Source organism: Pleurodeles waltl, chromosome 1_2, assembly GCF_031143425.1.
Source record: "Pleurodeles waltl isolate 20211129_DDA chromosome 1_2, aPleWal1.hap1.20221129, whole genome shotgun sequence".
Lineage (NCBI taxonomy): Eukaryota > Metazoa > Chordata > Amphibia > Caudata > Salamandridae > Pleurodeles > Pleurodeles waltl.
In genome coordinates this window covers 442,877,149-443,021,327 of record NC_090437.1, presented here as the reverse complement: position 1 = coordinate 443,021,327, position 144,179 = coordinate 442,877,149, and positions in this window count along the sequence as shown.

Genomic DNA, 144,179 nt, shown 5'->3' with positions numbered 1-144,179 from the left:
TCCGATCCACTGGGGAGATTCGTGACGGTGTCCGGGTCACTTCACGGATCACCGTGTAACTTTGTTTGCGCATATACGCCCCGGCTGGATTTGACAGGTTCCTGCTGGAGCTCCGCAGGGCTCTGGCGGACCTCCCCCAGGGTGCCACCCTGGTGGGTGGAGACTTTAACTCAGTCCTAAACCCCTTATTAGATGTCTCAGGGAAAGTCTCGTCCTTCCGAACCGCGAGGGCAGCCAGCCTGCCTGGCTGGGCAGATAACCTCAGTATGTGCAATGTGTGGAGAACTTGGCACCCTAGAACGAAGCAATATACACACACCCCTGTGGCCCACCAATCACAGGCTAGAATAGACCTTGTATTTATGCTGGCCCAAGATGTACTTAGCATTACAGGCACAGAGATTCTGCCCGAGGGGTTTCCGACCACTCACCTGTCCGAGTCATACTGGGAGGTTTAGACCCGACCTGACACCCGATCTGAACGTACAACATTGACCGGGACCTCCCAGCCAGCATATCCGAGGAGGGCTCCAAGGTTGTCAGATCAAGATCCAGGTTTACCCCAGTCGAAGGATTTTCACCTTGAAAAAACAACTAAGTCTGAAGGTAAAAATCTCCACCGAGGTTCCAGGAGGTCAGATTGGACTGGCAGGTTCGTCCCGCTGAAGAAAATCTTCAGCAAAACATCTAAGTGCGAAGGTAAAATTTTGACCGAGGCCTCCCGCGGCCTGTAGGCGGGCCGGGCTCCATCGCGGTCGGCCTTAAACTTTGACTTTGTCCCGGTCGAAGTGCAACCAGATGACCCGATTGGCGCTGTTTGTTTCTAGGCGGTAAAAAAACAATAATTCTTTAACAATTCATATCTCTGGTTCCCCTTATCCATTTTATTTGTTTTTGTGTCATTTTAAAGATAACAATATAATCTATGTTTATAAATTGGATTTGGATTTTTAAACTGTTTCCTGTGTTTTATTTAATTACTGTTTTGTGATATTGGAATGCTTTACACTCTGTCTCCTAAGTTAAGCCTTGTCGCTCGTTGCCAAGCTACCAAGGGTTGAGCTGGGTTTAATTTACTGAGACCTAACTGGACCTAAGTGGAGGTTAGTGGCCTATTGCTGAGTGTGGGTATTTACCTGCCCTTACCAATAACCCATTTTCCAACAACCAGTCATTCCTAATTTCATAGTGGCACCTTAGTGTTCAACTTGTAATGAACCAAATTTCCTCCACCTTCAAAGTTACTGGTCCACCCAGTTTCATTAACTCCAGGGGTGTTAAAATATCTGCCAACTTCCCTAGCGAGTCATACCCAGGACAAAGTGTAGATGTGCAAATTATTTTGGAATGTAGGATTAACGACAATATTATGACTATGTTTAAGTTCACTACATTTCCAACACCCACCTCATGTTTTCCATTTCTTACCCTCAATTTGCAATGGCAGAAAATGTACCTTATCTGTTAACTTTTCAGTCATAAGATCTATCTGAGGGTTAAATGTGTAAGCAGATCCTGATTTTTAGAACCAGGATCTGACAGTTTAACATAAGGTGATGGAGAGAATGTTTCAACTAACCTTAGCCACTGGTAATTGCTGGACCTGCACTCCAATCCATTGGTTTTGTCCGCGATGCTTATGATGGATTGGGATGCCGTTTGAGGGATTGCCAGTGTCTTAGATCCATTCAAGCATTCCATCCCTCACTTTGTTTTTGATGCCCTAAGTGTGAAGTTTATGCTCAGATGTTTATCCTGTGCCCAATATGTCACTGGAACTAAGCTATACCTGGCTGATGAGCCCAATTAAGAATGAAACTGGTCTTTGGTTGCGTGTGTTCTAGTTCAAGGAGGACCTGGCCTGGCAGTTTAGGCTGGACTGATCCCATTAGAACAGGGTCAAGACTGAGTTGCATATGGCTGAGTTCAAACTGAGATTGCATGGTGGATGAAATAATTTAGCAGGGATGCAGCCCCAAGTGATTGCCAGTACATGAGATAATTCAAGCACTCCATCCATCACTTTGTTTTTGATGCCCTAAATGTGATAGGTATGCCCAGACATAGGTCTCTTGCTCACTGGGCCACTGGAACCAAGCTATACCTGGCTAATCAGCCCCAATAAGGTGGAACTGGTCCTGGGTTGGTTGTGTTCTGGATCAAGTGGTTATCGGGTTTGGCAGTTCATGTTGGAGTGTTCCCACTGGAGCAGGATCAAGACTGATTTGTATAAGGTTGGATCCATCCTGCTATGGCATGGTGGGCAAAAAACGATGGATTGGATGCAACCTGAGAGATTACCATTGGCTGAGATGATTTCAAGCATTCCATAGACCACTTTGTTTTTGATGCCCTAAATACCCACATTTTTTAGTACTGATGATAGAATTACTCAAGTGCAACACAGTGCGTAACAGACAAAAATGAATGAGTTGAAAAAAAAATACATTGACTTTAACATAAACATAAATGTTATTTTTAAAAAGAGATAAAATGTGTTGCATTATTTTCTTTGCTCCAAAATTTTTTGTGTAGTTTAAAAAAATAGAAGGAATGTGAAAAATATACTCTGTATTTGTATAATACAATATAAATGTAAATTACATGTTTATTTAAAAAAAAATCAAAAAAATGTGAAACTTCGTAACATGCAGGGCAAAAAATGCATTTACCTGAATTCACAAAATGTGTATTAGATGTTTAATGTTTGCATGTTTTAATGTAAAATTTAAATAATGAAAAAGAGTAACATATGTTGCTATTTTTACTCATTTTCTTATTACATTTTATTTTGGAAAACATTTTTTATGACTGAACACATTTAGCAAATGTGTAATAAATTGCTACAAAAAAGTATTGCTCTATCTGTGTTAAATATTAATTGTGTTTCTAATGTAAAATCATTAAATGTGAACATTTTTAGCAAAATGTATTGCTGTTTGAGTAATAGGAAATTGTAAACTTCTTTATCTTGAAAAGGTATATGCATTAGTACAGCAGTGTAGGTTACTATAGTGTAGATTTGACTAGTAATTTATGAAGGAAAGTCTTAATTTTATTAAAGACACGGAGGTGAGTATTATGCTTTAGTCTTTTCTTTATTTCTAATAGTAGCTGCAGTCAAGAATAAAAACTACCGATCCCAAAAGGCGAACAAAAGTAGCCAATGGGGATCGAACAGTAGTTCAAAGTAATGCACCAGTCACTAACAATCCGCTCTAATAATACCTATCTTGACTGAGAACAGCCCTCTTTTCTTGTGCGAGGTTAATAAGTAACAAATAACAGAATAATAGAACAACAAATACAAATAGCCAAGCAAAGCGATAAAATTTAATGTAGAATGAACAAAAGTCTCTGAACAAAATCCGGAAGCGTGCGCTGATCCAACCTCTGAATGTTCCTGAAGGCAGGTGGAGTAGAAGACGTTGTAGACGACGAAACGGAGGAAGGATCTCTAAGAAGAGGTCTGTTGCGTCGATGTAGATGCTGGAAGGGAGGGTAAGAAAACAAGAGCGTTAGCATTTGTAGCAGAGGGATAGTACTCGCCTCCGTGTCTTTAATAAAATTAAGACTTTCCTTCATAAATTACTAGGAAAATCTACATTTTATGGCAAGTCCGGAGGCTCCTATTATGCTATTTTAAAGCGTATCGATCACATTTAGAGAGGCATGTTGCATTGGTTTACAATAGAAAACTGTAAAAACATTGTCATTAGACCAGTCAGCCGATCTGAGAATGTCCTCCAGGCGAGAACCGGCCCAAAAGGCTTTGGACGCCATGGCTCCTCTAGCCGAATGGGCACCAAAGGAGGAGGTATCAATGCCAGCAAGGGACATAATCCAACGAACGCAGCGAGAAAGGGTAGGAGAGGACACAGGATTGAAAGGCTTTCTGAAAGAAATAAGGAGTTGGGTAGAGGAGGAATTTCTCAAACCGGCTGTCTGTTGTTCATAAACTTTCAAGCATTGGCCTACACATAGCTTAGGATGATCAGGAAAAAAGGGATAAAAAAACTGAAGAAAGATTAGTCTTAGTACGCCTAAACACATTAAACATAACACCAGAGGGTGTAAAATGACGACCTGTAACATCTAGAGCTCTAACACCAGATAAACATTTGAAAGACACGAAGCATAAAAGTATGGTGAGCTTAGCAGAAAGCTGTTTTAACAATAACAATGAATTGTCTAGCCAGGAAACAAACAACTTCAACACAGCATTAACATCCCATAACAAACTGGATTTAGGTTTCGGAGGGTTGGAAAATGTTACTCCCTTTAGAAATCGGCAGACCAAAGGATGCTCTCCAACCGGTTACCCTGGATGTAAGAGTGTGAAGAAGAGATTGCGGATCTATACAGGTTGATAGTGCGAAAGGACTTACTTTTTCTGGCTTCCGCCGCCAGTAAGTTGATAATCATAATTACATCCATTGTAAAGGGATCAACGTGTTTTCCCACACACCAGCTATGCCAGAGAGACCAAGCTGATCTATATGCTTTCTTTGTTCCTGGAGCTCTTGCCAAGTCAATGAAGTTTGAAGCTTCTGCCGAAATAGGTACTCCAGGTTGGGATTCCCTGATATTTTCCAAGCCAAAAGGGTAAGGAAATTCTGGAGTATTAGACTGTGGTGGAGGCCGTGGGGGTTGGTCAAGAGATCTGGAAATGAGGGGATTAGGAACGGAGGTTCGATTGACAGTTCCAGGAAAGTAGGAAACCACACCTGGGAGTGCCAGAAGGGTACTATGAGCACTGGAGAGGCTTGTTGACGTCTGACCTGCGCCAGCACTCTGGAAATCAAAATGAAGGGAGGAAAAGCGTAATTGAGGGAAGATGACCAATCCTGAGAAAATGCATTGAAGGCAAGGGCTAGTGGATCCGGGTGCCAGCTGAAGAATTGTGGGAGCTGTGCATTGAGACGGGATGCAAAAAGATCTATGTAGAAGGGACCCCATTTGCAGAGAATGTTGTTGAAAACCTGCGCATTGAGCATCCAGTCTCTTGAGTCCCGGAAGTGGCAAGAATACCAATCCTCTACAAAATTGTGGTTGCCAGGTAGATACTCTGCTTGGACCGAGATTCTGTTTTGAAGACAGAACTCCCAAAACACTTTTGCCAATTCCGCTAAAGGTTTGGATTTTGTGCCTCCTAAGCGGTGATGTAACGAACCGCAGAAATATTGTAAATTCTGAGAAGAACCGAACAGGAAACTCGGTCTCTTGCGAGTCTCCTGATTGCAAAGGAGCTGGCAAGAATCTCTAAACAGTTTATGTGCAGTTTTGACTCCTCTAGAGACCATGAGCCTCCAGTCGAGATTGGACCACACCGGGCTCCCCAACCCAACAGACTTGCATCTGATTCTAATACAAGATCTGGGGCTGATGCGAAGATAGTCCTGCCGTTCCAGGCGTCTAATTGCCTATCCACCATTGAAGTTCTGAGTGAGAATCTTGGTCTAGAACTATGGAATCTGTATAAGCTAGACCTTTTTGAAGGTGACAAATTTTTAGTCTCTGCAATGCGTGGTAGTGTAGCGGACCTGGAAAGATAGCATGGATTGAAGAAGAGAGGAGGCCTACGACCCTTGCCAGGGATCTGAGGGATAGCCGAGAACTGTGTAAAATCAGTAGAATTTCTGACTTTATGGACTTGATCTTTGATGATGGAAGAAGAAGAGTAGCCGAAACTGAGTCTACCAGGAAACCTAGGAACTTGATCTTTTGGATCGGATCCAAGGAAGATTTTTAGTAATTTATAACAAAAGCCTAGGTCTGAAAGAAGAGTGCAAGCAAAGTAAACCTGGGACAGAAGGGAAGTGCGATTTTGATTCATGATCAGAATATCGTCCAAGTAGATAATTAATCTGTGCCCCGAGCTCTGAGAAAGGCAGCTACTGGTTTCATTAGTTTTGTGAAGCACCATGGAGTGGAAGACAGGCCAAAAGGAAGGGAAGTAATTTGGAAAGTCTGACCGGCCCATTGGAATTGAAGACATTTCTGGGAGTCCGGGTGTATGGGGACTGCAAGATATACGTCTTGTAAGTCTAGCCTTACCATCCAATCTCCCTTGAGCAAAGTATCTCTGAGATGTACAATAGTTTCCATTTTGAAGTGACGATATAGTACAAATTGATTGAATTGTTTTAGATTGATAACCGGGCACATCTTTTTGTTCTTTTTCAGGACTAGAAATACTGAGCTGAGAAAACCTGAAGTATCTAGTGAACAAGGAGCTATTGCCTGTTTTTGTACAAGAGATTGAATTTCTAAAGAAATTAATTCTCTCATTTGAAGAGAAAACTGAGGGGGGGACGAAAACTTGCCTGAAAAGGCTCTGAAAAGAGCTCTATAACATAACCCTGAACTGTATTTAGAACCCAGGGATCTACTGTGAGTTTCCCTCCATTTTGACAGGTATAGAGAAATACAGTTGGAGAACGGAAATGTTGACTTACCGGACTGAGCAGAGAATCTGGAGTTACGGTTTCCCTTGTTTCTGAAGCCCCTGTTTCTTTGGGGGTAGAATTGCGGTCTGTAGTCCTGGGTTGTGTTATTATTGTAGAAACCGCGGGAACCTTGGTTGGCATAGGAACGGCTGGCAAAGCGGTTCCTGGCTCTGCCGGCCCTGGCAAAAACCCATGCTGAAAACATCTTTTTTAGGGATTGTTGTGCTTTGTCGAGGGAGGAGAATGTTGCAACATACTTTCTCAACTCTTTAATAAAGGAATCTCTGAATAGCAGAGCTTCTGCCTTTACACCGGGATCTGATCCGGCTAGGTTGACCAATTTGGGATCAAGTTTCAGCAGGAGACCCTTCCTGCGTTCGTGTGTGATGGAAGAATTTGCATTCCCAAGTAAAGAAACAGCACGTTGGGCCCACAAGGATAGTTCAACTGGATCAGTGGAAGCATGTTCTAGCCGGGCTGTTTCGGCCAAATCCAAAATGCGGGTTAGAGGTCCCACAATATCTAAAAGTTTATCTTGGCAGGAACACCAAGCTTTGTCGACTCCTTTACGTGGGTCTTTCCAGTATTTAGTGAAGAAGGTGATTAGAGATGAGTCGATTTGTAGGGGTTGCCGTGATTTTGGAAGAAAGGGCAGGGCGGGGGCATTCAGATTTGAGTTTCGCCCAAACCTGTTTGTCCAAGGGGGTGCGTAATCTGGCTGTTACATATTCTGTCACATGATCAGAGGGAAACCACTCTGTAGAATTTGGATGTTGGATGTTGCTCGGATCAAACATTGGCACCCCTTGTGCATCTAGTATTGTGCAAGACCCTGAAAAATCTTGGGACCCAGATTTGGGTTTTTTGTGAGGAGGAGGGGAGAGAATATCTCTAAAGACCTTGTCGGAATTTTCCGAATCTGTGTTAGGGTCATGCATCTCATCGTCTGTGTCTAATATTTTAGATATGGAGATAGGTGAAGAGATATGTTTCGATTTAACCATGCATTTCTTTGAAGATTTAGATATTAACCCCTCCTTGAAAGGAGGCCTTTGAGGAGCCATGTCCTCTGCCGTATGTGAAACATTGTCACTAACCAATAGCGTTGTTTTAGTATTTTTTGATGGTATAGGACGCTTTCTGCTTTCCCCTGCAGATTGGGCCAGCATGGTTTTAGACACCAAATTGACAACTGAATTTTCTCAATTTTTTGACAATTTTTGCCATGAAGCTCAAATAGCTTGCTCACAGACAACTGAATAAAGCCATTTAAATTTTCTTTAAGGACGTCTTCTTCCTTCTCCTGAGTTAAATGTGAAACAGAAGAGCTGTCCATGGTTGCAGGAAAAGGTTGGAAAAAGTAAATAAATGAGAGTGAAGAAAGGGTTAAATTTCTCACAGAAGTGAGAAGAACAGGCAGGCTCCGCCTATGGGCGGGACAAAATATGTGTGGAAATGAAAGCAGGGAGTCCAAACAGAAACGAGGAGTCTGGCGCTGTGGAAAGCTAGCCACCAGAAGCGTCAGCTGAAGAAAACAGTGAGCGTCTTGCCAAGCATGTTTTTCTCTCTCAGCGAACAGTAGAATATGGCTACCGCTGGCTGAGGGGAGAAATGGCTTCAAGCAGCAGTTAGAAACGCATGTGCGACGCGAGGCACAAAAGCAGAATGCGGCTACAAGCCGACTACGCAAAACGAGGAGTAGATAGAGGCATAGCAATGATGGCCTACCAATATCAAAACAATGCAAACACCAAACACAATAAACGGCCAGTAATATAAAGTGAATATGAAAAGGGAAATAATACTTATCTTGACTGCGAGCAGCAAGAAAAGAGGGCTGTTTTCAGTCAAGATAGGTATTATTAGAGCGTTTGTTAGTGATTGGTGCATTACTTTGAACTGCCTTTCGATCCCCATTGGCTACTTTTGTTCGCCTTATGGGATCGGTAGTTTTTATTCTTGACTGCAGCTGCTATTAGAAATAAAGAAAAGACTAACGCATAATAGAGGCCTCAGGTCTTGCCATAAAAGTAACTTAAAACCAAAGTAAAAAAAATGTAACTTTGAAAATTGTATTAAAAAAGATATAATTTCATAACTTAAAATTAAACCCAAACATTTACATACAAATCAGAAGCAAAAAGGTACATTCAAAATGTACTCCAAATTAACTAACAATGGAGAAAAATATTAGCCCAAGGATTCTAATTTACTATTCTACTGTCCACTAACACTGGTAAAAGTGCATAACGTGGGAGAAGGGTGATCTTATATATGAACTCAAGCTGAACAAACATTAAGGAAAGTTCATTCATTATTGGGGGTTTGATTTACTGTTGTGTCTCCAATCCCACACACATTGGGGAAAGTGCATACATTTTTGGCAGAAGGCGGGAACATGTCTACTATTTTAATTGCAGTCCCACAAACATTGGGGAATGTGCTTAGTTGCAGGTAAATTGTTTTACTGTTCTAACTCCTGTCCCACAATCATGGGGGGGAATAGCATGCATGTTTGGGGTTCTTGGGTTGGTAGTTGTTAGAAATGGGGTCTCTAGTTGGCAGAGGTATACACGTTTGTCCAAATAAGAACCACAATCCTAGACAGGGTAAATCACACACAATCCAAATTATCCTATGCCCACTCTCTGATAGCTTGGCACTGAGCATGCAGGCTTAACTTAAAAGGCAATGTGTAAAGTATTTGTGCTATAAATCATGCAATAACACAGTGAAAACTCCACAAAAATACAGCACACATTTTTAGACAAATATATGATATTTATCTAGTTAAAATAAGGTCAAAATGATAAAGGTTCAATAAGAACAAGTTGGGATATCACTTCTGCAAGATTAAAAATTCTTAGATCTTAAAAATCAGCAGTTGTCTCTTGCTTGCCCAAAGTACCTGGTTTGTGTCAAAATTATCACGCACGAGACCGCAGAGGAGGAGATGCATGGAAAAATAAGATGTGCGTTGGATTTTTTGACGTGGCACAGGCGATGCGATGTTTCCTACCACGTTGCAAGGGGCTCTGCATCGATTTCCAGCACGCAGTCTTGGTTCCTCACAGCAATGTGGGGATCTTTTTGATGCCCAGGGACGATGAAGGGAAAATCCTGGGTGTGCAGGAAGAAGTCACAGGCGTTACGTCACTCCGTTAGGCGATGCGTCACATTTTCTGTTAGACTGCAGGCGCTGCGTCGATTCTTCACTCAGGAAGTCGGGCTGAGTCATTCCAGCTCAGCTGTGTGTTGATCCGGTATGGCTGTGTGTCAAATTTCTGGTCGCAATGCAGGTGCTGCATAGAATCTTCACTCGGGAAGTCGGGCTGCATCCCGGTTCGGCTGTGCGATGATTTTCTCATCTCAAGGCAAGATGTGTGTTGTTTCCAGCAGGCTGTGCATCAGTTTTCAGCGCTCAGTGAGCTTGTTCAAGAGATTAAGGGGGTTATTCTAACTTTGGAGGAGGTATTAATCCGTCCCAAAAGTGACGGAAAAGTGACGGATTTACCACCAGCCGTATTACGAGTCCATTATATCCTATGGAACTCGTAATACGGCTGGTGGTATATCCGTCACTTTACCGTCACTTTTGGGACGGATTAACACTCCTCCAAAGTTAGAATAACCCCCTAAGTCTTTTTGGCCCTCAGACTTCAGACTTCAATCCAAGCCCTTGGAGAGCACTTCTCAGCAAAGTCAGAGGCCAGCAATGCAGCAGGGCAACAGCAAGGCAGTAGTCTTTCACAGCAAAGCAGTCCAGGTGAGTCCCTTTGGGCAGCCAGCCAGTTCTTCTTGACAGGTTGCAGGTTCAGGTCCAGAAGTGTCTGATTTGGTGGGGTCAGGGACCCAGTTTATATACCCAAAATGCCTTTGAAGTGGGGGAGACTTCAAAGAGTGGTTTCAAAGTGAACAAGGTCCCCTTTCCGAACAGCTCTGTCTGCCAGGGTCCCAGTAGGGGGTTTGGGAGTCTATTGTGTGAGGGAAGGCCACTAGCCTTTGAAATGTAAGTGTCAGGCCCTCCACCCTTCAAGCCCAGGAGGACCCATTCAGTATGCAGATAAATGTAGATGTGTCTGAGTGTCCTGTGTTTCTGGTTGTCTGGGGTGGAATGCATAAGGGAGCTGTCAACCAGCTCAGCCCAGACGTGGATTGGAGACACGCTGTAAGGCACTGATGGACTGTAAGTGCAGAGAAATGCTCACTTTCTAAGAGTGGCATTTATAAAATAGCAATATAAAATCCAACCTCACCAATAAGTAGGATTTTCTATTACCATTCTGGCCATGCTAAACATGACCTGTTTACCCCCTTCCGATCAGATTCTACCACTCAAACAGTGGTAGATTCTGCTAGCCTATGAAAGGAGCAGGCCTTACAGTAGTGGAAAATTAATTTAGGAGTTTTCCACTACCAGGACATATAAAACACACCTGTATATGTCCTGCCTTTTACCTACATAGCACCCTGCCCTATGGGTTACATAAGGCCTACCTTAGGGGTGACTTATATGTAGAAACAAGGGGAGTTTTAAGGCTTGGCAAGTACTTTTACTGCCAAGTCAAAGTTGCAGTGAAACTGCACACACAGGCCTTGCAATGGCAGGCCTGGGACATGGTTATGTGGTTACTTATGTGAGTGGTACAATCAGTGCTGCAGGCCCACTAGTAGTATTTCATTTATGGGCCCTGGGCACATGTAGTGCACTTTGCTAGGGACTTACAGTATATTAAATATGCCAATTGGGTATGAGCCAATGTTACCATGTTTAAGGGAGAGAGCACATGCACTTTAGCACTGTTTAGCAGTGGTAAAGTGTGCAGAGTCCTAAAACCAGCAAACACAGTGTCAGAAAAGTGGAGAGAGGTAGGCAAAAAGTTGGCCACCCTAAGGCTGTCAGGTCTAACAGTAGTTTACTATTCTAACTCTAATCCCACAAACATTGGGGAAAGAACATAAATTAATGGGTGTTTATTTACTATTTTAACTCCAGTTCCAGAAGCACTGGAGAACGTACATACATTTCACTTCCATCAACACTGATGAGAGTGCATAAATACAGGGGGTCACATTACTATTATGGACACAAGCTCATAAACATTGAGGAAAGTACATACATTTTTGGAGAAGTAATTTACATTATGACTCCCGTACTTTGGACATTGAGGAATGTACATACATTCTGGGGCCATGTTTACTTTTCTAAATCCTGCCCCATAAAAAATGGACATTTAAATAAATCATGCATACCTTCAATTTGAAAAGAAAAAACAATTGACAAGCTGCACATTTCTAAATTGTTAAATGCTACCCATCAAAACCCCCAATATAAAACAGAAACTGTGAAAAGGAATAACAATGTAAAAATATTTTTTTAAAAGGATTCCTGTGAAAATATATACCCAAAACATTTACAACGCAAATGTGCTACCAATGGAATGAAAGTCTGATATTACAATGAACAAACAAATAAAAAAGACCCCTAAGAAATTAGACCACAAACAATTGGAAATGTTGTCTAAATACAATAATAACCACTGAAACCCCCCCAATATAATTCACAACCTATGAAAACATAATTTTAGATTATTAATGTGGTAGCTGAAGACCCCAAAGTTTGACATCCCAAATATCTATCTCAAAAGAATGCCTACAAATCGATGAGTCGCACAAGTGTTAAAACTCAATTTCATGGGGCAATGTATTCCGGGGATAATGCACCTCCAGACACATCAAAATATCAGTAAAGAGTCACTTTAGTAAAAGAGCCCACTCAACAGTTGAGTTCTAGATCAGCAGAATACATGTAAGTTTTTTTTTTACAAAATTCAAAAGATATGTGATGCAAAGTCAATATCATGAAGGATCTTTGGTAAATAGAGCATTACAGAGAAGTGCAAAACTAGAAAATATTCTATGTCCCAAGTGGGCAGCAAAATCAAAAGAGAAATAGGCAGCATCCCTAGCAGCCTCTAAGTCTTCCGGAATGTCTTGTGGCTCACCGTCGAAATCAAGGGTTTTATACATTATTTTTACATATGAAATCAGTAAAACTTCCGATTATTGAGGTATGATCAAATGTGTACAGATCAAATGCAAGGTTCTATTATGCATCATATTGCCTTAGCACCTAAGATTGATCCCACTGCATAAATATTGAATCTGCCCACTTTATGCTAATACCGATTGGAGACAGTGGAACAAACTAGATACATGAACAGTGACTGTGCTGGGAATGATTAATTGAGAACAGCATTAACAATGGCAGTGGAAATAAACAAACATGATTCTGCTTGATTGTGTGCTGCAGGAATAAAAAACAGTGAAATGTGCAAGGGGAAATACAGGGAAGATATCCATTTTGTAAAACATGGTCGCTAGGCCCAAACTTGTACCTAGTGAACATGGGTCAGGAAAACACACTTCTACACATTATAGGAAATTTGTTTTAAAGATAATAGTACTAAATCTATGTGTACATATGTAATCAGGTGTGAAACCACATTTGGCATGTTGTTAATAATGCACAAAAACATAAAAGCACAAAAATCCTCAGCAATGTCCCAGCTCTGACTATTTTATAATTACTAAAAACCTTCAATCAACATATTTAGGCAGCAATAATAATACATTCTGCATAACTTTCTTCTTCTTTCATATTGATTCTTCCATCAATTACGGTTGATTGTAAACACAGTCTATGGTATTTTCCATTTCAAATTGTTCCTTTTTACTTTTCAACGATTTTCTTTTCTCCTTACACTCACATTTTAGAAACAAATACTCAGAGAGAAACAAAACAAAGCATAAATCATTACAATTATTACAGGGGGTTAGAAACAACCCCTGTAACAATTGTACCATTTACTAACTCTGCTAAATCCTTTTTCTATCTCACTAACCCAGGAACCTACTGTTTCCCACAAGCCACGCTCTTCTAAAGCTTGAGCGTTGTTGGACTTTTTTCCTTATGCACGGCCATCCCCAATCTTTTTGCCTCATGCCTCATATTTTTTCTGACCGGTTTTTGTTGGCTTTAGAACTCTGGTTACTTTACCACTGCTATCCAGTGCTAACGTGCATATGCTCTCTGTTTAAATTGTATTGTTGATTGGATTTCCATGATTGGCATATTTGATTTACTGGTAAGTCCCTAGTACAGTGAACTAACGGTGCCCAGGGCCTGTAGATCAAATACTACTGGTGGGCCTGCCACACTGGTTGTGCCACCCACATTAGTAATCCTGTAAACATGGCTCAGACCTGCCACTGCAGTGTCTGTGTGTGCAGTTTTAAACTGCCAATTCGACTTGACAAGTGTACCCACTTGCCAGGCCTAAACCTTCCCTTTTCTTGCATGTAAGATACCCCTAAGGCAGGCCCTAGGGAGCCCCATGGGCAGGGTGCAGTGTATGGTTAAGGGAGGAAATAAACTAATGTGTTTTATATGCCCTGAGAGTGAAATACTGCCAAATTCGTTTTTCACTGTTGCAAGGACTATCTCTCTCATAGGTTAACATGGGGGCTGCCTTTAAATATGATTAAAGCATATATTCCCTTTGGGAGCAGATAGACATGTGGAGTTTGCGGTCTATGAGCTCACAATTTAAAAAATACATCTTTTAGTAAAGTTGGTTTTGAGATTGTGTGTTTGAAAATGTCACTTTTAGAAAGTGGGCATTTTCTTTCTTAAACCATTCTGTGACTCTGCCTGTTTGCGGATTCCCTGTCTGGGTCAGTTTAACAGTTGGGCTGTTTGCACCTCTCTCTAGACAATGACACAAAGGGAGCTGAGGTGTAGCCTGGATATCCTGATGAGCCATCTGTGCTAGGAGGGAGGGGAGGAGTGGTCACTTACACCTGAAAGGGCTGGCCTGCCCTCACACAATGCAGTCTCCAACCCCCTGGTGTGTGTCTGGGGCCGATCACTTCTGGACATCAAGAGGAACCTCTGCATGGAGAAGAGCTGAAGAGCTGAGGAGAAGTGCTGCCCTGCCTGTGACGGTGCTTTGGGGAGCTATCCTGCAGTTGCTGCTTCTGCCTGGTGAAAGGGAACAGACTGGACTTTGTGGTGCATTCCTACATGTGAAGAAATCTCCAAGGGCTTGTCCTGAGCTTGCCTCCTGTTGTTGAAGTCTCAGGGCCATCAAAGACTTCCCCCACCAGCACCTGGACTCCCTGCTGAGACTCCTGCCCTGCCAAGTGGTGCCCTATCCAGTTCCTGGTGCCTTGTCAGTTGAAGCTGGCAGACCAAGATTGAAAATCCACGCACAGACCTCCGTGCAGGGAAATTTCCGACACAACCTCCGAGACGCGGCTGAAAAAAAGACGCGCCGCCAGCTTCGTGGCTGAAATCGACGCTCCGCCTACAGCACAGCTGGAATATCGATGCACGTGGCTGGAGAAACAACGTGCAACACCGCCAACGGGAGGCTGGTAACATCGCAACCCACACAGCGCGTTTTTGCTGATACCCTGCAGCAGGATTTTCGACGCAAACCTTTCTGGAAGCGGAAAAAAGATGCAACGCCTGCCCAGACCCGAGTGCTTGCATGGATCGACGCATCACTGTCCTGCAGAGAGGGAAAACGATGCACGCCAAACTGACCGGAGGAGGAGAATAATGCACTGTCTCGATTGCAGGTGAGAAATCGATGCATTGCTAGCCTTTTCCGACGTACACTCACCCGTACATGTTATTTTGACGCTACCCAGGTACTTTTCCACGCTAACAGTGTTTTTTCTGTTTTCTCAAGGATTTAAGATTCTTTTGCTTTTAACATTAATAACTTGACTTGTGTATGTTGGATTTTTGTCATTTTGGTCTTGTTTTGATTAGATAAATATTTCCTATTTTTCTAAACCTGTGTTGTGTCATTTTGTAGTGTTTTCATTGCGTTACTGTGTGTGTTGGTACAAATACTTTACACCTAGACTCTGAAGTTAAGTCTGCCTGCTCGTGCCAAGCTACCAAGGGGGTGAGCAGAGGTTAGCTGAGGGTGATTCTCCTTTACCCTGACTAGAGTGAGGGTTCTTGGTTTTGACAGCAGGTAACCTGACTACCAACCAAAGACCCAATTTTTAAGAAGCGTCATAAGACATATTAGTTATATTTTGAACGTATACATTAATACCCATACTGTTATTGAGTATGAGGTTGCAGCACTCTCTAAATCTCGGCAAACACCATTTTCCTTAAAAAGAAGGATATCTAGAGCTAAGATGCTTCACATAATCATGGTCTTCACTGAGATTATTTATGAATTAATTTGTGCTATGGGCTCCTCTTTACCTGAACTGCACACATACTCCTGTTATGTTTTGTTATTACTATGGGTAACGTGTGCAGTTGTATTCAGTTTGCCATATTTCAACCAATCATTAGCATCTTTGGAGGCAGGAAGATCTTCCAACAAAACATTGAAATCTGACAGATAAGGCAATAGAAACTAATGTTTGTTAAATATGCTACCAAACTCATTACAAAGTAACCATAAGACATCCAAACTTGTAAGTAGGTTGCTCTTTCACCTGCAAGCCAGAAGGGAGAAAAGTAGATATAAAACAATGCTTTGCCCCCATAATGTTCACGAACATCCCTAACATATTATTACTGTATATATGTGTGTGTATATATATATATATATATATATATATATATATATATATATATATATATATATGTAGATACAAGCTCCTGACGCTGATCCTGCAAAGCCCATTGAGGCCCATTGTAAACAATGGTGTACCTCCTTTTAATGCCTGCTCTGAACAGGCATTAAAAGTGGTGAAAAAATGACACAAAGAAATCTCTTAGATTTCTTTGCGCCATTTTTTCAACCCCCCAATGAGGGAATGCCCCCTTTGCATACATTATGCCTGGCGCAGGCATAATGTAGCGCAAAGGGTCACAAAGTGGTGAAATGCATGCATTGCGTCACTTTGTAAATTTGGGGTAGTGGTTTTGACCTCATTGGGCTACATTAACGTAAAAAAGTACGTTAATGTGGTGCAAGGAGGAGCTAGGGGCTCTTAAATCTGCTCCTATGTGTCCTATATTATTATCAACACCATTGTGTATTGCAGTCATTTATATACCATATACTATAATCTGTGAACACCTTGAGCACTACCCCATGGCGTTCTTTCTCAACCATGCTATCCAATTTAAGGTGACCTGTGCCACGGAAGTTGTACCATATCAATAGCCCCCACACACACTGGAGCAAGATCCCACTCTTAACTGTAGCACATTTCGTTCCCCATTTCGGTGCATCTATTCATCATTTTCACTAGCATAATCAAAGATACAAGCATGTCACTCCATGGTAATGTGCAATCGTCAGTACGATATACCAATGTTCTCATCACAAACATAATCACATTATTTCCATTTCTATTTCATAAGTCATAATCCTTCAGTAGTTTGGGCACCACCACACAATATCCATTTCATATCATGCTGTTAAATGTAAAGTGCTGTGCTGTGCAAATGTTGCCACATAAATTGCCCCCACACAATAAGGTGGGGAACTACTTTGATTTCCAGCATATTTCATTCTTCATTCGGACACATTACTCATCATTTCCAGTGATGTCAACTGGGATAAACAAGTGTCTAATGTATAAATTTAAACATTAAAAAATAAAATATACTGTAAAGTGCTTATTGTGCTTGACCTGATAAAAGGATTAAAGTGGCCTACACTAAACGTTCCCTATGTGTCAAAGTATTAGATCCAACACCATTATGTCCTGTCATTATTTCAAACTCTGTGGAAATACCCTACTGGAGAAAGGAGACACCACAGTAAACCAGTAAACAGTAAACCAACTAAAGCTATTAGTATCATTATTAAGGAGATTTAGGCTGCGTATTTGCAGCATTTCCATATGCCATTTTCTATTAAGATTAAAAAAAACACAAAAAGATGCAACATGCTTCTTTCAAAACAATAATAGAACTTTTCGTCTTCTGTTTTCTTAAGTAATATTCAAAAAACTAAATCAAAATAGACTTCAATAGCTTTTATCAGCTATTTTGGTTCAGTTCTTGCAGTTCATATTGTCAAATTATTTTGTTCATCTGGATTATTTTGCAAAGTTCAAACTAATTTCACCACTGGCAATACTTTCAGAATTTAAGGCATCTCTACCTCTAGTAGTTCATTTTCTAAGAATGAATTGGCAACAGTTTATTGGATTGTAGATTTCTGCATCTGACATATCTTCTTCTTCAGGCACAGATGCTAGATATGTCAAGTTAGAAGAAGTATACTTTCTGTTTGGAATCCTCTTTCTTGCTGATCTTTTAGCAACTGGTGACTCACTTTCCCTGTTCTTTGACTAACTTTAGTTTTTTATTCCTTCAGGGCTTTCTTTTACAGGTTCTCTTTACTGTTTTTGTTGTCTCAACTCTCGCATCTTCACTTCTGACTACTGTTAACTCTTTTCCACTCACTCATGGACTTTTGGTTTGATCGGCAACCCAACTCACTGTGACCACTTTCTCCCTTTTGGACTTCTCAAGACTCACATGTTCAATTGGAGCCTTTCACTGGTATGCTCAAAGGCTATTTCTTCTTCTTCATCTGGCCAGTTCTAGCTAGTGAATACACACACTGTGACCAGTTTGTTTTTGATGGTCCCATTCTTCCCCTACACAATGCCAGATGATTGAGACTGATAACTACAATACAACCTTTGATCAATCTGGGTAGCTGTACAAATTAATTCCAATTTTTTTGTCTTGAAGTGAGAGCTACAACCCATCTCAATAGAAGTCAGTGGGCCGAAATGTGGGACTAACTCCCTCAAAAAAGCCTTGCAATTGTTATGCTGTCTGATTTACAAATGAGGTAGGTCTCTAATGATTTAGAGAATAAGTAGACAATCATGAAAATGTACTTCAGGCTATTGAAAACTTGCACTGTAATGGAATCTGCTTGAAGTTTCATAAATGGGCCCTCTGAAATGTCTCATAGGAACTGTGGAATGTTTCCCTGATTACTTCTCTGGCAAATTAGACACCTCTGACATTAATCCTCTGCAACACTTCTGAATTTGGATTTTGACCAATACATATTGAAAGTTTGGATCTTGGCGTCCCTCCCTGTATGTGACTGATTATGTAAATAACTAGCTATGCAATTTATAAATGAATCAGGTAATATTTTTTTGCTCAGGAGTAATCCAAACATCTTGATAATTTTTTTTGTAACCAAACATTTTCCACCTTCTCTTATCTTCTGGGGCTTCCTGTTGGACTCTCAATTCACCCAAGGATGCCTGCACTGCATTCAACTCAAAACAATTTACATCATTTTCAGCAAAGCTCTTGCTCGATTCCTTTATTCTGCCTCCTGAATCAAAATGTGTTCATTAGATCTCATTGCTTCATGCTCAAGAGCACAGCATCTTGCTATATGGTCTGCATATTTATTTCCAGAAGTGACCATATCTTTTCCAGCATTATGAGTAGTAAACTTGGTCACTGCAACTTCTTTTGGCTGCTGTTCTGCTTCCAACAAATCAGGTATGTAGGAACTGTTACTGATGGGAATTCAAGAGAATGTCATAAAACCCTCTGGGTGCATATTTATGAGTGGGATTTCATCCCTCTTATACCATGCAATATGGTACATGTGTGATGCAAGCCCGAAATATGATTTATCAAGTCACACAAGGCCACCTTGTGTGGCCCTGAGTGGCTTTATAAATCCAGAGTAATGCAATGCAGTGCAAATTGTTGCGCTGTGTTACTCTGCCCCCGGGAGGTGCTCCGTTGGGTTGGGTGGGTGCTCCTACGCTACACCTGTGGATTTTGACATATTCCCAGATGCACCAAAAGTGATAGACCCCTTGTTAATGCACACATTTTGCAGCACACCTAGAAACAGGAAAATAACCAAGGGGATTCTTGTTGTGCATGAAGGTGCCCCTCATGCACAAAAACAATCCTCCTTACAATGCAGACACCCTTGCAACAGGGTGCCTGTATTGGAGCTAGGCAGCCAAAGCGGAGCCAGCACAGGGACATGGGCGGGAACACGCTGTATTCATTTAAATACAACACATTCCTGCCCTTTCCCTGTTGCGCAGTGTAGCGCAGCAAGGTGACTTGCTGTCCTGCGCTGCATGACTTTATCATAAATACGGCCCTTTGGGACCACAACTATCCAAAGTTATGGACTACTTCAAGACCATATTTGTTGTCTGCATAGATTAGTACATTCAACATTCAAGTCTCCTGCAAGGCAATAAGCTCTTGTCAGTGCAATCTGCTGTGCCACTCGTGCTGACGGTACAATGCTTCAAGAGTTTCAGAAATAGAACATACTGCATAGGCAGATTTCAGTGCTTCACAATGTCCTCTCAAACAAGAACCACCCACAAACAGAATACAATCAGCCATTTCAAGGAGAATTTCCTTATTACTAGGTCTTGTCTTGGTACATAACTCTATGTCATTAATACAGTCATGTCCTGGTTCATCATTCTCATCATCATCATCACTCCTATCTTTCTCTTCATTACTGTCAAGAACAGTAGTTGTGGGATTTAGGAAATAACACTTATGATATTCTCAGCTGCTGGTACGTCTTGTTCATATCTGGTCAGACAATGGTTCGTCATGTGTTGAATCAGAGTACAGGTCAGCAGAATCGGAACAGATTGTGGATCAAACACAATTAATGTAAATTTCAACACATTTAGCTCAACTGCAATGTAAACACTTGCAACCACGTTCAGACAAGCAGGGAGAACTACAGCTACTGGATCTAACAAAGTTGACAGGTAGGCTACTGGCCTCATGACGCCACCATGTTTGATAACTGCATACCATTCTGCATCTGTTGAGATCAGTTGAAATCTGGAACAAAATTACTGCAGGGCTGGGAACCACTGGACTACATGGAATCATTATTTTATTTATTTTTCTAAAGTCCTTCACAATTCTCCACTTACTGCTGTTTTTTAATAGATATCACAGAAGATTTACAAGGACTACCAAGCACTTCCCACAGTATTCCTTCTTCAATCATTTTCATGAAAGGCTTCATTCCTTCTTCTGGCTCTTTTAAAAGTTTGTATTATCCAATTGTAAGGAAAACTGCATTTGGTTTTACGTTTACCTTGACAGGTGTTGCACTTTTCATCAATCCTATCTCTTTTCCAGTCAAATCACATGCCTCTTCTTTGACAGTATGTCTTAAATCCAGAGGGAAATCATCTTTAGTAAGCACTGGGAACAACTGAAGTTGACTTGTGAATCATGTGATTTAATTTTAAACAGTCTTTGTCAACATCAGGGCAGTGCGCGCTCTACGGGCGACTAGAATGCAAAAACCCAACAATTTCAAGCTAACATAATTTATGCATTGTGCTGATATGATGTTGTTTAACCTTTTGCATTGCAGAGTTTAATCCTGAAGACTTATGTTCAGCGTGCATATAAATACTGTTCATATGGAATGTACTGCTGCAGGCTTTCAGACTGTGTCTGGGTGTGGTCCCTTTCCAGGGCCTTCTAGAAGCTTTTCCTGCAGCATGCCTGGGTGTGGTTTGTGGGCTGGGCTAAGACTCTATTAAAGGGAGTCAGCCCAGCTCCACGTGCTCACTATTCAGAGGTCCTGGTGCAGAGCAGCAGCAACTTCCTGAGCTCCTGTTCCAGTGGCCTGCTTTGATCCTCCAGGCCTTGCCCTTTTCATTTTAATTGGTGATCCTAGATCAGGGCGGTAAGACGGAGGTCGGGCTGGGCCCCCGACCCCGTTATCGAAGACTCTCGAGTTCTTGGGCCTAATCTTTGCATGATAAACAATTTATTCTTGTGCGTGTGAATGTGCGCTTGGTCGTTTCGTGGCATTTGCATGCTGATACTCGAATCGTCAAGACGCACAATTCTTTGCTTGTGTGTTAACTCTTGATATTCATTGTGCGCTACCATTTTATGGCATTTACAAGGTAGCATCCGAATCTGCAAGGCGCGCGATTCTTTTCTCGTGCTTAATTCATGTTATTCATTGTGCGCTACCATTCCTTGGCAGTTACATGGCGGCATTCGAATTGGCAAGACGCGCAATTCGTTTTCTTGTGCTTTATCCCTTGATATTCATTGTGCGCTACCATTCCTTGGCAGTTACATGGTGGCATTCGAATCAGCAAGACCCGCGATTCGTTTACTTGAACTTAATTCATGTTATTTATTGTGCGCTACCATTCCTTGGCAGTTACATGGTGGCTTTTGAATCGGCAAGACGTGCGATTCGTTTTCTTGTGCTTTAACCCCTTGATATTCATTGTGCACTAACATTCCTTGGCAGTTACATGGTGGTACTCGAATCGGCAAGACGCGCGATTCATTTCCTGTGTGTAATTCATGTTACTCATTGTACGCTACCATTTCCTGACATTTATTTGGTGACATTCTAATCGGCAAGCTGCGCAATTCCTTTTCTGTGTTTTAAATCACGGTGTTCATTATGCGCTACCATTTTAAGGCATTTACTTGGTGGCTTTCGAGCTGGCAAGTCGCGTGATTTGAAAATTGCATTTAACCTTTCTTGATTCCCTCACAGGTATCCAGTCATCTTGAAGCCTAGTCATTTTAAGTCTATCCTTAGGTTGTCCATGTTGTCAGAATGACAATGCTTAGAGCCATAGCCTAGTATTGATTCATATGATGTGATCTTGATATTGTGTGTTTTAACCTTTTTGCTTCCTACAGGTCTCCTTCCCAGCTGTTCCCTTCCTAATCCCCTTTTCCCCACTTGGACTCTCTTAGACTCTGTGACAATTCAAATCAGAGTATTGGAGCTGTCTTGTGGTGGAAGTGTTGGGAACGTGCACAGACCCCGAGGATCTGGTGACTCTGACAGTCTTCATCTAGGGTTTCAATTGTGACACCATCCCGTGTACAATAAATCACACAGTTCATCTTGCAAAGCAAGTCTTTGCCCAGCAGATTGGCAGGACTTAAATCACAAAATAAGAACTGATGATTATTCTCCCTTGATCCTATTTTAACAGGGACATCTGCTGTAACCTGGTTAACAATATGTTTTTTGCTAAAGCCTACAACTTGGACTTCTCCTAGGTTTGGAACTTCCACAAAACAAACTGATTGTAGAACTGGTAGATCCCATGTCTATCAAGAAAGGGACGGGTGGCCATTCACTTCACTATCTACATAAGGGCCACCTTTGGCCACTTCCAGGACTGCTCCAAGTAAGCAATTCCCCTCCCCTCTCAGTGCTGCCAGACACTGTCATTGGTAATTAGTCTCTGAGGAAACTGAGGGAAATCAGTATTCCAAATAAATTGATTCTACTGGTACCCTGCATTGTAAAGCATTTTGATTGTCATATTTTTGCTGCAACACTGAAAATGTGGCCATACTGTGTCTGCACCTGAATTATATTCTGCTGCATCTAGGATTTATTTTTTCTGGATTCTGTCTACATTCTCACTTCCAGTGGCCAATTCTACCACAGAAGTTACAAGAAGTGCTTCTCTTTAGCAAATCAATATTTGCATTCACTCCAAAAGTGTTCACAACTCCTCTTCCACAACCTTGTATCTACACCAACTCATTTCCCATTCTCATACCTTGCATCAAATGCATCCCATTCATTCCAGAATTGCCAGACCACACAAAACCTAAATCAGAACCCATCACATGGTTCTTGCCATTAATATGAAACCTCTTTGTCTGTGCAACCATCCGCTCCTCCTCAAACTTTATCTGCTTCACATAAAACCAATCACCACTACTTGGCAAATATCAGGATCTCATCAGTGCCTTTAGTCTGCCAGCAAATCACACTCTTTTGAAAATGAGAACTAAGCTGAGGATGCACACCCATATCAAAAGTAGGTATAAAACCGCTAGAATCATCTTTCTTTGGATCTTCAACTCTGCTGTGCTTCTTAAAAATCTGCATGCGCCCCTCATAAAAGACACGTACCAGCTATTTTGGCTTTTGTGTTGATCTCAACATCTTTGCCAAGATAATTTTCTTCTCCGGTACCTTGTTTTTTAAATGCTCTATCACTGCTCTGTACTTGTCAAGCAACCGCCTCAGATGGAGCATTATTAGGCACAACTCTAGCTGGTACCTCAATCAGATAAACAAACCTACACTTAGAGCATAAATCACTGGGAACAGCATCCTCAAATACAGCATTCATATCAGTCCAAAGCATTTTCAAAATCATTGTCAATCTCTGAACCTCCTTATACCATTTCTCAGGTTCCTCTTGCAATTTTGGAAAATATGTCTGAAAAACATAAAGATCCACTCTTGTCCAAGGCACATGTACATAATTCACTCCATGTACTGCTCTTAGGAGTAATTCGGAAACTACATCTGCCTCAGAAGCATTAACAGATCCCTTCATTATCTATCCTGCTCTGGAACATTTTGTTTTTAGCATTGACCATCTTCTTCCACCTTCTCTGTACGTCCTCAGATTCTTCCAGTCCTAATTCCTAAATCCTTTATGTGAGCTGCTAAAGTCACTAACCCCATTGTTTTATTTTGTCACTGGTTAACTCCATTTTGAAATTTCTCTGTACATTTCTTATTCTACTGATATCAACCTCACACTAATCAGCCAATTCCTCAAGCATATCATATGCTTCACTCGCAGATCTTGCATCTTCTCTGATAAAGTACATAATTTCCTCCACATTGTGTGACATGAATCTGTTTGTATATTGTATCCCCTATAAAATGTCTCCAACTGTAATCTTTAAAAACCCAATGTTAATATCTCTTTCTTTGGGAATTCCAGCAGGAACAGTAACAACAGGCATGTCTCCTGAAACTACAAAGACAACAGAAGTATCTCTACCACTACTCAGCAAAACTGCCAATGCTTTCTTAGTAAGGCCCTTGCTGAATTGCACAACCTTTCTCAATGAAGACACTTAAAATAAATCACACAAAATCTTGTCTGTTCAACCTAAATGGGAGGAAATCAACAAGTTAGAATGAAACATATATCAGATGAATTGAAAAAGATATTAAACCTCACTTTCTTGAGGCAATTTGTCTCCCGGATAAGGCATCTCCCAACACATCAAAATATCGGAAAACAGTCAATTAAGTAAAATGGCCCACTCAGTAACTCAAAAGATATATATGAATGAAATGTCAATGAAATTAAGGCTGTTTAGCAAATAGAGCATTACGGAGAAATGCAAAATTAAAAATTATTTTAAGTCCCAGTGGGCAGCAGAATCAAGAGAAACAGACTGCACCCCTAGCAGCATTTAAGTCTTCATCTGAGTCTTCTGGTTCACGCCCATAGTCATATTATTTTTTTAAATGATTCATTTCATTGATTTGACAAACAAAACAAAGCAGGTTTCATGGTAACCAATTATCACCTGTGGTATAGTGTAATGAATAAACAAATGTTAAACAGTTGGCATACATCATCAACATTAGGCAGTGTATAATGACATAGGGGGTCATTCCGACCCTGGCGGTCCATGACCGCCAGGACCGGGGACCACGGAAGCACCGCCAATAGGCTGGCGGTGCTTCCAGGGCCATTCTGACCGCGGCGGTAAAGCCGCGGTCAGAAAAGGGGAACCGGCGGTTTCCCGCCGGTTTTCCCCTGGCCCAGGGAATCCTCCATGGCAGCGCTGCTTGCAGCGCCGCCATGGGGATTCTGACCCCCTTCCCGCCACCCTGTTTCTAACAGGGCCCCATCAAGATTTTCACTGTCTGCTTTGCAGACAGTGAAAATCGAGACGGGTGCCACTGCATCCGTCGCACCCATGCAACTCCGCCGGCTCAATTTCGGAGCCGGCTTCCTTGTTGCAGGGTCTTTCCCGCTGGGCCGGCGGGCGCCCTTTTGGCGGTCGCCCGCCGGCCCAGCGGGAAAGTCGGAATGACCCTTGCGGTCTTTTGACCGCGGAGTGGTCTTCCGACGGGGTTACTTTGGCGGGCGGCCTCCGCCGCCCGCCAAAGTCGGAATGACCCCCATAATGTACATATTTAAAGCCCAGGAAGGAACAATTGTAGTAACACTTGTTATTTATAGGCAATAGTGCAATTAACGGCATGGGGACCCATTATATTTGTGGTTAGGGCGCGAGAACTGAGTGCGGAAGGGGAAAATAACAATGTGAATCGTGTTGATGGAAAGGTACAGACCATGAGGGTGAGCCACTTCAAACATACCCAGTGGCAGCTTGCTATCTCTGAGCACTGAGAAGACACATCGAGGAGTGCAAAGGTAATATTCGTTTTCGGGGAAGGTCATCCTTGATCTATGGTGGTCAGACTTGGCTTCCACTTTCTCCAGATATAAATGCCAATCTGGAGGTGTTTCTGACATCTTTCTGCCGAGTATGCCTATGTTCTGTGCATGTTGCTCTGCTAGAATAGCCGTGCACAAGTCAGAAAACCATAAACGAATGGGGGGGTGGCATAGAGGACTTCCAGCACATGGCTAGTCTTCTTTTTGCCAATATGCAAGCCAGGTCAATAAATTTGTTAATGGGTTTTGCACACAGTTGTGCATGAGGTAATGCCCATCAGGCAATGGCAACCTGTTCTACCCAAAGGGACACCCATAACATCTGAGATCCGCACCACAACTTCGTCCCATTAGGGGATACGCTAGGGGCATTGCAACACCACATGTATAAAATCTGCTGGGGTCGTGTGACAGCAGGGGCAGGCAGCAGAGGCTCCAGGGTTAATACTTGATAGTCGTTCTGGCATGAGATATGTGTGGTGCAATTAATTGATTGAACTATGTGTACTTCAGCCTGCCATTGGTGGAGATCAATTTTGGGGCCTCAAGGCATTGAGCCCGTTGTTTATCCGTTAGCATGGCATTGAGAGCGGTGTCCCAATACATCCAAAGAGCCAAAAAATGAGCCTCATTAGACATACACAGAGAGTTATGGAGGTGAGTAACAACTTTGCGGGCAACACCATGTGTCCATAGTGTTTGCAGGAGAAGGGATGTTTTGAGTTCCGCATGTGTTTTCCGCCATGTCACATACAGGTATTTTGTGAGGGTGGCATAAATAAGAAATGAACTGTGTGGGATACCATAATCATCTCTCAGGGAGTCAAGTGTATTAAACATCTTGTCTGTAAATAAGTTCCCCCACTCCTACAGGCCATTTGCCAGCCAGGCTACCACGTCAGGCGCATTTGTAACAAATGGCATGCTGGTAGTGCCCACAGGGAGAGTTCATGTGCATTTGGTATAGAAGTATTTTTTGTTACATATGTGGCCCAACACATCCTGTCTATGCGCATAAGAGCATTGTTCTCCCTGCCTAGCACCGCAACATCTAGTTTGAGTAGCTAACGTAAGATTGAGAGCTGAAGTGCACCCTTGAGCCTCTGTCCAAGTTCCAAATTATGCATGGCGGCAAGCCAACACATTTGTAAATGGTATGCCGCTTAATAATATTCGTAATTTGGGGCATTCAGTCTGCCCTGATGTAGGAGAGCATATAATTGAGTAAGCGCTACTCGATGCCTGCCCTTGCCCCAAATTAGTGCTGATAAGTGTGATTACATGTCGGCAATAGCAGTGGAAAGGCAGAAATAGAAATACAACAATCTAGGATGGATTAACACTTTAGAGATGGCCACCCTGCCTGCTGGCAAGAGTGGTAGCAACAGCCAAAATGGCAGAGAGGACCTTGCACCTGTAAGAGCCCTGCAATATTGCCCTCTATTAGGTCGTTGTCTGAGTGATATTTCTGGACTCCTACATATTTAATAGAGTCAAATGACAAGGGGAACGGGGTGCTCGGAAGTTAATTTAGTTGGGGTGTCGTCAGGGCCATCAGTGGAAATAACTGCGATTTGTCCCAATTCACCTTCGGGCTTCAGGCCAAGCTGAACTGTTTCAATAGGGTCATAAGGCAAGGGAATATTTTGGCATTGTTATGTAAGTAAATTAAGACATCATTCTGCGTACAATGAGATAATGTGCCAATATCCCCAGTTCGAATCCCCCATTCAGAGGCACGTGCTCAGAGTGAGCAGACAAGGGGTTCCATTGCTAGTGCAAATATTATTGGGGATAAAGGGCAACACTGTCGGGTGCCACAACCTATGGTGAATGGCTCAGAAATAATATGCCCCTTCTTTACCCATGCCAAGGGCTTATTATAAAGCAGGTCCATCCATTTAAGGAACCAGGATCCCATGCCTAATCTTTGCAGTAACACCCTTAAATAATCCCAACCCATGGTGTCAAACGCCTTCTCTATGTCCAGCGTTGCCACCAAAGGGTTAACGTCTGTTGACCACGCCCATTCCATTAACATGAATAAGTGACACAAGTTTAGGAATGTATTTCTACCTGGTATAAACCTGTTCTGATACGGGTGTACAATGGACTGGGCTATAGGGCCCAACGGTTAGCTAATATCTTTCCTAAATTTTATAGTCAGTATTCAAGACGGAGAAGGGGCGGTAGGACCCCATTAGCAAGGCATCTCTGTCAGGCTTTGGCAATTTTATCAACACTGACTCCTGAAGGAAGGGTGGGAGTACACCTGTATTTAAGGCATCCTCATAAACCTTTAGTAGGCGTGGGGCTAGTTTTGGCTGGAAAGCTGCATAAAACTCTACTGGCCAACAGTCTGCTCCTTGAGTTTTACCACATGCCACTTGCTGGATGGCTTATGTAATCTCACCTATATTCAAGGGGGCCTCAAGAGCCTCCTGTTGTGATGCTTGAGGGTGTGGTAGAATTAATGTGTCCAGAAATGTGGAGGTCTGAGATTCATCAATAGGAGGTGGCGCTGCATATAATTTAGCATAATATGGCCCAAATATAAGAAAAGTTAGCGCTGCCGGTGCGCCATTTTTTTTATGCAAAAGTGGTGCTAACCCAGCACCATATTTGAATAGTGCCGCTAGAGCAAATTTCCTGACTTTGCGTCATTTTTAGGAGCGCCTCCTCACCTTCAGTCATTTAATGACAATGATATGCAAAGAAGGCGTTCCCTCCTAAGAAATGACGCTAGCCCGCTAGCACCATATCCACAAGTCAGTGGAAAAAAACAACACACGGCTAGGACCAGGCCCAAAAACTGACGCTAATTCCGCTTAGCCTAAAAAATGTAATGCCTGGTCAGACCAGGCATTAAAAAGAGGCCCACCCACAACTACATAAGGAAAACACACAGAAGGAAGCCTGGCAAGCAACTGGACATCATAGACCTGTTACTCATACAGCTTGGCGTAGAAAGGTACCATCTTTCTTGCCAGGTTACCCCCCAATTTCTGCCTGTTTGTCAGTATGTTTTGCATGTATCACTGGGATCCTGCTAGCCAGGACCCCAATGCTCATAGTTTGTGGCCTACGTGTGTGTTGTCAGTATGCTTAACTTTGTCACTGAAGTTCTGCTAAGCAGAACTCCAGTGCTTATGCTCTCTTTACTTACCAAATCTGTCACTATAGTTTAGGGACTCCATATTCCAATTCCAATTGGCACACTGTACCTCCCCTTCTGAGTCCCTATTATATGGTACCTACATACCCAGGGCATTGGGGTTCCAGGAGATCCTTATGGGCTGCAGCATTTCTTTTGCCACCCTTAAGGAACTCAGACAAACCTTTCTCCAGGACTGCCACTGCAGCCTGAGTGAAATAGAGCCCACACTATTTCACAGCCATTTTCACTGCACTTAAGTAACGTATAAGTCACCTATATGTCTAGCCTTCATTTACTGAAGGCTAGGCGCAAAGTTACTATGTGTGAGGGCACCCTTGTACTAGCAATGGTGCCCACACATTGCCCAGGGCCAATTCCCCAGACTTTGTGAGTGCAGGGATAGCATTGCACACGTGCACTACACATAGGTCAATACATATATGTAGCTTCACAATGGTAAACTCCGAATATGGCCATGTGAGGTGTCTAAGATCATGGAATTGTCCCCCCATTCCAAATCTGGTATTAGGGGGCCACTCCCATAGCACCCTGGGTACTCCACCATGGACCCCAGTACTGCCAAACCAGCTCTCTGAGGTTTCCACTGCAGCCCCATCTGCTGCCACCTCACAGACAGGTTTCTGCCCTCCTGGGGACAGAGCAGCTCAATCCCAGGAAGACAGAACAATGCATTTCCTTTGGGCGGAGGGTGTTACACCCTCTCCCTTTGGAAATAGATGTTACAGGCTTGGGAGGGGTAGCCTCCCAGAGCCTCTAGAAATGCTTTGAAGGGCACAGATGGTGTCCTCCTTGCATAAGCCAGTTTACACCGATTCAGGGACCCCCAGTCTCTGCTCTTGTGCGGAACTGGACAAAGGAAAGGGTAGTGACCACTCCCCTGTCCATCACCACCCCAGGTGTGGTGTCCAGAGTGCCTCCAGTGTGTCTCTAGTGTTAGCCATCTTGGATTCCAAGGTGTGGGGACACTCTGTAGACCTCTGAGTGGCTAGTGCCAGCAGGTGATGTCAGAGACCCCTCCTGATAGGTGCACACCTGGGTAGGTAGCCAATCCCCCTCTCAGGGCTATTTAGGGTCTCTCCTCTGGGTGTTTTCTCAGATTCAGCTTCCAAGACTCCTCCAGGAAATCCTCTGCATCCGACTGCTCCAGGAACCGCTGTAACTGCAGTAAAGTATCCAGGATGACTCCTGTGACCTGCAATTTCAGCTCCAGCCAGCATTTGCAACAGTGTCCAAGGTGTGCACACTCTGAAGACTGCCTGTCTTCATCCTGCACCAGAAGAACCGAAGGAATCTCCCATGGAGTGACAGAGTCACTTCCCTGCTTCTGCAGGCAACCGTCTGCAACAACGACCAGTACTCTGGGACTCCTCTCCTGAAGACGAGCATGCTCCCTGGAACACAGATTGTAGATCAACGTGAACTAGACTGTCCTAAGGTCCAGCTGTCCAAATTTGGTGGAAGTAAGAGCTTGCCTCCCCGTGCTGTGACAGTACCCCTGTGCACTGCATCTTCTCCAGCTCTTTTGGCTTCTGTGCGCTTTGTCCAAGAATCCTTTGTGCACAGTATAGCCTACGTCCCAAGCACTCCATCCTGCGATGCACAACTCGCTGAGTTGTTCTCTGGCGGCATGGGGCCTTCCTTTGTAGTGCTGTGATGACCGCACTTTGCATCTTCTTTGTCCCTGTGTCATGGGACTCCTGTGTGTGCTGCCTGGTCTTCCATGGGCTCTCTGAAGTGCTGAGGACCTCCTCTGTCTCCTCAGTCGGAGTTGAGACCCCCAGGTCACTTCTGTGTCCAGACAGCTCCATTTTGATGCAAACCGCATACTTGCATGAACCAATGCTTGTTGGCGGAATCCAGCCACGCAAACAGCCTGCATCCAACAACTCAACGTGGGTCATCACCTGCACCAAGCAGGAACCCACAGCCATCGTCTTTGGTGCTCTTGCACCATCTTCTAGGTTGGCAGGGTCTCCTATTCTTCCTGGATGCTTCTTTGACTTCTGGACTTGGTCTCCTCTCTCCACAGGTCTTAAGGGCCAGGAATCCATTGTTTGTTTCTTGCAGTCTTGCTTGGTTCTTGCAAAATCTCTTATCACGACTAGTAGTGTGTCCTGAGGAAACTTGCTCTGCTACAGCTACCTCTAGACAGCCTACGCTACTAGAACACTTCCTACATTTCACTAATAAGGGATAACTGGACCTGGTATATGGTGTAAGTACCTTACGTACCCACTGAAAACCAGGCCAGCCTCCTACATTTGGCACTTGGAGAAGATGACAGGGACGACGCCAAGTGCCACCAGCACCACTGCAGCAACTGCCAACATCACCACTGCAGCCACAAAGACAGCGCAGAAGGAGGGAGAGAATACTGCAGACATGTGCATCCATCCTTGGCCTCAGGGACACAGAGGACATCAGACTGTACCATCTCAAGCAGGCATCCATTGTACAGCTACTTTACCACATTGCTCCTGAGGTCACAGCAAAAGTGGAAAATACTACTACCATACCACCCATGACCAGACTCCTGGCCATCCTCCACATACTGGCCTCTTGATAATTTCAGACTGCTCATCACAAACATCCCTTTCTGCCTTCCTCCCTATGGTCCTGGGTGCCATCATTTGCCTCATACCCCACCACATCCGGTTCCCCAACACCAAGCAACTGCACCAGGAGAGCAAACAAGGATTCTACCAAATTGCTGGGTTCCCCCATATGCTTGGTGCAATGAACTGTACACATGTCCAACTTGTCTTTCCTGCTGCAACGGAGCACCTCTTCAGGAACAGGAAACCAACACTCAGTTAATGTACAGGCTGTTTTGGACCATCTTGGAATATTTACCAACATCCTTGCAAAATATCCGGGCAGCGTCCATGATGTTCAGACACTCAACAATTCATCAACACTTCCAGGATGGACAAAAGGACAATGGCCTACTTGTGGGTAAGCCAGCTTACACTTCAGACAACATACTAAACATGTGGGAGAAACAATACATACACCACACTACACACACATGGGCAGGTAAACACAGATGTGTGGAGAACAACACATATGCCACATACCTCATTACCTTGCACTTAATGCACATCAGCTTCACATACGCCAATATGTACAAGTTCTTAACACCACCTGACTGACAGTTTACATGACGGACTGGTGGAGCAATGTCCCCTATGCATTCAAAAGCTGAGGTCAAATCTCACACATAACACTCAGCATGAAATAGCTCAGCTACGTGTATTGCATTGTCCATACCATTGTCAAACAACTCACATATTGGCACATCCCCACATTTACCATGCTGTAGAAACCTGAAGCAGCACTGACAATTGATGCCACCCTATTGGTGGCATGACCATTCACATATCCTCAAAATATACCTGATATACTCATTGTGTTCACCTTTACCTTGTGTAGTGCATAGTGCACTACACATTCAAATAGAACATCACCATCATTGATAGGTCATGTGTAGGAATAGACATCTCACAGCACACCAACAATCATTTCCATAAATCCCAAATCTCCCTAAGATTGTACAAGGGTGCCAACAGCGGACTGTGGCAGCTGATCTACTACCAGTGCACAGGTAGAGTCCAGAAACGCACAATAATAAGGAGACATGGGTCTTTGCAGGGCTGGATAGGTGATGCAATGCAGAAAAGCACCTCATGCCCTGGCCTGTCCCACAGGTGTCTGGAAACGTGTTTCATGCATCACAATACATTCCATACAACTGTGCCACACTGTGCATATGAACCACATGCACATATGCATGCTAGCCAGCAACTGGCAACAACAACACTTTGTGCAAGGGAGGTATTTCAAGGCCAAGGGGGCGGGATTCACCTGCAACACACAGGGCACAACATCTGTCTCATGGTACACAAGACACAAAATAGACACAAATTATGCAATACCAATACAAGCATGCATTCAAACAGGAACACACACAATACTAGATGCAGGTCTCAATCACCATCTACTGAAAACAAATATGTGCCATGACACATAGCAATTAACAAATAAGCATGTCTGACACTTTCTCTCACATTCCGTTGCAGCGTACCAAGGTTACGGCATCCAGCCGTGGGTCATGACCCAATATGGAAATCCACAAACTGATGCTGTGCGAGCTTACAATGAAGCACTCTAAAGGAGCAGGAATGTGGTGGAGAGCACATTTGGCCTGCTGAAATCCAGATTCAGGTGCCTAAGTCTAACAGGAGGAAGTCTGTTATATTCACCACTCCTTGTGTGCAAACTAATACTTGTCTGCAATTTTGCACAACATCTGTGTACGCACTAATGTCCCCTGGGACGAACAGGTAACTGTCCCTAGTGAGGAGGAAGAGAACAATGATGCACAACAGGAGGATAGTGAGCAACCAAACTCTGCTGCTGGAGCATGCAGAAGAGGCCAAATTGTGCACAACTTTTTCACTTTGAGACTATGGTGGTCATTCTAACCCTGGCGGTAAAAACCGCCAGGGCGAATGACCGCGGTAGCACCGCCAACAGGCTGGCGGTGCACCTCTGGGCATTCTGACCGCGGCGGTTCAGCCGCGGCCAGAAACGGAAATTTTCCGCTGCCCTTGAGAATCCTCCATGGCGGCGGAGCGCGCTACGCCGCCATGGGGATTCTGACACCCCTTACCGCCATCCTGTTCCTGGCGGGGAGACCCGCCAGGAACAGGATGGCGGTAGGGGGTGCCGCGGGGCCCCTGGGGGCCCCTGCAGTGCCCATGCCAATGGCATGGGCACTGCAGGGGCCCCCGTAAGAGGGCCCCACCTTGTATTTCAGTGTCTGCTTTGCAGACACTGAAATACGCGACGGGTGCCACTGCACCCATCGCACCTTCCCACTCCGCCGGCTCAATCCTGAGCCGGCGTCCTTGTGGGAAGGCTGTTTCCCACTGGGCTGGCGGGTGGCCTTTTGGCGGTCGCCCGCCAGCCCAGTGGGAAACCCAGAATGACCGCTGCGGTCTTTCGACCGCAGTACGGTCTTCTGGCGGTTCCCGCTTGGCGGGCGGCTCCCGCCGCCCGCCAACATCAGAATCACCCCCTATACTCTAAATTGTAAATAAATCACTTAAACTCGGATTTCTCATGGCGTACTTCTTTTCACCATTGCATACCTATTTAACTCGCGGCATCTCAGAGAGCATGACTAAACCACAACAGATGTAAATAATTTAGGAACATAATCAGGAACTAAAAACGACTTAAAACAATGCACCACCACATGAATGTGTGGGTGAAAAGTAGGCATAGTCTGTAGCACTAACAATTGATATTGTCGCACACATATCTCACAAGTGTGTTGGCTTGACATATGCCTGCAGCAATCTTGGAAATACATGTGAAGACTGCTGTAAAGATGTATGGCATAGGTAGGAAAAGAGTAGCAATTACCTAAAATGGCAGGTTTGTGTCTGCTATGTAACCAAGCAATGTCTGAATGTCACTATCACAGGTGATAACTGAAAACATACTCCTCAGTGGCACTCACATGTTTGACCAAGAAAGTGTGACATGCAGGGACTAAACACCTAAATGTCTAGGTCTCTCACACTCAATCCAGTTTGGAATGTGAATGTAAGTCACGCAATGTCTAAACAAGTTGCAGACCCTTGCCAAATTGTACGTGTGATGAAGGACATCAATAGGTTAAGGTCACATCTTCTCTACTCATAGCTGTCATGGGTAATCACACAATCTAAATGCACTTAAAATGAATGTGACAAAGGTTGTAGAATACCGATGTGAGTGCATGCACATGTTGAATAAATGATGTGGAAGGACAGCTGAGTGACTCCCTTATGTCACATTGTGATCCAATATGTGGAGGTCACTCAGACACTACACAAGTGTTGTGGCTGGTGTTCTGTATGTGTAGGGGTCAGTCATGTGATCTAGCAAAGCCTGGAAATGTGAGGGCAAATTTTGCTTAGCCTGTAGAAGAAGACATGTCCATCTACAAAGTTGACAAGTCTAACTTAGTATGCTGTGCATCAATGAAGGGACAATGTTGATGACGAAGATGGGTACTAAGGGTAATCTAAAGAAATTATGCCAGCAGTGTTGAACTAGAAGCATACCTGACAAAAATATGCCATCAATGTGTGTGAAGGAACACACATAGACTAATATTCACGCAGAAATATTTCCATGTAACACCAGACACATATTCACAGAGATTGTGTAGGTCTGTACATATTCCAGTTACATTGGCAGAAGCAACTGACAAATGACATTATCTGTAGCCTGCAGATATGACCCAGTTTTGCAATCTATCAGTGACCTAACCAAGCATCATAGGAATAATCTCTCCTATGTATACCAAGTGAAGTCAAACCATAGCAAATGATGAGACATAGTGTAGGAAAGTCCTTTTTTTTTGCCTGATCACCCCCACTCTTTCTGGATAGGTACTGGTGGTTACTGACTCTTGGCTGTGCCCTGGGTACTGCTTACCAGTCCCAGGGCCAGTGCTCTGTGTAAAATGGATATGCAAATTAGGCTAATTATAATTGGCTAAGTTAACCTACCTATAAGTCCCTAGTATATGGTAGGGCATGTAGGTTTAGGGACCACAGCATAGGTGGTGCACACCTAGGTGCATTGCTGAGGTGCCCAGTGTCATTTTAAAAGCAAGCCTGCCTTGCTGGCTGCTTTTAAATTAAAGTCATATGCAAATTCGACTTTGGAATTAAAGGTACTTCCAAAGTTTTAAACTACCTTATTTTTACATATAAGTCACCCCTAAGGTGTGCCCTATGTGCCCCTAGGGCTGGGTGCCATGTAACTATAAGCAGGGACTTTATAAAAATAGATTTATAAGCCCTGGTGAGGTAAAAACAGCCAAATTCGTTTTTCCCTCATTGAAGTAAATGGCCTTCATAGGCTAGAATGGGCAGACTTTATTTTTAATTTTAAAGTCTCCTTAAATGTTACATACCAAGAATTTGGTATCAAATTGATTGTTATAATAAATCCCACAACTTCCAGTTGTTGGATTTAATATAACTAGTGCAGGTAAAAAGTTTAGACTTTACCTAAAAAGTTGCCAATTTCAGCTCTGCATTGTTTTTGCTGCTGTGCTCTGATTGGCCAGCCTGCAGCAGCTTCTGCCAGGCCACTTTTATGAGGTGTGAAGTGGCCTGGCTTTACACAAAGGAATGTGCTTGGGGGAGAGAATCTCCCCTCAGCAGATGGGGAAGCAGGAAGGGGGAGGGCTGCCAAACTGGTCTTCAAAGGCAGAGAAGGACATCTGGAGCACCCAGCAACACCCCCACCTCCTGCAACCCCAGACAGCTAGGTGCCCCCTTGATTAGATTAGGAGAGGGCAGGAGAGGGGTGTGTTTATGATTTTTAGCCACACCAGTGGGTGGGCTCAGCCAGATCTCTCCTCCAAAAATCAGATTCATCCATTTTGGATTTTTAGAGACTATTGCCTTCTGGGATGGATTTTTGCCACACTTCCCAGGAAGTGGTCATCACAGGGGGACGACCCTGTCCCTGATTGGAGGACCAGGGCCCCCCTGCTTTTCACCCAGGAGCAAGGATAAAACTGGCAGACCTGCACCCACGCCTCAGATCCCCACCAAATTTCAAGAAGAAAGAACTACAAGAAGAAGAAGGACTGCCCTGCTGGACCCCTGGCCTGCACCTGGACCCTGCACTCAGAAAGACTGCACCAGCTGCACACTTGGGCTTCACCACAAGAAGGACTTTGCCTGGCTTCCACTGGTTCAAGGAGGGACTCCCTGTTTGCTACAGGTGAAAAATTGCTAACCAGAGTCCCCTGCACCAACTCCTGAAAAAGTGACCAGCTGACCACTGCCCAGTGGCCAAAAAGGAGTTTGCGCCAGGTGCACTCTGGGAGTTGAAGTCCGCACTTCCCAAGGACCATCACAGAACTTCTGGACCCTTGGGGTGAGCTGTGGACCCCAAAAGAACCTTAAAAGAACATCTGGGTGAAGCCCCAGAAGTTTGGAAAAGATTGGAGAAATTTTAGAAAAAAGCTCCATAAAGTGACCGACTCGACGCGGAAATTCTAGCCGGCTTGCCTCAACCGCGACCCGGCCTGACTTCGTGGTTCGTCCCGGTCAAGAAAAACATCCGAAAAAAAGACTAAGTCCGAACGTAAAAAGTTGACCGGGACCTTCCAGCCATCGTATCCGAGAAGGGCTCCACGGACGTCGGATCAAGATCCAGGTTTACCCCGGTCGAAGGATTTTCATCTCGAAAAAACGACTAAGTCCGAAGGTAAAAATCACCACCGAGGAAACCGACTTCGCGTATCCGGACAAGGGCTCCAGGAGGTCGGATCCAACTGGCAGGTTCGTCCCGGGGAAGAAAAACATCGAAAAAGAGACTAAGTCAGAAGGTAACTTTTTGACCGAGGCCTCCCGCGACTTGTAGCCGAGCAGGGCTCCATCGCGGTCGGCCTGAAAGTTTGACTTTGCCCCGGTCCTGGTGCAACCAGATGACCCGATTGGCGCTTTTCGTTTCTGAGCGCTAGAAAATAATAATACTTTAAAAATTCATATCTCCGGTTCCCCTGAACCGATTTTAATCGTTTTTGTGTCATTTTAAAGATAAAAATATAAGCTATTTTTATAAATTGGTTTTGGATTTTTAAACTGTTTCCTGTGTTTTATTTAATTACTGTTTTGTGATATTTGAATGCTTTACACTTTGTCTCCTAAGTTAAGCCTTGACGCTCGATGCCAAGCTACCAAGGGTAGAGCTGGGATTAATTTACTGAGACCTAACTGTACTTTTGTGGAGGTTTGTGGCTTGTTGCTAGGTGTAGGTACCTACCTGCCCTACCAATAACCCATTTTCCAACATAATTGGAAGCAGCGACGGGATCCTGTACTTGTGTTCAATATCATGTTACAGTTTTAGATAAAACAAATTAAAAATCCTTTAAATTGTCCTAGTGCAAAAATTGTTTTTAATTTTTAATTTTAATTTTTTTTTTAAATTAATTTGGATTAATTTCAATTATTGAATTTTTGTAATTTTTCTAAATTCCTGTTACCAATTTTTGCAAAAAGTTTTTGTTGACACAAAACTAGGGAACCATGGAGCTTGATCTGGCTAGCCTACCCACACTGACAGTAGTCCAGCTTAGGGGGTTGTGTACTGAGAGGGGGTTGCCTGCAACCCCTAATCTCAGGAAGGAAATCCTGATTAAATCCCTGACAGCATGGGCTGAGGCCCAAGAGGTAGAGACAGAGGAAGCTCCAGAGGAGGAACCAAAAGAGGATGATGCTAACTCTAACCACTCAGGGGAGGAAAGGCATCAGACCCCAAGTGAGGAAGAGGAGGAACGGTCCTCATTGGACACAGTCACTAGAGGCAGACCCAAAGCTAGTGGTAGGAAGAGGGTCCTTTCAGGAGGAGAAAACCCATCCATTAGGGAGAGAGAGCTGGAAGCCCAGCTAGCCTACATAGCTTTGGAGGCAGATAAGCTTGCCCTAGAAAAAAAGAAGTGGGCAAGCAAAGAAAAAAAAGATGGAAGCAGCGAGAAAGAAACTGAGGTGTCCCTGGGTGGGGGTTTTGCCCCCAGATTACCCAAAGGGGTGGTTCCTGCCTATGTAGAGGGGGATGACATCGATAAGTGGCTGGGGGCCTTTGAGAGGGCCCTCCAGATGAGGAAAGTCAAGCCTCAGTACTGGGGTTCACTCCTTTGGGAGTTAGTTCCCAACTCTGGGAGGGATAGGCTCCTAACCATGAGTGGGGAGGATGCAGACTCATACCCCAGTATGAAGAGATGCTTGACTAAAAAGTTTGGTCTAACCCCAGAGCAGTATAGGCTTAAGTTTAGGGACACCCAAAAGACAAGCACCCAGTCCTGGGTGGACTTTGTGGACATTTCAGTAAAAGCACTGGAGGGCTGGATACAGGGCAACAGGGTAAGTACCTTTGAGGGGCTGTACAATTTGATTATGAGGGAGCACCTTCTAACTAATTGTGTCCAAGAGAGGCTCCGCCAGTATCTAGTAGACTCTAGGATGACCAACCCCAGAGAGCTGGGGGAGGCAGCAGATGACTGGTTAAGAACTAGGGTTAACCAGAGACCCCCAGGGGGTGATCAGAAAAAGGGAGGACATGGTTCTTCTCAGGGGAAGAACCAGGGGAAAGATGACAAAAAACCCAAAGAGTCCTCACAAGAGTCCCCAAAAACTTCTCAGGGAGGGGGAGCCCCGAGCCAATTCACTTCTAAAGGGAAAGGGTATCAGGGGAAGAATTTTGATCCTGCTAAAGCAGGAAGGTTTCAGGAGCTTGCTAAGGCCGGCAAGTGTTTTGACTGTTATCAGCCAGGACATAAAAGAGGAGATGCTATCTGCACCAAGAAGCCCCCCACTGGTGGGCAATCCCAGGGGATTGCTAGTGTAGGGTTGGGGGTGGAAGTTGGCCCAGGGGTGGAATCAGGGTACACTGAAGTCACCTTAGTATCCGTGGGTGGGGTGGACATTGCAACTATGGCCACCTTACCTCCCATCATGCAGAGGTATAGGCAGAGGCCTAAAGTCAATGGGACTGAAGTGGAAGCTCTGAGAGATACAGGAGCCAGTGTGACAATGGTCACAGAAAAGCTGGTTTCTCCAGAGCAGGTCTTACCTGGTGTCTTCCACCAGGTGACTTATGCAGATAGCAGAACCAAACTCCATCCCATGGCTATGGTGAGTCTGGAATGGGGAGGTGTGACTGGCCCTAAAAAAGTAGCTGTAGCTCCTGCCCTCCCAGTAGAGTGTCTGCTGGGAAATGATCTTGAAGCATCTGAATGGTCAGAAGTGGAGAGAAGGGTCCATGCAAAGATGCTGGATCTCCCTGAATGGGTGTGTGCTGTGACCAGGTCACAGGCAGCACAACAGGGAAATGCTGGACACTTGGACCCTGGAACAATGGGCCAAGCCTCCAAGAAGAAGAGAAAGGGCACTGGGTCTGGCTTGCCAGCCCCAACAAGTACAGAGGGTCAGGAAGAATCCAACCCTGAGGGGGAGGATCTGAACTCTGAAGGAGGGACACCTTCCCTGCAAACTCTGCCTGACTTGGCAGAACTGCAAGGGGCAGGTGGGCCCACCAGAGAAGATTTGTGCCAGGGACAAAGAGAGTGTCCCACTCTTGAGGGCCTGAGGCAGACTGCTGCCAGGCAAGAACAAGGGGATACCAGTGGTACCCACAAGGTTTACTGGGAGGATGGAGTTCTCTACACTGAGGCTAGGACCCTCAAAGAAGGGGCTACTAGGAGAGTAGTGGTCCCCCAAAAGTATAGAGAATTCCTCCTTACCTTAAGCCATGATATCCCCTTAGCTGGTCATTTGGGACAGACCAAGACCTGGAACAGGCTGGTCAACCATTTTTTTTGGCCAGAAATGTCAGAAAAAGTCAGGGAGTTTTGCAGCTCCTGTGTCACCTGTCAAGCCAGTGGCAAGACAGGGGGCAAGCCAAAGGCTCCCTTAATTCCACTGCCAGTGGTTGGGACTCCCTTTGAGAGGGTGGGGATTGACATTGTTGGTCCCCTAGACCCACCAACTGCTTCAGGTAACAGGTACATTGTGGTGGTAGTGGACCATGCCACCAGGTACCCTGAGGCAATACCCCTCCGGACAATCACTGCACCCACAGTGGCTAGGGCCCTACTTGGTGTGTTCACCAGAGTGGGATTCCCAAAGGAGGTGGTCTCAGATAGGGGCACAAACTTTATGTCAGCCTATCTGAAAGCCATGTGGGAGGAGTGTGGTGTTACTTATAAGTTCAGCACACCCTACCATCCACAGACCAATGGTCTAGTGGAAAGATTCAATAAGACCCTGAAGGGCATGATCATGGGTTTGTCTGACAAACTCAGGAGGAGATGGGATGTCCTCCTCCCATGCCTGCTGTTTGCCTACAGGGAGGTGCCACAGAAGGGGGTTGGATTCAGCCCCTTTGAGTTACTGTTTGGGCACCCTGTAAGAGGCCCATTGTGCTTGGTGAGAGAGTCTTGGGAAAAGCCTCTCAAGGAAGCCAAGGAGAATGTGCTAGATTATGTACTAGGCCTGCGGTCTCGCATGGCTGAGTATATGAAGAAGGCAAGCAGGAACCTGGAGGCCAGTCAGGAGCTCATGAAGCTATGGCATGATCAAAAGGCTACCATGCCTGAGTATCACCCAGGACAGCTGGTGTGGGTTTTGGAGCCCATGGCTCCTAGGGCACTACAGGCCAAATGGACTGGGCCCTATCCAATCCTAGAGAAAAAAGGTGAGGTCACCTACTTGGTGGACCTTGGCACCCCCAGGAATCCTCACAGGATCCTGCATGTTAATAGGATGAAACCCCACCAGGACAGGGCAGACATGACCATGCTGATGGTCACTGATGAAGGGAAGGAGGAGGAGGGTGAACCTCTGCCAGACCTCCTGTCCTCAAAGGAAAAAGATGGGTCAGTGGAGGGAGTGGTACTCTCTCCCAAACTGACAGATCAGCAACAACAAGACTGTAAGCAAGTCTTGGGACAGTTTGCTAGTCTGTTCTCCCTGACCCCTGGACTCACCAATTGGTGTGTCCATGATGTTGACACTGGTGACAGCTTGCCTGTCAAGAACAAGCTGTACAGGCTGTCTGACCAGGTCAAGGCCAACATCAAAGCTGAAGTGGCTAAGATGTTGGATCTGAAGGTAATTGAGCACTCTGATAGTCCTTGGTCCAGTCCAGTGGTACTGGTGCCCAAAGCTAGTCCCCAAGGTGGGAAGAAAGAATTAAGATTCTGTGTGGACTACAGAGGTCTAAATGCAGTCAGTAGGACTGATGCTCACCCCATACCTAGAGCTGATGAGCTCATTGACAGGTTGGGGGCTGCCAAATTCCTGAGCACATTTGATCTGACCTCAGGATATTGGCAGATTGCCTTAAGTCCAAGAGCCAAGGAGAGGTCAGCATTTTCCACACCAGAGGGCCACTTTCAGTTCAAGGTGATGCCCTTTGGGATGAAAAATGCTCCTGCCACCTTCCAACGGTTGGTGAATAGAGTCCTATCTGGGTTGGAATCTTTTAGTGCAGCTTATCTAGATGATATAGCTGTATTTAGTTCCACCTGGAGGGACCACCTGGTCCACCTGAAGGAAGTGCTTCAGGCCCTGCTTCAAGCAGGCCTGACTATCAAGGCAAGCAAGTGCCAGATAGGGCAAAGTTCTGTTGTGTACCTGGGCCACCTTGTTGGTGGAGGCCATGTACAACCTCTCCAGCCCAAGATCCAGACTATCCTGGATTGGGAGGCTCCAAAAACCCAGACTCAGGTCAGGGCCTTTCTTGGCCTGACTGGGTATTACAGGAGGTTTGTTCAGAATTTTGGGACCATAGTGGCCCCTCTGACTGAGCTTACCTCCAAGAAACAACCCAAGAAGGTCATTTGGACCCCAGAGTGTCAAAAAGCTTTTGACTCCCTAAAACAGGCTATGTGTTCAGCACCAGTGTTACTGGCCCCTGACTATAGCAAGGAGTTTGTAGTGCAAACAGATGCTTCAGAGGAAGGGATTGGGGCAGTGTTAGCACAAGTTAATGAAGAGGGCCATGATCACCCAGTTGCCTTCATCAGCAGGCGACTACTCCCCAGAGAGAAGAAATGGAGTGCCATTGAGAGGGAGGCCTTTGCTGTGGTTTGGTCCCTGAAGAAGTTGAGGCCTTACTTGTTTGGCACTCACTTCCGTGTACAAACTGACCACAGACCTCTCAGATGGTTGATGCAGATGAGGGGGGAGAACCCAAAACTGTTAAGTTGGTCCATTTCCCTACAGGGGATGGACTTCACAGTGGAGCACAGACCTGGGACTGCTCATGCCAATGCAGATGGCCTTTCCAGGTTTTTCCACTTAGCTGATGAGGACTACCAGGGTGTAGGTTAGTACCCATCACCTTTCATCTGGGGGGGGGCAGTGTAGGAAAGTCCTTTTTTTTTGCCTGATCACCCCCACTCTTTCTGGATAGGTACTGGTGGTTACTGACTCTTGGCTGTGCCCTGGGTACTGCTTACCAGTCCCAGGGCCAGTGCTCTGTGTAAAATGGATATGCAAATTAGGCTAATTATAATTGGCTAAGTTAACCTACCTATAAGTCCCTAGTATATGGTAGGGCATGTAGGTTTAGGGACCACAGCATAGGTGGTGCACACCTAGGTGCATTGCTGAGGTGCCCAGTGTCATTTTAAAAGCAAGCCTGCCTTGCTGGCTGCTTTTAAATTAAAGTCATATGCAAATTCGACTTTGGAATTAAAGGTACTTCCAAAGTTTTAAACTACCTTATTGTTACATATAAGTCACCCCTAAGGTGTGCCCTATGTGCCCCTAGGGCTGGGTGCCATGTAACTATAAGCAGGGACTTTATAAAAATAGATTTATAAGCCCTGGTGAGGTAAAAACAGCCAAATTCGTTTTTCCCTCATTGAAGTAAATGGCCTTCATAGGCTAGAATGGGCAGACTTTATTTTTAATTTTAAAGTCTCCTTAAATGTTACATACCAAGAATTTGGTATCAAATTGATTGTTATAATAAATCCCACAACTTCCAGTTGTTGGATTTAATATAACTAGTGCAGGTAAAAAGTTTAGACTTTACCTAAAAAGTTGCCAATTTCAGCTCTGCATTGTTTTTGCTGCTGTGCTCTGATTGGCCAGCCTGCAGCAGCTTCTGCCAGGCCACTTTTATGAGGTGTGAAGTGGCCTGGCTTTACACAAAGGAATGTGCTTGGGGGAGAGAATCTCCCCTCAGCAGATGGGGAAGCAGGAAGGGGGAGGGCTGCCAAACTGGTCTTCAAAGGCAGAGAAGGACATCTGGAGCACCCAGCAACACCCCCACCTCCTGCAACCCCAGACAGCTAGGTGCCCCCTTGATTAGATTAGGAGAGGGCAGGAGAGGGGTGTGTTTATGATTTTTAGCCACACCAGTGGGTGGGCTCAGCCAGATCTCTCCTCCAAAAATCAGATTCATCCATTTTGGATTTTTAGAGACTATTGCCTTCTGGGATGGATTTTTGCCACACTTCCCAGGAAGTGGTCATCACAGGGGGACGACCCTGTCCCTGATTGGAGGACCAGGGCCCCCCTGCTTTTCACCCAGGAGCAAGGATAAAACTGGCAGACCTGCACCCACGCCTCAGATCCCCACCAAATTTCAAGAAGAAAGAACTACAAGAAGAAGAAGGACTGCCCTGCTGGACCCCTGGCCTGCACCTGGACCCTGCACTCAGAAAGACTGCACCAGCTGCACACTTGGGCTTCACCACAAGAAGGACTTTGCCTGGCTTCCACTGGTTCAAGGAGGGACTCCCTGTTTGCTACAGGTGAAAAATTGCTAACCAGAGTCCCCTGCACCAACTCCTGAAAAAGTGACCAGCTGACCACTGCCCAGTGGCCAAAAAGGAGTTTGCGCCAGGTGCACTCTGGGAGTTGAAGTCCGCACTTCCCAAGGACCATCACAGAACTTCTGGACCCTTGGGGTGAGCTGTGGACCCCAAAAGAACCTTAAAAGAACATCTGGGTGAAGCCCCAGAAGTTTGGAAAAGATTGGAGAAATTTTAGAAAAAAGCTCCATAAAGTGACCGACTCGACGCGGAAATTCTAGCCGGCTTGCCTCAACCGCGACCCGGCCTGACTTCGTGGTTCGTCCCGGTCAAGAAAAACATCCGAAAAAAAGACTAAGTCCGAACGTAAAAAGTTGACCGGGACCTTCCAGCCATCGTATCCGAGAAGGGCTCCACGGACGTCGGATCAAGATCCAGGTTTACCCCGGTCGAAGGATTTTCATCTCGAAAAAACGACTAAGTCCGAAGGTAAAAATCACCACCGAGGAAACCGACTTCGCGTATCCGGACAAGGGCTCCAGGAGGTCGGATCCAACTGGCAGGTTCGTCCCGGGGAAGAAAAACATCGAAAAAGAGACTAAGTCAGAAGGTAACTTTTTGACCGAGGCCTCCCGCGACTTGTAGCCGAGCAGGGCTCCATCGCGGTCGGCCTGAAAGTTTGATTTTGCCCCGGTCCTGGTGCAACCAGATGACCCGATTGGCGCTTTTCGTTTCTGAGCGCTAGAAAATAATAATACTTTAAAAATTCATATCTCCGGTTCCCCTGAACCGATTTTAATCGTTTTTGTGTCATTTTAAAGATAAAAATATAAGCTATTTTTATAAATTGGTTTTGGATTTTTAAACTGTTTCCTGTGTTTTATTTAATTACTGTTTTGTGATATTTGAATGCTTTACACTTTGTCTCCTAAGTTAAGCCTTGACGCTCGATGCCAAGCTACCAAGGGTAGAGCTGGGATTAATTTACTGAGACCTAACTGTACTTTTGTGGAGGTTTGTGGCTTGTTGCTAGGTGTAGGTACCTACCTGCCCTACCAATAACCCATTTTCCAACACATGTCCAATGCAAGCAAGCTGTAAGTCCCTTGTGAATAATAGGGCAAGCCCAACATCAAGAACCTCAAAGTTAACAAAACATACTTGGCCATGGGACCACAAATGTGCAGGTGTATGTCTGCAGGTGACTGTGCATTGCAGTGCTGATTGATCTGGAGGATGGCAGACCTCCCCCTCCAATCCCCAGAGGAGGCTACATTGACTCTAGACACAGTCAGGGGCCTGCTGCCTGTGCACAGTGAACTGAGCTGAGGTGGCCACAGTCAACCTTTATCAATACATGCAACAATGGGCCTGTGTGGGCATACAAAGTGCCACTGGAGCACTGATGACTAGGGTGCCATCACTGCCTGAGACCAGCCCTGCCATACAGATGGTATGCTAGTAGGGAAATCTAGGCTATTAAAAAAAAGGGTGATTCATTGTACTTTACAAGTGTATATGCTAATCATATCATTCCTATATCTTAGCACACATGTGCTAGCTCGGTGGACCAGACCTGGTGCCATCTATTTGCGTATGGACAAAAGAGAACGATTCACATATGAAAATGTGTATGTGTCACATATTTACTTACAAACTTATACAAACAGTGCATATGTTTCCACATAGGAAAACATAGTAAACACAGATATGAGTTCACAGCCTTAAAACAATGGGCTACACATACCCCTGCAGGAATAGAGAATTGGTAGTTGTCACATCCTTAAACACACCGCTGTAGTATACATGAGATATATCTTTTCACACAGAAACATGTCACATACATACCAAGAATGACACGTCACCACACCATCTCCAACAATTCGCATGCATGGGGAACTATACATTACACGTGTTGCATTGTATCATTATGTCTGGCCCTTAGAACACACCAGAGAGTGACACACACTAGCACTTACATTGTCATGGATTACCAGATCATAACCCAGACTTAATCAACATCATCCTTTGCTAAACATTTGTCAAGGGTGTCTTATGCATGAACATGTTTTTCACATGGCACATCCTATCTTATGCTGTGTTGTAAAACAAGCAGTGGGAATTGTGACATAACAATGCAGTCGACCTCCAATATGAGTTCCATCACGTATGTACACTCACAGTACACACATTGCACACATGTATAAACGTATGTGGAAAAGAGTCTTCATACACATGCACATTTGCAAACAGTATGAGTCCTCCTATGCATTACACACCTACAAACATGTGGAAACACATTCCTATGTTACTGGTACACTGTGAAATACTCATACAAACATATGTTGCCCTACCATACATCCAACCAAGATGCGTAGCACTTGTAACTAGGAATGTGAATCTGGGTGCTCTGTCAGCCTTCCCTCTAAAATCCACGCATGCCTGTCATGCGTACAAAAATGACGCATACAATAGTTCTACATACAGTACAAATAACCAAAAATGACGCCTCGCACCTGCACGTCTAATCTAAATCATCATGCCTTGTCAGCCTTCATACAAAAATTCACGCATGGCTATCATATATCAAAAAAATGATGCATATGGTAGTCCTTCAAACATCGCAAATACCAAAAATTACGCCTCACACCTGCACGTCTAATCTAAATCGTCATGCTTTGTCAGCCTTCATACAAATTTACGCATGGCCGTCATGCATCAAAAAAAAAAAGCATAGCAGAAATCGTGACGCATATGCCCTTGAAGTGATGTAATAGGACTTCCTTCCTGCACACATGGAAAAGTGAACTTACTTTCAATTTTACTTTACAGTCTTGTAGTCTGTGCTTGGGAGAGGTTGTGTGGTGCTTGTGTGAGGCGTAGTGGATTTTGAGTCTTTTGTGCTGTGTGCTGTCTGTGTCTTTGTTATCTAGTCATTTTTGTCATTTGTTTATACATTGTTGTCCTGTTATTGTGTCAGTATTGTCGTTTGTCTGTCTTGACATGGTAAAGTTTGTTGGGATAGTAGGGGAATAGTTTGTCCTTATTTTTTTGGTTATTTAGGTTGCAGTGGAGGTAAACTGCAACATGTCAGGGAAGGGCGCAAAGGATGACGGGATGAACTGGGAGGGTTCATCTGATTGGTGTGCCACTACCTCGTAAACACGGTGGCTATGGGTGGCCGTGTCATTACGGTCTACCCAACAGAGGCATGGCAGCTGCGCTGTTCCAAGGTGCTGTACCAAGACAGACACATCTTCTCAGTCGAGCGCACTGACCCAGTTGAAGCACCTTGTTATTCGGGTCGGCGGAACAGTTAGTAAGTACCCCTTATACATAGCTACATTCTTATTTGCATTTGCCTGACTGTAAGACATACACATTAGTTCAGCATGTCATGACAAAGGTGAGGACAGCAAGTTCTGTGTCTCATCCAATCTGTATTCATGAGAGGTAAGCAATGCACCAGTTGCTGACAATTTGCACAACAACTGTTGACAATTTTCACATTCCTCTCTTTGTACCTTGTGTAGTTTAGGCTTTTTGTTAGGTAGTGATTTTTAGTTTTAATAAATCTTGTTAGTTTTCTACAATATGGTGTCCATGATGATTGACTGTCTGGGTGTTATCATGTCTCCACTGCTCACGTTAGACAAATGCCTGTGGGTGTGCATTCAGTATTGATTTACATATGTGTCTATGTGTATCCCCTATGACCAAGGACCTGTCTGATTGGCAGTCGTATGACATCAGCTACTCAATACACTATTCTGTGCAGTTCCGGACACTCTGATTGTGCATGTATGTACATTCTAAGACAAACAACATCTATTGTTTGTGGTAAGATATGTAACATTCATTTTTGGGAAGTTTCAAACATTGCACCTCATTTGGGGAATTGATACTGGCACACTAACGGCTGCCCTCACACTCTTGCATATGCTTATTTTGTTGGGCACATCAATGTTGTACTGGTACTGTCATCAGGGATACTTCCAGACACTTGTTTTCTGAACCACACATGCTTAATGTAGACTTGAATGGTACCTGTTTATTACATGCTAAGAAGACTCAGAAATGTTGGTGTAGTCCCAAATGCTGTCACCGTAGTCATATTTGGGTCTATGTGTGTGGCTTTGTGTCTGACAGAAAGCCACACATGTCCTTTAGATCTGTAGTCATTGTCGTAGCTTCACACAATGCATACATTTGAAACAGTTGATGGATCACTGAAAATACAGTACCTATGTGATTATGGTAATTTATTTACATGTGCCAGCTTTGTTTCAGATGATGTACAATGTACAGTTTACTGACCCCATGAGAGATCCCATGCCTTTGAATGTCCAGTCAGAGTCCAAGGGTTAGGGACATGTCGTGAGACATGTGTAAGAGAGGTAAGCATCAGTGAGGTGGTATCCAAATTGACAATAGGTAGGAATTGAGACTATAGCAGTCCAGGCATGATGAGTCAACTGTGGTAGAGTAAAGAGGGCACGTTGGCAGCTGTCACTAAACCGATATGATCTTAAGCACAGAACTAAAGAGATAATGTCCATGTGGCACAGATTGTATCTACGGGTGACTTTTCTAGTGACTGTTGTTTCTTCCAAATCTTCGTCCTCTGATGTGTGTGGTGCCTCCTGTGCCATGGGTGGTGATGTTATTGAAGTTGAGGGGGCACACACACATCAGGGAATAGAGCTGTGGAACCAAAGGTCCCGACAGCTGCCATTTGTGGAAAAGCGAAAGGCATCACAGCAGCAAAGAGGAACTGTTGGTTTCACAACACAGCAGCTATATCACGGTGGTAGGCAGCCATGTTTTCAAGGAGGGAGGCCAGATTCTTCTGCATGCACTACAGGACATTTTGGATAGCCCTCATCCTGTTGTCAATCATGCTGCTGCCACTTTGGGAGGGCAATTGTTCCAGCCTCTGCCTCTAGACAGCAACTATGTCATCCAGGGACTGCTGAAGTCCACGTAGAGGAGAGTAGGTGCCTCTGATGGCAGCAGAGTTGTCCTTATTTGGACTAAGGCAACTCTGCACTCCTATAGGCTGCCCGCCATTGTCTCCATTCCCACCCGCACCTGCTGTGCCGGCTCTGCTGTCCTGTAAAAGGTAATGTCTGAGCCCTCAGAGTCCAGGGCTGTGGCGGGAGCGGTCTAAGCAGTGTGTTGGTTGTTAGGTACTTCATGTGGAGACCCAGCAATGCTGTGTGTCCTCCCTGTGACTGGAAATGGTGTCTGAAAGTAACCGAGGACATCCTGGAGAGTGTCAGCATTGATGGTCGGCAGCTGATCATCCAGATCATCAGAAAAAATCCAGGACAGGTAGCTCTGCAGGAGGTAAGGCTTCGTCCTCTGCATTGGGATAGTGAAAGGTCAATATTGGACTTTAGTGGCTATTGACATGAGTCATCATTTACTTGCTACTGGTGTCTTAGTGACATGGTATTGACCCACACATCAAGACACACATTTATTGACCCCTAGTGGCACACTGTGCTACCTGAGCATCATTTCTATGGAGTCACCTTTGGCACAATCTGACAGTCCACATTTCCCAGTGTGTTACCCCCCACCCTTATTGACTTATCATTGCCTTCTGCATACGTACCTCTTTCATTGACTTGACTGTGTTACATATGCATGCCATGGGTGCTGTTACAGATTTGTGCACACACCACAACTGGAAAATAAGTTACACTTGGTTTTACAATTATTTGAGTAAGTAGCTGACTCCTCTGCCACCCTACGTGTGTTATTCATGTGATGGAAGGGCATGAGCTGTCCACATGCATTCTCCTAGCCACTTTGAGTCATGTGTCCAGCATCCTGCACCACCCATTGTGAGATTCAACTACCTCATGTGTATATGTGCAAACAGGAATTTCTTCCTTCCTGCAGAACAACACTCATTCTTGCATTGCAGGTTTCCTTGTTGTAGAGCTGCAAAGGTGCCTGCATTTCTCGACTGAGTGTTGTTTTGCTGGAAGGTAGACCTTCCTGTTTGCAGAAATACTCACAAGGTGGTTCATCGTTACACTGTGTGGTGCAGGATGCTGAACACATGACTCAAAGTGGCTGGGGGATGCTTGTGGAAAGCCCACCTACTTCAATCACTCTGACAACACACATTGGGTGGCATGAGGACCTTACACATTATGAGGCTTGTTGATGTGTGGATGCATCATGTTTGAACATCACATAAAGGTGGCATTGTAATCGTAGTACTGAGGACTGACATTGTTGTAATCCTATTGTGGACTACTTTCAAAGTGTGCAATCATTATCAATCATTGTACGTGGCAGACAGCACTCCAGTTAGTTCAATTTGCAGGACATATACCTTCCTGTACATGTACATTAGGACTGGCAAGTGGGACATGCCTACACCTTGTAGTTTGTGTGGCAAAGTTGGTATTGTCCGTCATATGTTTTGCCGTAACCAAGGTTAAAAAAGAGATGCATTGACTATCTGTGACAACTGCACATCCCTGCACATTTGAAATGATGCTGCACAACACAGCAAGCTGAGCTGTTGCACTGCGCCTTTCTTAATAAGTGGATAAATATGTGCCACAATATCCAGCCAAAGACATTAAAAATACCAAAGCATATTATTTTACTTTACGCTCCAGTGGAGGATAGTAGTAGCTTATAATTAACATGCCAAGGTAAGGTGCCTTGCATACCTTATCCTGTCCTAAAGCTCATGTCCCCCTCTCATACCTGACACTGCATGTAGTAGGCAATCCATGTGTATAGTTGGGATCTTCCCATGCAACACATGTGTGACACACCCAGATTTTGATGCCTTTACAGATATTGCACATTTGTATTTGGATCGCTGTAGTCCAGGAATTCAAGGGTGGTGTGGGAATGACAAGTGCGTGTGTGAAAAGTTTTCTGTTTCCAAATATTATAGTGGTTTATTGTGTGTTCCATTGTGCATCACACATAGGGAAAACTTTCTGTGTATTTGGTGCATTGATACCAAACCACCATTTTCCTTGCAGCCCCTTTCCCCCAGCCATTGACACCCTGGAAGCACCTTATTTACATTACTGGTGACCATGGTGGACATTTCGCCAGTAGCCTCATGAGTTTTGTCATTATAGTGGTACTTTACTACATTGGCACCATAAATTATGACACTAGTGCAGCAAAGTACATGGAGGTCTATCGCTTACAATGCTTGTGTCACTTTCAAATCTGCCTTTGGCAGGCCTCACAAATAAGGTTAACAGAGAGCACAGTGCAGTCTTTATGGAATGTCTGCCCCATTTGTTCTTCCCTCCATGCAGAAGAAATATTTCCCTGCATACATCATATCTGGCATATTGTGGTGCAAGGATGCACAAAGTGGATCTATGCATGCATTGTGTGACTTATTAATGTAGCACAAGGGGAATGGGAGGCTTGAGTTCACATTGGCATCAATTGATATCATGCAAATGTTGCAGTAAGGGCTTATAAATATAAGCCCCTAGTGAGACAGTGAGGCTACTTGTAGCTGATGTTATGCATGAAGGTGTCCCTTTGTGTACAACCCAAACCGTTCCCTCTACACAGGCAACCTTGCTACATGGTGACATTGAAGCTACTTGTACAGCAGCACAGATGATGATCACAGACATGTCCCATATGTTGTGTCTGATCACTTTTGTGCCCATTCCCAATGGTGCATGGAGCCGTCTTGCAGTTCTTGTTGGCCCACCCTGTGCAACAATATGTGTTACACATGGGCTTTAGCGCATTTGTGCACCATTTTTCTTACATTTTTGCCTAAGTGCGGTAAGCCTTGCTGATGGCCTCTTGGGTGTTAAGTATTACGTCTGTCTCAACTCAGATGGAAGTAATGGGTAACCTAGGGGAGTCTACCCATCTTGTCACCCTCTGTATGTTTCTTGGCCTGATAATCCTGGATGTCGAGCTTACCCTGTCACTCCAATGTTGTCATGTGTGCAATCCTTGCCTGTGTCAGGGGGTTGCTACTGGCTGGTCCGTCGAGACTAAGCATTCAAATCTACGGACTACCAATTTCAACGTGTGTAGTTCCTGTCGCAGCGTGATGCAGGAACCATTTGTTATTTTAATTGCAAGCTCACGCATTACCACTTTGAATGCATCTCATTCAATACCAGGTCCAGATGCCATCTCCTCGTTATCTGTGGAGTATGAGGTGATTAGATTCAATAGAGCACCTTGAAAGTGGTCTGATGTAGTGCAGCCTAAGAATTTGGCGTGGGTAACCTTTGTGATGGCCTCTGAGTTACAGTAAGCAAGAGTGATCATTGTATGGAGTAAAAGGAATATTCACAGAGTAGAGGGTTAAGGCTACGCCATGCATCTGTCACTTAGTTATGAGAGGCCCATAGCATGAAGTGTTGATTAAGGGTCACTGAATGTGCTCCCAGTACTTGCAGATGGGAACTATTATAACCAAGATCTGGGACACAGTCTAAATCTGCCCCCCAGTAACAAGGTGTTACTACATTGTGATCAATGCTGGGGTAAGAGATTGTAGGAAACACATCTGATTGGCATTGGGGACATATAAGAAACAATGGATATGGGACACTGTCTAGGACCCCTTCCAGGATTACATATCAACCTTCCGGGTCTACTCGAGTGTGTATAACTGTCAATGATGTTCCCATGCCTCCCAGATAAGTGTGCCTCTGGCATAGCTGGAGTAAATGGTCCCCACCAGTGTGCTGCGCCATCACCTATGCATGCCTTCTAGGTCTGAAGCTGTTAAATAGGTCTCTTGTAAGAGTGCAATGTGAATCTTGCACCTGCGCAGGTATTGGTGCACCTTATAAAGCTATGTGTAACTGGCTAACCCCCACACATTTCAAGTCAGAAGCAAATGTGGTGTTCCCAGTCTACTGTGATGTGTTATCATGTCATGCGTACTGAAGTGGATTACATCTCCCCACATGCCCCTGATCCCACCTACCCCACCACCCAATGACCCACCTGTCCCTACTACGAAGCGTTAAGCAATCCAACAGAAACGAAGAAAGAATAAGAAGCAGCTCCAACAGTCAGCGCATGTGTAACTTAGAACGTCCCATACCAGGCCAGAGTACTAATGGCTGTCTGGCTTGTAGCACTGAAATGCTATTAGGTTAAATGTAAACCCAGTCAGTTTGGTTCATAAAGTTAATTCTGCATATTCAAAATAGCCATTAGAGTACATAAATAAAACAATAAAATCAATACAATCATTAAAATTCTCATAAACAGAAAGTTACAATATTCTTAATGATAAATAATGAAAATATTCCTTAACCGCTTAGGTGCGGGCGTCGGCCACTGGCCGACGCCCACACACCCTCCCTGGTGCGGGTCACGACCAGTGGCCGACACCAGGAAGGGCATTAATAAATCCTCGGGTGCGTCGCACCCGAGGATTTATTTTTTATTTTTTTTCCCCCCCCGGGAGACACGGAAGCTACCGTGTCTCCCCCCGCCCCCCACCCGCCCCTTTGTGACGTCAGCGCGCCGCGAGGCGCGCTGACGTTGCAAAGGTGTTTTCCCCATGAAAGCAGGAAGCAGCCTTGCGGCCGCTTCCTGCTTTCATGGGGAAAACGGCCTTTTTCACGTTCGGGAAGGCCTCGTAAGAAAGGGGAGAGTCTCCCCTTTCTTACGAGGCCTTCCTGAAAGTGTTTCCTGGCCCCCGATCGCAGCACAGCTGCGATCGGGGGCCAGGAAACACTTTCAGGAAGGCCTCGTAAGAAAGGGGAGACACTCCCCTTTCTTACGAGGCCTTCCTGAAAGTGTTTCCTGGCCCCCGGTCGCAGCTGTGCTGCGATCGGGGGCTAGGAAACACTTTCAGGTTTCCTGGCTCGCCCGATCGCAGCACAGCTGCGATCGGGGGGGTCAGGAAACATTTTGAAAAGGCCTCGTAAGAAAGGGGAGACTCTCCCCTTTCTTACGAGGCCTTCTGAAACTGTTTCTGGCCCCCGATCGCAGCTGTGCTGCGATCGGGGGCCAGAAACAGTTTCAGAAGGCCTCGTAAGAAAGGGGAGAGTCTCCCCTTTCTTATGAGGCCTTCTGAAACGGTTTCCTGGCCCCCGATCGCAGCACAGCTGCGATCGGGGGCCAGGAAACCCCACTAGACACCAGGGATTTCACTTTTGGGGGGTAGGTAGGTGCCCCCTGGGGAGGGGGGGGGGCGCGATCGCGCCCCCCCCCCCCCCCAGGGGATTTAAAAAAAAAAAATAATAATAAATCAAATAAAAAAAAAAAGAAATGACAGGGGGTCGCCCGTGGCAATTTTTTTTTTAGATGTTGTAGGGTTTCCCTGGGGGCCATTTTGGCCCCCAAGGAAACCATACAACAACTAAAAAAAAATATATGTATATATCTATATATATATATCTATGTAGATAGATATATCTAGGTACATGGATATATCTATAGATATATCTATGTAGATATATATTTATATATATATATATATTGGTAGATCTGTATCAAAGAGATTTATAAAGCGCGCTACTCACCTGTGAGGGTCTCAAGGCGCTGGGGGGGGATGGGGGGGAGGGAAAGGGGCTAGGAGGTTCACTGTTCAAAAAGCCTGGTTTTGAGGCCCTTCCTGAAAAGAAGTAGGTTTTGGGTCTTGCGAATGTGGGTTGTGAGTGCGTTCCATGTTTTGGGTGCAATGTAGGAGAAGGATCTGCCCCCGGTGGTGGTGTGTTTGATGCGGGGGTCAGAGGCGAGAGAGAGGTCAGCTGAACGGACGTTTCGTGTGGGGGTGTGGAAGGTGACTCTCGTTGAGGTAGGCAGGGCCTGTGTTGTGGAGTGATTTGTGTGTGAGGATGAGGATCTTGAAGGTGATCCTTTTGTCAATGGGGAGCCAGTGGAGGGATTTGAGGTGTGGAGAGATGTGTTCGTGTCGGTGGAGGTCGAGGATGAGTCGTGCTGCTGAGTTCTGGATGCGTGTAGTTTGCACTTGAGTTTTAGAGTGGTGCCGGCGTAGAGGGCGTTTCTGTAATCAAGCCTGCTGCTGATGAGTGCGTGAGTGACAGTTTTTCTGGTCTCTGTGGGGATCCATTTGAATGTTTTTCAGTATACGGAGTTTGTTGAAGCATGAGGAGGTAAGAGCGTTGATTTGTTGGGTCATAGAGAGGGAGGAGTCTAGGATGATGCTGAGGTTGCGTGCGTAGTTGGCGGGGTGGGTGCAGGGCCTTGCGTGGTGGGCCACCATGGGGGGTCCCAGGTTTTTTTGGTGAGGGCCAAAGAGGATTATTTCGGTTTTGCTTGAGTTGAGTTTCAGGTGGTTGGCTGTCATATATACATCACTTTTGTCAATATGTGTGTGGTTTCCCTGGGGGGAAAAGGGTCCGACTTGTCTAGTGGCAGTTTTAGTGCCATAAAGAAGCGCAGAAGGTTTATATGCCTACTGCAAAGAGCACATCTGTATTTTATGTAAATAGCTGAGTACATTAGTAAAGTCTATGGAGAGATGAAGGGCACTTTTGCTGGGTGGTAATGAGGGAATCCGAGGAGGAGGGAGTGGGAGCACCAATAATGATTGTTGGACTGGGCGCAGGAGGTGCTAAAGACTGTGACGAATGGTATGTGACAAGGTGTTTTTTGAGTGTCTTGAAAGTACGTGCTGATTGAGGGAAGAAGCGCAGGTAAGGTGGCCTCTACTGTTGCACGTATCTCACACACACCATCGATTTTGTGACTGTCTACGTAGGCTAGTGTTTTAGAGCAACAGTTTAGCCAATAGCAGAGATGGCATCTTGATGGATGACTGCTGCCTGCACTCGGGTTATAGAGGACCGCTCTGACATAGGATCAGAGACTGAGACATCAGATACTGAGACAGCATCTGAGGGATAGGACAATGGCGCAGACTCTGGGAGTGATTTTTCAGTCAGAGGAGTCCCATTCGAAAACTCCTCTTCCAGTACATTATGAGGGAGGTGATGAGGACAGTCCTGCTGTCCCTTCGCAAGCTGTTCGTGCAACTGGGTAATAGTGGGTTAGGCCAACCCAGAGAGCAGGTGAATGCGGCGGCAAGCAGAGAGAGAGTGCTCTCTTGGGAGCTCACCAATTTAGTTCAGCCCCAAATTCCACCACCCAAATCATATTGTGGAGACATCAAAATTGTCTATGGCAAAACAAACTGGTTTTGTAAGGCAGGCACCTGTGTTTTTGGTCCTGGATTCGGCGGCCATATAGAGAAACACACTAAACCCAAACATTTCTGGAAACTAGACATTCGGGGGAGTCCACAGAGGTGTGACTTGTGTGGATTCCCCAAAGTTTTCTTACCCAGAATACCCTGCAAAGCTGAAATGTTGAGAAAAAACTCTATTTTTCTCGCATTTCTGTCACACAAACTACAGGAATATGCTGGGATCCACAACATTCCTACCACCCAGTGACTCCTCACCTGTCCTGATAAAAACACTACCCCACTTGAGTGCCTACACCTAGTGCCTGTGTCAGGAATGGATCACCCCAGGGTCAACAGCTGCCTCACGTAAGGACCAACATTGACCGTTGTGTGATCTATTCCTGTCGCAGGCACCAGGCCTAACCACACAAGTGAGGTATCATATTTATCGGGAGACTTGGGGGAACGCTGGGTGGAAGGAAATTTGTGGCTCCCCTCAGATTCCAGAACTTTCTGTCACCGAAATGTGTGGAAAACGTGGTATTTTAGCCACATTTTGAGGTTTGCAAAGGATTCTGGGTAACAGAACCTGGTCCGAGCCCCACAAGTCACCTCATCTTGGATTCCCCTGGGTTTCTAGTTTACAAAAATGTGCTGGTTTGCTAGGTTTCCCCAGGTGCCGGCTGAGCTAGAGGCCAAAATCCACAGGTAGGCACTGTTTTCTATGAAAAAATGTGATGTGTCCACGTTCTGTTTTGGGGCATTTCCTGTCGCGGGCGCTAGGCCTACCCACACAAGTGAGGTATCATTTTTATCGGGAGACTTAGGGGAACGCCGGGTGGAAGGAAATTTGTGGCTCCTCTCAGATTCCAGAACTTTCTGTCACCGAAATGTGAGGAAAACTTGTTTTTTTAGCCACTTTTTAAGGTTTGCAAAGGATTGTGGGTAACAGAACCTGGTCAGAGCCCCGCGAGTCACCCCTCCTTGTATTGCCCTAGGTCTCTAGTTTTCAGAAATGCACAGGTTTGGTAGGTTTCCCTAGGTGCCGGCTGAGCTAGAGGCCAAAATCTACAGGTAGGCACTTCTCAAAAAACACCTCTGTTTTCTTCCAAAAATTTTGATGTGTCCACGTTGCGCTTTGGGGCGTTTCCTGTCGCGGGCGCTAGGCCTACCCACACAAGTGAGGTATCATTTTTATCAGGAGACTTGGGGGAACGCCGGGTGGAAGGAAATTTGTGGCTCCTCTCAGATTCCAGAACTTTCTGTCACCGAAATCTGAGGAAAACTTGTTTTTTTAGCCACTTTTTGAGGTTTGCAAAGGATTCTGGGTAACAGAACCTGGTCCGAGCCCCGCGAGTCACCCCTCCTTGGATTGCCCTAGGTCTCTAGTTTTCAGAAATGCACAGGTTTGGTAGGTTTCCCTAGGTGCCGGCTGAGCTACAGGCCAAAATCTACAGGTAGGCACTTCTCAAAAAACACCTCTGTTTTCTTCCAAAAATTTTGATGTGTCCACGTTGCGCTTTGGGGCGTTTCCTGTCGCGGGCGCTAGGCCTACCCACACAAGTGAGGTATCATTTTTATCGGGAGACTTGGGGGAACGCCGGGTGGAAGGAAATTTGTGGCTCCTCTCAGATTCCAGAACTTTCTGTCACCGAAATGTGAGGAAAACTTGTTTTTTTAGCCACTTTTTGAGGTTTGCAAAGGATTCTGGGTAACAGAACCTGGTCCGAGCCCCGCGAGTCACCCCTCCTTGGATTGCCCTAGGTCTCTAGTTTTCAGAAATGCACAGGTTTGGTAGGTTTCCCTAGGTGCCGGCTGAGCTACAGGCCAAAATCTACAGGTAGGCACTTCTAAAAAAACACCTCTGTTTTCTTCCAAAAATTTTGATGTGTCCACGTTGCGCTTTGGGGCGTTTCCTGTCGCGGGCGCTAGGCCTACCCACACAAGTGAGGTATCATTTTTATCAGGAGACTTGGGGGAACGCCGGGTGGAAGGAAATTTGTGGCTCCTCTCAGATTCCAGAACTTTCTGTCACCGAAATCTGAGGAAAACTTGTTTTTTTAGCCACTTTTTGAGGTTTGCAAAGGATTCTGGGTAACAGAACCTGGTCCGAGCCCCGCGAGTCACCCCTCCTTGGATTGCCCTAGGTCTCTAGTTTTCAGAAATGCACAGGTTTGGTAGGTTTCCCTAGGTGCCGGCTGAGCTAGAGGCCAAAATCTACAGGTAGGCACTTCTCAAAAAACACCTCTGTTTTCTTCCAAAAATTTTGATGTGTCCACGTTGCGCTTTGGGGCGTTTCCTGTCGCGGGCGCTAGGCCTACCCACACAAGTGAGGTATCATTTTTATCGGGAGACTTGGGGGAACGCCGGGTGGAAGGAAATTTGTGGCTCCTCTCAGATTCCAGAACTTTCTGTCACCGAAATGTGAGGAAAACTTGTTTTTTTAGCCACTTTTTGAGGTTTGCAAAGGATTCTGGGTAACAGAACCTGGTCCGAGCCCCGCGAGTCACCCCTCCTTGGATTGCCCTAGGTCTCTAGTTTTCAGAAATGCACAGGTTTGGTAGGTTTCCCTAGGTGCCGGCTGAGCTAGAGGCCAAAATCTACAGGTAGGCACTTCTCAAAAAACACCTCTGTTTTCTTCCAAAAATTTTGATGTGTCCACGTTGCGCTTTGGGGCGTTTCCTGTCGCGGGCGCTAGGCCTACCCACACAAGTGAGGTATCATTTTTATCGGGAGACTTGGGGGAACACCGGGTGGAAGGAAATTTGTGGCTCCTCTCAGATTCCAGAACTTTCTGTCACCGAAATGTGAGGAAAACTTGTTTTTTTTAGCCACTTTTTGAGGTTTGCAAAGGATTCTGGGTAACAGAACCTGGTCCGAGCCCCGCAAGTCACCCCTCCTTGGATTCCCCTAGGTCTCTAGTTTTCAGAAATGCACAGGTTTGGTAGGTTTCCCTATGTGCCGGCTGAGCTAGAGGCCAAAATCTACAGGTAGGCACTTTGGAAAAAACAGCTGTGTTTTCTATAAAAAAAATAGGATGTGTCCATGTTGTGTTTTGGGGCATTTCCTGTCGCGGGCACTAGGCCTACCCACACAAGTGAGGTATCATTTTTATCGGGAGACTTGGGGGAACACAGAATAGCAAAACAAGTGTTATTGCCCCTTATCTTTCTCTACATTTTTTCCTTCCAAATATAAGAGAGTGTGTAAAAAAGACGTCTATTTGAGAAATGCCCTGCAATTCACATGCTAGTATGGGCACCTCGGAATTCAGCGATGTGCAAATAACCACTGCTCCTCAAAACCTTATCTTGATCCCATTTTGGAAATGCAAAGGTTTTCTTGATACCTCTTTTTCACTCTTCATATTTCAGCAAATGAATTGCTGTATACCCAGTATAGAATGAAAACCAACTGCAGGGTGCAGCTTATTTATTGGCTCTGGGTACCTAGGGTTCTTGATGAACCTACAAGCCCTTTATATCCCCGCAACCAGAAGAGTCCAGCAGACAAAACAGTATATTGCTTTCAGAAATCTGACATCGCAGGAAAAAGTTACAGAGTAAAACATAAAGAAAAATGGCTGTTGTTTTCAGCTCAATTTCAATATTTTTTTATTTCAGCTGTTATTTTCTGTAGGAAAACCTTGTAGGATCTACACAAATGACCCCTTGCTGAATTCAGAATTTTGTCTAGTTTTCAGAAATGTTTAGCATTCCGGGATCCAGCATTGGTTTCACACCCATTCCTGTCACTAACTGGAAGGAGGCTGAAAGCACCAAATATAGTAGAAATGGGGTATGTCCCAGTAAAATGCCAAATTTGTGTTGAAAAATTCGGTTTTCTGATTCAAGTCTGCCCGTTCCTGAAAGGTGGGAAGATAGTGATTTCAGCACCAGAAACCCTTGGTTGATGGCATTTTCAGGGGAAAAACCACAAGCCTTCTTCGGCAGCCCTTTTTTCCAATTTTTTTGGAAAAAACAAAATTTTCACTGTATTTTGGCTATTTTCTTGGTCTCCTCCAGGGTAAACCACAAACTCTGGGTACCATTAGAATCCCTAGGATGTTGGAAAAAAAGGACGCAAATTTGGCGTGGTTAGCTTATGTGGACAAAAAGTTATGAAGCCCTAAGCGCGAACTACCCCAAATAGCCAAAAAAGGGCTCAGCACTGGGGGGGAAAAGGCCCAGCAGCTAAGGGGTTAAAAAGACTCATCAAATCATGTGCTGCATACCAGTTGTGTACACAGTTACCAGCTAATACGTGATACTTTTCCTCACATAAATAGCTTTTAAAATATAAAGTGCAACATTATAACAAAACAAAAAAACTGTCATTTGAAGCAAATAGAAACTTCATAGCAGCTTGATGGGCTTTGATATTCTGGGCAACAAGGAAGGGTTGAAGATAGAAAAGCCTGTAATGCACATAATATTTACAGTACATCATAATGTGCATTGTGCGTTGTTTACTAAACCCATCAGATGGGCATGGAACTATGTCTGATGGATAGGACCTCATCTTAGGGAACGCCATAAATGGTGCACAATTCCCAATCTAAATCTTATCAAAACAAAGCGGTGCTACATATTAGTAACACAAGATTAATAACTTTTACAACCTTCCTCTGGGGTAAAAGACATATAAACACCAATAGTTGGTTTTATTATTTCTGCACCCCTCCTACGTACCTTCCTATACTGCAGAGAGGATTCTTTCATGTTTTTTTTAGAAAGAGAAAGCACTTGTAAAGGGACCAACCTTATAAATAGTTTAAAAAAGATATTAAAAGAAGAATCAATATAGGCTAACCAAGGAATCCATAAAACATTATCCAATTTTAAACAATCTTGAATGATCTGCTTAGTAAAATTACTTTCATCTTTTGCCCAAATATTATACCACAATAACAAAGGTCTTGTCAGAAGCACATCCTCCAGAAACCGTAATCCTATCTCCTGATGTATTATCCAATTAGAAGCTGAGGTAGGTAAGCAGAGTAAGCGTTTAAAAAAAGCAATTTTCCGCCCTTTGTAGGGATGTACTTTCCATGTGCCCCCATAGACCAGCCCTGTAAGCTGCTGTGGCCATGACTCTTGCCTTATAAGTATCAACCATGTCTCTAACAGGGCAACTACCTAGTTTGCTTGCAAATCTAAAAATCCTGTGTGAATTCCTACTCATTTTAGCTTTATCAGTAGAAATCTGACAGCCCCAAGAACCATTACTTGTAAATAGAACCACCAAATAACTAAAAGAATTTACATTAAGGATCGGGTTATAATGGATAAAAAACCTTCTATGGTTCTTGGCTTTATGGCCACAAATCATTGTAAAGGTTTTTGTTTTGTTAATCACCATTCCCTTTGATGTCATGAATTCCTCAAATGCTTTCATTAGTTTCTTTAGGCCTACTGGAGTCCCAGATAGCAGGATGGCATAGTCAGCATAAAACAACACAGGTATAGGGTGCCCTACTGCAGAGGGTGCATCAGCCTGAAAGGATTGCAAAAACGTATCCACCCATTAATAAATAGAGAAAATAATAGGGGGGGCTAGGACACAACCTTGATGAATGTCTCTCCCAACTTTAGAGGAAGGGGTACATTCACCTGTAGGGCCAAAACAAACTTTACACAATACATTTTCATAAAGACTGGCCCAAAAGCCAATAATTTCCCTCAGGGCACCCAGATTAAATAACATAGACCACAGTAAAGTATCCTCAACAAGATCAAAAGCACTGCTTAGGTCTACAAAACAAAAATACAAAGCCTCTGTTTTGCCCTGGTATACTTCCCAATCAGCAAGTCCAGGTTTCTGCTCAATAGTACCCAAGCCCTTTATAAAGCCGTATTGGGGAGGGGATAGAATATTATGCTCCTGTGCCTACTCATACAGCCTTGACAACAAAATCCTGCTTAGCTCCTTCACAGAAGAGTCCAAAAGCTAGATTGGGTGGTAGTTTTTGTGATCCAATTTGTCACCTTTGTTTAAAAAATAATTATGGAAGAGCCCCATGAAGATGGAATCCCACCAACAGCTGCGGTATTAAACACCCTTGTAAGAATAAGCCCCCATAAGTTAGTGGTTGATTTAAATACATCTACTGGCACCCCATCGGGGCCCGGGGCCCACTCCCAGTGCTATCATAGAGAGCTAGAAGTACCTCATCAACATCAATTTTCAGGGAAATTGATTTCCTATCCCTCAAAGAGGCAGATTGAAGAGCCCCTTACGCAACTTTAGTGCCGCCTTAGCGTTGTTGTTTTTTACGCTAAGGCAGCGCTAAGGTGGCCTTTTCCCCATGCCATATTTACAGAGTTGCGCAATGCACGCATTGCACCACTTTGTAACCCTTTGCGCAACATTATGCATGCACCATGCATAATGTATGCAAAGAGGGCGTTCCGGCGCAAGGAGGCCCGCAAAAATGGTGCAATGAATTCTGTAATTTTCATTGCACCATTTGTGGCGTCATTATTAATGCCTACTCAAAGCGGGCGTTAAAAGGATGCACCCATTGTAATCAATGGGGCTCCTTGCACTTTGCTCCACTAGAGTCAACATTTTTGACGCTAGTTGAGCAAAGCGCCACAATGGGGTAAAAAATGTTTACACTATTGTTCCTAATACCGCCATGGTGTTCCGTATCATAAATACAGTGCACACATGGTGGTGTTAGGCAGGTGCAGGGGGCACAAGAAAAGTGGTGATGCATTGGATGCAATGCCACTTTTCTTAAATTCAGCCAAAAGTGTTTCAGAGAGGGGGGAATAATGACAGCAGCGAATTGGTAGCACAAAGAAAACAGGAGTTTCTCTCACGGCCTCTGGACACAACATTAGGAACACAGGCCTCACTCCTGACACAGATCGTGGTCTCCAGTTAGTGCTGTCACCATGCATAATCCGAATCGTGGCCGGAAATTGTAAAGCAAATCTGATGCCATGGTCACAAAGACACTGCTTTACCTTAAGGAAGGAGGAGCACTTTTGCTAAACTTCCATTGTAATGCCAGGGTAAATGTTAACCTCGGCATTCTCCACCATCCATGGACCCCTCGCCCGGGTAACCTGCAGGATATGATCTCTGTCTCTCTAAATAAAGAGGCGAGCGACCTCCGGATGTGGGGAGGGGTTTTGGGGGGATGGCCTTCCCGGAAAGCTGTGGGCATGCTCCACGCTAAAGAAAGTTGAATGTTTACCTTGCAGGATCATTTTTGCAAACCACCCCTCGAGGTAAAATTCCATGCTGGGGCCCTCATTTCCCTCCGGCAGGCCCACTATTCAGACATTGTTGCACCATGAACTGCCTTCCTGGTCGTTGGCGTGCTTTCGAAGATACATCACCTCTTCCTGAAGGGCCTTGATAGGGGCAGTAGTGTCGAAGACTGTAGGTCTAATGGAAGCCAGGCTGGATTCTGCATTTTCAACACAATCCTTTAGTTTTTTGTAGTCTTCACATAATAGACCTATGTCTGTTTTAAGGACATCAATATTTGGCTCCTGCGTGGATTTGATGTTTAACATGGCTGTCAGAATTTCGTCAAACTTGCTAGAGTGTGCGGGTAACGTTTTCTCAAGAGACCCTCTAGCATAACATTGCGGGTCTCCATTGGGTACATTGCAACTGGTGCCAGACATCGTGGGTTGGCCTTGTCCTGCTTTGTGTGGACCATGAGTGTGTTCGTTATGGCAGAGTCTCAAGAATCTCCAAAATCGCAATGCAGTGGGGGGTCAATGAAGAGAGAAAGTGCCCAAACTCTGACTGTACAAAATGGTGAGCAGTGGGATCCGATTGGAGAATTGTTCCTGTGCGGTTCTAACGTATGCATATCACATACTGTGCTTGCTGTGTTAGTACCAGGCAATGAGCAGGAACAAAGTGGGGGTACCGCAGGATGTGAGGAGTCCACAGCTGTCGATGGTGAGGTTAGCACTGTATGGAGCATGGTGCAGGATGGCCCAAGAAACCTCCAGTCCAGCATCAAGGGAGTTGGCAGTGCCGCTATCAGTCAGTCAATCAATCAATACACTTATAAAGTGCATTACATACCTGTGAGGGTCTTATGGCGCTGGGGAGGAAAGGGGGGGTTGCTGCTACTGCTCGAAGAGCCAGGTCTTGAGGTGTCTTCTGAAGGTGCAGCGGCAAAGTGCTCTAGCATCCAGCAAGCCCTGCCCAGGCCTGCATGGGATAGGCCTTACTTGGTGGTCCTTTCCCAGGGGCAGCGCACTAGAGGAGACCAATATAGGACTCTGGATGCAATTATTCTAAGTCCCAATGAGCCGCCGGGGGGGGGGAGGGTGCAGCTTCAGTGGCCTTGCCAGCCCCCTGTCGCGCCAGGGAGGCACCAGGCAGTCTGTCCGATTCCACCAGTAGTAGTCAGTGTGCACTTCAAGGAGTGTGATACAACAATGAGCCTAAGGCCTACGAGCCCTGGCTCCACAGTAGAGCTTCTCCATCGCAGGGCACATCCGCCCAATCTCCCCCGGCCTCTGCAGTGTCCACAGCATTGGCCTCCGATAACCATGCAGGAGATGCTCTTCCCTGGGGTCAGGCGCATCCTGGGAGGCCACCACTGCAGTTCCCTGGAGTATCCACTGAAACAGCCAGGACCATGTCTTCCAACTCACCTAGTCAGCTGGGGTCACCAGGCCTGATCCTTAGTGAGCAACATACTGCAACCTTGGTGAGCACCCCGGATAGGGGGTGTAATCCCCGTCACATTGCCCCCAGAGGTTGGGCAGGTCGACACTGGTGGTAATACAGTTGCTAGATGGCAGCAGCAGGGCTGGATTATTACTAATAGTGCCAGAGGCTGTGGAGCTCCGAATAATGTGGCTTACAAGGTTGCCATCTTGGCTCCTCCCTCCGGTTTTATACATTATTATATGAAATCACTAAAACTGCAGATTCATTGTGGTATGAGCAAATGTGTTACATTCTCAGCAAATCAGAGAAAAGTTATATTAGGCATCATATTGCCTTAGCACCTAAGCACTATTCCACTACATTAATATTGATTCTGCCTGCTATATGCTAAATCCATTCAGAAATGGTGAAACTAAATAGATACATAAACAACAGTAAGCTATTATGAATGAATAAGGTACAGGGAGCTTGAAGTAAAATTGCAGTTTTGTGACTAGGCCATGGAAGATTCACTGCATGAACAATGTCAATGGAAATAAATACCCTCAATTCTGCTTGACTGTTCTGCAGATATAACAAAAAGTGAAATGCACAGGGGAAGGATAGAGAAGACATCCATTTTGTAAAACATGGCTACACATCATAAGAAATTTGTTTTGAAGACTATAAGTACATGTGTAATTGGATGTAAAACCATACTCTGCATGTTTTTACGATGCACAAAAACATAATTGGACAAACATTCTCCACCAATATTGAAGCTTGTACTTCCTAAAAAAATAGAAACCACAATTTTAATGTAAAACACTCCCAAAAAAATCCATATCATAAAGCAAAACAAAAAATAGTGCCCAAAAAATAATTTCATAAAAAGATCAAATCAATACGCTACCAACCTAAATTGCCAATATTACTACCAACACATTAAAGTTAGATAATATTGCGACAAAATAAAAAAGTACTTAAATCCAAATTAAAAAAATAGCAATAAACATTAGTGTAAATAATTATCATGACATAAATAATGACTATTAAATAGGCCCATCATAATAATACACCCTGTACTAACTACAATAAAATGTTTTTATTATGTATGGAATATGTTGACAACCTATTTTATTTACTAAATAAAAAAAATCTATGTGCCTACCCACAGCATTTTATCTCATGATGTTTTTGTCATCATGATATTTTGGCATTTATATCATTGCAGCATGTTTTTAAAAACTTGATAACTTGATTTTGCTTACCATACCTGAATAAGAGCATCCTGCAAGTAGCTCGTCAGCATTCTGTAATAATCAAGTTACGGAGTTCATATATATATATATATATATATATATATATGGAGCATAAGCACTACAACATACTACACATCGGTCACACCTCATCCACTTCTCTCTCTGCACTATAGACAAAAAACAGAGAAGTTAGTTACTTGAGCTACCAGAAAGAGCTTTGCATTCTCTTTTTGGGAAAAGAAAGAGAATTAGAAATGTTACAATAGCATGCAATACCTGAAGTATTTCCATTGATGTGCTTTGTAGCTGGGAACCATCCATTTAACCATTACTTTGTTTCAGCATAGCAAGCCTCTTCCCTAAACAGACATGCAATAAAGGAATACATCAAATGAAACTTTTCAAAACTCTGTTGCTTGGAATGGATGTTGTAAGAGGATCTCATTGGCTGAAAGCAATCACAATGAGTTCTCTATACAACTCCTATGATAAGACACTTTCCCCAAAATCCTGTGCCTACTAAAGATACCTCTGGGCCTTTAAGGTAATTAGCAATGTATTCATATTCTATATCAGTGACTTTCTGCCTGATTTAGGTCTTGGTGGCAACAGTCCTGCTGTCAACTTTTCGAATGAAAACCCATCCTCTGCCGTTAACATCCGTCCACTGAATTTAGATGTTGGTGGTCCCATAGATGAAAGCCTGTATTCGAACCGCCGTCTTCGCCAAGAAATACCTCCCTCATCAATGGTGCTATATGGAAAAGTGGATGACGACAGAACCCAAGACACTCTTCCCACTGTGCAGATTTGGATGTGCCTTACCTCAACGAAAAATGTGGCGGTCTGACCTCCATGTTTGAGTTGGTATATTGGTAGATAAAGGAGGTGAAAATTCACCTTTTCCCCACATTTCACCCTGCTCTTCAACCTGAAATGACTTGACAACACCTGCCGTCACTGCAGCCACCGACCCACAAAGAAAACACAACTCCCCGCTGCCGGACTCGAAGGTAAGGATGCTGCATTGCCAAGGAATTTGGTATACACTGCATGAAAAATAGGGGTGTCTGCAGACATATACATGTCACAGCAATGTTTTAAAATGACTGTGACATGCATATGTGGGGCTCACAATCGTGTCACTCATGGCTGGGGACACACTGGCAGAACACGCATATTGAACACATATACAACTTTCATTGTGGTGTCATCATTCATTGCAAAATGAATGCTGGCACCACAATGACAGTACATTCACACTGGACCATGGTGTCCATGTGTATGCATTGAAAGGGGACTTGTATTGGTAGGTTTAAGCTATCTGTTGTGGATGTGAGTCAGGATGTGTGTGTGTGGATTAGTTGTTTGAGGTGGAGGGAGCTGAAGTGGGTGGTGTGGTTGTGTCTGTATGTGTGTCACTTGCATGTGAGACTGATGTGTATGTTGTGTTGCTGTGTGACACATTCAGGTGAGTGTTGTTGTGTGGCAGATGTTGTCATGTTGTGTGTAGTGCTTGTGTGTGAGTGTGTTTGTGTAGCTAAGTGTATAGTTGTGTTGGTCGTTGTGGTTATGTTATGTGTGGGTGCAGGGTCAGTGGTTTGTTTATGATGTGTTATGGATGTCTGTCAATGTGTGTTTTCAGCATGTGCAGGGTGTGTTGTAATTGCAATGGGTTATTTTGTGTATCTGGTGTGTTGTGTAGTGTGTACTGCAGGGGTGCACATATGGCTAAGGGGCAGTGTGTGTGTCACTTACCTCTATGTCATAGTCCCTGCCATTGTTTGACGTCCATTGGGTTCCGCTGCCGTCTCACTCTATAAGCAATCTGTTGCCATTCAATCTGCTTGCAGAACTGTAGCATTTACATACGGCGGGCAGAACACAGTTGGCTTGACAGTCTTTTTGGGTCCGTCATTGACGCTGCTTTATGGTAACACCACCAAGATCTAAATCAGGCCCTTTGTCAACAATACTCATGGTGTTCATCTAATTGTGTCTTGCAGCAATTGCTAAACAACATATTTTATTCCAGAGATGTAGTTCTGCCATTACATATTTCAAAAGGCATTAGGAAGAGAAAGAACCTGTCGTAGGACTCTCGTTATTTAAACAAGACTACTGGATTCCAGGCAGCAACACCACCGCTTGTGGGTGAATGAGTCATTCTTTCACCAGTTGATGACTGCCAGCCCAACCCTAAGAGCTTGCTAGTTGCACCTCACCCAACCCAAGAAGGAAAGGTGACTTATGGCAGCCTATTGCTTGACACTTTAGTGACATCTAAGGGAAGTCGCAGTGAACAGATCTCACCCCTTTCTCTCATTAGCAAAAATTATTATACACACATGCAATAAACAGATGCAGGGTGGTTTTCAATATACTTCTTGAAAAGGCTACAATCTATGAAAAAATGTATGAGCTGCAATTATCAGGATAAAGAGGCATAGCAAAATTAGGATTGTGACAGATAGTGAGAAAAAGATAAACAATTCCAACATATGGCAATAAACATGTATTTAGGATTCCTACCTAACACCTAGCATCTAGCTTCTAGTGGGAGCACAGCGGTGATAGCCCAATCAGTCCATACTCAGTCTGTGACAGGAGCACCCACCCCCATTACCTTAGAATGAAGATCTGCCCTTCGTCTCCTTAGCTGGCTTGCAGAGACATGGCAGAGGTCTTGCTGAAAAAGGCATGCAGCAAACATGGAAATCCTGGTCAGAAGGACCGCTTTCAACCCCCTTTTGGCCTACATGGTGTTTTATAGAAAATCATGCTTTTGTTCTGTGAAATAAGCCTGACGTGGGCATGTGCATAAGACTGTGCGCGGCAATGCCAAATATTATCTTGTGTTGGTCTCGTACTGTTCCTTGTCAACCTTGGGCCAGGAACATGATGTTAAATGTTATGCATAATAATGATAACAATGCTTTCACAAAATAGCATCTGATTAGGAAAAGTTAAACATCCCCAATGAAAGGCAAGCTATTCTAAAATAAATACAATTAATAAATGAGAATAGAGCATATTATCTAGGTAAAAGGGCACCGAGCAAGGTACTAAAATAAACCCACACCACCCTCCCCATTACTGGAACAACAATGCCAGTCCGAAGGCCTACCTAAAGAATGCCCTAAACGAAAAAAAAAATTTAAGCATTTTAAAATATACACAAAAGAGATTAAGGCCCTCATTACAACCCTGGCGGTCAGTGATAAAGCAGCGGTAATACCGCCAACAGGCAGGCGCCAACCAAAATGGAATTATGACCACGCGGAAACTGCTCAGACAGATAGCCACTTTAACATACTTCCCGCCACAGCGGAATCAACAAGCACCACGGCGGTAACCGCCAACAGCCAGGGGGGAAACAATGTAGCGCCCACACTATTACGACCGGCCTATCCACCACCTGAACATCAATGCCGGCGAAGACGACCACGGTGAATACTGCCGCCTAGCACACAACGGAGGGGGGAGGAAAAAGAGAGTGACACACACATGCAACACACACCCCCACCCTCATCATCAAATACACAACCAGATGCACAAACCTTACATATTCACCCGTACTCCTCAGGAATAATGCAAGGACAAAATTATTTGAAGAAAGTGAGTGTAATACAGTAAAATAACATGAATAAGTGCATCAAAATCCAAATGTATATACATATTTACAAATGTTGGGACACTGCCCAGTCCTCAATGTCCATGGGCCACTGGGCCACAACACATAGGCCAAGGCCCCACCTCACTCCTGCAACAACATGGAGAGAACACCGCAGGGGCATCAGGTCGAAAATACATAGGCACCTCTGGGGGACGGGGAATGGGGGACACCTCAGCCAGAAGATGGTACACCACCACTGGTCCTGGAGGGGGCTACATGCACTGTGCGATGTCCTGTGGAGTGCAAGGCCACAGTCTCTCAAGTGGATGGTTTGCCCACTGCTTGGTCCTGGGGAGTTCAAGGCCACAGTCTCTCAAGTGGGTGGGTTGCCCACTGCTTGGTCCTGGGGAGTGCAAGGACACAGTCTCTCAAGTGGGTGGGTGCCCACTGCTTGGTCCTGGGGAGTGCAAGGCCACAGTCTCTCTAGTGGGTGGCTACTTCCACTGGTTCTGGAGGGGACATAGTGCCTAGTGTGCTTCATCCTGGGAAGGATGGGGTGAGTGGATTGCTTCTCCACTGGTTCTGGAGGGGGCATAGTGCCCAGTGTGCTTCATCCTGGGAAGGATGTGGTGAGTGAATGGCTTCTCCACTGGTTCTGGAGGGGCATTGAGCCCAGTGTGCTTCATCCTGGGAAGGATGCGGTGTGTGGATGGCTTCTCTACTGGTTCTTGAGGGGGCATTGTGCCCTGTGATGCAGATCTTGGGGAGTGCAAGATCACAGTCTCTCACCTGGGTGTCAGACCCATAGGATTTGCAGGGGCCAGGACGCACAACAGCCCATGGAGGCAGCACCACACACTGTCCGCCGGCGGTGATGGCTGCTCAGTGGTGGCAGTGGCGGGGCTGGTGTCGGTGCAGGCAGTGGTGGGGGGAGGTTCCAGCCCATCCCCTGCTGCCTCGGACGGCTGCCCACTGGGGCTGCTGCTGCTGGCAGTGGTGCTGGTTCTGGAGGGGGCATTGTGCCCAGTGTGCTTCATCCTGGGAAGGATGTGGTGAGTGGATGGCTTCTCCACTGGTTCTGGAGGGGCATTGAGCCCAGTGTGCTTCATCCTGGGAAGGATGCTGTGTGTGGATGGCTTCTCTACTGGTTCTTGTGGGGGCATTGTGCCCTGTGATGCAGATCATGGGGAGTGCAAGATCACAGTCTCTCACCTGGGTGTCAGACCCACAGGATTTGCAGGGGCCAGGACGCACAACAGCCCATGGAGGCAGGACCACACACTGTCCGCCGGCGGTGATGGCTGCTCAGTGGTGGCAGTGGCGGGGCTGGTGTCGGTGCAGGCAGTGGTGGGGGGGAGGTTCCAGCCCATCCCCTGCTGCCTCGGACGGCTGCCCACTGGGGCTGCTGCTGCTGGCAGTGATTCTGGTGGCGGTGCTGGCAGTGGTTGGGGGAGGCTCCAGCCCATCCCCTGCAGCATCTGACGGTTGCCCACTGGGGCTGTTTCTGCTGGCAGTGGTGCTGGTGGCAGTGCTGGCAGTGGTGGGGGGAGGCTCTGGCCCTTCCCTTGCAGCCTCTGATGGCTGAACCACCATGGTTGGTCGTGGGTGCTCCAAATTAGTCCCAGCACCAGGCCTCCTGTCCTTCCTGCCTGCTGGTGCAGGCCCCTTGCCCTTCCTGTCAGCAGCCGGGGATTGCCCCTTGTCCTTCCCTGTCGCAGCTGGTGGTGCCTCCTTGACCTTCCCTGTTGCAGCTGGTGGTGCCTCCTTGCCCTTCCTAGACGCTGCTGGTGGTGCCTCCTGCCCTTCCTAGACTCTGCTGGTGGTGCCTCCTTGCCCTTCCCTGTCGCAGCTGGTGGTGCCTCCTTGCCCTTCCCTGTCGCACCCGGTGGTGCCTCCTTGCCCTTCCTTGAAGTACCTGGTGCAGGCACCCTTTCAGTGTGGCTGCCTGGTGCCCGGGATCCTCTCCCAACTGCAGTAGCTGTCGACACTACTGTGGCCATGGACTGGCTGAGGTGCTCGTCTGGGTTCTGACCACCCTGGCCCGACATGAAGGAGGGGGGCAGTGGTAGGGAAGAGATCAACGGTGGAGAGGAAAAGCTTCTTAGGGACATAGGGGCGGGAAGAGAGTTAAGGTTTTGGAGTGGAGTAGGAGGAAGTGGTTGTAGGAGGTATCTGCTGTGTATGGGTGCATGTGCATGGGCTGGATGCTGTTGTGAGGTGGATGGCTGTTGGGTGTCTGAGTGCTTGCGTTTGTGTACTTTGGGAGGAGGGGGCACAGGCACAGTCGGAGAGGACACAGGGGACGTGTGCATGGGTGTTGTGGTGGTGACTGCCAGTGAGGGGTGTGTACTGATAGGTGTGCTGGTGATGGAGGTAGTGGATGAGGATATAGTGCATGGAGGTATGAGCGTAGATGCTACTGGGAGGGAAGTGGATGACAAGGAGGAGGGGGACACAGTTGAGGCAGTGGATGTTGGTATGTCTGTATCTGGATGGTGTTTGTGTGAGTGACTGTGGGATGATATGTGGTGCTTGTGTTTGTCTGAACCACTCCTGTGTGTTGTCCTGGGTGCATGCTGGTCTGCCTGTGTGCTTGGGATAGGCTGGGGTTGAGGGGAATGGGATTGGGTAGAGGAAGTTGGAGGGGGGCTAGAAACAGGGACAATGGCTGCCATGAGGGAGGAGGCCAGAGCCTGGATTGATCTCTGTTGAGCCACCATGCCAGAGTGAATGCCCTCCAGGAATGCATTTGTTTGTTGCAAATGGGCTGCCAGCCCCTGGATGGCATTCTCAATGGTTGACTGCCCAACAGAGATGGATCGCAGGAGGTCAATAGCCTCCTCACTCAGGGCAGCAGGGCTAACTGGGGCAGGGCCTGAGGTGCCTGGGGCGAAGGAGATGCTCACCCTCCTGGGTGAGCGGGCACGGAAGACACACTGAGGGGCTGCTGGGAGGATGTTGCTGGTACAGAGTGGCGGCTGTAGCTGTAGTTTGGGTGGGCACAGAGGTGTCCGCCACCACCAGGGAGCTTCCATCGGAGGAGGTATCACTATCAGAACTTTCCCCTCCAGTCTCCACCGTGGTGCTCCCCTTTCCCTCCGTCCCACTGGTGCCCTCACTGTCGGTGGATTCGGCCTTCTGGGCCTTGTGGGATGCAACTCTCCCCGTCACCAGTGCCTCTGCTCCTCCGCCAGATGATGCTAATGCACTTAAGGACAGGGTGACAAAATAAAAAGGGGGGGGAGAGACAAAGGATACACTTGGTCAATGGCGGCAACAACACCACCGTTGGCATACACGACACAGCCCATGGACAGAGATACCTAATGCCAATTGCAGCATACCTGAGACCCACAGACCCCTGCCCAGTAGTGGATGCCTACTAGCTTGTTTGAAGGAGGTTTACATCAGACCCTGCTCAACATGGGACCTATCCTGCAATGTCTGGCCTGGCCTAGGAGCACCCACAGGCCCACATCCTCCACCTAGATGCTACCCCACCACGCGCAAATAGTATATTGGGGCACTGTACTCACCCCTTTGTGGCTGATGTGATGCTCCGAAGTTCTTAACCACCTCCGGATAGGCCAATGCCAGTATGCGGGCCATCAGGGGGGTCAGTGTTCGACGGGGGCACCCCTTCCTCGTTGGGAGGCCATCCCCAGCTGGTGCTCTGCCGTCTTCCGTGCCCAGCATCTCAGGTCCTCCCACCGTTTCCGACAGTGGGTGCTCCGCCTGCCGTAGACCCCGAGGGTCTGCACGTCCTTGGCGAAGGCATGCCATATACCCTTTTTTTGATGGGCGCTGGCCTGCAGAGAAATCAGTCAGACTGTCCTGCCTGTTACACTCATGGCCCACCATAGCCCTCACATCCCCTTACGCACAGACATTTCCCACCATACAGGCAGCACGCTGCCCAGGGCCCTTCCACCAACCCCCCCCACACCAGGCCATCACACACAGCACTCCATGCATTCATGTTCCATGCATCGTGCTCACAGTGTACTCACCTGTTGGTCTGGAGGCCCATACAGCATTCGGTACTGGGGTAGGACCCCATCCACCAGTCTCTCCAACTCTGCAGCGGTGAAGGCAGGGGCCCTTTCCCCACTGACACGAGCCATGGTTGGTTCCAGACACAGGTCACAGCAGCACTTGCAGTGTAGGTCCACTCCTGTTGGAGGTCAGGTAGCAATTGAGTAAACAGATAGAAAATGGTGGTCACGTCCACGGTGATGCGTACTGTCACCGCCGGCGTACATCACCATTGGCCACTGTAACCCATAGGGCCCAATGGTATCCAATGAGGAGTTGCACGGCAGTTCCCGACCGCCTCCCGCAGCGGCGCACAACGTCAGCGGAATTACCTCATTTCCACCTGTCCCTCCATACAGGGCAGGCGGACGCCATTTTAGGGGAGGGGGAGCAGGCCATAGCACCAAATTGCATCACAGTACACATAAGCACCATTTGGGCCAATCCAACAATATACTGTTACAGTCACAAAATGCAATGCAGTGTAGTGTTTGGAAATATGGAATACTGACTAGCTGCTCACCGTTTTGCCCCCTAGACCTCAACCGCTGCAGATGAATAGGAGAGGGAGACATCCCCCTGTGTACAGTCCCCTGGTGGGCTTGGCAATAATGTAGGACAGGGACATTATCCTCACCTATACACTGGACAGGGCCACTATCACAGAACTGTGTGCCCAATTGGAGCTTGACCTGATATCTGCTATCCGTCAGCCCACCAGGATCACCCCTCATGTGCAAGTCCTATCTGTGCTCCATTTCTTGGCAACTGGCTCCTTCCAAGTGACAGTGGGCTTGGCAGCAGGAATGTCTCAGCCAATGTTCTCAATAGTGCTGACCAGAGTGTTGTCTGCCCTGATTAAACACATGCGCAGCTACATCGTTTTCCCCCAGGTGGAGGATTTGGCCACAGTGAAAGCTAATTTCTATGCAATGGGGCATATCCCCAACATTATTGGGGCTACTAATGGTACACATATTGCATTAGTCCCCCCACCTCGGAGAAATGAACAGGTGTTCAGAAATCGAAAGAGCTTTCACTCCATCAATGTGCAGATAGTGTGCCTGGCGGACCAATACATCTCCCATGTCAATGCAAAGTATCCTGGGTCTGTGCATGATGCCTTTATCCTGAGGAAAATTGTTGAGCCATCACATATGGTATGTATCATACCATATGTGATGGCTCAACTCCAGAGGCACCGGGTGTGGCTAATAGGTGAGCCCTGGTTCCCACCCAGTAGATGTTGGTCTATGGGTATGGTGTGGGCCCTAAGGGTTAGTGTGTGGTTAACAGTTGTCCCTTGATATTTGCAGGTGACTCTGGTTACCCCAACCTCTCATGGCTACTGACCCCTGTGAGGAATCCCAGGACAAGGGCAGAGGAACGTTACAATGAGGCACATGGGTGAACAAGAAGAATCATAGAGAGGACATTCAGCCTACTGAAGGCCAGGTTTCGTTGCCTCCATCTAACAGGTGGATCCATGTACTACTCACCCAAGAAGGTCTGCCAGATCATTGTGGCATGCTGTATGTTGCACAACCTTGCCTTATGTCGCCAGATGCCTTTTCTGCAGGAGGATGAGGCTGGACATGGGCGTGTGGAAGCAGATGACCCTGTGGACAGTGAAGATGAGGAGGCAGAGGATGAGGATGAGGACAAAAGAAGTGCAATAATATGACAATACTTCCAATGACACACAGGTAAGACACTGTAACTTCACTTTTCATTGACAATTGTGTGTTTGACATTGTCACTGGCAGGCTGATTTTCCCACTTCTATGGACCCTTTGGCATCTCTATTTTCAGATATTTGTGCCCCACTATTGCTCCTGGTGTGTTTACTGCATCCAACTACAGGTCATTCCTATGTATAAATTACTGTACAGTTGTATTGCAGTGTTTAAAGCTTGTTAAACAAATACATAGTTCAATTATTTGACAGACTCCATACTTGTATTTTTTCAAATGGTGTTTATTTCAGTGCTAAGACGTAGAGTGGGATGTGCAATGGGCTGGGGTGATGGTTGAGGAATGTCCAGGATAGAGTTCAGTGTATGTGGATCACAGGTGCATTGTCCAAGGGGGCATAGGAAGTGGAGCAATGGCAGTTCAAGGTGGACAGGGTGACAGGGTGGGACACAAGGGTGACAATCAGGAGAGTCTTATTTCCTAGCAGGGGTCTTGGCAATAGTCTCTGACTATTGCCTGGATTGCAGGGATTCATTTGCGGGGTGGTTCTCCTTCTGCAGGGGGAGGGGTGCTGGTGGCCTGTTGGTCCTATGGCGGGGCATCCTGACCACTAGTGGCAGCGGAGGTGGAAGGCTGTTCATCGGTTTGGCTAGTGTCAGGGGCCCGGTGGTGTGCCACTGCCTCCCTCATGGTGTTGGCCATGTCTGCCAGCACCCCTGCAACGGTGACCAAGGTGGTGTTGATGTCCTTCAAGTCCTCCCTGATCCCCAGGTACTGCTGGGTCTCCTGCAACTTGTCCAGTATTTGGCCCATCATCTCCTGGGAATGGTGGTATGCTCCCAGGATCTTGGTGAGTGCCTCCTGGCGAGTCGGTTCCCTGGGCCTGTCCTCCCCCTGTCGCACAGCAGTCCTCCTAGCTTCCCTGTTGTCCTGTGCTTCTGTCCCCTGAACCGTGTGCCCATTGCTACTGACCCCAGGTCCCTGATTGTCCTCTGTTTGTGAGGTGGCCTGGGGTCCCTGTAGTGGTGGACACACTGCTGATTGATGTGTCCTGGGGACAGAGGTATGGGCCCGCTGGGTGGGTACTGTGCTGGTGTTTCCCGAGGGGGCAGGCTCTGTGGTGGTATGGGACTGTGCCTGGGTAACCGACTGTCCGGGGGGTCCCTGATGGGCCAGGTTGGTCATCCAGATCCAGGCGTCCAGAGCTGCTGTCATCACCGTGGTCCTCTTCTGGGGGGGGGGACTGGATGTTGCTGGCACCTCCTCTCCCGTGACGTTGGGTGGGGGACCTGTGGGGATGTAAATGCAGTGTTATTGTTTCTGCATGTGACATATTGTGCATGGGTGTGTTGCCCTCTATGGTTGTTATTGCCCTGGCAGCTTTGCCTTGTGTGAGTAATTATTTAGTGGTTTAGGTGATTCTCTCTAGTGTGCATGCTTTAGTGATGGGTGTCCATGCAGGTCTGTGATGGGGGTCCGTGCATTGGTGTTACATGCAGGGCTTGGTATCGCTGCGGTGATTTGTGGGTCATAATGCTGTGAGCGTAGTTCTGTTGGCGTAATGGTGTGGGTTTTGGTACCACCAGTTTATCACTGACCTTTGGGCTGGCAGTCTTGTGTGTGTGGCTGTATGGTGACGGATTTCTATGTGTGTGTCATAATATAGGTAGCGGTAATCTGCTGTGGCGGCGGTATGTGGCGTCAGTCAGCATTGCGGTAAGCGGTACTTACTGCCAATGTTATAATGAGGGCCAAAGTGTCAAAGCTTACAAACCAGACAGGCCAACTGACAAACCAAAGTTAAAAGGACAATTTGGAAACGTTTGGGATTTTGAAAAAATGCCAATGGTCGAATGTCAACAATTGTGATCCTGCAGAAACTTTCGATGTCAGCAATGGAGATGAAGACCAGGAAAGACTCCACTTCAGCAGGTGATAAGTTGACCAGCACATTAGTTGAACGATCCCTGGAGCAATGGTGTGGAGAAGCCTCAGCCGCAGACGAGGATGAGGAGGCAACAACCCTCATCGCACCTGGTGTTAATGGAGCCAGCAAATCCACAACTGGCAGCTCATAAGATGCCTCGCGTATCAACTGCAGTCTCAATGGGCATGTCCATGAATAAACCGTCATCGAAAACATTACAGATCCATGTCACAGGCTGTACAGCAAGACATAATTTTGGTGCACACTCGAAGAAGCACCATATGCAATGGAAATTAGATTGTACACAAGTCAGAACCAGTCGGAGTGTCAGTGACCAATTCAGCTCCTGTTCCTTCAGCTAGGACGCTCTGAAGTACTGTATCATGCGATCATGACACTGCTGGGCGTGTGGTAGCTCCATCCATCCGCTTTGCTGAGATGGGACAGCCACCGTGTATCAAAAATAGCAGCTACAGAATACTGCCAGTAAATGTCAAAGTTATTGTAAATCCACCAAAGACACTCGAAAAGAGTTAATGAATGGCTGAAGGAATCACTCTAAAGACTGTCTGAAACGTGCAGACAGATCCAGACCCAACAGTCTTTAAAAAGTGTACAATCCCTGCAGTGTTAGATGCGTTAAAAATCCTGTTCACCAATACTCCAAAGTGTTTGGGAAAGTTGGTATTTAATAGGGACTGTATCTCTTGCTAGATGCCGGTCATAGAGCTCTCTGGCTGATGTCGGAGCCACATGTTTTTGAAACAATAGCACCTTTAGTCTTCTCAGCTTGTCAAAATGTGCATGGAAAGTACCAATGTGTGGCCACAATTCTGCTACTTGTCTCTTGTGTGGAGAGATACAACACATGGACACAAATTACAATTTGGGAAACTGAAATTACATAGGTAATTCCTGATTTCATTCCACAGCAGCTTTGATCATTCAGCATAACATAACTTCCATTGGAAAGTATCTGAAGCACTGGCTAGATCAAAGAGACAGGAGTACCCTTCAGATAGCAGGCTAAATTTGAGACGGTCACGTTGCAAGTGCCGTGGAAGGACACCTGCTTACAAATAATCAAATGACTAACAGTAGTCTCACACCCACTTCCGCTAAGAAAGACCTCCATTCCACCATTCAAACATTTGTAATTGAAATTCAACTCACACACCTCGTGGATATTACTGTCCCCTAACCGGTCAAATCTGCCAACTGCAAAATGTTTTAAGCAGTCTATAAACAAAAACTGTTGAAATGGGCAGATTTATCGCTCCATGTATGAGCCATACTGCCGAGGGAATTTCTGCCACAGTGAAAGGCAACTTTTCCAATTTCTCCATATTAAGCATGATGTAACTAGCTTCATTTCTAGCCATTAGCTGTTGTTGTCTGGTCAAGTTAAATGCAGCAAATAACTCAGTAGAGTTAACGTGCTTCCAGGGCACGCAGCCACTTTTAAGGATCCGTAAAGTCCAACTTAATTGCATGATGGACCTCAGTTGAATTTGTCTGTGATGTAAAAAGGACATGTCATTTTGAATAATGTCTGTTGCAGAGGACATGAAGTTAATCAGGGTGTAGATGTGGCTGGACACGGTATTCATACCATTATCAACAACAGCTAAAGCCTTCTCCATGTTTCTTTGTCAATCTGCCTTAAACATACAGCAGCCTCCATCTGCAAAAGCTTCCAGATCTCATTATTTATGACATACAGGAAACATTTTGAGCGTAGCTTTCTAGGGCCTAAAAAGAAATCTTGTAAGTGAACTCCCTCTGAAGGGAGACTAAGGTGTTCTTTGACAGAAGCTAATGCGTAGGATCATAACCATTGTTGGCAAAGCTTACCCTCACTATATGTTGTTATGACACCTGAGTGCTGAGCCATGATGTAACAAGGGTGCGGTCAGCTTGCTCTGAAACCCACAGAGGAATTAGCAAAATGTGTCTGACAACCATTTGCGTCCACTAGCCACCATAACCACCCGCCTGGACATGAAAGTGAGGAATTAAAAATAGCGTTCTGAACCCAAGTAGTGAGCTGTTCTTCAGTGACATTTAAAAATGTTTGCCAACTGTCAAACGTAGCTGGTGTGGGGATAGTAGGTGCATTTAGGCCCATATTTATGGGAAAATGATGGAGTGCAACGCTGCGCCAAAATTGGCAGTGCCACGCTCTGTCATCTTCAGAATGCAGGGATGCACGGTAGTTAATGGAATACGGTGTTGTCGCCTGCACTGGCACTAAATTTTGCTGCCAGCACCAATTCAGGCATCCTTGCACTATCATGCAAGGATGTCTGCTTTGCGGGGTGTGATTGTTTATGTGCAAGAGGCAGTGTTCACTAATAGCGCTTTGGCACACAGAAGTGCCAAAGCGTCATTTTCAAATGATTGTTTATGTGCTGGAAGGTACACCTTCCCGCACATAAACAATAATTTCTGGCATTTTGCTTTTTCTATGCATGCTGGGGCTCTTAACTATGGCCCTTAATTCTTTTATCTTTGCTAACCACAGGCACAATGTTTACTGGGCAGTTTCATTCAAAATTATCATTGGCACAGAAATAAGGCATGCCCTAAATAAAGCTTCCCTACTCTGTATTTGTCAATCTTTTGTTCCCCATACACTTTTTAAATCAATCTTATTTTTCCAAAACTCATAGCCTTTAACAGCAAGCTGGGAAACAGGAAGCTGAATAAATCTATTTTGTATCAGTTAACAATATATTTCTCACTTTCGAGGGAGGCACTTTAAAATAGTAAGATCCTGTATTTTTAGCATTGTGCCAGTAAACTATGCAAACTTTTCTATGTATGTTTTGGAACTCCCCACTGGTGGAGTCAAACAATGCTCCTATTGTGTATAATTAAAGGAGCACATTTAAGAAAAATGGTGCTGCATCCTTGCTCCCCCCTAAAGTCACCATGTGTGTGCCATATTTAAGATATGGCCCACCATGGCAGTAGTTAGGGAACTAGCATCAAAAACTTTACAATAGTTTAGCGCTTTGCAGGATTAGTGTAAAAAATGTTGATGCTAATCCTGCAAAGCACATTGAGGCCCATTATGGATAATGGTTTGCCTCCTATTACCACCTGCTCTGTGCATGCATTAAAAATGCCACAAAAAATGGTGCAAACAAATCTTTCAGAGTTCTTTGTGCCATTTTTTTGCCCCCTCTAATGGGGGAACGCCCCCCCTTGCATATATTATGCCTGCCTTGTTGGGCCACATTAGCATAAAAAATGGTGCTAATGTGGCGTAAGAAGGTGCTAGGCCAATCTGGGCCAAAAACTGATCTAGGGAGTGCTAGCTTGGTGCAGAAAGTAATGTCCGTAATGGTGATAACAGAACATTTCCTCATATTTCGCTGTGTTCATGTAAACATCTTCACTTTCAAATACAGTGTACTATTCAACCTCAGAAAGCATAGAATCAACTGTATTAATACCCCAATCATCAGAAACACCCCCTGGTGTAATTACAAGATTCATAGAAACTTTAAACACATATGGAATTTGAATGACCTCAGTCAGGCCAAATATATTGAGTGGAACTTTATCCCATCTGGAATCAGAACAGCTGAAATGTTCACAAGGGACAAGTCTTTTCTGACTTTGTGGGAAGAAAGGTAAGGTGTCAGAACCTCCTCCACCAGTTCAACAGCAGAGTGTTCAGGAAGATAATGACCATTTATCAATAGAAAGAAAACAATGACAAGCCAACCCAGAGCAGAAAGGCAAGCAATGTCAATAGTATCTACAAATAGTACCGTGGATGAACCAGATAGTTATTTTTAAGCCAGTCATACAGCTTACATGTCCTTGATATTTGTGCAGTTGCAGAAGCAGAAGCATTTGATGAAAAGTCATCTATGTCAATGAAGTAACCAGAAGTAGTCTGTGGGAAAACAGGAGTTGGTTTAGAACTGGTAGATGGCCCCAATGTTGGTGGTTCATAATAAACAATGTCATCCATTTGTGTTGAATTTGAATAATATAGATCCACAGTTTGGACATTTCTTGTCACTGCAGTGGTGACAGGAATTAACAGAAGCTCATTCTCTGCCCTCCCCAACCCCAGGGAGACAACTGTAGCATTGGTAGTTGCAGAAGCATTATTGAGTGCTTGAAGAGGTATGACCCATGGAGTAGTGAGAGAGGAAGGGGAACTACCCAGGAATCCTCCTGATATACTGTGCAGGATCGGCCATGTGGTGCAATGTGATGTTGTCAATTGAAACAAAGCAATTTTCTTTGGAACCAGGCAGTGGTAGTAGAATTACAGTTCTGGTACAGTGTATTCCCAGGAATGCAACTGGTGCTCTATAGGATGGGCCAAACTCCTTTTTGACAACAATCTTTTCTTACACCAGATCCCCAACTTTAGGAATACAGCCCATTGATGTTGTCAGCAAATCCCTTATTCCCAATGTGGCAGCATAGGTAGATGTGTTTACATCACAGAATAGCTGTATATGTTGTAAAACGGCATCACATTCATTTATGTCAAATGGTGTTTTTGTCACCACCGTCCCAGTGCCATCAAGATCTGGGACATATATATGTATCCCAAATGGGACCTTATAAGGGTTACGTCCTCCCTTTTGGGCAGATTATTTAATGCTCTCTGGACCCCATATAGGTGCAGCCACAATCTTATAACCTGGTTTTGCTACGGGGAATAATGGGTTATTCATTGCACAGACACAAGGTTTGATTACACTATGGTACTCCAGTTGTGTGAGAATTTCTCTCACAGGTGCTTTAGCTTCATGTTTAATGGGATATGAGGCTGGATCTCTGGTGTAGATCTAATTGAAATTACATGGTAGGGGGAATCCCACCCCATGTGGTTGCAGTACAGCATAGGAACCTGTGCCAAAGCCCAATTTTCAGCGTAGGCTTCCTTTACAATGTCTAGAACTAGGCCTGAGAAAGAAGCTAAAATGACACCATCCCCTTGTGGGAGCCTGCAGAAGAATTCACGTAGGCCAATCTTTTTCTGCCAAAAATATTTCATATTTTAGTGTTAATCTTCTCCAGGAGATAACTTTAATAGTACACTCTATATCTCCCTCAATGTTCAATTTAAAGACCCTGTCAGGTGGGGAGAATATCTCCCTCAATGTTCAATTTAAAGACCCTGTCAGGTGGGGAGATGCACCTGTCCGCTGTCTTGACTTCAAGAAAGTAATTAGTCACATCCAGAAGATCTATAAGATTCTGGCGATATATTGTGACCTCTGCCACACTGTCTAGCAGAGGCACTGCCCACATCCTGTTATTCAACAATGTTCTCAATGTGTGTGGCATCCTTAATTGATTTCAATGCTACTTTCTTCTTTTTAAATTGGGGCTTTTGTTGAGGAGCTTTCTGCTCCTTTATAAAGTAAATTTTTAAAGAACGTTGTGAGTCCTTTTTCAGTTTCACTTAGTCGCTTCGGTGTTCTGACTGTCCCACCCTGTCACTCCATTTGTCCGGTGTGTCCTCGAAGGAACAGGATGGGTGATTGTCAGTATATTGGTATCTATCAGGAGCTTTTATAGTGTCTCTATTTCTGAGATTGTTAGACCTGGCATCCTTGGCGTGGTCTCCCCTGTCTTTTTTGCCTCTGCTTCCCATGTTTTGACTGTGTGCTGGACTCTGTTTTTGCTGTTTTTGGTACTCTGGGCACTTTACCACTGCTGACCAGTGCTAAAGTGCAAGTGCTCCTGTGTAAATTGTATGTGTAATTGGCTTATTCCTGATTGGCATATTTGATTTACTGGTACATCCCTAGTAAAGTGCACTAGAGGTGCCTAGGGCCTGTGAATCAAATACAACTAGTGGGCCTGCAGCACTGGTTGCACCACATGTAAACATGGCTCAGACCTGCCACTGCAGTGTCTGTGTGTGCAGTTTAAAACTGCCAATTCAACCTGGCAAGTTCACCCAGTTGCTAGACCTAAACCTTACCTTTTTCTACATGTGAGGGACCCCTAAGGTAGGCCCTAGGTAGCCCTATGGGCAGTGTGCAGTGTATATTAGAGGTGGGCCATGTACGGATGTGTTTATATGTCCTAATAGTGGAATACTGCTAAACTCAGCTTTCATTGTTGCAAGGCCTATCTCTCTCATAGGTTAACATGGGGGCTGCTTTTAAATATCATTAAAGTGTAGATTCCCTTTGGGAGCCGATAGAAATGTGGAGTTTGGAGTCTCTGAACTCACAATTTAAAAATACATCTTTTAGTGAAGTTGGTTTTTAGATTGTTAGTTTGAAAATGCCACTTTTAGAAAGTGGGCATTTTCTTGCTTAAACCATTCTGTGACTTTGCCTGTTTGTGGATTGCCTGTCTGGGTCAGACTGACAGTTGGGCTGTTTGTGAATCCCCTCTAGACAGTGAGACAAAGGGAGCTGGGGTGTAGCCTGCATATCCTGAATGGCCATGTGAGCTAGAGTGGAGGAAGGAATGGTCACTTTACACCTGCATGGACAGTGCATGTCCTCACACAATGTAGTCTCCAACCAACTGGTGTGAGTCTTGTGCCTGGCCTTGGCAAGGCAGGATCTTGCAAACAAGAGAGACTTCAATTTCAACCAAGTGAGATTCCCCTTTGAAGTTTTCCAACTTCAAAGGCAGAAAAAGGGGTATACGTATTGGACCCCAAACCCCTGAAAATCAGATTTCTTCAAGGATTCAAGAGGAACCTCTGCCAAGGAGAAGAGCTGAGGAGAAGTGCTACCCCTGCCCTGAGTGTATTTTGTTGGGTTATCCTGCAGTTGCTGCTTCTACCTGTGAAAGGGGACAAAGACTAGACTTTATTGTGCATTCCTGCTTGAGAAGAATCGCCAGTGGCTTGAACTGAGCTTGCCTCCCGTTGTTAAAGTCTCAGGGCCATCAAAAACTTCCTCTGCCAGCATCTGGACTCTCTGGGGAGACTCCTGCCCTGCCAAGTGGTACCCTATCCAGTCCCTGTGCCCTTGAGAGGTGAAGCTGGTAGAAAAGGACAGAAATGCATGCACAGACCGCTGTGTGGGGAAATCTTCGATGCACCATCCTCTACAAGGCTGATAAATGACATGACGCCGGTCTCATGGCTGAAATCAATGCTCCCTCTGCATCCCAGCTGGAAGATTGATGCATTGCGGTTGGAGAAATGACACACAACACCCGCTTGCGGCTGCTGACCCCACACATCGCTTTTTCCAGACACTGTGTGACCGGATTTCGAGAGCAACATTGCTGGTTGTGAAAATTCGAGTCAAAGCCTGCCTGGATCTGAGGTGCCCGTCCGGAAATCGACCCATTGCTATTTTGCGAAAGAGAAAAACAATGCATCGCCAACCCGGCCAGAGAAGAAACGATTCTCAGCCTCACTTGCGGGTAAGGAATCGAAGCATCACTGACTTTTTTGTGACACACACTCACCGATGAGGCTTTATTTTGTATGCAAACCAGGTACTTTGTGTAAAATCAACGTCACTGTTGTTCTCTATGGATTAAGACTCTTAGGCCCTCATTACAACCCTGGCGGTAAATCCCGCTTACCGCCACCCTGACAGCCGTCAACTTACCGCGGTGGCGGCGGATATCCGTTCAGCCTATTATGACACACACACACACCAATCCGACAGAATACAGCCACATACACAAATCCGCCAGCCCAAAGGTCAGTGATAAAGTGGTGGTATCAAAACCCACACTGTTATGCCAACAGAACAACACCCATCACATTATGACCCACAAATCACCAAGGCGGACATTCAAAGGCAGTAAACCATTTGCGGTACATACCACAGCGCTCACAATGGACACCCACATACAAAACAACACCACATTGGACAATTCAAACAACACACACCTGACACCCATACACACACCACACCCACACCACTATAACATATAGAATACCCACCCAGCATACCCAAACCTCTGTCCCCAGGACACGTCAATCAGCAATGTGCCCACCTGTACAGGGACCCCAGGCTACACCTCGCCCCCAAGTCAACCAGGGACCTGTGGTCAGTGGCAGTGGGCACACGGTTCAGGGGACAGAGGCACAGCCCAGCAGGGAAACTGGGACGCGTATTGTGCGCCAAGGGGTGGACAGGTGCAGGGAACCGACTCTCCAGGAGGGGCTCTCCGAGATCCTGGGAGCTTATCAACATTCCCAGGACACGGTGGGCCAGATCCTAGATAACGCACAGGAGAACAGGCGACTGCAGGAGGGATGGTATCAGGGGATCAGGAAGGACTTGCAGGCCATCAATAACACCCTGATCTCCATAGCAGGGGTGTTGGCAGAAACGGCCACTATTATGAGGGAGGCAGTGTCACACCAGCGGGCCCCTGCCACTAACTAGTCATCTGAACAGCCTTCCACTTCAGCTGCCGCTAGGACCCAGAGGCCACCAGCACCCCCCTTGCAGAAGGTGAACCACCTCGCAAACATTCCCTGCAATGCAGACAGAAGCCAGAGACACTTGCCAAGACCCCCACCCGGAAATGAGACTCTCCTGATTGTCCCCCTTGGGTCCCACTCAGTCACCCTGTCCACCTTGAACTGCCATTGCTCCCCTTCTTATGTCCCCTTGGACAATGCACCTGTGCTACGAGCAGACTGGAACAGTACCCTGGACTTTCTTCCATCATCACCCCATCCCATTGCACTTCCCCCTCTATACATTTGAACTACAATAAACACCCTTTGATATCAGTCGATTTTGAGTATGTCATATATTTCAAATATGTATTGATTGAAACAGGTACAACCATTGCAAATGAACTGTACGTAGAATTAGCATAGACTCAATGACCTGTAGCTGGCTGTTGTAATCACACCAGGAGTATTTGTCAGATCACCAACATCTGCAAAATGAATAGCCAGAGGTAACAGTAAGTGGGCATAGAAGTGGGAAATAGCAGCATGCCAATGCCACACAAAATACAACCAAAGTCATAGAAATGCAAAGCTGCACTGTCTCACCTTGCAGTGTAGCCAGTTTTTAATGTAGCTTTTGCGCGTTTGCTTAAAGTATTAGGCCTCTGTGCACTTTGTGCTAGATGCATTTTATTTAGCCTTGCACTGTTATTTTACAATAACCAGTTTCACGGTCTTGTTTTATTTTCTTCTATCACACTGTTTAGTTTACTTCAGCACTGGAGCTCTCAAACAATACATTCTTGCTCGCTCTGTGCTTCAGTCAAGGGTACAGTCTGGTACATTGCCGATAGATGTGGTAGAAGTTTAGTCTTTAGGGTTCGTAGAAAGTACACATTCTTACACGTAAGAGGGAGATTCCGACCAGGGAACCACAACTAGACGCTGACTGCCCTGTTGTAGATGCTGATCCCGATCACAGGCCTTTGCTCAGGTATGAGGGTTGATGTCCTCCCGGGGGAACCTGAAAGGCAGGCTTAGAGCTTAACATGCTGTGCTCAAAATAGAACTTAGAAGAGAGAACGTAATCTAGTAGCACTATGATAGCGTTATTCTTATGTTTCACTCTCCTCGTTACTATTTCAATCCTACTGTGTTGTATGGTTCTGGTTATTGCGCCTCACGCCTTGTTATCTAAAATGCAGTTGTTTTATTAAACCAATCTTTAAAACTCAAACTGCCTTTGTCATTTATATATGAGACCACACTGTGTATGAGAGAACTGGTTGAGATCTGAGTGACCACGACTTCCCTGGGAAGCCCTAAGATGTCATGCGCTCAGCTGCCCAATTGTCTCTTCCCTTTGGGAGAGATGAGGCACTGCTAGTTAGCCGGAGCTCAACCCGGATTTGGGGTGACAAGGGTCATTCGCCGTGGGTTAGACTTAGTCCCCCACACTGTGAACGATCCTGCCACCCAAAAATCCAGTAGTCTCATTAGGATAATGAGAGCCTACGCGACATGGCGCCGCCAACGATTGGTCTGGCTCTAATTTTCGGGTCCACCAGTCTCTCTCGGTCTCATATATTATAATGATCCCTCAGTTCCTTTAACGGAGATGTCCGTGGCACTGAGGACTTCCACCACCGCGATATAGGTAACACTAGATATAGCGGATGGTTGTTCATGCTTGAACCTTAAAAGGAAAGACCCCGTTTTTGGTGTGCCTTCTCTGAACCATCGCTGTTTTTCTAATGGCGAATCCCCAGGTAATACAAATAGCTCTTAATATGAGGCAGCCGCTCACGGCACATTTGCTTGCACATGGTCTTACAATCCAGGGGGGTCCAGTCACGTTTGTGGTGGCCGCCCATGCAGCCTATAGAACAGAACTTTTTTACTCTTGGGTCACATTTTCAGCAGTTGATGGGAATACAAATACATTTCAAACATATACGGTTGCGAACGTGCCTGGCCAGTACAGGGCGTACGCATACCTAGAGATACCTCTATCTTATCAAGAACATAATAATTGGCTTGATGGCGCCCTACCCCATACAATATTGCCAGTAAGGTTAGGTCCACTGAGTAATGATGGTCTGACCTGGCCTTTATTGGCCACATATACACCACATCCTGCGGTTGCAAACATGCCGGTGGCTGAAGTTCGTCGTTTATATACAGATTTAACGGCTACATATAGACGCTTAGTACAATTTGTGATGCAGACACTAAATACAAACCCAGCGCGTGCTGCTCCAGCACAACCACATGCAGTAGCTCCAGGTATAAACCCGGCGACTGTACACTCCATCATGGGTAAAGTTCCAGCAAAACGGGAGGAGACTCCATTTTGGCTGGCACAGAAAATGTATACGGTGGAGGCGGTATTTCCCCATACGGGACCTCAGGACAAACATAGACTATTAACTATGTGTTTACCATTTTGCATGGTTCCCACAGTGGAGCATTGTAATACATGGGGCACGGTGTTTGCCGCTCTCTACACAACAGTACATGGTACACCGACATTGGCAAACCTACCGGAAGTGCTTAAACAGATTCAGGATGAATACGGGGCTGCCCCAGCCTTAGATTTGGGAATGCAATTGATGGGCAATTTTGCCACGGTTTCTTCAATAATACTAAGTAATCTTAAAGGGGAGGCAGTTGCACTAGCGGTGTGTATGCGTCTTCGTGACGTCCCGCAACTAGATCAGCAGCAGGAACTGCCTAAAATAATAGCGGAAACATACTCCAGTATCGGTCGAGATAGCCTAGGGGCTAGACCACAGAAACCACAGTTTCAAGGGAAAATTAGTAAAGATAATACTAAACAGCAACCTGAGGGTAATAAAAAGCGCTGGGAGAAAAAACAACAGACACCTAAAAAAGAAAGGGGAGAATCTCCGCGAGCGGAGACCCCACAGACTAGGTATAATCTCAGAAATAGGGATAACTTGAAAACGCCTGATAGATATCAATACACTGATACACGCCAATCACGTTCCTTTCAGGACTCATTGGAAAGAGAAATGAGAGAAGTGGGCGGTCAGAGCGGAGAACAGAGTACGTGAAACCAAGACAGGAATCACAACGCTCTTCAGAGGTTTCTGTCAAGAAGGAAGAGAAACCGATACAACAAAAACAACAGTTTAAAAAGAAAAAAGTGGCAGCAGTCTCAGTTAGACATGCCACACAGGAAGAGAGTTCTCTTGAAGAACAAGACATGGGCCCTAGCACTGCTAGACAGCGCGGCAGAGGTCACAGTAGTTCGCCGGAATCTTCTAGAGCATCTGGTGGTGAAAGCAACTGATGACTTCATACAAGTTGAAACAGTAGATATGCGTGTCTCGGAACCCGATAGGGTATATACAGTGACTCTACAATTGGAAGGAGACATTGAACGCACTATAAACGCAATCTTTTGGGATCGTGTAGTCAAGATATATGACATTTTGCTGGCTGAACAGGATTGGCCGCCTGACTTTGTTCGCACCTGCCCAGTTGGGGAGGAGGTTATTAAACCTTCGTTCTCACCACTTGTTCAGGAGAACTTGCAGAGTCCTATAGCATCAAATGGGCTCTAGCACAAGCACCTGCCTTATATAGAAATCACATAGGGTGGGATAGGGATTCTCCATATCATGTAATTCCGATTAAAGGTGAACCTCAGCCAGAACCGCAATATCCAATAAAACATAAAGCAAGGGCACAGGTGAGAGAAATACTTACGCAATTAGAATACCAGGGAGTAATTGAACCCTGTGTCTCGCCAATGAATAATCCCTTATTCCCTGTAGCTAAACCGGACCATTTATATAGAATAGTCTTAGACTACAGACACTTGAACGGACATACACGTACATATGCTATACAAAATTCACATAGCGCCGCACTGATGAACAACATTGTGCGGAAAAAGTACAAAACAACTTTAGACATCTCGAATGGTTTCTTCTGCCAGAATATAGCACCCGAAAGTAGGGACCTCACAAGCTTTAGTGCGTTAGGCAAAGTGAAAAAATTCTGTTGTTTGCCTCAGGGGTATAAGAATAGCCCGGGACTGTTTGCGGCTCGTGTGACTGAAATTTTACACGGGTTGGACCCTGATGCATTGTCATATGTAGATGATATATATGTCACGGATGACGAGTTACTACAACATTTGAGACGGGTAGCCCGCATTGTTGTTGGGTTTGCCAAAATTCGTCTACAAATTTAACTTCAAAAAATCAAAAATTGCCTTCCTCAGCGTCATATTCCTGGGATATGAGCTGTCAAATGAAGGTAAGAGCCTAGCGCCACAATTTTCAGAAAAATTTGCACAATTGCAACCACCTAATACGATTAAGAAACTCCAATCATTGTTGGGCTTTCTAAATTTTGGCAGAACATACATTCCTGATTATGCTACACGCATAAAACCTTTATACGAATTAATACGTCCTGATTTTTCAAGCAAATTCTGGACGATTGAACATACACATACTCTTCGGGAGTTACAAGCAGATCTCCTAGCTGCAAAACATTTACATACACGGGACAATAAGACGCATTTGGTCATCAGGGTGATAGCTGGGGCCATTGGGTTTACGTATGTCACCTTTAATGAAGGTGAGACAGTCCCGATTGGATAAAAGTCCCACTTGTATTCGGCTGCTGAACAACGATTCGCACCAACAGAGAAAATTCTCACTGCTGTACAGATGGCAGTTATTAAAAAACAACCTCTTGCCCAGGGTAAACGCATTATAGTTGTTTCCCCTATTCCGGCCCTAGAGGCTGTTACAAAAGCGAGTGTTCTTAACGCGAAAGCACTGCACCCGCGATGGATACAATGGGCTACGTCTTTAACAGCCACTGATGTAGATTACATTTTTGACCCAAAGTTACAGACTCAGGAATTTCTGCAATATGAAATTGAATATCCAGTTCCCGCTGACACGTTGCCTATTGATCACTATCAAGTAGTCATGTACACCGATGGCTCTGCGCAACCGGCGGTGGGGACAAAACACCAATATTCTGCTGCATGTGCAGTAGTGAGCGGCCATATGGAGAGGGAGAAATTCTGCCCCCAACATACTTATACACAAACCTTAGGGGACTGTACGGCACAATTGGCTGAGCTGAAAGCTCTATTGATGGCATTAGAACATACGGATCTGACACAGTTCACACTGATTGTTTGTGATTCGTATTATTGTGTCCAGTCTTTTAATGAATACCTACATTACTGGCGCTTGAATGGGTTCAGAGATTCAAAGGGCAACACCAAAAAACACAGACTACTGTGGGGGAAGGTAGCAGACCTGAAGGAGACGCTACCCAAAGTCCATGTTGTACATACTCTTGGACACCAGCTCATTGAAATACAAGTTGCTGGGAATACTCTGGCTGATGAAGCCGCAAAGTCGGCAGTGGCAGTTGCCACTGTAGCCGCAGTGACTCGTTCGAGTTCCAGACCAGACACAGAGATTCTGGCTGCCATAACAGCTGCGGTTGATGGCACGCCTTATCCTAAAGGATTTCCTAATAAATACCAATACTATGCTGAATGCTGAGGTTAAAATTCCAGGCATAGGCGTACGCAAGATCCCCAATAAAGTTGTAAGACCTCTATTGATTAATGCAGCGCATGAGGGGGTGGCATCTGCACATGCTGGCATGGCCGCCACAATTTCACTATTACAGGCCCGTTACTGGTGGCCTGGTCTCTATAAAGAGACTAAGCAGTATGTCCTTTGTTGTGACATCTGTCAACACATTAAAGTTTCAACAGCTAAGCGCCCGCCGCAGACACCCCTCTTAATATCAAACAGACCATTACAATGTGTGTACTTGGATCATTGCGGTCCACTCACACCGGATAGGGCATACAAATATATACTGGTGGCTGTAGATTCTTGCTCCAGATTTGTGTGGGTATGGCCACAGCGCTCGGCTGACGCTCGAACTGTTATTAAAGATTTGCGTGTCTTTGTCGGTACATATGCAGTTGCGGCGTTCCATTCGGACCAGGGCCCTGCTTTTGCCTCAAGGGCATTCAGGGACACCATGGCTTCGTTGGGGTTCCAGCTCCAGTTCTCGTCTCCATTTCATCCCGAGGGAAATTCTGTCGTGGAGCGTTTAAATCGCGATTTAAAGCAATCCTTAACAGCAAGAGTCTTAGGTACGGGTCGTAGTTGGCTAACCCACCTGTATGGAGTACAGAGAGCACTGAATAACCTGCCTAGAAGGTCCTTGGGGGGTCGTACTTCATATGAGTGCCTGTTCAGAACACGAATGTTTGTTCCAGATCTAGATGGTCCCGGTGTGGAGGCAGCGGAAACGCCTTTTGACATACATGATTGTGTCACTGTTTTGCAGGAATTACAACAGTTCCGTGAAGATAACTCTTCTAAAAGTGCTGCCTCCACAGGAATTAAGGATGTGCCAGTAACACCTACTGGTTGAATTCCCAGAGTTGGGGATCTTGTGCGTGAAAAGGTCGCAGTGAAAAAAGAATTTGGCCCTTCTTATCGAGCACCAGTCCCTGTGTTGGGGATACACGGAACAAGAACTGTTATTTTACCACCGTTGCCAGGTGCCAAAGAAAATCGCTTTGTTTCTATTGACAATGTCAAGTTACAACATGTGGCCGATTCTGCACAGCAGACCAAGAGGAACGTCCAGTAGTTCCTGAATCCCTCTCACTACTGGGGAAGATGTTTCGCTCCAAGTTATTTATACCAACACTGTTGCCTCTCCGAGCTTGGGGAGGGTGGAAGATGATTTTGCATTAGTTCCACTGACGACAAATAACTTGGAAACATTTGATCGAGTCACCATGACTACTGATGTTGCGGATGGTGCTATCTACAGTGTACCACCGCGAGAAACACAACTCCTCCATTGAATACGGCGGCACCTTTTACACGAACTGCCTCTGGGTACTTTGCCAACAACAACGATAGTCTATCGGACTCGTTTACCTCTTCAACCACTGACCCAGGTCCACGTAAGCTGATTTGTTGGCTTAAAGATACATATTTTGTTTTTCCTTGGAACTATCTGTGGCTCTTATTGACTATGTCAGCATTTTTTCTCTGGATAGGGTTTGTCGTTACCTTTTTTCTGTTGATACATGGTCATTTTCTTCCTGAGAGATCAGCGGTTGAACAGCTGGAGGAGGTGTTGAAGCCACATTTTTCATCACATAAGGTTAGAAGAGACTTGTCCTTTGTGAACATTTCTGCAGTACCAAATCCGGATGGGATTGTGTGGGATAAAGTAATGTTTGATATATACGGTCCCACTGAGATAATTCAAATATCGTATGTTCTAAAGTTATCTATGAATGATATAGTAATACCAGGCATTGTATCTGATGATTGGGATGTGAAGACAGTTGATTTCATGATGACTGAATTACAATACTATACTGTCTATCAGAATGAAGATGTTTACCAGGTTAAAGACAATTATGGTGACATGTTTTGCTATAATTATTATGGGCACCACTTTATACATAAAGCAAGTAGTCGAAAACGATATTTGACTATACGCAATGGGAGCATTGCCCAACTCCCCCGCAAGGGAGTTCTAACACTTATTCAGACAAATTTACTTATTTTTCTGGGCATCATCAAATGAATGCTAAGTCATATTATTTTAAGTTAACTCCGTCTAAAGATAAGCAAATGTTGTTGACTAATACGAAATTCATATACTCAGATTCTTTTGTTTCCCGACTGTCAATTGAAGGTTACAAATATGGGTCAAATAATGTTGATTTGAAAAGTGTTTGGGGAACAAAACATTGGCAGACACAGGGTAGAGAAACATTGTTTACAGCATGTTTCATTCCCACCCAAATTATTTTTTTAAATGAAACAGTACAACAGACTAGCTGTTTGGGCTTAGCAACGATTAGAGAATTGAACATGCCTAGTATACCTGTCCCTACAAAAATTAATGATTGGCAGAAATACATAAATGCCACTTTTAGTGAGCTTACAGACTGGGTCCAGAATGGTACATTTAACACTTCATTGACACGTCCGGGCGCGTGGTTATTGTGGCCTATAGACACCAATGGGTGTCATCAATGTTTTGTCACCTCCTCTGGGGTTTCAGGACGAGTGGGGCAGACCTTCGCTACATATCACCTGAACATGCTGAAATTATTACTACATATAGTGTGGGAAAATTGTGTCAACAATGGTTAAAATCATCCTCGCTAGATGCAGTCAAGACACATCTCACTCTCCTGTCTAATAACACTGACTTGCAAGATTTTTTGTCAGGCCCGAAGACACCACGTAGGAAGCGTTTCTTGTACGAAGTGTACAATGAAATATGGAAACTTTCCCAACAAGAGGCTGCAGCCCTGTTAAGGCAAATAAATCAGGAAAATTTGAAAAAGGCATTAGCTGTTGTGGATAATGGAATTCACACCTTGTCTGACCGAATATATACCATTGACAACATTGTTTCTTCTGCTATAGACATTATACGATCTGATATGTCTTCTTTATATCATGGAAAAAGTCAAACAAGGTTGATTATGCAGTTGGGTTGGACACTTCAGACATTGAAGGCGGGTTGCGTTCCGTGGCAGCACATCAGTGCCAGGGAGATATTTTTTTCCTTTAATTTGACACGACAACAACAACTGATGGCTAAGAAGGAGGCGACTTATGTCATGCTTAACATTGAAAAATTGGAAAGATTGTCTTTTACCGTGGCCGAGATTCCCTCATCTGAGTGGTTGATACACGGGGTTATTAATCTGCCTATTTCTACACTACAATTTACTTCTTGTTTAAAACATGTTCCGGTAGGCAGATATGAAAAGCTGGGAGATAGTTATATACATGAGGTGTGGGAACTTCCCTTCTTGTACAAATGTCTCAATAGCATGAGAGAGGTTTTTCTTAGCGGTAGTGAATGCAAGACTTCAGTCAGCCATTCGATGATTTGTAAGCAGCTGTCCTTGCATGGGGCATGTAATGCCTCGGTTGCGAACTTGGCTTGCTATCTGAAGGGAGTTACGGTCCCCTTGATTAAACGCACATTCCAGGTGCTTTCAAACGGCAGCTACGTCCTCCTCAATAGTGAAGACTGTTGTGGCATGCGGGCCAGAATAGTTTACGTTGTTTCGGTCACCAAGGTCGTTACTTGCTGTGGGAATGTGTTGTTTCCCCCCACTAAATTAAGGGAAATAGCAGATATCTGGCCTGACATTGCTACTTCCAAGGTGAATTTCGACAAGTTAAGTAGACTAAAGGCTTTATTGTTTCAGAAGCATGTGGCCCTTACATCTGCACACGAGACCTACGCACTTCAGGTGGCAAGGTCATCAGCAGAAATACAGTCCTTGTTAAATACCAACTTTCCGAGCCACTTTGGTGAACTTGTGGGACGTATATTTAATGCGTTCAGCACAGCTGGATTGGCACATTTTTTCAAAGCCGTAGGTGTTGGTTTCGTTCACACCTTCTCTTCCATATTCGGTTTAATACCTTCGGCTATTCATTCAATTTTCGGAAGCATTTTTGGGGGATTTCCGACCACTTTGGCTTTATTAGCCGGCATTTTGCTGTTGCTGTTGTTTTTCCGCAATGGCTGTCCCGCCGCAACAAGGGCGAATGTGGGTGCTCCCATCAGCGCAGCTGTTTCGTGAACGCATGATGCAGCACTTTGGAGCAACACTCCTGGGACATTTGGAGTGTGACTGGTCTCTGTCATTCAGACCGGTTTTGGATTGTGTGCAGCCTGTGTTTCGGTGCTGTTGGTGCTCTTTTGAACATGCACTAGACGTCTGTCTCTCACAGCGACGCCACCCAGTGGTTGATGCTGATCTGTTGATTTTTCCGATGAGGGCTCATTCCCAGACATGCGCGCTGCGGCTGCGTTTGCTTCATGAGGCTGATTACGAGATACCCTTCCTGGAGGAAGTTGATATTAACTTGTTTACGGACTGTGTACGGGATCCCGCCTTGGTTGATTCTGGGGCTTTGGAACACACCTGCTCCTTAAAAGTCTTTGGCGTGGATTTTCCGGTCTTGTCATCTGCCGAAGTGGAGAACCTCCTGCTTTCCATGTCTACTGTTTGAATTGGATTTGGTCTAAATTGACACTGTTACATGAATTTGGCTCTTAGCCGCATGCCTATTTTCAAATTTAGGATTACTGTGCTTTGGTGTCCTCTTGACTTGTTGAAATTATATAAGATTTTAGTTAATTTTTTTTAAACTTAGGGCATTTTTTAGCTTCAGCTTAAACCACTTTCTACCGACAAGGGGAGGATGTAATGTAGCCATTTTTTAATGTAGCTTTTGCGCGTTTGCTTAAAGTATTAGGCCTCTGTGCATTTTGTTCTAGATGCATTTTATTTAGCCTCGCTCTGTTATTTTACAATAACCAGTTTCACGGTCTTGTTTTATTTTCTTCTAGTTTAGTTTACTTCAGCACTGGAGTTCTCAAACAATACATTCTTGCTCGCTCTGTGCTTCAGTCAAGGGTACAGTCTGGTACATTGCCGATAGACGTGGTAGAAGTTTAGTCTTTAGGGTTCGTAGAAAGTACACATTCTTACGTAGGGACGTTTCTTAGAACACCGGCGTGTTAGTTATAAAAACACTTCCTAGTCCTGGTACACGTAAGAGGGAGATTCCGACCAGGGAACCACAACTAGACGCTGACTGCCCTGTTGCAGATGCTGATCTCGATCACAGGCCTTTGCTCAGGTATGAGGGTTGATGTCCTCCCGGGGGAACCTGAAAGGCAGGCTTAGAGCTTAACATGCTGTGCTCAAAATAGAACTTAGAAGAGAGAACGTAATCTAGTAGCACTATGATAGCGTTATTCTTATGTTTCACTCTCCTCATTACTATTTCAATCCTACTGTGTTGTATGGTTCTGGTTATTGCGGCTAACGCCTTGTTATCTAAAATGCAGTTGTTTTATTAAACCAATCTTTAAAACTCAAACTGCCTTTGTCATTTATATATGAGACCACACTGTGTATAAGAGAACTGGTTGGGATCTGAGTGGCCACGACTTCCCTGGGAAGCCCTAAGATGTCATGCGCTCGGCTGCCCAATTGTCTCTTCCCTTTGGGAGAGATGAGGCACTGCTAGTTAGCCGGAGCTCAACCCGGATTTGGGGTGACAAGGGTCCTTCGCTGTGGGTTAGACTTAGTCCCCCACACTGTGAACGATCCTGCCACCCAAAAATCCAGTAGTCTCATTAGAATAATGAGAGCCTACGCGACAACCTGTGTATCATTGGTAGTACTGACGATCCCAGATGTTGTGTTGTCCACATCCTCATCCTCTGCCTCCTCATCCTCACTGTGCACAGGGTCCACTGCTGCCACAGGGGCATCTCCAGTCTCCTCCTCCTGCAGAAAAGGTACATGGCGTCTGAGGGCCAGGTTGTGCAACATGCAGCATGCCACGACTATCTGGCAGACCTTCTTGGGTGAGTAGCACAGGGATCCACCTGTCAGTTGGAGGCACCGGAACCTGGCCTTCAGGAGGCCAAAGGTCCTTTCAATGATCCTTCTGGTTCACCCATGTTACTCATTGTAACGTTCCTCTGCCCTTGCCCTGGCATTCCTCACAGGGGTCAGCAGCCATAAAAGGGTTGGATAACCAGAGTCACCTGCAAATATTGAGGGACAACATTTAGCCACACACTATCCTATATGGCCCACACCATAGGCATACACCAACATATACTGGGTGGGAACCAGGGCTCACCTATTAGCCACACCCTGTGCCTCTGTAGTTGGGCCATCACATTTGGGATGCTGCTATTCCTCAGGATAAAGGCATCATGCACTGACCCTGGATACTTAGCATTGACAATGGAGATGTACTGGTCCGCCAAGCACACCACCTGCACATTCATGGAGTGGAAACTCTTACGATTCCTGAACACCTGTTCATTCTGGCGGCGGGGGACAAATGCAATATGTGTTCCATCAGTCACCCAAATTAGATTGGGGATAGGTCCCATTTCATAAAAAACGGCCTTCACAGTGGCCAAATCCTCAATCGGGGGAATGCAATGTAGCTGCACATGTATTTTATCAGGGCAGACAACACTATTGAGAACATTGGCTGTGACATTCCTGCTGCCAAGCTCACTGTCACAGCAAGTGCTATCAGTGCTCCATTTCCTGGCAACTGGTTCATTCCAACCAGTTGCCAGGAAATGGAGCACTGATAGCACTTGCACAAGAGAGGGGATCCCAGTGGGGTGACGGATAGCAGATATCAGGTCAGGCTCCAATTGGGCACACAGCTCTGTGATTGTGGTCCTGTCCAGTCTATAGGTGAGGATAATGTGCCTGTCCTCCAGTGTAGCCAAGTCCACCAGGGTTCTGTACATGGGGGTATGTCTCCATCTCCTATTCATCCACAGTGGTAGGTATCTCAGGGACAAAAGAGTTATGAGGCTGTCACAAACTGAACAATGGAGCCACAACAGTAGTCCGCAATCTGTAAACATGTAATGGGACAGTGCAATTTGTCTAGTATGTGCCTATTTATCCTGTGACGCAGCATTATTCCATAGGCCTGTCCCCCAGCTGAAATGGCATCCGCCTGTCCTGTGTGGAGGGACAGGTGTAAGTGAGGTAATGCCACTGACGTTGTGTGCCTTGGCGGTAGGCGGTCGGGAACCGTCGTGCAACTCCTCATTGGTTATTATTGGGCCCTATGGGGTACAGTGGCCAATAGTGATCTACGTAGGCGGTGACGGTATGCACCGCCGCGGACGTGACCGCCATTTTCTATCATGTTCCTCACTTGTAACCTGACCTTCTATGGGAGAGGACCTACACTGCATGTGCCGCGCTGACCTGTGTCTGGAACCTACCATTGCCCGTGTGAGCCGGAGCCTCCCACAACCACCACAGTGCAGCCATCCGAGGGTGCAGGGGCTGAGCAGGAGCCTCCCACAACCACCACAGTGCAGTCATCAGAGGGTGCAGGGGCTGAGCAGGAGCCTCCCACAACCACCAGCACAGTGCAGCCGTCATCGCCGGCGGACGCCATATAGTCCAGCCTTCATGGTCTGCTGTGCGGTCTGCCCCCACCAGAAGCAGTGGGTATTCACCCACCTGAGAGACTCCGGCCTTGCACTCCCCAGGACAAAGCGCAAGGCATGTTGCCCCCTCCAGAACCAGTGGACAAGTCACCCACCTGAGAGACTGTGGCCTTGCACTCCCCAGGACAAAGCACAGGGCATGTTGCCCCCTCCAGGACCAGTGGGGAAGACATCCACTTGAGAGACTGTGGCCTTGCACTCCCCAGGACAAAGCACAGGGCGTGTTGCCCCCTCAAGAAGACACCCACTTGAGAGACTGTGGCCTTGCACTCCCCAGGAAAAAGCACAGGGCATGTTGTCCCCACCAGAACCACTGGGGAAGACACCCACTCAAGAGACTGTGGCCTTGCACTCCCCAGGACAAAGCACAAGGCATATTGCCTACTCCAGAACCAGAGGTCTTGTTTCTGCATCCAGCTGAGGTGCCCCCCTCCCACTGAGGTGCCTGCCTATTTGCCAACTGATGCCCCTGCAGTGCTCTCTCTGTATTGGTGCAAGAATCGAGTGGGGCCTTGGACTATGCCCTGTGGCCATGTGCCCCTGTGAACTATCGACTGGGCAGTGTCCATTTTTGTACATTTGTAGATATCTGTAGCATTGCCACATTGACTTACAATTTTTGATGTTGATCTTATTACAATCACTGTAGTCAATTCCTGTTGTCCTTGCATTATTTTGCCGATTGTCATGGACAAATTGTTTTTCTTGTGCAGCTGGTTGTGTGTATGGTGTGTGTGGGGGGTGTGTGTCACTCTTGTTTCCCCCCCCTTGTGTGCTAGGCGGCTGTACTCACCGTCGTCGTCTCCGCCGGCGTTGGTGTTCGCGGTGGAGCATGACGTAGAAAATCATCAGGAAAACATGCAATTCTGGTTCCTTGGCGGCGTGTTTCTTCCCTGTGTTTCCAATGGTGAGTCCTTTCACTTCTGTGCAGTGTTTCTGCCAGACTTTTGATGGCATTGGTACCACCCCGGAAAAGGTGGCGGATTGATGTATCTCAATATGGTGGGCGGCACTTTGTCTTCCGTTTGGCTGTAGGCGGCTACCGCCGTGGTGGCTGTTGTTTCCGCCCTGGCGTCGGTGTGGTACATTGGTTGTCTTTTGGAGATATCACTGCCATGGTCATTATTTGGCAGTAGTTACCATCAGCCTGTTGGCGGCATTACCACCACTTTATCACCCACTGCCAGGGTCGTAATGAGGGCCTCAATCTTTTTAAAATTCATATCTTGACGTGTATGTTGGATTTCTGTTGTTTTGGTCTTGTTTGATTTAGATAAATATTACCTATTTTTTTAAACTGGTGTGGTTTCCATTTTGCTGTGTTTTCACTTTATTACTGTGTGTGTTTGTACAAATATTTTACACATTGCTTCTGGGTTAAGCCTTTCTGCTCATACCAAGCTACTGTGTCAAAGTTGTGTGTTAGTTTTATCCGCAAATCCAGGGCTCGGGCTGCCCCGTGGTTGTTTAGAATTTGTTTTAACACTTCTGGTAAATTTAGAAGTGTCGGGGTACCAGGCATGGTGGTATATATTGTGGTGAAGACTGTGCCCCAAGTGGCACAATCCTCTATTGAGGGAACCATTTCAAATGGCAAACACATTGTGACAATTCTATGTTTATCTTGGGGTCCCGTATGGGGAAACACTGCTTTCAAATGGTTCGTTTTTGCACAACCCAGAAGTGAATCTTCTCACGCTCTGTGGGTGCTGTTAGACTTGGCATCATTGGCATGGTCTTCTCTAACTTTTTGCCTCTACCTCCCAGGTTGCTTCTGTGTGCTGGACTCTGTTTTTGCAGTTTTTGTTTGTTGTAGACACTTTACCACTGCTGACTAATGCTAAAGTGTAAGTGTTCCCTGTATAAATTGTATGTGTAATTGGCTTATCCATGATTAGCATATCTGATTTACTAGTAAGTCCCTAGTAAAGTGCATTAGAGGTGCTTAGGGCCTGTAAATCAAATGCTACTAGTGGGCCTCCAGCACTGGTTGTGCCACCCACATTAGTAGCCCTGTAAACATGGCTCAGATCTGCTACTGCAGTGTTTGTGTGTGCAGTTTTAAACTGCCAATTCGCCTTGGCAAGTGTACCCACTTGCCAGGCCTAAACCTTCCTTTTTTATGCATGTAAGGCACCCCTAAGGTAGGCCCTAGATAGCCCCATGGCCAGGGTGCAGTATATCTTAAAGGTGGGACATGTACTTATGTGTTTTACATGTTCTGACAGTGAAATACTGCCAAATTCATTTTTCACTGTTGCAAGGCTTATCTCTCTCATAGGTTAACAAGGGGGCTACCTTTAAATATTATTAAAGCACAGATTCCCTTTGGGAGCATAGAGACATGTGGAATCTGGGGTCTGTGAACTCACAAGTTAAAAATACATCTTTTAGTGAAGATGGTTTTTAGATTTTGAAAATGCCACTTTTAGAAAGTAGGCGTTTTCTTGCTTAAACCACTCTTGTTTGTGGATTCCCTGTCTGGGTCAGGTTGACAGTTAGGCTGTTTGCACCTGTCCTCTAGACAGTGACACAAAGGGAGCTGGGATGTAGCCTGCACATCCTGATGGGCCATCGGGCGGAGGAGAGGAGTGGTCACTTACATCTGAAAGGGATGTGCATGCCCTCACTCAATGCAGTCTTCAACCCCTTGGTTTTTGTCTGGGGCCTGGACTGGGCAAGGCAGGATCTTGAAAACAACAGGGACTTCTCTTTGAAGTAGGCCTACTTCAAAGGCAGAAAGGGGTATAGGAAGAGCACCCAAAACCCCTGAAAATCAGATTACTTCTGGAACCAAAAGGAACCTCTGCCATGGAAGAGAGCTGGAGAGCTGGAGGAGAACTGCCTCTCTTCCTGTGACTGTGCTTTGCTGGGTTGGCCTGCAGTAGCTGCTTCTGCCTGAGAGAGGACAAAGATTGACTTTAGTGTGACTTCCCACTGGTGAAAAACCTCCAAGGGCTTGAACTGAGCTTGCCTCCTGTTGTTGAAGTCTCAGGGACAACAAAGACTTCTATCTGCCAGCACCTGGGCTTTCTGCTGAAAGTCCTACCTGCCAAGTGGTGCCCTAACCTGTCTCTGGGCCCTTGAAAGGTGAAGCTGGTGGAAAAGGACAGAAATCCAAGCTAAGACCGCAGTGAGGGGAAACTTTGGACGCGGCTGATATACAACGCGCCGCCAGCCTCGCGGCTAAAAATCGACACTAAACCTGCATCGCGGCTGGGAGATCGACGCTACGCAGCTGGAGAAACAATGCACAACACCCGCAGCAACTGCTGTTAATGATGCATGCCCCCACGCAGTGTGGTTTCTTGACACCCTGCAACCGAATTTCAACACAACATCGTTGGGCGCGGAAAATCAACGCAAAGCTTGCCCAGACCCATGGTGCCCATCCGGATCAACGCATCATTGTCTTGCGGGAGAGAAGAAACGATGCACGCCACCCCGACTAGAGAAGGAAAGATGCATGTTCTCGCATGCAGGTGAGAAATCGACACATCGTTGGCCTTTTTCGACGCACACTCGCTCTTGCGGCTTTATTTTGACGCTACCCAGGTATGTTTGTGCAATAACAGCATTCTCACTGTTTTCTAAGGATTAAGGGGCATATTTATACTCCGTTTGCGCCGGAATTGCGCCATTTTCTTTTACGCAATTCCGACGCAAAACTAACTCCATATTTATACTTTGGCGTTAGACGCGTCTAGCGCCAAAGTCCATGGAGTTTGCGTCATTTTTTTGCATGGACACCTACTTTGCGTTAATGAGATGCAAGGTAGGCGTTCCCGTCTAAAAAATTGACTCCGAGGCATGTGCGCCGTATTTACACTCCCGGGCAAAATTCACGCCCGGGAGTGGGCGGGTCCAAAAAAATGACGTCCGGCCGCTTTTGCGCTGTTTTTTAGCACCTGGAAAAGGCAGGCGTTAAGGGACCTGTGGGCTCTGAAGGAGCCCAGAGGTGCCCTCCCATGCCCCCAGGGACACCCCCTGTCACCCTTACCCACCCCAGGAGGACACCCAAGGCTGGAGGGACCCATCCTAGGGACATTAAGGTAAGTTCAGGTAAGTCATTTTTTTATTTTTTTTTGTGGCGTAGGGGGGCCTGATTTGTGCCCCCCTACATGCCACTATGCCCAATGACCATGCCCAGGGGACAGAAGTCGCCTGGGCATGGCCATTGGGCAAGGGGGCATGACTCCTGTCTTTGCTAAGAGAGGAGTCATTTCTGTGGGGGTTGGGAGTCGTAAAAAATGACGCAAATCGGGTTGAGGTGAAAAATTTGCCTCAGCCTGACTTGCCCCATTTTTTGGCGCCCAAGCTCCATATTCCCCTACGCCGGCGCTGCCTGGTGTACGTCGTTTTTTTCCACGCACACCAGGCAGCGCCGGCGGCTAACGCCGGCTAACGTCATTGATTAAATACGGCGCCCGCATGGCGCTTCAGAATGGCGTTAGCCGGCGCTAATTTTTTTGACGCAAAACTGCGTTAGCGCAGTTTTGCGTCAAAAAGTATAAATATGGCCCTAAGACTCTTATTCTTTTTAAAATTCATAACTTGACTTGTGAATGTTGGATTTGTGTCGTTCTGGTCTTGTTTTGGTTAGATAAATATTGCCTCTTTTTCTAAACCTGAGTTGAGTCGGTTTATAGTGTTTTCACTGGGTTACTCTGTGTGTTGGTTCAAATACTTTATACCTTGCTTCTGAAGTTAAGCCTGCCTGCTCGTGCCAAGCTACCAAGGAGGTAAGCGGGGGTTAACTGAGGGTGATTCCCCTTTACCCTGACTAGAGTGAGGGTCCTTGCTTGGACAGGGGTCACCTGACTGCCAACCAAAGACCCTATTTCTAGCAGGTGCTCTATCCATAATGATGTGAACTGTTTGCAGATGTATTTCTGTAATGGCTAGCCGGTAAATCGCTGAAGCAGCCCTCGCTGGGGCGGTATTTAAGGTCCATATTGAAAATTTTATTAAGTGCCTTTATATTGGTACTCGCTCATTGTATAATCTGCATACATCAGCTATTTGCATAGCCTGCACATTGGAATGTGGTGTATAAGTGGCAAATGTAGGCCACGTAGGTCCATCATTACTTAAGGGACCTAATCTAACAGACTGTATTATGTGGAAGTACGCCATTGAACCAATTATGGTGTTCTTGAAAATGTGGAGGTATTTCTAAGCATTGATATGCTCTGTACTGTTGTGGTACATTTGCAATTCTGTATGTGTCGAATGTGTTGGAGTCTGCATTTACTTCAGGAAAGGTGACCCAAGAGTAAAATATTTCTGTTCTGTATGCATTGTGAGCTTCTTCAATGCATGTAACCTCCCCTCGCTCATTTGTTAAGCCATTAGCTAACAGAAACTGTGTGACTGGTTGTCTACAGTGTTCTAAAAAGTGTACTGGTTGTGCCATGTTTAACAATAGGTAACAAAGAAGGAAACACCAAGGGGGAAATCCTTTTGAAGGTTCAAACTTGAAAAACCTGCAGTCCAGATAGGTACTCCCTAATCAGCTGAGGAGAATTTTCCCTAAGACCACGAACATCTCCATCTAATAGTACTTAGGGTACCTTTAGTGTGTGTGAGACAGAGTTACTTAGGAGACCTGTATAATAAGGGGCTTATTTATACTTTTTGATACAAAACTGCACTAACACAGTTTTGCATCAAAAAGTTTAGCACCGGCTTGCGCCAGTCCTGAGTGCCAGTCGGGCGCTATATATATGGAATGTCGCAAGCCAGCGCAAAGGGTGGGCTAGCGTAAAATAAAATGACGTTAGCCGGGTGAGGGTGGTGGTATGGGAAAAAGGGGTTTTGCACCAAAAAATTACGTTAGGCTGGTTGGAGGCAAACAAAATGCCTCTAACCGGCCTAGCGTCATCTTCTGACACCAAACCACCCATACTACATGACTCCTGTCTTAAAAAAGGCAGGAGTCATGCCCACCACCCCAATAGCCAGCACAGGGGACCAGTGTCCCCTGGGCGAGGCCATTGCACCCTGTGCCATGCAGGAGGCCCCAGGTTAGGGCCCCAATGGTAAAAAAAATTAAATAAGAAATACTTACCTGGACTTACCTGGGATGGGGTCCCCATCCTCCGGTATCCCTCTGGTGGGGATGAGGGTGTTCCAGAGGCTTGGGGAGGGCACCTGTGGACCCATTCCATGGTGTTTAACCATGGAAATGGGTCTACAGGTCCCCTAACGCCTGGTCTGACCCAGGTGTTAAATAATGGTGCTAAGCAAGCTTATCACCATTATTTAGCCCCTCCTCCCACCCATGCGCCATTTTTGCACAGCGGGATGAATATGGGGGTATGGGGATAGCAGCAGTTTTGGGATGGGAACTCTTACCTTGCATCTCACTGACGCAAGATAGTTTCACTCATCCACAAAATGGTGCAAACTCCTATATTTTTACATTAGATGTGTCTAACATCAAAATATAAATATGGAGTTGTTTGCTTTGAATTTGTGTCAAACAAATGATGCAAATATGACGAAAATGTTGACATGTTTCAATTCCAAGAAATGTAATAAAGAGAAAAACAGGAGTCACACCTACTGTCATGCACACAGGATCTGTACTAGCATACCTACACACATCAAGCTTGCAGCCTTACTAATCCAGAAAGGAGCTATTGATCCGCAAGTTCAAGAAGCATGTTATTAGTTATAAATAGTGACTCTCCACCCGACTCTGTTCCAGAATCAAGAATCTCCAAACGGTTCTCTCCTGTTTCCCTAACAGTTGCACAGTGATCATTTCTTCTTATCTTGGTGTGCTAAATATATATGCATATCAACGTGCAGATACATTTTACACCTCTTACCAGTGGTATAGTTTGAGAATATCACAGAATACGTAACACGAGGGCCAAACATGATGTCCTAAATAATTTTTACACACGTCACCCAGTTAGACTTAGTAATTGAAAATCTACACCCAATGGTACGATAATTTTTCAAATGTTTAGAACACATTGTAATTTTGCCAACAATATCCTGTCCAAGATGTTGACTTTCTGTTGCTTCCTGGCTTGTATTGTACTTTCTGATGGCCTTGCATTGAATGAATTACGTACTTCTTTTTCTAGGTGCAGTAGTCATTGTTCTGTTAATTGACCTCATAAGATCTTACCATATAGTGAAACAGGCCAGTACTACAAAATCTCGTTTACATGCCGACCTGTTTTAGAATATCCTTGCCTTCCTTATGGCAGTAGTGGACTGCGGACATCAGTCATCCATCACAATTTTAGGGGATGTTGTCTCATTATTTTTGGCATTGCAATTAAAAGTCTTCGAACACTTTGTACCGTAATATAATGCTGCAGGATTTTCTTTTAATCCACCAGAGTAATGTAGCTCAAGGTAGAATCATGAAAATTAATTTCAAATACGTTTTATCTATCCTCCTAGCATTACAGCACAGAGCCGAATTTGTAAATTTTAATATTTTTGGCATTATTAGTGTGCTACATTGTTAATTTCAGCTGGTATTTTTTTGCTGTCATAAGTAGCATGTTTCTGCCTTCATCAAGCCGTTCCTTCTTATTCACGTGCTTTTCAAGTGGTGAGGAGAGAATGCATGGCTGTTGCTGTATATGTTTTGCTCTATTTTGATGGTTTCTGATGAATGTGTTGATGAGTTTAAGTTTAATTCTCATTTATTTGTGTGCTTGAAATCAGGGGTTTGGGCCACAAATTCTTACAATGCATTTAAAATGAGGCCACCTTAGGTCACTGGTCCTGCTCTTGCCGACAATCTACCACAGGGATTTCTGTTTACTTCCCTCTTGTGGTCCTTCCTTGCTGTCCTAGGCCCAATTTTTTAAAGACTTCTGGCTACTCCCTGCCATACCCCGTGTGGTAGGTTGAATGCATCCCATTGGAGGATGTAAGTCCTGAACACAAACATTTTATACTGCACATCTCTCCTCTTATCACCCGGACATTTGATAGGCCATGCATGTAGAGTACGGTGAGCCATACCCAATGACAATGACATGCTAATGTCTGATGCCTCCTCACTTTAAACATCTCACACCACCTCACTTATAGGAGCTTGCTACAAAAACATATGAATAATTTCAATTAGCACATCCTGCTTCTTTAATAGGATCATGCACTAATGACTGTGGGCTCCAGGCCTTGGGATATCATTCTTGACTTTCTTCCAAAAAGTATCCATCTTTTAATGTGCCTTCTCAGATACTAAGGTCCTAGAGGGTAGGGTTAGGTGGATAATGGGAATACCAATCCTGTTTGTTTCCTTGTATTTATTATGGAGCTGCAGTACTTGCCATGAACGTCAACATTGATTTATGTTCCAGTCTGCAATACCCCATCCCATCCCAAACCCAATAATTCTATGCATGCTATCCACAGACTATGTGGAGAGCTCTCAGTTATCTTTCTGAATTTGTGTGTGGTTGGTGGTTGAGAGTGGCAATCAATGGTTCCTGTGGTGAGGTCCCGTCGGAAACATTCCTCTTTAATATTGTAATGAGCACGACTTCGCTATAATCAAAGAACACATCTTAATCATAAGACTTACACCAACTGTCCCTTCTAAGTGTCACCATCACTTGGGCCTAGACTTACAAATTTTTAATACAATACAGTGAAGCATCCAAATTTGCTGCTCTGTGTTGTGCAAGGAATAAACAAAGTGCAGCGCCATATCTGAAAACATTGGTTTGCTGCTGGTGTCTTTTCTGGTGGTGATGCTCAAACAGGCTTCCTTGAATGATGCACAGGTTGTGCCATGGCCTTCAAGTGAGTGTGGTCTGTCCAGTATAAGATTTGTACTGGAGGCATACCCTTTCGGTACCAATTCCTATTCATAGACAAACTTAGATGGTTCTCAAACATTGGATGAGGGATGAATACAGTACTATGAAATACATGGATTTGTTTGAGAAATTAATATATTTGCCCTTGTTGGCGTCTGCTTCAAGTAGACGTCAGTTTTGGATGCTAAACCCGGTCTGACTATCTTGATAGGTAGGACTTTGTGGTAAATGCTATGGATGTTTACATTATTCTTCCCCAGTAGCGCCTCTCGACACAAAGCAACACAAAGCATTTTTTGTGCTCCGAAAAGTTCACCTTTCCAGCGCAAGACACCATAATAGATAAGAATGCACCTCTTTGTGGCAAGCTAGCTCCAGTGGAATGGTTTAGGAAATCTGGGTCCAAGTCATTGCAACCCAAAGTATCCCAACTCATTGCAACCCAAAGTATTCCAACTTCATCACAACTTATAGCATGGAATTTGGCTCAATATGGAAAACACAGGTTTGTAGACTATGGAAGGTCAGTCACGAAAATGTGGATGTTGTTTAGCTTAGTATATAGAATCGAAAAATAAAGACCCTTGGATCCATGTGTGTCCCCCGGCAATTAAAAAGGCAGAAGTAAAACAAAATATACCAATAAGAAAAGATGCCTTTTAATGGAGCTCTTTGGCGTACCTTCAAGGTGCAGTTTAGTCAGTACTTCAACGAACATTATTTGAACTGCTTTGATTTTCAAAATTATGGCTGATTGACAAAGGCAGGTGGCCTCTCTGCATCTATAAAGAATGTTTCTTATACAATTGTATCATTTTATGTATTCCCTTCTTTTGTTCTAATTGGGTATGTTATGTTGATTTATATTTTTTTAATGTCATATTATGTTATGTTGCACTATGATATCTTGAATCTGTGCTTCATGAGCTCAGAAAACCACTAATAACATCACAACATTCCTTTTTGGCACCAATTCAACCTTGAGAGGTCGTGGTGCAAACACACTAAAAGCTTAATGGTAAGAAATAATTCTGATTTCATTTACAGTAGAATGGGGGCTAAGGAATTCAGCAACAGGCCTGCCAAACCACGAAGAGAAAGGCATCCACACACTTCTAGTGCGATCCTGGAACTGTTGTAAATAGAGCATGTGTTCTCTGCAAATGTCAGACTGGGAAATACCAGCATAGCTTCTTATGCAAAATAGTGGACCGTGGTTTTAAAAACTCTGGTGATCCCCTGACCACCAGAAAAGACATCTGGTGACTCCCTGACCTGGTTCTGGCCAGGAGTCCACTTGGCTCCACCAGCCACCTCTGTGCCTCTGATCCCGCTGTCTGCCACCAGGAATAAGAGTTCAAGGCCCTCCACCACCCGCAGGCACCCGCCTGTGCCTCATCCCTGGTGCCTAGTGGTAGGCATATCTGGTTGTTCAGTGTTTTGTGCATTTCGTGTTATTTCATTTTTACATATAATTTTTACGTTTTGCTTACTGCTGTATTCTGCCCCTGTGCCATTTTTGTAGTCTGTTTTGTTTTTTCCGCTTCGTTGTGCTTGCCCGTTTTCATCTGGCTTTCGCCGGTCTTCTGATCCCTGCCGCTGTGTCCCCTGCGGTCCTGCCCCCCTCGTGCACTCATTGGTCTCTTCCCTCCTGCCTCCCAGCTGCTCCTCCCTCCCACCTCCCTCTTTTAATGGCTGCCGCTGCACGGAGCCCCGTGTGACCCCCTGACCTGGTTCTAGCCAGGAGTCCACTTGACTCCACCAGCCACCTCCATGCCCCTGATCCTGCCATCTGCCGCCAGGAATAAGAGTTTGAGGCCCTCCACCACCCGCAGGCACCCGCCTGCGCCTCATCCCTGGTGCCTAGTGGTAGGCATATCTGGTTGTTCACTGTTTTGTGCATTTCATGTTATTTTGCTTTTACATATCGTTTTTATGTTTTGCTTACTGCCGTATTCTGCTCCTGTGCCCTCTTTGTAGTCCGTTTCATTTTGACCGCTTTGTTGTGCTCGCCCATTTTCATCCGGCTCCCGCCGGTCTTCTGATCCCTGCCACTGCGTCCCCTGCGGCCCTGCCCCCCTCGCGCACCCATTGGTCCCTTCCCTCCCACCTCTGAGCTGCTCCTCCCTCCCACCTCCCTCTTTTAATGGCGGCTGCTGCACGGAGCCCCGTGTGACCCCCTGACCTGGTTCTAGCCAGGAGTCCACTTGGCTCCACCAGCCACCTCCGTGCCCCTGATCCCGCCGTCTGCCACCAGGAATAAGAGTTCGAGGCCCTGCACCACCTGCAGGCACCCGCTTGTGCCTCATTCCTGGTGCCTAGTGGTAGGCGTATCTGGTTGTTCGCTGTTTTGTGCATTTCGTGTTATTTTGTTTTTACACACCCTTTTTTACGTTTTGCTTACTGCTGTATTCTGCCCCTGCGCCATTTTTGTAGTCCGTTTAATTTTTTCCGCTTCGTTGTGCTTGCCCATTTTCATCCGGCTCTCGCCGGTCTTCTGATCCCTGCTGATGCGCCCCCTGTGGCCCGCCCCCCTCATGCACCCATTGGTCCCTTCCTCCCTGCCTCCCAGTTGCTCCTCCCTCCTACCTCCCCCTCTTAATGGCCGCCCAGCGCCGGTCCCCCTGGCCCTTGCCGCTCCGACCCTCCGAGGCAGCATAACTCCTCCACCAAACTCCACGCCCTCAACCCAGGGCAGCACCCCGCCTGCACTCACTCTAACCCCAAGCACACACACGGACCTTTCATATGTCATGCATGCCGCTTCTCCTTCACTCCCACAAACACCAACAACACCAACACGCACCACAACAACACTAACGCGCTCCATAACAACACTAACATGCACCACAACAACACTAACATGCACCACAACAACACTAACACGCACCACAACAACACCAACATGCACCACAACAACACCAACACGCTCCACAACAACAACAGCCCCCGCAACCACCTTAAGTGCATACTCCTAAACACCCGCTCTGTCCACAAGCACGCCATCAAGCTCTGGGTCCTGATGACAACGCCTTCCTCACGGAAACATGGATGAACCCCTCATCAGAACCCGGCATAGCCATAACCATCCCAGAAGGCTACAAAATCTCTCGCGGAGACCGCATAAACAAACCAGGAGGAGGCATCGCCATCATACACAAAAGCACCATCAAGATCTCCACCAACACCCACGATACCCTAGACAGTGCAGAACACCTACACTTCCTAATTCACATAAACACCACCCTTAGAGGAACCCTCATTTACAGACCACCAGGACCCCACCCCCCTTTCTGTGACTCCATCGCTGATACCATCAGGTTCCACGCCCTCACCTCCACAGACTATATTCTCCTCGGTGACCTCAACTTTCACCTGGAAAGCACCCATGACCACAACTCCACAACCCTGCTAGACAACCTCACGAACCTAGGACTCAAACAACTGGTCACCTCACCGACTCACTCAGCAGGACACACGCTTGATGCAATTTTCACCTCCAACAACCACATCACATTCACACACACCACCGAACTCCACTGGACCGACCACCACCGCGTCCACTTCTCCTTCGCGAAACCCCCCACCCACCACCAACAACACACCACACCCTACCGAATGTCGGACAAAATCCCCATAGAACACCAGAACGCCAAGCTCACACAAGCTCCACCCCCTTCACCAACGGCCCCAACATTGCTGCTCACAACCTCACACAATGGCTAACAACCTGCACAGACTCCTTCGCCCCACTGAAAAGTAACAATAACACCCAAACCAGCAAGTCCGCCCTCTGGTTCACCACTGAACTCCAGGCCTCCAAGTGTGAATGCCGCAAAACTGAGAAAGCATGTCACCAAGAGCCCTCCATGAACAACTTCTCCACCCTCAAAACGACCATACGCAAACACCACCAACTCATCCGGACCACCAAAAGGGCTTACTACAAAGAACGCATAGATAGTAACTCACACAACAGCAAGGAACTCTTTACCATCATCAAAGAGTTCACCAAACCCAAATCCAGCACCATCGAACCCCCTCACACCCAAAACCTTTGCAACTCCATCTCCAACTACTTCCACCTCAAAATCTTAGACATACACAACAGTTTCACATCATCCGCACCCACCGTCACCACCACCGACATGACCAACAGCACAACACCCCCCACACCAACCAACTACACACCTGGACCCCTACCGACGACGAAGAAACCAAAAAAAACATGAACTCCATTCACTCAGGCTCCCCCACATACCCCTGCCCCCACCACATTTTCAACAAGGCCAGCCCAATCAGTGCTCCCCAGCTCCGTGCCGTAATCAACAGCTCCTTCGACGCTGCAACCTTCCCAGACACCTGGAGGCACGCCGAAGTCAACGCGCTTCTCAAAAAAAACCAAAGCAGACCCGGAAGACCTCACAACTACCGAACCATCTCTCTTCTCCTCTTCCCTGCCAAGGTCGCTGAGAAGATAGTGAACGCCTGACTGTCTCAGTTCCTAGAGAAAACAACGCACTTGATGCCTCCCAGTCTGGATTTCGCAAGAACCACAGCACTGAGACCGCCCTCATCACCTGCAGTGATGACATCAGAACCAGAGTAGACAAGGGCGAGACCGTCGCATTCATCCTCCTGGACCTCTCCGCAGCCTTCGACACTGTATGCCACCAAATCCTCCGCACACGCCTTTTTCGATGCAGGAATCTGGCATAAGGACCTGGACTGGCTCACCTCCTTCCTCGCCGAAAGAACCCAGAAAGTCCGCCTCCCTCCCTTCCACTCCCCAGCAACCAAGATCATCTGCGGGGTCCCCTAAAGATCCTCCCTCAGCCCTACCCTCTTCAACATTTACATGGCCCCACTCGCCAACATCCTCCGCCCCCACGGAATCATCATCTTCGGGCCCAACAAGACAGTATGGGATGACTCTTGGTGGCCCACCGCCCTAGGACCACCCCCAACACCCTCCACCCACACACAAAACCTCGGCATCATCTTAGACTCATCTCTCTCCATGGTCCAGCAAATCAACACCACATCATCCTCCTGTTTCAACACCCTTCGCATGCTACGGAAGACCTTCAAATGGATTCCCATAGAAACCAGAAAACCGGGCACTTATAAGCAGCAGATTAGGCTACGGAAATGCCCTCTACGCTGGTACCAAAGCCAACCTTCAGCAAAAACTCCACCGAATCCAGAACGCAGCGGCATGTCTCATCCTCAACCTCCCACCCCACGAACACATCTCCGCTCACCTCAGATCCCTTCACTGGCTGCCCATCAGCAAAAGGATCATCTTCAAAGTCCCTATCAAAGTCCTTATCCACGCTCACAAATCCCTCCACAACACTGGAGCAGCCTACCTCAACGAACGAGTGAACTTCCACTCTCCTACTCTACTCCTCCGCTCTGCTGACCTCGCCCTCACCACAGTTCCCTGCATCCAACGCACCACCTCCAGAGGCAGATCCTTCTCCTACCTCTCCTCCAAGACCTGGAACTCCCTCCCCACCAACCTACGCAAGACCCAGGACCTCCTGACTTTCAGAAAGCACCACAAGACATGGCTTTTTGAGCAGTAAACAGCATCCCCCCTACCACCCTTCCACAGCGCCTTGAGACCCTTTCCGGTGAGTAGTGCTCTTAATAAATTTTTTGATTGATTGAATGTACAAAAAGTACCTTTCCTAAATCGAAAAAATTTAAGTTCTTAGCTACACTGTCATGGGAACTTAAAATGCACAAATAAAGTCATAGCTGCTTAATTAAAAATCATCAATTAATGCAGCAGTCATGAAGAAGCCTTCAGCCGGCCCAGTGGAATTCTGATAATTATCTCCAATTTCTAAACTACCAATGACTGCTGGTTTCCTGGAGTGAGTAGTGATCAATCTGACGTAAACCTATATTGAAAATCATAGTGGCATATTTAACAAAAGTGGCGCTGCACAAAGAGCAGTGCCACTTTTCTTGCTCCCTTTGCCCCCCCACCGCCACCATGTGTGCGCGGTCATTAAAATACGGCACACGATGGCGCAGGGAAAGGGACAATAACGTGTTTTTTTTACACTATTGTACTCTGCAGGAGTAGCACCAACATTTTGGCGCTACTCCTGCCTAGTACATAGGTGCCCATTGTAATCAATGTTGTGCCGCCTTTTAATGCTTGCTCTGAGCAGGCATTAAAAGTGGCAAAACAAATGACACAAGGAATGCATGCATTGCGCCACTTTGTAAATATGGCCTGGCGTTTTTGGCCTTCTAATGCCACATTAGCGTACAAAAATTACACTAATGTGGCATTAGCATGGCGCTAGGGGCTCTTAAATATGTCACATCGTCTTCTCTACAAAGTTTTACTCATGTTGTTTCCCTGAATGACCCATAAAGATTGGCTGATAGTGACACAGACAAGAACCAGGTCCTGATACTTCTGTTATCCAGATAACAGCATGAAGAAGTGATGTTTTTCATCCTCACTGCATAAAATCCTCATATTCAATAGAAAACACTGTATTACTGTGCTATCTTTTTCTTCCAGAAACTAAGCAAAGATTGTATTCAGAGCATTTTGGTCAAAATATCATGTGATGTAAATTGTGTGTCCGAAATCGAGTTTACGCAACTGTTACCCCACTGGTTATTGAGTTTTTATGATAACATCGAATGGCCGGAAATTTTGTAAATGATGTTTAGGGCACAATATTTTCGTCAGAAGATATTTGGTCCAAGAAGTTGTATAATACCATCCAGAAAATTAAAGCACTGTCACGCTAGCTTTTACATTTTACAAGTGTCTTTTGGCTTCTTATAGTTGGATGTCACAGTAACGTTTGAAATTGAGGCCCATATTTATGAAACATTTGCTCCAGCTTAGCGTCATTTTTTATGACGCTAAAGTGGCACTAACTTAACTCCATATTTATATTTTGACCCTAGACCCGTCTAGCATCAAAATATCTAAGTTAGTGTCATTTTTTGGGAGCACCAACCCACCTTGCATCATACTGCGACAATGATATGCAAGGAGGCATTCCTTCCCAAAAATTACGCTAGCCCTCCAGCTCCATATTTACAGTGCAAACAACATGGAGTCCACCATGGTGTCACTATTTTGGGCACATAGAGGCCCACCCCAACCCCCCGCATCACCACCAGCCACACTACAACTGGAGGGAGCCCATCCTCCGTAAGTGTACGTACATGTCTGTTGTGTGCCACTGAGGGCCTCTTACATGGGGCCCCCTGGCTGGCACTGGTTCTGTTGGGGTTGTCTTTGGGACACAGGTCCCTGCTGTTGGACATTGTGGTAGTGGTACTGGTTCTTGTCTATTCTTAGACAGGCATCATTATATGGCTGCATGTTCAACCTGGAAATGACACTAGGCTGACTAGCAGCATATTTTTTGCTGCTAATCAGTCTAGGGCAGAGGTCTTCAAACTGGGGGGCGGGCCCCCCTAGGGGGGCCTCGAGTGATCCCAGGGGGGGCCCCAGACTCTGGCCAAAATAAATATTATACAGATAACAGGCTTTTTTTTAAGCAGAAGCATGTTATTGCAGTTTAAAAAAGGTAACAGTACTTAACTGCAATGTTTAAATAGGTTTAGGCATATTTAAACATTGCCATGTTTAAAAAATAATTGTGAAAAATTCTGAGGGGGGCCCAATGATTTTTATTTTTCAACTGGGGGGGGCGCGGCATTAAAAAGTTTGGAGACCTCTGGTCTAGGGTAATTTTCAGCCCACTAGCGCCATTTTATGTAACTCCATCCATCACCGGCTAGTGTCATTTTCTATGATGCTGGCCATTCCTCAGCACCATTGTGCGTCATTTTTTAAATATGGCGCACGGATGGTGCTAGGGAATGACGGTAGTTCACGTTACTTATTTTGACGCACAACTGCGCTAGCGCAGTTGTACGTCATTTTACATAAATATGGGCCTTAATCCTTTAAAATTGAAGTATGGTGGTGAAATCTGCCTCCTTTGCAACTGACCTCTTCTGAATTCTTCCAATTCGTTGTTTGTGCTCTTTCCACTGCTGGTTGCTACAGATTTGCCCTTTTCTCATCATGGAGAGCTATGTGTAATATGTTTATGTGCATGTAGACTTAATTATGGAATTGCCATCTATATGGACATCAGGCTTCTTCGAGACAATGGCTTCAATGACTGCAAGCCATGTAAGCGTGCATAGCATATATGACACCAATAGCGAAGGAATCGCACTGGCTACTTCAGATGAATATCATCTAGCTCTGCATATTACATAAGGGCCTACATCCTTCCTACAAAACAAAAAATCTTCCTCTGCATGCTGGCATGTAATTTGAAAATGTAAACCTAGCTTGAGTCCCTCTCTTCTCCTGCAGCAGGTTAGGTGAATTGTTGTTCCAATTATCCCACACTGGAAAATATTACCTCCTTATCTAGGCTTCAATGTTTATTTGTTTATTTGCAGTTTCAATTAAAAATTAAATGACACACGGGGAAGCTTGTAGTATATGGGCAACATGTGGATATTAGTTCAAAATGTAACAATACAATGTGTAAACCATACAACAATTGAATCTGGCCAAGGTACCCGAGTAACATTATGAAACAACAGCTTATTTGGGAGCAGGAAAGGTGAAAATGTGGCACTCATAGATGAAAGAAAAAATTATCAGATAGCCCAGAGTCTAACATCAATGTCTGTCACAAAAGACTAATTTCAAATGGAGACCTCAATGTATGCTCTGCTGAATTCTGTAAGGATCATCCTGTGCCAAGTCACAACCGGTTTTAAGTTCAAATTTATTGACATATCGAAATATAAAAATCGGATCGTCAAGCATAGAAATTATCAACAGAACAATTACAAATTTAAAAAATGTAAATAAGGCAGAGGATACACGTTTATAAATATGGATAAAACCAAAACAGCCATTAAAACCTATCGATGATTCCTACAGTTCATAGTACAGACATTTCGAGGTGTCTACAACAGTTGGACCCAAGATAATACAAATCATCTCATTGAAATAAATCTAAAATTTTAAAAAAATCAACAATCAATAGATAGGGAATAGATAGGGAAGGCCTAAAGTTATGGTAGCATGGGTATGGAACTCTCAAGCTCTTGACTATGCCAGTGGCCACATGTAGATAGTGCTGTTGTAATCCTTCCGTCAGGACCACCTCTACCAAGAGCCTTGAGTGCTCTGTGGTGTATAAGGCAAGCAGTAGTAACATATCTGAGACAGCAGTTACTATCACCAGTGATGGATCACTTTACAAAGCCTAAAGGCTTTGGCACGGTCATAAAGTGATAGGTTTCTGCATAGGGGCACAATCCACTTTCACCTTGGAACTATGGGGCAGATTTAAGAGCCTTTAGAGCCTCCTTGCGCCAATCAATCAATCAATCAATCAATCATAGTATTTATAAAGCGCGCTATGTACCCGTTAGGGTTTCGAGGCGCTGAGGTGGGGGGGGGGGTGGAGAGGCTGTTTAGCGGTCGAAGAGCCAGGTCTTGAGGAGCCTTCTGAATGTGAGGAGGTCCTGGGTCTGGCGTAGCGGAGTGGGGAGAGAGTTCCAGGTTTTGGCGGCGAGGAAAGAGAAGGATCTGCCGCCGGAGGTCTTGCGCTGGATTCGGGGTACGATGGCTAGGGCGAGGTTGGCGGATCGGAGTTGGCGTGTTGGGGTGTAGAAGTTGAGTCTGGTGTTGAGGTAGGAGGGTCCGGTGTTGTGAAGCGCCTTGTGAGCGTGGGTAAGGAGTTTAAAAGTGATCCTCTTGTCTACTGGGAGCCAGTGGAGTTCCCTCAGGTGTGGGGAGATGTGGCATCGGCGGGGTATGTCGAGGATCAGTCGGGCGGAGGCATTTTGGATCCGTTGGAGTCGTTTGATGTCTTTGGTAGGGATGCCTGTGTAGAGTGCGTTGCCGTAGTCAAGTCTGCTGCTGACGAGGGCCTGGGTCACCGTCTTTCTGGTTTCTGTTGGAATCCACTTGAAGATTCTGCGGAGCATACGAAGGGTGTTGAAGCAGGAGGAGGAGACGGCGCTGACCTGTTTGGACATGGTGAGGGCGGAGTCCAGGATGAAGCCGAGGTTTCTTGCGTGGTTGGCAGGGGTGGGCGGGGGACCAAGGGCGGAGGGCCACCAAGAGTCGTTCCAAGCCGAGGGAGTGCGCCCGAGGATGAGGACTTCCGTCTTGTCGGAGTTGAGCTTCAGGCGGCTGATGTTCATCCAGTTGGCGATGGATTTAAGTCCCTCGTGGAGGTTGGTTTTGGCGGTGAGCGGGTCATTGGTCAGGGAGAGGACGAGCTGGGTGTCGTCGGCGTAGGAGATGATGTTGAGATGATGTTGGCGGGCCAGTTTGGCGAGGGGGGCCATGTAGACGTTGAACAACGTAGGGCTGAGGGAGGATCCTTGGGGGACGCCGCAGATGAGGTTGGAGGCTTTGGAGCGGAACGGGGAGAGGCGGACTCTCTGAGTTCTGTCGGAGAGGAAGGATGAGATCCAGTGGAGGGCTTTGTCTTGGATCCCAGCTTCCTGGAGGCGGGTCAGTAGGGTGCGGTGGCAGACTGTGTCAAAGGCGGCGGATAGGTCGAGGAGGATGAGGGCTGAGGTTTCGCCCTTGTCCATTTGAAGTCTGATGTCATCTGTGGCGGCGAGGAGAGCAGTCTCAGTGCTGTGGTTTCGTCTGAATCCGGATTGTGAGGGGTCCAGGATTGAGTTGTCTTCGAGGAAGTGGGTGAGCTGAGAGTTGGCGATCTTCTCGATGACTTTGGCTGGAAAAGGGAGGAGAGAGATCGGTCGGAAGTTTTTGAGGTCGTTGGGGTCAGCCTTGGGTTTCTTGAGAAGGGGTTGGATTTCTGCGTGTTTCCAGCTGTCCGGGAAGGTGGCGGAGGAGAAGGAGAGGTTGATGATCTTGCGGAGTTCGGGGGCGATGGTGGCGTTTGCCGAGTTGAAAACATGATGAGGGCAGGGGTCCGTAGGGGAGCCTGAGTGGATGGTGTTCATGGTTGTTATGGTTTCTGCATCGTCCACGTGGGTCCAGGCGGTGAGGCGGCAGTCGTGGGAGGAGACGCCGGGGGTGGGGTCTGGCGGTGGGCTGGAGTTGAAGCTGTCGTGGATGGTAACGATTTTCTGGTGGAAGAAAGTGGAGAGGTCGTCGCAGAGTTTCTGGGAGGGCGGGATGTCGTTGGAGTTGGCTTTAGGATTTGAGAGTTCCTTCACGATCCCGAAGAGTTCTTTGCAGTCGTGGGCGTTGTTGTTGATGCGTTCGGTGAAATGGGTGCGCTTGGCGACGCGGATCCGTTGGTGGTGTTCACGGTTGGCGTTTTTGAGGGTGGCGAGGTTGTCGGGTGTGCGATCTTGGATCCATTTCTTTTTGAGCTTCTGGCAGATGCTTTTGGAGGTTGTAAGGTCATCTGTGAACCAGGCTGTTTTTTTCTTTCCTTGGATGGCGGTGTGTTTCTTTAGGGGGGCGAGGGTGTTAGCGCAGTCGAGGATCCATTGATGGAGGTTGATGGCGGCTGTGTTCGGGTCGGTTGCGTCGGGTGGAGGGTTGTTGGTGAGGGTGCTGGCCAGTTGGTCCTGGGTGATTTTGCCCCAGCGGCGGTGGGGAGGTGGCTGGATGCGGTGATGTTCTGTGATTTTCTTGTAGGTGAAGTGGACGCAGTGGTGGTCGGTCCAGTGGAGTTCGGAGGTGTGGCTGAAAGCGATGTGGTTGCTTGAGGTGAAGAGGGGGTCCAGGGTGTGTCCGGCGATGTGGGTGGGAGTGTTGACTAGTTGGCGGAGTCCGAGGTTGAGGAGGTTGGAGGTCAGTGAAGTAGTGTTGACGTCGGAAGTATTTTCTAGGTGGTAGTTGAGATCTCCCAGGAGGATGTAATCAGTGGATGCCACATTAGCATAATTTGTTTTTCTTACTAATGTGGCCTAACAGGGCCAAAATTGCCGTGCCAAATGTACAAAGAGGCGCAACGCAAGCATTGCGCCTCTTTGTAACCCTTTGCACTACATTATGCGTGTGCCAGGCATAATGTATGCAAAGGGGGCATTCCCCCATCGGGGGCAAAAAAAATGGCGCAAAGACATCTAAGAGATTTCTTTGTGTCATTTGTTTCGCCATTTTTAACGCCTTTAAAAGGAGGCACACAATTGTTTACAATGGGCTTCAACTGGCTTTTTAGGATTAGCGTAAAAAATGTTGACGCTAATCCTGAAAAGCTCCAACTAGCGCAAAAAATGATGATGCTAGTTCCCTAACTACTGCCATGGTGAGCCGTATTGTAATCCAGAGCACACCAGCACCACTTTTCTTAAATCTGCCCCTATGTATTTGGGGCAGAAGAAGAGAAAGTGTTCATTAGTTTTTTTGCCTACCATACATAGTTTGCATTTATTATCAACGCGACCGTTAGGCAGCCACTGGGTGGTATAGGCATCCACAGGTAGGGTGCCGTATCTAAACTGTAGGAACAAAGAGCAAGCAGGTGTAATCAGATCTATAAAAGGTTCAGCGAGTGGTTTCTGTTTAACAAGCAGAAATTCACTTGTCAGACAGCCCTTTGTACTCGTCTATAAAAATCGGGTATTGACTTTCTCCGAAAATTTCTGCTTAACAAGGGGAGCTGCGTTGGCTGCAATCGCTTCGGGATTATCACAAAACTGGGGTAATCCTAATTCTGCCCAACTTGATTTTATTTTCTGCAACGACCTAACCTTCTCCAGACAATTTGGACGCCTTAATATATCTCTAATGCCTTCCCTGTAGGGCTCCTATTCGGCCATCTTCCAGAGGCGAATCCAATAAAGTGGGGGCTTCAGGGCTGCATAATCAGAAAAAGTGTTCAGCCCAAGGTCCAATCTTAAAGGCACCAACGGGGTGCCCTTACACCAGCCCACAATGTCTCTTAGGAAGTTGTTTTCTTTGACTAAAAAGATATTCTGATTACTAAAACCCTACAGTTTCGCACCATACAAGGAGGGTTCCCTAACCTGGGCCTTCTGTATTCCCATTACATGGTTTAATGGAGGACTTTCAGCAATTTTGGCCTTCCGACCTAAGGCTCCCCCATGACATATTATATGGGAACTTTTTCTAATATGTGCATCCCATCTTCCAGAATCCATTAATCTTACCCCCAGGTAATCTATCTCAGTAATTCTTTCTAGATTAACAGAATTCATTGATATTCTGACATTTACCTTTTTCTTCCCATGTCTCCAGAACATCAGTTTAGTTTTCCTGATGTTAACCTCAAGCCCATAGTCTTTACCGAACAAACAAAAATGATGAACTAAATTCTGGAGGTCCCTGGGTGATATTGCCAGGATGAGAGTATCATCCGCATAGAACAAACCTGGTATTTTCCAATCGGCCGAGCAGGGAGAATCATTCACACAATTAGTTAAATACTCTATACAATTGTTGATATATAGAAGGAAGAGGATGGGGATCAAAACACAACCTTGCCGCACCCCCTCTCAATTTTGACTGGGTCTGACAGTACACTGTTACTGCCACATCTAATTCGAGCATATGTATCTTCTTGTAGGCGGGTAATTAGGTTTAGAAGTTCAAGTGGAACTCCTATTCTCTTCAGCGTGCCCCACAGCTTACCCCATGGACCCAGGTCAAAATCTGCTGGGAGATCGATGAAGTCTATGTATAGATTCCCTCCACTGATATCCACAGTCTTCCATCTAATTGCCATGAACGTTTAAACTTGATCTACTGTGCTGACTGCGGGTCTAGATTCAGCCTGCAGACTTGAAATAGCCCCGCTCCTTAATCCACTTAACAAGCCACTCCAGAATCTGTTTAGCAAAAATATTTTGGAAGTTATCAATCAAATGTATTGGCCGGAAGTAAGCTGGGTAACTAGGATTAACCTTCTTAAAAAGAGGAACTATTTCTGTCCCCTTCCAAGTGTAGGAGGTGGGCGCACCAGCAGCAACAGCATTGCAGACCATGTTGATATAGGGTACCCAAATGTCAGGATTAGACATGCAGAGATCACCCAGTATTTTGTCGTGGCCAGGGGCTTTACTCCATGTGAGGGAGGTTACAGCTCCCGATGTTTAAGCTAAAGTGAACTTAAGTAAAGGAGCACTCTCTCCACTGCAAACACTCACCTCTTCAAATCTAGACTCATCTCCCCCAAGATAGAATGGACAAAAATGTTGGACCCATTCAACAGGAAAGATTGAAGACCCTGTTGGAGGCTGTTACGCCCCACTATCACTTGATACTAGCTTCCAAAACCTTCCATAATCATTGTGCTTCGCTGCTTCCAAAAGGGCTGCCCAGCACTTCTCCTCCCAGTATCTCTGATCCTGGGTCAACTCCAACCTGTAGCTTGTTCTGGAGTGCTTAATCAAACATATGTTCCCTCCTTTGAGAGCCCCCAATATACTATATTTGGCTTCCCTACATGATTTAGTGTACCACCCACCAATTCACTTTGGCCCTAACTTGCCTACGGAGTCTTTGACAAATAATGCTTTGAGAAGATCATATAGTTTCAAATGCTCAACCATTATCTTCTTGTGGTCAGGCCCACGCTGGAGCATGAATTCCATGTGATTTTCCAACAATTGGTACAAAATCGCAGTGGTACGGGGAGAGGAATCAACCACCTCCCATTTAACATTACGTTTATTGTTTGTCACTATAAGATGTTGGCCAGAATCCCCAGAGACAGAGGCTTCGACAGAGGGGAACAGATTTCTGAGAGAGAGTATGAATGAGTCATGGTCACTTTCTTCATGCTCCACAACCACGATGTCTTCCATGTGGCCCCACAGTCATATGTCTAATTACAGAGAGTCTAAATGGCTCCTACACATTCCTCATCTAAATGTTGGGACAGGATTTGCATCTGAGCAAGAGCGACCATTACATTCCCGAAGGCCATATGCTAATATGATATCAACAGCCTGTAGTGCAGCCCTCGTCAATCTGCACCCGCTAGCCGTGGCTAAATGTGGGATCCCCCATAAGCGGGTCTCTTCCCAAAACAATCTCCTAGACCAATGGGTAGGGCTCAAAGGTAGTATTGAAGTCCCCCGCAATCAGCACGTAATGAGCTCTATCACATCTGGCAAGGAAATTATCCAGCATACAGAGGGTTTCAGATTCACTGTTCCTTTCCACGCTTCTGTTGCAGAGATTTATCAACAGAAGCGGATACTCTTTGTAGGTAGACAGAACTAGGCTCTGTATGTCAGCACAACCTAGGTCCAATTCACTGGCTTTAAACTTAAGAGTTCCATGGAGCCAATTTAGTAGGCCCCCCTGCCCGCAGGAACCAAAAAGCTCTTGTACCCTGGACTGTAATTGGGCTCCACGGCTCAAGTTTCCTGGAAAGCGCAGATCAAATGCATATCTATGAAATCCACCACTCTGGGTTGGATAATTACGGGGCATATTTATGCTCTATTTGCGCATCATTTTTTAATGCAAAAACGTCGCAAACTTAACTCCATCTAGTGTCAAAATACAGGAGTTACAAACCCACCTTGTGTCAATGAGATGCAAGGAAGGAAGTCCATAGCGCCTTATTTATCCGCCCGTGCAAAAATGGTGCACGGGTGGGAGGCAGGCCTAAATAATGGCACTTAGTCTGCTTAGAGCCATTATCTAACGCCTGGGTAAGACCAACCATTAGGGGACCTGTAGACCCATTTCCATGGACAAACACCATGGAATGGGCCCACAGGTGCCCCCCCAAGACCTAGGAACACCCGCACCCACACCAGAGGGGCACCGGAGGATGGAGGACCCCATCCCAGGTAAGTAGGGTATGTATTGATAAGTATTTTTATTTTTGTTTTAAAGTGCCTTTGGGGGCCCAAAAAGGGGTCCCCTTCATAGCACTGGGTGCAATGGCCATGCCCAAGGGATCCTGGTCTGCTGTGCTGGCCATTGGTGTGGTGGGCCCTGGGATCAATGGCCATGCCCAGGGGACCCTGATACCCTGTGCTGTCCATTGGGGTGGTGGGCATGACTTCTGTCTTTTCTAAGACAGGAGTCATGTGTTAGGATGGTTGTGCATCAGGAAATGATGGTAGGCTGGTTAACGGCATTGTTTTGTCTCTAACCAACCTAGCGTCATTTTTTTAGGCAAAACCCCCTTCACACCTACTGCCACCCCGACCCGGCTAACTTCATTTTTTCTGACGGTAGCCCAAGTTTATCACCGGCTTGCAACATTCGGTGCCTGGCTGGCCTTTGGAATGACACAAGCCGGCAGTAAACTTTTTGACGCAAAACTGCGTTAACGCAGTTTTGCACCAAAAGTATAAATATGGGCCTATGCGCCCTGAGACGTTGCAGGGTGGATTATCTCTGCACTCTCAGACACTGTGAGACGGTGCAGGGTGGATTGTTTCTGCGCACTGAGTCGGTGTAGGTTGGATTGTCCCTGCTCACTGAGGGGCAGATTTATGGAAAGTGGTGCTGCACCGAGTGCAGTGCTACTTTCCCTGCACCCCTTCGCACCCCCCTACCGCCACCATGTGAGCACTGTATTTAAAATATGGGGGTAGGGTAGGGGGCAATAGCGTAATTTCTCATGACGGTATTCATATAATCTGCAGGAGTGGCGCTACTCCTGCAGAGTACATAGGGCCCCATTCTAAAGAATGGAAGCCCCCTTTTAACTCCTGCTCTTGAGCAGGAGTTAAAAGTGCCGTAAAAAATGGCACAAGGAAATCTCATAGATTTCCTTATGCCATTTTTACAGCTCCCCTAACGGGGGAATGCCCCCTTTGCACACATTATTCCTGGCACAGGCATAATGTACTGCAAAGGGTTACAGAGTGGCGCAGTGCATGCATTGTGTCACCCTGTAAATACGGCATGGGGATTCCAGCCTTGTTGGGCCACATTAACGTAAAAAATAATGACGTTAATGTGGCGCAAGGTGGCGCTACGGCATTATAAATACGCCCCTGAAACGGTGCAGGGTAGATTGTTTCTGTGCCCTGAAGTGGTGAAGGATGGATTGTTCAGGGAGGACTGTCTCTGCGCCTTAAGGCGTTGTGAGCCGGGACAGGGTGGATTGTCTAGGGTGGGTTGTCTCTGCGCCCTGAGACAGTTCAGGGTGGATTGCCTCTTCGCCCTTACACTGTCCAGAGTACTGTCTCTGCGCCCTGAGACAGTGCAGGGTGTGATTTCTCTGCGTCATAAGGCAGTGCAGGGTGATTTACCTCTGCGCCCTCAGACGGTGCCGGGGTGGATGGTCTAGGCGCCTTGAGGTGGTGCAGAGTAGGTGGTCTCTGCACCCTGAGGTGTGCAGGGATGGCCACTGTGCCCAGAGACGGTGCAGGGTGGATTGCCTCTGCTCCCTGAGATGGTGCCGTGGTGGATGGTCTTGGCACCCTTAGGTGGTGCAGGGTGGATTGTCTCTTCGACATGGGACTGTCCAGTGTGGAGTGTCTGCGCGCTTTAAGGGGCATATTTATACTCTGTTTGCACTGTTTATGCCTCATTGTTTTACGCAAAAACAGTACAAACTTAAATCCATATTTATATTTTGATGCTAGACCTGCGTAGCGTCAAGATATTGGAGTTAACGTCATTTTTTGGATGTATGAACCCACCTTGCGTCAATGAGATGCAAGGTAGGCACTCCCGTCCAAAAAATGACTCTAAACCTGTAGTGCCATATTTATCTCTGCGTGCAAAAATGGCGCACGGGTGGGAGGCGGGCCTAAATAATGGCGCTAAGCTTGCTTAGCGCCATTATTTAACACCTGGTCAGACCAGGTGTTAGGGGACCTGTGAACCCATTTCCATGGCCAAACACTATGGAATGGGTCGCAGGTGCCCATCCCAAACCCCAGGAACACCCCCACTCACACCAATGGGACACCTGAGGATGGGGGACACCATCCCAGGTAAGTCCAGGTAAGTATATTACTTTTGTCATGGGGTGCCCTAACTTGGGACTCCTTGCATGGGGCAAAGGTTTCAATGGCCATGCCCAGGGGACACTTGTCCCCTGTGCTGGCCATAGGGGTGGTGGGCATGACTCCTGTCTTTCCAAAGACAGGAGTCATGTGTTTAGTGATTGTGTGCCAGGAAATGGCCCTAGTCTAGTTAGAGGCCTCTAATCAGGCTAGTGTCATTTTCTGACGCACATCCCCCTCTTTTCCTACCACCACCCCACCCAGCTAGCATCTTCTTATAAGAGGCTAGCCCAAGTTTAGTGCTGGCTTGCGCCATTCTTTTAATAGGGCATAAGGCTGGCGTCGTTAAATGACGCAAGCCGGGGCTAAACTTTTTGCCGCAAAACTGCATTAGCGCAGTTTTGCAGCAAAAAGCATACATATGGGCCTTAGTCCCTAAACCACCTATATTTCAGATAATAATTTTAACTATGTACTCGGGCATGGCATGAAACTGTGCTAAAGGGTCACCTATTAAATTTGAGGTTTGTGGCACTCCTACCTCTGCGGGGTGGGGTTAGAAGCCTCTGGAAGGATTCTTTGATCTCAACCTGGGGACAATTATCACAGGATTCAGGTGAGTCTTCAGCTACGCCTAACCTCCCCACCCAGGGGCTCCAATAAGCCCTGGTTGTCCAGGCCTTTAAGTCAGTCCACATCAGACAGAAAGGATGGAGCCCTCCGATGAACATTCCTATGAGGGAATGGACCACCGCCTTAATCACAGGTACTTGTAGATTCCCTTAGGCCAGGTTGCGGCCACATAGGAGGAGATAAATCTGGTCATGGGTAGAAAGCTGCAAGTCTGCACAGGAAGAGACCCCTGGTCATTAGGCACATTTTGAAGCAATTTTGAAAATCCAACTGAGCCAGCTGGACCCCCCTGGGCCCCTCCAACCCTCCTTTCTGTTCCAGGGCTTGTAAATCCTGCAGTACGTAAGCGCTTGCTCCTTTGGGAGTTTCCTTTTTCCCTTGGTAGCTAAGTTCCGAGATGTATCAGCTACAGGACCATTTTTGTTCAGAGGAGGGTCAGCTGTGGGGAGATCTATGGGGCTTGTAGCCGGCCTCTCCTGACAGTCACCCAGTGCAGCCCACTGCTGAATAGCCCTCTTGTTGGATTGGAGCACTGGCGAAGTCAAAGGAAGTGATGTGGGGGCCACCAATGGGGCTGCAATAGACAGCCGTATCTCAGGAGACTCGATCTCCCTTTCTAAATCTCCAATCGCCTTCTGTAAGAAACCATCCTGTGTGTTGCTTCCCTTGGAATTATCGTGCAGCAGCTACTTTCCGTTTGCCATCTTTGACCAGAATAACACTGCAAACAACTAAACAGATCGCAATCTCGGCCCAGGTAGCACCACTTCCCAGCACCAACTAGGGACCGCAGAACAACTGGCAAGCAAAACTCCACTTACTGAGTATACCAGTAAGCTGCAGATGTTAGTAGGGGGTGGCCCAGCCCAGCCTCTTCTGGGCGATGAAAGCCGAGGACGGGCCCGCTCTTGACCTGGTCTGCACCCTGGCAACTCCTGCATGCGCCCTATGCAGCAGGCCAACAGACCCTTTTTTTGCGCCTGCTGGCGGGTGGACCTCACGGCGTGCGTCCCATTCGCAGGCTACTCTAGGAAATGGAGTGAGGACTTTGACAAGGCCACTCCCGCTCCTGTAAGCTTGTTGAAATCCATAGTTTCACAATCTGCCAAATTCTTGAATTTCAGGTTGAGTTGACAGGATACAATTTTCTTGGTTCACACCCACCAGGAGTGTTCTGCTGAATGATCTTCGGTTGTGCAGTAAGGAGTCAATTTTGGTCCCAGTTTCCTGCTCAAAAGACTTTGTGCTTCAAGTTGATACCTCTCACCATACTCTTAAAAGCTGAGTTCCTCTGCTTTATCCACGACTTAATAGACTGCAATAAGTGGTTTTAAGTTCTTCCTTGAAAGTGACATTTGAAAAGTTTGTACTGATTTGGGGGAGGGGGGTGCAGTTCTAGACTCTGGGTGCATATATGCCATTTCTTGCCGTCGAGCATTGGAATTTCCAAGTGCACACTGTACACCACAGGTGGCCAATTCATCCATAATGTACTTTGTCAAACCTTCATGCTTTGCTTTATGCTGCACACAACCACCTTCAACAAACATCTTGCTTCAGTGGGAAACAAATTTGAGTTATCAGGATTGGGGTATTATGTTTCTGACCTTCTGAAGCTGTATACTAACTGCACTGAAGGCTGCTTTTAGAGGATGAAGGTTAATTTGGGGGTGCTTGCCAAAGTTGAGTCTAGTGAGGCAGAGCACTTGCACCACTGTTTTGAAATCTTATGGTGGGATAAGGGAAATCGTTTGATGTCGAAGATTTGGTGCGCGGTTCCTTTGGCTAAAGCTTTAATGTAAATGTCAAGATTTAAGTTTTTGTCAATAATGAATCTCAGCGATTTTACATTTTCCACAATGGAGGCTTTTGTAGTCAAGCAGATTAGGTGCATAAAGTTGGAATTGCAGCAGAATGGAGAACCAATGAGGGCAGAACAGTGGAACTTTGGAGCTCATTTACAAGCTCCTTGTGCTGCTGTAGCGTCCATTTCTTTGATGCTATGGCAGCACAGAATGTGGGCCAAAGGTTTACAAACTGGTGCAATGGTCAAGCTGTGAAATATGATAATATTAGAACATTGATGTCATCCACAGATAGTGTTTTTAATAATCTATTGGGGCAGGCTTCCTTATTGATGCGAGGAAATATGTTGAATCTTTCACTGGAATGTAAGAAGGTATGCAGGTGCTAGTCAAAAGTATTTATTAGGGCTGTCATTGTATTGCTGATGAGTACAAGGGAAGATGTAAGAGATTTCAGAAAAACTGCCTAGTTTGGTGGCTAAAATCTGTGTCAAGTGTAGTATATCTGATGTTAGTGTCTTTTTCAGAGGCTGGGTTATGGACAGATTACTCAGAGTGATATTGGATTGGAATTGTCCTGGGTCTGGGAGCAAGACATCTTGGAGAAGGAGTGTAAGGTGATCAGTCCCATTAAGGGAGTGAGAGGAGTTCTGAACAGGATTAGTAGACCGATCAAAGAGAATAAGAATGACAGAGGTTGACATTGTAGGTGCAACCTAAGCTACTTGACTATAATACTTGCTAAACACTTAAAGACTTGATTTTTTCTAAAGGAAATAATCATTAATAGCTTAACATTATCTGAGCAGCTTTGTATCAAATGAGGGTTTATGTTGTAGAATTCCTTATTATCACATGCCCTGACATAACATCATCTATGTCCCAACCTTCAAATGCATATTAATGAAAACAGTCTAAAATTTCATTTAATAACTATGGCCCTCATTACAACCCTGGTGGTCGGTGTTAAAGCGGCGGTAACACCGCCAACAGGCTGGCGAAAAAAAAAAAATGGAATTACGACCACTGCGGAAATCGCCATCATAGACAGCCACATTAACACTCCGACTGCCATGGCGGTAGAAACAAACAGCGCAGTGGTTACCGCCAACAGACAGGCGAAAGACAATGTACCGCCCACCCTATCAAAAGATGCCAATCCGCAACCTTTTCTGGGGTGGATCCAACGCAATCAAAAACACGGCAGAAACAGTACACAGAAGGGGAAATCACTCACCTCTCTACACCCCACGAGGAACCAGGACGCCATGGAGCCAGAACTTCACATCCTGCCGGTGATCGTCTTCCTGCTCCTCTATCAGGAGCTCCAGAGACGGCGGTGACAACTACGGTGAGTACTGCACCTACAACACAGGGGAGGAGGGAGGGAAAAGAGAGTGACACACACACGCAACACGCAACACCCCCACCCTCACCCACAACACCATGCAACAGCAGTCCTGTAGAATCCGTTGCATGGACTCCCTATGGGTGGCTAAAGTAATGCTGCAGCCCATAGGGATCCCCTGGATCCCCAATACCCTGGGTACCTAAGTACCATATACTAGGGACTTATAAGGGGGCACCAGTATGCCAATTTGGTCATGAAATACTGGGTAACCAATTTGAAAGAAGAGAGAGCATAAGCACTGGGGTCCTGGTTAGCAGGACTCCAGTGACACAGTCAAACACACTGACATCAGACAGAAATTGGGTGTAACATGCCAAAAAGAGAGTACTTTCCTACAGGGGTATATTTGTAAGGCACTCAAAGGGGCATACTTAAGAGCCCCTAGCACCACTGGAGTGCCATTTTTCGTGATCCTCCGGTGGCGCAATGCCCTGCACCGTATTTACAAGGTGGCGCTAAGCAACTTTGTGGGGCTTAACGCCACCGTGTAAATACAACCCCTTCATACGCAGCCCTTTGCATGAAGGTGGCGTGCAATGAGTTTTGCTGTGGGAGTGCCACAAAAAGTGGCTTAACGCCACCTGGTTAATACTGCGCAGGGCATTGTGCCACTGGAGCATCACAAAAAGTGACACTTCAGTGGTGCTAGGGGATCATAAATATGCCCCTTGTAGTGCCAATTTATTCCAGTTCACAAGAGTGGGTTTAGACCTCCTGTAGTCAGGGATAGGCCTACACATCTTCTCATGTGATAGAAATGCATGATGCCTGGGCAAAAACAAAAGTGAAAAGCAGGCAGTTTGGTATTCAGGGAATAGGGACATACAGTATTTGTATAACACGAAGGAGACAGTCCCAACAGTTTGACATTGTTTTCTCTAGTAAAGTAAATATTTGATCACATATCAAAGATAGAGCCATCAATCTGGTATGGAAAGGGATATGATTTTGTCTAGAAATCTGAAACTTTTGCAAAGTGAAATAAAATATATTGTAGTCAGCTCTGGGCCTAGCAACGTCCTCTTCTGAAGAAACAAAACATTTAGAATTATGTTTTTATCGAACAAGTTGCTAGCCTTACAGAATGTAGTGGACAGATGATATAACCTGTGCAGGTTACTCCAAGAATTGTACTATTGTCACATGTAGGCTAATAAAACACAAACTATGATCCTGTCACCAGCTAAACCTTTAGGAACAATTGTTGCTCTGGTTGTAGATTTACCACGTACAACACTGTGAGTTTCTCTTAAAATGATTCATTGGGCATCCACGAAAATGTATTATTTTGTGATAGAGCTACAGGTACATTTTCTGTGTTAGTCATCAGCATTCCTAGATACACCTACTTGTACTGTATTTCCATTTATTCTGTGTCTGGCTACACTGCAGCCTGCATATTCCCTTCTAAATCTATTTAAGTTGGATACTCGACCCAATGGCTATTTCGGAGACTATTAATATACAGCTATAAAACCTGAAACAAAGGAGTAGACATAATTGCGCACTTATTGAGCTATAAATCACTAGATTTATGGTCTGCTTAGTATGCACAAATGTTATTATTCATGTTTAATGTGGTTAAATGTGAAGAGGTGGAGAACCCTTGGTGCATATTGCACCACAGCAAGCCATGTCGAAAAGAAGTTAAAGCTAGCTTCTCAGTCATAAAGGGCAGGATTTACAAGGCCCTTCTGCCCCTAGGTGCCACATTTGCAGCAGTGACGCTAACAGGCCACTACCATAGCGTCATATTTACAAGGTGACGCAAACTAGGTTTGCGCCACTTTGTAAGCCCTATGCGCAACATCACGCATAATATATGCATGATGTAGGCAAAGGGGGCATTCTCCCGTTAGAGGATCGCTATAAATGGCGCAATGGAATCTACAAGCTTGAAGCAGGCATTAAAATGATGCTCCCATTGATTTCAATGGGACTCTTAATAGTATACTGGATCCAGTATAGTGTTACAATAGCATGAAAAAAACTGACACTATTGCCCCTAACATGCGGCATGGTGAGCCGTATTGAAAATACGGCCATACCTTGGTGGTGTTAGGGGAAACAAGGGGGCCACAAGAAAAATGTTTTCTTGTAAATTTGGCCGATACTTTGTAAAAGAAATAGTGAATGCCCCGAGGTATGAATTGGAGGCAAGGCACCATCTGAAATGAGAACAGACCAGATTATTTCCTCTAAACATTCTGACATTGGTTATGAACATTTAAAAAGAGGGAATGTGAAAGGTCCCTTAAGCAATTCACAGCAGGAAACGTATATTCTAGTAAGTGTTTGTGTTATAGACAAGCCAGACAATATGTGAAGTATGCAGATAAGTAAAATTTAACAAATATTGGAAAATACAGTAACCTGGGTCTCTATGCCAAATGATAACAATGAAGTTTAGAACCATCCAACTTGAGGGATCCTTTTGGACTGGTGATGTGTCAAAAAGGGAGGTTCCTTTTCTTAACTAATCTTTAATGTATTGGCAGTATCCAGATTCTTTGACTCTTTGGGACAAGGTATTTTCACAGATTTCCTGAATCTAAGCAGATGAATACATTTTCCACTGTTTTATTAATCTGTAAAGAGGTATCAGGCTACAGCGAGCTACCATATTTTGTTTAGTATTGTCCACTGTTAGAAATGGGGTCTTTGGTTGGAAGTCAGGTTACCCCCTGTCCAAAAAAGGTCCCTCACTCTAGTCAGGGTAAGTCACACACAATCCAAATTATCCTGTGCCCACCCTCTGGTAGTTTGTCACTGAGTAGTTAGGCTTAACTTAAATGGCAATGTGTAAAGTATTTGTGCAATAATTCATGTAATAACACAGTATAGTACCACAAAAATACACCACACAGTGTTTAGAAAAATATATAATATTTTCTGATAAGACACAGGTCAAAACGATGAAAAATGCAATAAGTATATGTTGAGGTATCACTGTAAAAGTGATATAAAGTGTCTTTAGTCCTTTAAAAGCAATAAGTATCTCTTTCAAGCACAAGGTACCTGGTTCGCGTTCAAAATCTCCGCAGAGAACTGCAGTGGAGGAGATGCGTGGAAAACAAGGAGGTGTGCGTCTAATTCTCGGGCCGCCCCCGGCGATGCGTCATTTAGTTCTCACACAGGGATGGCTGTGCCTTGATTTCCTGGCGCTCGGTCATGGATCCTCTTCGGGTTGTGGGGTTTTCGGATACCCCGGGGACGATACGTGGATTTCCGGCACTGACAGGATGAAGTCACAGGGGCTGCGTCGATCCGGTGGGTGTTGCGTGAAAATGTCTACCGCACGGCAGGCGCTGCGTCGATTCCTCTCTGGAAGTCGGGCTGCGTCGTTCTGGCTCGGGTGTGCTTCGATCCAGTGGCCCGTGCGTCAAATTTCTGGTCAATACGCTGATGCTGCGTCAATCTTCTCATTGCAAAGTCTGGCTGCGTCGGCATGCAGTGAATTTTTCACCGCGATGCAGGCTGTGCGTCATTTCTGGCAGGTTGTGTGTCGATTTTCACCACACAAGGAGTCTTTCTTGTAGAGATGAAGTCTTTTTGGTCCTGAGACTTCAGGGAACAGGAGGCAAGCTCTATCCAAGCCCTTGGAGAGCACTTCTCACCACAGACAGAAAGCAGCAATGCAGCAGGGCAACAGCAAGGCAGCAGTCAGGTGAGTCCTTTGGGCAGCCAGGCAGTTCTTCTTGGCAAAATGCAGGTTCTGGTTCAGGTTCTCTTCTCCAGGAAGTGTCTTGTCAGGTAGAGTGTCTACCTCAGAAGTGTTTGAGTTGGTAGGGGCAGAGGCCCTGTTTGAATACTCAAATGTGCTTTTGAAGTAGGGGAGACTTCAAAGAGTGGCTTAGAAGTGCACAAGGTCCCCTTTCAGTTCAAACCTGTCTGCCAGGGTCCCAGTAGGGGGTGTGGCAGTCCTTTGTGTGAGGGCAGGCCACTGTCCTTTGACATCTAAGTGTCAAGTTCCCCACCCTCCCAGCCCAGGAAGACCCATTCAAAATGCAGATGTAAGCAAGTGAGGCTGAGCATTCTGTGTTTGGGGTGTGTCTGAGTGAATGCACAAGGGAGCTGTCAACTGAACCTAGCCAGACGTGGATTGTAAGGCACAGAAGGATTTAGGTGTAGAGAAATGCCCACTTTCTAAAAGTAACATTTCTAAAATAGTAATATAAAATCCAACTTCACCATTAAGCAGGATTTTGTATCACCATTCTGGCCATACTAAATATGACCTGGCTACTCCTTTGCGATCAGGATCTACCGCTCAAACAGTATATGAGGGTAGCCCCAATGCTATCCTATAAAAGGATCAGGCCTCCTAGCAGTGCAAAAACGAATTTAGGAGTTTTAAACTACCAGAACATATAGAATACACATGTTCATGTCCTGCCTTTTACCTAAATACCACCCTGCCATATGGGCTACCTAGGGCCTACCTAAGGGGTGACTTATATGTAGAAAAAGGGGTGTTTAAGGCTTGGAAGCTACTTTTAAATGCCTAGTCGAAGTGGCAGTGAAACTGCACACACAGGCACTGCAGAGTCAGGCCTGAGACATGGTCAGGGTGCTACTTATGTGGGTGGCACAACCAGTGCTGCAGCCCACTCGTAACATTTAATTTACAGGCCCTGGGCACATGTAGTGCACTTAACTAGGGACTTACAAGTAAATTAAATAAGCCAATTGGGATGAGTCAATGTCACCATGTTTTAAGGAGATAGCATATCCACTTTAGCACTGATTAGCAGAGGTGAAGTGTGCAGAGTCCTGAAGCCAGCAAAAATGAGGTCAGAAAAAGAGAAGAAGGAAGGCAAAATGTTTGGGGGTGACCCTGCCGAAAGACCATGTCCAACATCCACAAACTCTGAAAAAAATGTCACCTTAATATCAGTTGCATTCTGCAAGGGGATTGATCTGATGCCAAACTACGCAATTTGTCTTCCAAGATAGGTCCCGCTTGGCGAGATACTCATATATAAAAGGGCACCGTTTGTCACAAACCAAGTGCTGGCATGTTGTATGCCTTTTTTCCTTTCTCTCCTCCTTAGGGGCACAAATACATCACCAATATGCAGTGGTTTTGCACTTACTTGCAGAAATGATGCATACAACACCACACATACATAATGGGATACCTAGCTGTGTAGTTTCTGCTCCATGACGGTATTCATGAATTATGAGATCAGAAGTAGTAAAGGCAGGTACAGGGGTGCCATAGGGCAAACTAAAGATGGCAACACCTACCCCTGTTGATTACCAAAGTGAAGTCCATGGGGAGATCCCAGAAAAATTAGTTGTTTGGGGGTTTGTGCTGTGAATAGTAATTTGAATCATTGACATCTCCCAAATGTGGGTGTGTCTCTGCGAAAACCTGCAGTGCCTGATTCATCCTTGAGGACCACAAGGGGCATATTTATGAGCCACTACTGCCACCGTAGCAACACTTTTCGTGACCACTCCGGTGGCACTATGCCCTGCACAGTGTTTAAAAGGTGGTACTAAGCCATTTTTGTGGCTTAACGCCACAAATAACACACATTTTGTGTGGCAGGGGCATGCAATGGGTGTTGCTGTGGGTGTGCCACAACAACACCCATTGCATTTTGATGCTGCCTCAGATTCACAAGTTTTCGTAAACCTGAGGCAGCGTCAAAATCTAACGTCACCACAGGGGTGGCGTTAGCAAGACACAATGAGGAGGAATAGTTTCATTCCTGCTCTTTTTTGCTTTTTCTATGTGTGCTGCATTCTGCAGCATGTATGGAAAGAGCAAATTGCCTGATATGATTGTTTATGTGCAAGAAGGTATTCCTTCCCGCACATAAACAATTACACCCCTCAACACACACATCCTTTCACGATGATGCAAGAATGCCTGCGTTGGCGCTGGAAGCTAAATTTAGCACCAGTGCAGGGGACAACACAGGGGTGTGCCGTATTAATTTAAATACAGTGGATTCCTGCGTTGTGAAAATGACGGAGTGCGGCACTTCCAATTTTGGCGCAGCGTCGCTCTCTGTCATTTTCCTATAAATATAGGCCAAAATGTGTTATTGTATGCCAGCATGAGCCACAAGCCATCCCGGGGAAATATGCTGAACTGTTCAAAACCACCGACTTAGCACATTTGACCTTCATCTATTCCTGCTAAAAATGTGAACTACATGAGCATAATACTGAAGGATCCTCCCCTTATCCAGGCTATTTTTAGTCAAATATACAAAATGTAATTACCATGAAACTCCCAAATATTCTTGTGTTCTATCTACTACCCGCCTGCACAATACTGCATGAAATTCAATAAGCTTCCTCTGACTACCAGCAGTCAAATACCCACCATCCCCTGCATTTCTTGCCAATATTCGACGCCTGTTTAAAATGTACATGCCTTTATTTCACACCTAAACAAACATGCACGTGTCCTGACATGCCCCTAAGATTAGGGAAATATATCATTCAACAGAAAAATGATTTTTTTGGAACAAATTCAGCAAATTTCAAAGGTTCCGGAGTGCATCACGCCAGCGCGGCCAGGAAGAGAGTTATACGTCAATCACTTATTATTCAGAAAGGGAATTTAAATAGTTTTTTCCTTTAAATAGCAATATTGCAATACTTGTTTACGGTGTTGCACAATTTTAACATTCAAGGCAGGCTTTTTTGAAATGTTAATAGCAGTCGCCCAATGACCATAGGGCTGAAAGGGCTTTAGCACCCATCACGCGGCACCCCCCACCCCAGTACTGATGCTTCGCCTTGTATTTGTACGTACTTAAATCAGCAAATATAAACAGAAAGTGCCATTGAATGCATTCTAAAGCCGTGCTAACGAGCCCTGACTAATAATTAAACAAAGTACACTGTTTCAATATATGTACATGCAGGGAGCGGAAGTGTCAGTTTTATCAGGAGAGCCCTCAAGCATTCACTACGATGCTAGGCATCATCATTGGGCAGTCTCCTCGTCAGACCGACACTGCAATGTCTGGCGGACCACCCCACACAAGGTGGTGGCACTCAACCGAAAATGATCTAGCAGAAATGAGGTCTCCGGAAAGTACTGACAATAAAAAAAATTATAGGAGAGACAAACGAATTAAAATTGACTCTGAGACTTAGGCATCATGATTTAATAACTCAGAAAAAGGGTCAGGCCAAGATTAAAAAAGAAAACAAGGGGAGTTAATATGGGGAATAATGTCCCACCATCCTCCATGGAAAGGAAAAAGGTAGTGTACCTAGTCCTAACACAGTGTGGTCAACATGTTTCGCGCCTCTACGGTCAACAAATGATCCCTTGGCGCTTCATCAGGATCGTAATGACTACTTCTCCTTCCTATACAAAAAAAGATCAGTGCTGGAGAGTCACTTACTGAACTAGGAGTACTCGTCACTGTAAATTGGTCAGTAGGTCACCTTGCATGAAAATAGAAAGAGACATACATTGGTGTCTACACAATGAAAAAAAGTGAAAAACGTGATTGCCCCGAAACAGAGTGTGACACAATGGACATGACACAGAAGGCTTACCATCCCATAGTAGAGAAAAGGCATCCTAGGAAAGCGCAAGCCTCAAACCAGAGGGACTATACTAGATGTAAAAAAACATATATATATATAATGTAATGTTGTAGTGTGTGCATGGATAGATTACACACTGGGAATGGTTCAAAAAGAAAATCAGAGGACAACATGTACACAGGGTCACTAAGTCCACTTCCCCAACAGGTCTCAACTGTGCTGATATGAATCTAGCTGTAAATGTAACCATGTCGCAGACAAGGACTAGGTTTTGTTAGAAAACGTCAAGTAATTTGACTAAATATGCTGATAAGGTGAAAAAGTATATTTCTTGGCCATTAAAACACCAGTAAATGATCATAACACCGGTGATGGAACTTAAATATCTATGTCCCTAACCAAGAAAACGAGGCACTAATAATTGACTCGAAGAGGCCAAATAAGTGAACAACAGATATGTTGGGAGATCGGGATAGAGCCATCAGAACCTCAAGTTTGAGGTGAGAAACTCTCTGAGCGTTTACAATGAAGGGCTCATTACCACGACTGAACACACAACATGAAAGACTTACTTTTAGTCATCCAGTGGTCCATTTGTCCACCTACCCCGAGTCACATGCTTGGAAACAGAATCAACGCGTCCCGAGGGCTATAAATAGTCAGACCTCGGAGTACAAATGCTTGCGTTGAGACCGGAACTCAGCATTGTCAGATTCCGATCATAAAAACTAAGGAAGGACTAACAATGAAAAAAAGCGGCGGCCATCTTGGTAGGAGGATTTGCCAAGCGAGCCATGAGTAAATACGAGGAAGTCAACTAAGCGCAAAGGAGGCACAAAACTCTGGCGTATTCAATGTTATCCACTGGGGTACAGTACAAAACGGGGAGAGCATATGGGGAATATAAAAAACTCATATATTTAGTAGAAACACAGTTTGTATGCAAAACTCACGTAAATGTAAATGATCTGTCCAGTGTTGTTAAATGGATAACAAATCCCTGTAAAAATCTAGGGGACAAAGACAACAAAATATATATATAAGGGGCATGTTCTTGCAAACCTAAATAGGTAATGCAGAGACATCAATGCATTAATCAGTGTAGATGAAAGTTACATCAGTAAAAAGGCATCAAATCAGTGAGAAGGCAGGTGTGTAACTGATTCAGGGTGATAGAGTACACCACGGAATCTCATCATTTAGGCCCTCACTAGATGTCTTAAGTCTAAAAATCCAACGTTGTTCAGTTCGAAATAGATACTTGGGATCACAGTCACTATGTCAAGGTACCAGTAAAACTATCCACCATAGATCGTCAGGGCCATGGTGTGCTGCCAGGAAATGTGAACTTAATTTAGTAGTAATACACGAACACCTAATATTACTACGATGTTCATTAATTCTCTGTTTGACAGGTCTCGTCGTCATGCCAACGTACTGTAAATTTCATGGACAGGTAATCATATAAATATATTGGCGAGTATTGCAATTAGTGTGCCTGTTCAGATACCAGGTGGCAACATATTTAAAATCCAGTTGGTCAACTCGTTTGGTGAAGCAACAAACATTACAAGAACCACACGGATAATGACCGGTGACCGGGGAGAGATTCCATAAGGTTGTCTGGTTTGTCGTATCTCCTTGTATACGTGGATGTGTATGGACAACTAAATCTTTGATGTTGGGCGATCTTTTGAAGGCAAAAAGCAGTCTCGGAATCTGAGAACCCCCACACTGTAAAATGTTCCAATGCTTGTTGATAAGTTTTTTAACAGTGCTGGACAGAGGGGTGTATGTGGATACACAAGTTATACGGGTTTCTGCTTCCCTCATAACCGGTGCTAACAACGCTTCCCTGTGATTGTTCCTAGCTCTCTTATAGGCTGGGTTAATAATCTTTTTAGGATAATGCCGGTTCTGTAATTTATGTTTCAACTCAAGGGCCTGCATGTCAAAAGATTGAACCGAGCTGCAATTACGACGTAACCTCAAAAACTGGCCAACAGAGAGATTATCACGCAGGGCCTTTGGCTGGTGGCTGTCGTATAACAGCAAACTGTTACAGTCAGTGTTCTTGTGGTAAGTATCAGTCACAAGTTTACCGTCAACAATCCTGATCATTAAGTCCAGGAAAGGAACTTGAGTGGTGGAGGTATGAGCGGTGAATCTCAAAAAGGGGTCCAAAGTATTCAGATCAACATCCTGTACGGAACCTTGCCAAATGACAAGAATGCCATCTATATATCTGCGCCACAATTTGATGTTGTCATGGAAAGGATTAGATGTAGGTAAAATGAACAATTTCTCAAAGTGGTACATGTAAAGACATGCCACACTTGGAGCAAATGTGCTACCCATGGAAGTCCCCCGAATCTGATGAAACAAGGTATCCTCAAATTGAAAAAAGTTCTGTGTCATGGCCAGTGAGGCACATTGCATAACGAAATGCACAGGAGTGGAAGAAGACCAGGAACTCTGGAGGAGGGCAGTCTCCACAACTCGTAGAGTGGCTTTCTGGGGTATGTTCGTATACAAGGCCTCTACATCCAAGGTGATCAGTACTTGAACTTGAATAGTGTAATTGACAATCTCAATCAAATTGAGCACATCTTTGGTGTTCTTCAGATAAGTGCTGGAATCTCTCACCCGGGGTTGCAGAAAAAAATCACAAAAAGTGGACAAAGGTTCCAATACCGAGCCGATGCCGGATACAATGGGATGCCCCAGTGGAGGGTAGGTACCCTTATGGATCTTAGGGAGGCAATAGAAATACAGAGTCCGAGGATGGGTAGTATCCAAAAATCCAGCCTCCTTAGTGGAAATCCAGTCATTGTTACGGGCTTCTTCAATCATACTCTTAATTCAAATCTGTAAGGGACTAGTGGGATCACGGATTAAAGGTGTGTAATATGTAGTGTCACTCAGGAGGCGTAGGCATTCCTGCCTATAGTCAGAAGTATCCATAATGACTATAGCCCCTCCTTTATCCACTGGTTTAACCACTATAGATTGATCAGTGGACAGAGTATTGAGGGCCTCCCTTTCAAAGGTAGGCAAGTTAATAAATGGTTGTTTAGCGTGGACCTGTTCAAGATCTGATAGAACAGCTTTTTTTAATGCCAGGACCTCACAAGGAAGAGACTGTAATGGGGGCATAAAAGTGGAGTTTTTTTTTAAACCTGTGTCATCAAAAGTAGGAGGTTCTGGTCGATCCTTAAAAAAGAAATGAAGAAGAACCTTTCTAAAAAATTGGACAACTCACAATTTAAGTAAGCAAAAAGAGTTCTCAGGCGGTGTGGGTACGAAACCTAGGCCTCTATTGAGGACTCTCGATTCGTGTATGGATAGTTGTCGGTTAGATAAGTTAACCACTAGGTCCTCAGAGGGGGGATCTTGCCCTGACTCCGGGTGACCATTTGTGGTTCCTCTCTGCCCCAGTGAACTCTCCTGCCTCTTCCTCTCCTTCTGCCTCTTCCTCTGCCTTGACTGCGGCCTAAAAAAGGCCCAAATGGTAACATGGGGCGAGGTTGAAAATATGGATAGGGAGGTTGACAGAAAACGGGTTGATTAATGGGATATTGTAGGAGGTTATAAAAAGGTTGAGGTATACTATCATCAGTGCTCCATCCATCGGATAAAGAGCTGCTGCTGTAGACACCAATGTATGTCTCTTTCTATTTTCATGCAGGGCGACCTACTGACCAATTGACGGTGATGAGTAGTCCTCGTTCAGTAAGTGACTCTCCAGCACTGATCTTTTTTTGTATAAGAAGGAGAAGTAGTCATTACGGTCCTGATTAAGCGCCAAGGGATCATTTGTTGACCGTAGAGGGTCGAAACATGTTGACCACACTGTGTTAGGACTAGGTACACTACTTTTTCCTTTCCATGGAGGATGGTGGGACATTATTCACCATATTAACTCCCCCTGTTTTCTTTTTTGATCTTGGCCTGACCCTTTTTCTGAGTTATTAAATGATGAGGCCTAAGGCTCAGAGTCAATTTTAATTCATTTGTCTGTCCGCTAATTTTTCTTATTGTCAGTACTTTCCGCAGACCTCATTTCTGCTAGATCATTTTTGGTTGAGTGCCACCACCTTGTGTGGGGTGGTCCGCCAGACATTGCAGTGCCGGTCTGACGAGGAGATTGCCCAATGATGATGCCTAGCATCCTAGTGAATGCTTGAGGGCTCTCCTGATAAAACTGACACTTCCCCTCCCTGCATGTACATGTATTGGAACAGTGTACTATTTCTATTTACATATTGAGGTCTTGGGAGACCGTACACTGGACCACAATTCTCCCAGTCCCTCTCTTTTTTTGATAGGTAGAACAGCAGTTGTGCTGTGGGACTTGTATCATTTACTTTTTTCGTCTGTCTAGTCTGGACTATGAATAGTTTCCAAGGCCTCAGCTAGGACGACGACGTAGTTTCGGCCATATTACAGGCCCCTTCTATTCTCACTAGTGATGGCTCGGGTCCAACAGGTATCCTTAAGGAGGGTTGGGACAAACTATCCTCTTTGAAGCGTGAATTGATCAAAACCATAATGCATGGCACGATCATGACGGAATACCTTGGAGCCAATATTGCCCCGCATGGCTTACTGGTTTCGAATGTGCCCAGGATTTTTCTACAGGACTTGCCCTTTAGAAGAGACTGGGCACAGATTGCATGGAAGTGCACTCGTGATTGGCTTGTTCTCATTATCAACACCTCTAAACGTTTAGCCGAATCCATCACCATACAGATTAACTGTGTGGAGAGTACAATTAAGACAACAGTTACTCTAGCAGCATTCAAGAGCCGCCTTCTTGAGATTCATGCGGAACTCAATGAGACCAAAGAGTTCCTCACCCAGCAAAAGATCTCTAAATTGCAAAAGGACATTAGTAAATTCGAACTGGAGAAGGTCTACCCCTACATCAAGGAAGACTTTGAGGCTGATGCACAATCTTGCTCATCAGATGAGTCTATAGTTTCTAATAAGAAAGCGCGTAACTATAGCAGCAGCTCTTCACCCGATGGATGGAGAACTGATGATAGTATGCCTCAACCATTTTATACCTCTACAAAATGCCATTAATCAACCCATTTTCTGGCAACCTCCCTATCCATATTTTCAACCTCGCCCCATGTTACCATTTGGGCCTTTTTTAGGCCGCGGTCAGGGCAGAGGAAGAGGCAGAAGGAGAGGAAGAGGCAGGAGAGTTCACTGGGGCAGAGAGGAACCACAAGTGGTCACCCGGAGTCAGGGCAAGATCCCCCCTTTGAGGACCTAGTGGTTAACTTATCTAGCCGACAACTATCCATACACGAATCGAGAGTCCTCAAAAGAGGCCTAGGTTTCGTACCCATACCGCCTGAGAACTCTTTTCACTTAAATTGTAAGTTGTCCCAATTTTTTTCAAAGGTTTGTCTTCATTTCTTTTTTAAGGATCCACCAGAACCTCCTACTTTTGATGACACAGGTTTAAAAAAAACCTCCACTTTTATGCCCCCATTACAGTCTCTTCCTTGTGAGGTCCTGGCATTCGAAAAAGCTGTTCTATCAGATCTTGAACAGGTCCACCCTAAACAACCATTTATTAACTTGCCTACCTTTGAAAGGGAGGCCCTCAATACACTGTCCCCTGATCAATCTATAGTGGTTAAACCAGTGGATAAAGGAGGGGCTATAGTCATTATGGATACTTCTGACTATAGGCAGGAATGCCTCCGCCTCCTGAGTGACACTACATATTACACACCTTTAACCCGTGATCCCACTAGTCGCTTACAGACTCAAATTAAGAGCATGATTGAAGAAGCCCGTAACAATTACTGGATTTCCACTAAGGAGGCTGGATTCTTGGAGACTACCCATCCTCGGACTCTGTATTTCTATTGCCTCCCTAAGATCCATAAGGGTACCTCCCCTCCACCGGGGTGTCCCATTGTATCCGGTATCGGCTCGGTTTTGGAACCTTTGTCCACTTTTTATGTTTTTTTTCTGCAACCCCTGGTGAGAGATTCCAGCACTTATCTGAAAGACACCAAAGATGTGCTCAATTTGATTGAGATTGTCAATTCCACTATTCAACTTCAAGTACTGATCACCTTGGATGGAAAGACCTTGTATACGAACATACCCCAGGAAGCCACTCTACGAGTTGTGGAGACCGCCCTCCTCCAGAGCTTCTGGTCTTCTTCCACTCCTGTGCATTTCGTTATGCAATGTGCCACACTGGCCATGACGCAGAACTTTTTTCAATTTGAGGATACCTTGTTTCATCAGATTCGGGGGACTTCCATGGGTAGCACATTTGCTCCAAGTTTGGCATGTCTTTACATGTACCACTTTGATAAATTGTTCATTTTTCCTACATCCAATCCTTTCCATGACAACAGCAAATTGTGGCGCAGATATATAGATGATATTCTTGTCATTTGGCAAGGTTCCGTACAGGATGTTGATCTGTTTACCGATTGGGTTAATACTTTGGACCCCTTTTTGAGATTCACTGCTCATACCTCCACCACTCAAGTTCCTTTCCTGGACTTAATGATCAGGATTGTTGATGGTAAACTTGTGACTGATACTTACCACAAGAACACTGACCGTAACAGTTTGCTGTTATACGACAGCCACCACCCAAAGGCCCTGCGTGCTAATCTCCCTGTTGGGCAGCTTTTGAGGTTACGTCGTAATTGCAGCTCGGTTCAATCTTTTGACATGCAGGCTCTTGAGCTGAAACATAAATTACAGAACCGGCATTATCCTAAGAAGATTATTAACCCAGCCTATAAGAGAGCTAGGAACAATCACAGGGAAGCCTTTGTTAGCACCGGTTATGAGGGAAGCAGAAGCCCGTATAACTTGTGTATCCACATACACCTCTCTGTCCAACACTGTTAAAAAATTTTTCAACAAGCATTGGAACATTTTACAGTGTGGGGGTTCTCAGATTCCGAGACCGCTTTTTGCCTTCAAAAGATCATCCAACATCAAAGATTTAGTTGTACATACACGTCCACGTATACAAGGAG